Source organism: Magnolia sinica, chromosome 18, assembly GCF_029962835.1.
Source record: "Magnolia sinica isolate HGM2019 chromosome 18, MsV1, whole genome shotgun sequence".
Classification (NCBI taxonomy): Eukaryota; Viridiplantae; Streptophyta; class Magnoliopsida; order Magnoliales; family Magnoliaceae; genus Magnolia; species Magnolia sinica.
In genome coordinates, this window is record NC_080590.1 from 57,140,595 (window position 1) to 57,284,773 (window position 144,179).

General features: G+C 39.9%; 4 protein-coding genes across 7 annotated transcripts; 1 reads left to right on the top strand and 3 right to left on the bottom strand.

Annotated features, from left to right (window-relative positions):
• Positions 1 to 19,943: 19,943 nt before the first annotated feature.
• On the bottom strand, positions 19,944 to 20,807 carry LOC131233955 (E3 ubiquitin ligase BIG BROTHER-related-like). The gene is made up of 2 exons (XM_058230849.1): positions 20,566 to 20,807; positions 19,944 to 20,463 (listed from the first exon to the last, which is right to left on the bottom strand). The coding sequence occupies exons 1-2, from the start codon at positions 20,746 to 20,748 to the stop codon at positions 20,140 to 20,142; spliced, it is 507 nt and encodes a 168-aa protein (XP_058086832.1). The 5' UTR covers positions 20,749 to 20,807; the 3' UTR covers positions 19,944 to 20,139.
• A 13,654-nt stretch (positions 20,808 to 34,461) lies between these two features.
• LOC131232585 (uncharacterized) lies at positions 34,462 to 73,680 on the top strand. 3 transcript variants are annotated; one of them, XM_058228920.1, is made up of 4 exons: positions 34,468 to 34,595; positions 34,724 to 34,805; positions 35,137 to 35,537; positions 35,570 to 35,927. In XM_058228920.1, the coding sequence occupies exons 2-4, from the start codon at positions 34,736 to 34,738 to the stop codon at positions 35,609 to 35,611; spliced, it is 513 nt and encodes a 170-aa protein (XP_058084903.1). In that variant the 5' UTR covers positions 34,468 to 34,595; positions 34,724 to 34,735; the 3' UTR covers positions 35,612 to 35,927. The 3 variants fall into 3 exon arrangements, with proteins under 3 accessions (XP_058084904.1, XP_058084903.1, XP_058084905.1); XM_058228921.1 differs by lacking the exons at positions 34,724 to 34,805; positions 35,137 to 35,537; positions 35,570 to 35,927 and adding exons at positions 72,519 to 72,600; positions 72,996 to 73,680 and having other exon boundaries at positions 34,462 to 34,595; XM_058228922.1 differs by having other exon boundaries at positions 35,137 to 35,927.
• LOC131232584 (disease resistance protein RPM1-like) lies at positions 37,338 to 41,444 on the bottom strand. Its single transcript, XM_058228918.1, has 2 exons — positions 39,699 to 41,444; positions 37,338 to 37,744 (listed from the first exon to the last, which is right to left on the bottom strand). The coding sequence occupies exons 1-2, from the start codon at positions 40,407 to 40,409 to the stop codon at positions 37,718 to 37,720; spliced, it is 738 nt and encodes a 245-aa protein (XP_058084901.1). The 5' UTR covers positions 40,410 to 41,444; the 3' UTR covers positions 37,338 to 37,717.
• A 2,018-nt stretch (positions 73,681 to 75,698) lies between the features above and the next one.
• LOC131232583 (disease resistance protein RPM1-like) lies at positions 75,699 to 110,302 on the bottom strand. 2 transcript variants are annotated; one of them, XR_009164890.1, is made up of 4 exons: positions 110,187 to 110,302; positions 89,492 to 92,282; positions 76,013 to 76,166; positions 75,699 to 75,890 (listed from the first exon to the last, which is right to left on the bottom strand). XR_009164890.1 is itself a non-coding variant. In XM_058228917.1 (3 exons), the coding sequence occupies exon 2, from the start codon at positions 92,272 to 92,274 to the stop codon at positions 89,518 to 89,520; it is 2,757 nt and encodes a 918-aa protein (XP_058084900.1). In that variant the 5' UTR covers positions 92,275 to 92,282; positions 110,187 to 110,302; the 3' UTR covers positions 75,699 to 76,166; positions 89,492 to 89,517. The 2 variants fall into 2 exon arrangements, 1 of the variants encoding a protein (XP_058084900.1); XM_058228917.1 differs by having other exon boundaries at positions 75,699 to 76,166.
• Between the last annotated feature and the right edge of the window lie 33,877 nt (positions 110,303 to 144,179).

Sequence of the window (144,179 nt, forward strand, 5' to 3'; positions counted from 1 at the left end):
CTCGGACCTAAGGGCTTGTAAATCACTCGAAGACAAGGAGGCCAGCTCAGCTCGCTCTGCATCGGCCTCAGCTCATGGTTCCCCCTTAAGCGAAGGTTCCATGTCGGCCAGTGGTTCCACCCTAGATGGCGGTTCCACCTCATGCGAAAGAGTAGGTCACAAGGACTAGACTCTACAGATAGTGTAAACTGAGAGTCGAAGTTGTTGCCCACTGACTCTAAAACAATGATTGGAGATAATGGCCACTCTAGAATCCTCCTCAGAGAACATCGAAAGAGATGAAATGAAAAGAACGCACAAAAACACACACACACACATAGTAGGGAAGGAGGGCTAATGGTAGTCAACGACGTACTAGAAGGGTGCTTCGGATAAGGGTTGGAAGGCTTCAAAACTTGAGATAGCAGAGCTGGATTGGGAGCAGGTCAGCATAGCTTGAGATTTCTAAAACAACAGATGGGAAGAAGTGGTGAACCCAAGGTATTTATTGAATTCCCTGGCACCACATTTATTCCCATGCGACACCACTTGACAGCACGGAGGTTCGAGGTGATACTTCGTTTGACATGCTCTTCCACATGGCAACATGGAATTCAATTGGGAAAAGATGTGATAGCTCACAGGACAATTTTCACCCTCTGATTCGTCTAGATTTCAAGGTGGTGATCTATCATAAATGCACACCCTTTCATAGTATACGATAGTAATCATGCCTTTTTGGTTTCCACGCCCACTGTCGATTTCTCAGTTATCGCCCTTCCCAATTATTGGGAAATCTAGGTTGGATTTGCCCAAGTTAGATTTGAAATTTGAAAAAATTGGGCGATCGATACATGATTTAAACTAGATATGTTCCCACGCATTCGAACCAATTTACAAGTCTTACTTTTGAGCTTGTACATACCGAGCTCGGTAGTGGGGGGCAAGTATCGTGAAAAAAACAGAGACGGTCCACCACATGAGGAAATCCACGCCTTCTATAAAGGGTATATCTCTAAGACATGTATGCTTCTCTGAGCTCCAGGGATTGTTAAGGTCCAAGCATATAAGCCACCAGCTGACACGAGTAGTTTCCCATAGCTTAGGACGACCCTTTAAGTTGAGCTGTCAAAAGAGTGACTCGGTAGAAAGGATTCGTATCAAGTGAACTATCCATATATAGTTTGGGAAGAGCTTGTGGGATAAGTGCTCAAGTACAAAGCTTCAAGTTTACACAGCATCTCGAGCTGACTACCATATGAGAATCGATCTAATCTTAGCCGAATATCTCTCCCGTAAATCAGGGATAATGATTCCATTTAATTAGGGATTCTCCAACATAATTGAGAAGGATTCAAAATTTTCAATGTTGATGCTCAAATTTGGTCAATCCTGCCTCACCTCATGTCAGTCATTGAGTACCTGTAATTTAATGGAGAATAAGAGAAGACAGTGGGGGCGCCAATTAAGGCCCTGAAATTTAATGGACTTTGGCTTTAGTTGTTTATACCACTTCTGCGCCGCCCCTAATAGAGTCAAGGAGAATGCTCACCACATTATAGAGCCGGATGCACTGTGAAGCTTCATCTAGGCCCTAAAAGATTTAAGGTATTCATCCCGGTTCCTTGAGCTAGAGTAATGGGTGATCTGATGCATTCAGAACTTGTACGGAAGTTAAGACTTCATAATGTCATTAGTGAACGAGGGTTCGTCCTCATCAAGCATGGCTTTCATAGAGTTCGGTCCCCAGGTTCAACATACTTGTTAAATGTCATTGAGCTGGCCCTAGATCTCCTCAAGTTTTTCCTCCCATGGGACATTTCTCTCTGTGATGTATTCGGGGGCCTTTCCCCACCTCCTCTTGTCTAAAGTGTGGCGTAGGTTGGCGTCTTCCATCATGGTTGTTCATGTTGTATGTGTGGAGGCCTTACCGTACTACCCTGGTCGCTGCTTTACTACGTATGAGTCGTGAGGTGCTTGGGGAGGTCGAGATAATTTGGTTGTTATAGATGCTTCCGCTTCATGGTCAGGAGGCGGTTGTTGCGTCTTCGATATTTGGATTATGCAGTCTACGTTGTTGGATAGGGGGTCAACTTAGTTTTCTAAGAAGATGAGTCAAATAGCTCTGTTGCGTGGCCTGCCCGAGGCCATTGTTGGAATATGGTCGATATGATGTTCCGAAGGTGATTCCTCATGCTACTCATTTGATGCAGGGATCGGTATACTAATGGCGACCAAAGTTTGTTTTCTTCCTTTAGTCATGACTGAGCAGACAAAAGGCTGAAGATTCTTATGGTGTAAAGGGAACTTCTAAGGTGGCTTTGATGTCATTCCCACGAATCACACCAAACTGTTAATGGTCAAATCTGATCAATCCTGCCTCACCTTCTGTGAACCACTTAGTATCAATAATTTAATGGAGAACAAGACAAGACATTGGGGGCGCTGGTTAAGGTCAAGGACCCTCTAATGCCTAAGTTAGGCGTATGGACTCATAGTAGGCATAGTAGAATCGAGATAGTACTTGTTATACCTTATTCCATAGTGAGGGTCTTTATTTATAATCCATTGACATCACTTGCATATATGGTAGTGAATTTGCTAAATAATTATGTATCACAAAAGTATATATGTCTCTAGGTATATCACGCCTTTCTCAACATGATCCTTTGCAAATACGTCGGAGGGTAATCCTATCTATATATGGAGAGGATCCTCCTTTTTATTTTGAGGTGATGGTTGATATTCGAGGCCAACCTCTAATGTCGAGGTCCATGGTCAAGGCTGGTCCTCGAAGCTGACGGTCAAGGTTGTCCCTCGAGGCCGAGGTCGGTACTCCAGTTACCTGAGGTCGATACTCCGCCCTTCTCTGAGCTTTCTAATGATCCCTCTGTTTTATTCTTAGTTGTTGTGTCAGTCCGATTTTACCTATAACAACAATGAATCTGTTGAATAGTTACGTATCACAAAGTGGATCTGTTTTTGGGTATATTACGTCTTTCTCGGCGTGATCATTTGCGAAGATCTCGGAGGGTAATACTATCTATATACAGAGAGGATCCTCCTTTTTATTCCGATGTTGTGGTCGATATCCGAGGCTGACCTCCGAGGTCGAGGCTGGTCCTTGAAGCTAATGGTCGAGGTCCCCTCGAGGCCAAGGTTGGTACTTGAGGTCGATACTCCGCCTTTCTCTGGGGTTTCCTATGATCATTCTGTTTTATTCTTAGTCGTTGGGTCGGTCCAATTTTATACCTATAGCATTCAATTTTCTCTTATGCCCTTTATAAACGGTAATTAGTCTTAAGAAGGAGGTAATACACTTGAGCTCTAAAAACTTTGTTACCAATAAATTTCTACAAACTTGAACTTAAACATCGGAGAGTCCACGGCTGACCATCGCCCTGTTGCTTATCTTTATCCAAGTTTTCACAAGTTCATTCAAGGGCACCAAAAAGAGCTTGTTGACCTCACCAACATCATCTGTTTGCTTAGGCAACGACAGATGAATCGCATAATCGAGCATTGAAGTGACCTATTCCAGGAATTAGTTGTTCATTGTTTTTGTTCGAGCCAATTAGTCTGTTCCCTGCCCAAAGCTGGGTCAAGCTCGTCAAGTCGTCGGGCTACTACCCATAGCTACGTTTCTTTCAGTGACCCCTTCCGAGAAGATGGGTCTTTGACTTTCAAACAAAAGGATACAGTGGAAGTTTGAATTGTTCTAGCGACATGGGACTTTCATCTTTTTCACCATTTAATATTAGTTAAAATTATGGGGCACGGTGGAACCCTAATCTATGGTGGTGCTGCTTAGAAGTGGCTCCTGAATTAGGTTTTTATAACATCCAACCCATCCATCAAGTGCATGACTTCAAGCTACCTGAAGTACCTAGAAATCAGCCCAACCCAAGACTCATATGGAACACAACACAGAGAACAAGTTTAGAGTAGATGCCTACTGTTGAAATAGGGGGCTACTGTGTAATTCATCTGCAGTCCATTCCATTTAGTCCGCCTGGATGAATGATCATCATTCAGGACCTAAAATTAGGCTGTTTTTTTATAACTCAGGTGAGCCCGGTGCAAGTCAAGGGTGAACATTCCTTCCCATATATTCCCCATGCTGTGGTTTACTTAAGTGTTGGATTGGATTGATTTTTTACATCCCTAGGTAACCGGATTTCATGCATTTGATGGATGGGTTAGATGTCCTTCTAGGTCACATGGGCTCCACTTCTTCCTCGTACCACAGGCAACACCTGATCGCACCTCTAGAACTATTATTCAATGCAAATTATTCCTTCCTGTGTACCAAGTGGGTCCACTGCCAATTGTACATCACCCAAAACAAACCATCATCCAATAACTAAATGGACGTTGCAAGCAAAAACCATATCACGGTCCATTTGGCAAGTCCTTGATTGAAAGGATGTGATCATCCAATCAAGAAAGAATAAAATGGAAATAAATTCTAATAAATTTGAAATTAAATTGATTAATGATTAAAAACAAATTTATAATCCTAACTCAAACTCTAACTCCCAACATGACTTATTATAAATAATAAACTTACCATTCATAGATAGTCATGATTCTTATGGTTCATGATTTTCGACAATAAATTTTTTAAGCCCTTTTCATGTAGTCGATGGAATCTTGCAAATCTAGTGTGGTCATCCATTTTAGAGTTGGTTGGGTAAAGTAGTTTCTCCTACCCTAGATGTGGAAAAGGTAATTCTTGTTTGCAAAAGACGAATGTTTTAAGATTCTAACTGTCTTTTGGGTCTGTTTGAACGTGCAGATTAGGTGGGAGTAGAGTGGAGTAGGTGGGATAGGGTTTTGAAATCCCACCCCGTCCTTCTGCAGTTCTGTTTGGGCGGCACGGTATTGACGATGAATGGGAGTGGTCTCTGGATTCGGTAGAGGATCCGGTGGATTGCGAATCCCGTCGACTTCAAATCTCGCCTCATCCCTATCCCATGCTCGATCCCATCCCTAGCCCGTCCGCAGTCAAGCATACGGACTGCGGGATGGGATTTTCCATGCTTCTGATTTGGCATGAGAGATGTCGTTTTAGCTTTCCGTTTTAACACGAAATGGGGTTTATAACAACCACCTGAGGGTCGTGATGGCCATCTTCATCGATCGACTTCCATCATGAGCTGAGTGTCTAGTCGTCCTGAGGTACGTCTTCTTGGTGGGACGTAAGCCTGGAATATACATGTGTTGGGACGACGCGAGGTTGGAGGTGGATGGATATAGTGGAGTGATAGACCGCGCATTCAGGAACTGAAAAGAGGTAGTTGCATTCTGGGACGGTAACTTCAGTAAGGCATGTACATTATTGCGACCTCGCACGAATTCTCATGTGGTTCAGTTTGCTGCATTTTCTGATGATCTGGACATCCGCCATTCTTTGTCATCATCCATTTGACAGACGGTAAACGTGGCACAGGCGACACCGGCCATAGTTTCTAGGGCCATGTCGACTGATGATCTTCCCCCATTAGACAGAGATATTCTCACTACGCCAAAACAGTGAAAAAAGGACGGTCCAAAACCGTCTCAAATGACCAAAAAGGATGGTCATGGATCGTCGCATGGGCCGTCAAATTTTGACGAGTCGTATTACTTAAAGGATGGTCGAAAATCGTCATTATTATTGACGAAAAAAGGACAATCATGGACCGTCTCTTATGATCCTTCAAAGGACGGTCATCGACTATTCTTTAAAAAGATGGTCATGGACCGTCCTTAAAAAGGACTCATAGACCGTCTCTGATGAGCCTTCAAAGGATAGCCATGGACCGTCCTTAAAAAGGACTGTCATGGACCGTCTCTTATAAGCCTTCAAAGGACGGCCATGGACCATCCTTTAAAAGTACAGTCATGGACTGTCCTTAAAAAGGACTATCATGGACCGTCTCTTATGAGCCTTCAAAGGACGGCCATGAACCGTCCTTAAAAAGGACTGTCATAGACCGTCCCTTATGAGCCTTCAAAGCACATTTTCAAATTTGAGAGGGTCAATATACACCTGTTACAATATATTTCATCGTATTCTTCCTGATATACACCTGTTATATAATATATTTCATCATATTCACATTCACATCCATCTAAACCCAAGCTAGGTAAATCCAACATAAACTACATTCATCCAAACATAAACTACATTCATCCAAACACAAACAATCTTATCCACATTACATTCATCCACGCATAAATACATATAAGTTTAACACCATAAATAAATAAAAAGGAAAAAAATCAGCAACAATTTTCTTTTTGTGTCTTTCATCTAAAAAAAATATTAAACCAACAAAACATTATAATTCAGAATCATGAAGAATTGCATAAACTTCTTCCAAAAAAGTGGGCACTTTTTTAAAATAAAACTGATCATTAAAATAAAACTAATGCAAGCAAATAATGCAAAAAAGTGTTTCAATTCAAGTTAATAGAAACAACAACAAAAATTAAAGCTTTGTAAAAAGGGGCATGTGGTAAAAGGGATACATTCTTGTTTGTTGCCACGTGATTGGGCTACAATTCAAGTTAATAGAAACAAAAACAAAAATTAAAGCTTTGTAAAAAGGGGCATGTGTTAAAAGGGATACATTCTTGTTTCTTGCCATGTGATTGGGCTACATTATTACAGCAATCAGGTTCGGGTTCGGGATTGGGTTTAGGTTTGGGTTTTCAAGTTTAGGTTTAGGTTTAGGTTAGGGAGTTGAGATTAGGATTAGGTGTAGGTCTAGGTTTAGGGATTTGAGAATACATTTAGGTTTTAGGTTTAGGTTTAGGTTTTAGGTTATAGGTTATAGGTTTAGGTTTAGGTTTTAGGTTATAGGTTATAGGTTTAGGTTTAGGTTTTAGGTTATAGGTTATAAGTTTAGGTTATAGGTTATAGGTTAAGGTTTAGGTTATAGGTTTTGGTTTAGGTTTAGGTTATAGGTTTAGGTTAAGGTTTATGTTTTAGTTATAGGTTATAGTATATAGGTTATAGCTTTAGGGAATTGAGAATAGGTTAAGGTTAAGGTTTAGCTTTGGGAAATTGGGTCTGTTCGGGATCAGGTTTAGGTTTGGGTTTTCAAGTTTAGGTTAGGGAGTTGAGATTAGGATTAGGTGTAGATTTAGGTTTAAGGATTTGAGAATACATTTCGGTTTTAGGTTTAGGTTTAGGTTTTAAGCTTAGGTTTAGGTTATAGGTTTAGGTTATAAGTGTAGGTAATAGGTTTAGGTTTAGGTTAGGTTATAGGTTAAGGTTTAGGGAATTGAGAATAGGTTAAGGTTTAGGTTTAAGAAATCGGGTTCGGGTTCAGGATCGGGTTTAGGTTTGGGTTTTCAAGTTTAGGTTTAGGTTTAGGTTATAGGTTATAGGTTTAGGTTTCGGTTTAGGTTTAGGTTATAAACTATAGGTTTAGGGAATTGAGAATAGGTTAATGTTTAGGTTTAGGAAATCGGGTTCGGGTTTAGGTTTGGGTTTTCAAGTTTAGGTTTAGGTTTAGGTTAGGGAGTTGAGATTATGAATAGGTGTAGGTTTAGGTTTAGGGATTTGAGAATACATTTAGGTTTTAGGTTTTGGTTTAGGTTATAGGTTATAGGTTTAGGTTTAGGTTTAGGTTTAGGTTTAGGTTAAGGTTTAGGTTTGGGCTATAAGCTATAGGTTTAGGGAATTAAGAATAGGTTAAGGTTTAGGTTTAGGAAATCGGGTTCGGGTTCGGGATAGAGTTTAGGTTTGGGTTTTCAAGTTTAGATTTAGGTTTAGGTTAGGGAGTTGAGATTAGGATTAGGTGTAGGTTTAGGCTTAGGAATTTGAGAATACATTTAGGTTATAGGTTTAGGTTTAAGTTATAGGTTATAGGTTTAGGTTTAGGTTATAAGCTATAGGTTTAGGGAATTGAGAATAGGTTAAGGTTTAGGTTTAGGAAATCGGGTTCGGGTTCGGGATCGGGTTTAGGTTTGGGTTTTCAAGTTTAGGTTTAGGTTTAGGTTAGGGAGTTGAGATTAGGATTAGGTGTAGGTTTAGGTCTAGGGATTTGAGAATACATTTAGATTTTAGGTTTAGGTTATAGGTTTAGGTTTAGGCTTAGGTTTAGGGTTAGGTTTATGTTATAAGCTATAGGTTTAGGGAATTAAGAATAGGTTAAGGTTTAGGTTTAGGAAATCGGGTTCAGGTTCGGGATCGGGTTTAGGTTTGGGTTTTCAAGTTTAGTTTTAGGTTTAGGTTAGGGAGTTGAGATTAGGATTAGGTGTAGGTTTAGGTTTAGGGATTTGAGAATACATTAGGTTTTAGGTTTAGGTTTAGGTTATAGGGTATAGGTTTAGGTTTAGGTTATAGGTTATAGGTTTGGGTTTAGGTTATAAGCTATAGGTTTAGGGAATTCAGAATAGGTTAAGGTTTAGGTTTAGGAAATCGGGTTTGGGTTCGGGATCGGGTTTAGGTTTGGGTTTTCAAGTTTAGGTATAGGTTTAGGTTAGAGAGTTGAGATTAGGATTAGGTGTAGGTTTAGGTTTAGGGATTTGAGAATACATTTAGGTTTTAGGTTTAGGTTTAGGTTAAGGTTTAGGTTTAGGCTATAAGCTATAGGTTTAGGGAATTGAGAATAGGTTAATGTTTAGGTTTAGGAAATCGGGTTCGGGTTCGGGATCAGGTTTAGGTTTACGTTTTCAAGTTTAAGTTTAGGTTTAGGTTGGGGAGTTGAGATTAGGATTAGGTGTAGGTTTAGGTTTAACGATTTGAGAATACATTTAGGTTTTAGGTTTAGGTTTAGGTTATAGGTTGTAGGTTTAGGTTTAGGTTATAGGTTATAGGTTTATGTTTAGGTTTAGTTTAAGGTTTAGGTTTAGGTTTAGGTTTATGTTATAAGCTATAGGTTTAGGGAATTGAGAATAGGTTAAGGTTTAGGTTTAGGAAATCAGGTTCGGGTTCGGGATCCAGTTTAGGTTTGGGTTTTCAAGTTTAGGTTTAGGTTTAAGTTAGGGAGTTGAGAGTAGGATTAGGTGTAGGTTTAGGTTTATGGATTTGAGAATACATTAGGTTTTAGGTTTAGGTTTAGGTTATAGGTTATATCTTTAGGTTTAGGTTTAGGTTATAAGCTATAGGTTTAGGTAATTAAGAATAGGTTAATGTTTAGGTTTAGGAAATCGGGTTCGGGATCGGGATCGGGTTTAGGTTTTGGAATTAAAGTTTAAGTTTAGGTTTAGGTATAGGTTAGGGAGTTGAGATTAGGATTATGTGTAGGTTTCAGTTTAGGGATTTGAGAATACATTTAGGTTTTAGGTTTAGGTTTAGGTTATAGGTTATAGGTTTAGGTTTAGGTTTAGGTTATAAGCTATAGGTTTAGGGAATTGAGAATAGGTTAAGGTTTAGGTTTAGGAAATCGGGTTCGGGTTCGGGATCAGGTTTAGGTTTGGGTTTTCAAGTTTAGGTTTAGGTTTAGGTTAGGGAGTTGAGATTAGGATTAGGTGTAGGTTTAGGTTTAGGGATTTGAGAATACATTAGGTTTTAGGTTTAGGTTTAGGTTATAGGTTTAGGTTTAGGTTTAGGTTAAGGTTTAGGTTTAGGTTACAAGCTATAGGTTTAGGGAATTGAGAATAGGTTAAGGTTCAGGTTTAAGAAATCGGGTTAGGGTTCGAGATCGCGTTTAGGCTTGGGCTTTCAAGTTTAGGTTTAGGTTTAGGTTAGGGAGTTGAGATTAGGATTAAGTGTAGGTTTAGGTTTAGGGATTTAAGAATACATTTAGGTTTTAGGTTTTGGTTATAGGTTTAGGTTTAGGGTTAGGTTTAGGTTATAAGCTATAGGTTTAGGGAATTGAGAATAGGTTAAGGTTTAGGTTTAGAAAATTGGGTTCGGGTTCGGGATCGGGTTTAGGTATGGGTTTTCAAGTTTTGGTTTAGGTTTAGGTTTGGGAGTTAAGATTAGGATTAGGTGTAGGTTTAGGCTTAGGGCTTTGAGAATACATTTAGGTTTTAGGTTTAAGTTTAGGTTTAGATAATAGGTTATGGGTTTAGGTTTAGGTTTATGTTAAGGTTAAGGTTTAAGGTTTAGGTTTAGGATTAGGTTAGGGAGTTGAGATTAGGATTAAGTGTAGTTTTAGGCTTAGGGATTTGAGAATGCATTTAGGTTTAGGTTTAGGTTATAGGTTATAGGTTTAGGTTTCGGTTTAGGTTATAAGCTATATGTTTAGGGAATTGAGATTAGGTTGAGGTTTAGGTTTAGGAAATCGGGTTCGGGTTCGAGATCGGGTTTAGGTTTGGGTTTTCAACTTTAGGTTTAGGTTTAGGTTAGGGAGTTGAGATTAAGATTAGGTGTAGGTTTAAGTTTAGGGATTTAAGAATACATTTTGGTTTTAGGTTTTGGTTATAGGTTATAGGTTATAGGTTTAGGTTAAGGTTTAGGTTTAGGGTTAGGTTTAGGTTATAAGCTCTAGGTTTAAGGAATTGAGAATAGGTTAAGGTTTTTAGGTTTTAGAAATCGGGTTTGGGTTTGGGATCGGGTTTAGGTTTGGGTTTTCGAGTTTAGGTTTAGGTTGAGGTTCGGGAGTTGAGATTAGGGTTAGGTGTAGGTTTAGGTTTAGGGCTTTGACAATACATTTAGGTTTAGGTTTAAGTTTAGGTTTAGGTTATAGGTTATATGTTTAGGTTTAGGTTTAGGTTTATGTTAAGGTTATGGTTAAGGTTTAGGTTTAGGTTTAGGTTAGGGAGTTGAGATTAGGATTAGGTGTAGGTTTAGGTTTAGGGATTTGAGAATACATTTAGGTTTTAGGTTTAGGTTTATGTTTAGGTTTAGGTTTTGGTTTAGGTTACAAGCTATAGGTTTAGGGAATTGAGAATAGGTTAAGGTTTAGGTTTAAGAAATCGGGTTCGGGTTCGGGATCGGGTTTAGGTTTGGGCTTTCAAGTTGAGGTTTTGGTTTAGGTTAGGGAGTTAAGATTAGGATTAGGTGTAGGTTTAGGTTTAGGGATTTAAGAATACATTTAGGTTTTAGGTTAAGGTTATAGGTTATAGGTTATAAGTTTTGGTTTAGGTTTAGGTTTAGGGTTAGGTTTAGGTTATAAGCTATAGGTTTAGGGAATTGAGAATAGGTTAAGGTTTAGGTTTAAGAAATCGGGTTCGGGTTCGGGATCGGGTTTAGGTTTGGGTTTTCAAGTTTAGGTTTAGGTTCAGGTTAGGGAGTTGAGATTAGGATTAAGTGTAGTTTTAGGTTTTGGGAATTGAGAATACATTTAGATTTTAGGTTTAGGTTTAGGTTATAGGTTATAGGTTTAGGTTAGGGTTTAGGTTTAGGATATAAGCTATAGGTTTAGGGAATTGAGAATAGTTTAATGTTTAAGTTTACGAAATTGGGTTCGGGTTCGGGATCAGGTTTAGGTTTAGGTTTCCAAGTTTAAGTTTAAGTTTAGGTTAGGGAGTTGAGATTAGGATTAGGTGTAGGTTTAGGTTTAAGGATTTGAGAGTACATTTAGGTTTTTGGTTTAGGTTTAGGTTATAGGTATAGGTTTAGGTTAAGGTTTAGGTTTAGGTTTAGGTTTAGGGAATTGAGAATTGGTTAAGGTTTAGGTTTAGAGTTATGAAATCGGGTTCAGGTTCGAGATCGGGTTTAGGTTTGGGTTTTCAAGTTTAGGTTTAGGTTCAGGTTAGGGAGTTGAGATTATGATTAAGTTTAGGCTTAGGTTTTGGGATTTGAGAATACATTTAGGTTTTAGGTTTAGGTTTAGGTTATAGGTTATAGGTTTAGGTTTATGTTTAGGTTAAGGTTTAGGTTTATGTTTAGGTTTAGGTTATAAGCTATAGGTTTAGGGAATTGAGAATAGGTTAATGTTTAGGTTTAGGAAATCAGGTTCGGGTTCGGGATCGGGTTTAGGTTTGGGTTTTCAAGTTTAAGTTTAAGTTTAGGTTTGGGAGTTGAGATTAGGATTAGGTGTAGGTTTAGGTTTAAGGATTTGAGAATACATTTAGGTTTTTGGTTTAGGTTTAGGTTATAGGGTATAGGTTTATGTTAAGGTTTAGGTTTAGGTTTAGGTTTAGGTTATAAGCTATAGGTTTAGGGAATTGAGAATAGGTTAAGGTTTAGGTTTAGGAAATTGGCTTCGGGTTCAGGATCAGGTTTAGGTTTGGGTTTTCAAGTTTAGGTTTAGGTTTAGGTTAGGGAGTTGAGATTAGGATTAGGTGTAGGTTTAGGTTTTCAAGTTTAGGTATAGGTTTAGGTTAGAGAGTTGAGATTAGGATTAGGTGTAGGTTTATGTTTAGGGATTTGAGAATACATTAGGTTTTAGGTTTAGGTTTAGGTTATAGGTTATATGTTTAGGTTTAGGTTTAGGTTCAGGTTCTAAGCTATAGGTTTAAGGAATTGAGAATAGGTTAAGGTTTAGGTTTAGGAAATCAGGTTCGGGTTCGTGCTCGAGTTTAGGTTTGGGTTTTCAAGTTTAGGTTTAGGTTTTGGTTAGGGAATTGAGATTAGGATCAGTGTAGGTTTATGTTTAGGGATTTGAGAATACATTAGGTTTTAGGTTTAGGTTTAGGTTATAGGTTATAGGTTTAGTTATAGGTTATAGGTTATAGGTTTAGGTTTAGGTTAAGGTTTAGGTTATAAGCTCTAGGTTTAGGGAATTGAGAATAGGTTAAGGTTTAAGTTTAGTAAATCGGGTTCGGGTTCGGGATCGGGTTTTGTTTGGGTTTTCAAGTTTAGGTTTAGGTTTAGGTTAGGGAGTTGAGATTAGGATTAGGTGTAGGTTTAGGTTTATGGATTTGCGAATGCATTAGGTTTTAGGTTTAGGTTTAGGTTATAGGTTATAGGTTTAGGTTTAGGTATAGGTTTAGGTTTCGGTTTAGGTTATAAGTTATAGGTTTAGGGAATTGAGAATAGGTTAAGGTTTAGGTTTAGGAAATCGGGTTCAAGTTCGGGATTGGGTTTAGGTTTGGGTTTTCAAGTTTAGGTTTAGGTTTAGGTTAGGGAGTTGAGATTAAGATTAGGTGTATGTTTAGGTTTAGGGATTTGAGAATGCATTAGGTTTTAGGTTTAGGTTTAGGTTATAGGTTATAGGTTTAGGTTTAGGTTTAGGTTAAGGGGTAGGTTTAGGTTTCGGTTTAGGTTATAAGTTATAGGTTTAGGGAATTGAGAATAGGTTAAGGTTTAGGTTTAAGAAATCAGGTTCGGGTTCGGGATCTGGTTTAGGTTTGGGTTTTCAAGTTTAGGTTTAGGTTTAGGTTAGGGAGTTGAGATTAGGATTAGGTGCAGGTTTAGGTTTAGGGATTTGAGAATGCATTAGGTTTTAGGTTTAGGTTTAGGTTATAGGTTATAGGTTTAGTTTTATGTTTAGGTTAAGGTATAGGTTTAGGTTTTGGTTTAGGTTATAAGCTATAGGTTTTGGGAACTGAGACTAGGTTAAGGTTTAGGTTTAGGAAATCGGGTTTGGGTTCGGGATCAGGTTTAGGTTTGGGTTTTCAAGTTTAGGTTTAGGTTTAGGTTAGGGAGTTGAGAGTGGTTAGGTTAGGTTTAGAGTTGGTTTAGGTTTGTTGGTTTAGGTGGTTATTTTGTTAGGTGTAGGTTTTGGTTTAGGGATTTGAGAATACATTATGGTTTAGGTTTAAGAAATTGGGTTCGTGTTCGAGATCGGGTTTACGTTTAGGTTTTAGGTTTTAGGTTATAAATGTAGGTTTAGGTTATAGGTTTAGTTTTAGGTTATTGTTTATAGATTTAGGTTATAGGTTAAAGGTTTTGGGATTTGATAATAGGTATAGGTTTACGTTTAGGTTTTGGTTTAGGTATTTGAGAATTGGTTTAGGTTATAGGTTTAGGCTTAGGTTTAGGTTAAGTTATATGTTAAGGTTAAGGTTATAGGTTTAAGTTTAGGTTAAGGTTATAGGTTTAGGTTTAGGTTAGGTTATAGGTTTTTGGTTAAGGTTTAGGTTATAGTTATAGGTTTTGGGATTTGAGAAAAGGTTTAGGTTATAAGTATAGGTTTAGGTTAGGTTATATGTTACGGTTTAGGGAATTGAGTTTAGGTTATAGGTTCAGGTTATAGGTTATGGGTTATAGGTTTAGGTTAAGGTTTAGGTTATAGGTTTTGGGATTTGATAATAGGTTTAGGTTATAAGTATAGTTTTAGGTTAGGTTATAGGTTAAGGTTTAGGGAATTGAGTTTAGGTTATAGGTTATAGGTTATAGGTTTAGGTTAAGGTTTAGGTTATAGGTTTTGGGATTTGAGAATAGGTTTAGGTTATAAGTATAGGTTTAGGTTAGGTTGTAGGTTAAGTTTAGGGAATTGAGTTTAGGTTATAGGTTTAGGTTATAGTTTATAGGTTTAGGTTATAGGTTTAGGTTGTAGTTATTGGTTTTGGGATTTGAGAATAGGTTTAGGTTATAGGTTAAGGGTGTGGTCCCTGCAAATACAAATACAAACATGGCCTGCTCCAATTGGCCAGACCCTTCCAATGTTGTCCATAAGAAGTGGATAGCTTCATCATGGTCATAACAGCGGTTCTCATGTTCCAGGTACCCCCGCTCAACATCCGGATAGCTCCGACGTGCATTCGGGTCTGCTCCAGCAATTTCGAGTAAATACATAAACATGGCCTGTCTAAATGGTCAGGCCACTCCAATGATGTCCATAGGAAATGGACAGCTTCATCATGGTCATATCAGCGGTTCCCACCTTCCAGAGGCCCCCGCTCACCATCCGAATAGCTCCGACGTACCTCTGGGTCTGCTCCATCAATTTCGAGCTAATACATTTAAAAACAACATAAATATATCTAAAAGCATCTGGATACCTGGGGTAAGCCTCCCATATTTGTATATTTGGTTACTCATCCCTTTGTCTACTAGCCACAATCGACCAACAATTTCTATCACTACCTATACTCAGAAAGCATCTGGATACCTGGGGTTTAGGTTTGGGATCACGCATACATACATGCATACAAACATGCATGATGATACATGCCTTCATCCATGCATGCATACATACATAAACACATGCATGATGATCCATCCATCCATGATCTAACAATCCATCCATCTATCCATGCATGCATACACACATACACACACATGCGTGATGATCCATCCATCCAGTCTTCCATCCATGCATGCATACATACATACATATACACACACACAAATCCATCCATGCATGTATGCATGCATACACACACATGCATAATCTATCCATCCATGCATGCATACATACGTTTCATCCATCCATGCGTGCATGCATACATATACACACATACATACATGTGTTTTATCATAAAACCATGCATGATGCATCCAAACAAAAAAAAAATCCATGTGTGTATGCATACATATAGGGGAATTGAACACATTTATACCAATTTGTAGTTCAATCATAACCATCATGTTTGAGGGAGAAGAAGATTCCTAAAGAATACCTCAATGACAGCAACACCACCAGAGAGTTTTGCTATTCTTTCATTAAGCTTCTCTCTTTCATAATCCTATTCAGCAGCCTGCAAAAACCTAAAATATATATGCCACTAAGGATGCTCAATAACTGAACGATGATGGAGAAGGAAAGGCTAAGAACAATTTAATTACAATTGAAAAATGAACAAACAAAACACCTCAACAAAAAATGTAATTTACTCTTCTAAAACTTCACCTAAAAGTTAAAACACTACGTAACTGATGGAATTTACTCTTCTCAAAGTGGTTAATCTCCATTTAAAAATATAAGTACTTAATTGAAAATTTGAGGAAAAGGACAGGTTCAAATAGCTATCTAGCACCTTTTTTTCTAAAAATTAAAATAAAATCAGATATATAATAAAAAAAAAAGGGAATATGCAAGTTCTAGTGTTCCTATTGCTAGAGCATGATGCAATTTGAGATGAGATGTGTAGTTATATAATGATTTCATTTCCTCAAATATGAAAGTGAATCATCATAATAACGGACAACCAAAGGATGTTTCCATCATCTTCATCCTTTTGAATTTTATAGTGCATTGACTAAGAAAAAGAATGCCATCATTCATCCAAATGCACATCAAAGACGCTTACATATACACATCGTATACATAGGCAATTAGACATCACATATTTTAGCTAATTCATGCATTTTTAGCTACAAAAAGTCAAGGGAAAGCTTTTCCACAAATTTCTATTCTTTTCCACAATTTGTTATGATAAATCATTGCTTACTTCTAAAAACTATAGTATTGGCTATAAGAAGAAACATGGTTTTGTTGCAATATACTATTCATTGCAGATATTGTAATTGGTGGTTTCTCCTACTTCACGATGGGAATAATAGAGATTTAAGCTAAAAGTTCTAAAAACTTCAGGTAGGAAACGCTTGATTTTTAAGCTAAAAGTTCTAAAAAGTGTGACCCAGCTTGAGCAGCTTTTGGACAATTTTGTCCTCACAATTAGCTTCCCAGGGCAGAAAACTTTCAATATTCAATGGGTTTTGAAAGAAAATTCAAATGAAGTCAAGGGTATATTGGAAACTAAAAAATGTGGTTGTTGTTGGTTAAACAGTTCCGATTTTCCCTGGAAAAGGCTACAACAGGTTTGGATTTTCCCACAAGAAGCATTTCCCACAAAGGTTTTGATATGGTCGCTCCTTTAACACAATTTGGTATGGTGGCTGGTTTACACCCCCAAATTGCATCCTTCGATTTATTTATGTCATTCATGTTCTCAATACAACCACATAGAAGCTATCTACATGACTGTATCAATATCCTCTACATATCTACATGTATTTGCATGTATTTGCATTTGTATACCTCAATGTCAAACTTCAGGTTCATTTTAAGGTTTGGTAGTGCATAGATCTCAGCAAGCAAACCAAGGATGCCCATAGTCCGGGGATTAGAAGGCTGATAAGCAAGATTACTTTGGCATGGCTCCAGAATCTGCAGAAAATATTGGCATATTAAAAACCCAGACCTGTGATAGAAAACCACATTGCCAATCTTGTACTCACTAACGGATTGAACAACTTTCCAATCATGAGATCCAAATTATACCCACTAAGAAAACATATCAAATGGATACAACAAATAAGCAAACACAACACAAACATAAACAAAGCACAATGATAGAAAACCCCTTTCTACAATAATGACATACTACAGCCTATTAATGACCACTCCACAAATCTTTCCCTTTCTAACAAAGAAAACCAACAGATACATAAGTAGCAAGAGTGGGGTTTAAAATCCCACTACCAAATGAAATAAAATATCAGAAAATATGGTGGAACCTACTTGATAATAGCAAGAGTTCATTGGATGAACCTACTTTCCAACAAGATTACTTTCCAACACCAGATGGTTGGTGTAGTTCCTAGACTTGAGAGATTTGTACTTAAGGGGCCAATAAAGTAAAATTCAGTAGATGGAAAGTAATGCTTCATACACAAACTAGTAATGTTGTTGTGCTATCATGTACCAGTGAAATCGTAAAAAAATAAATAAATGAATAAAAATAAAAATAAAAAAATGAAGTAAACATTTACTAAATAAAAAAATTCCAATTTATCAGTAAGGTCCAATTTATTAGTCAGATACATCCAGCTAGACCAAATACTACTTCTTTTTTTTCTAGATTGAAATAGGGTAGATAGTTGATGATATTTTCATATATAACCAATGTGACATATGGAGAGATAGGACTTATAATTATGCCATGTGCCTCGCTCAGACATCTCCTAACAAATTTTCTTTCTAATACAACAAAAAAGCTCATCACTTATCCATCCTCTGTTCATGAAACAAAATGAAGGTTCTTCTTGAAACAATGCTGGGTTTCAAAATCAATTTGAAAGCACTATATATAAGCATGTTTTGCATAAATGATAAAAGCCATATATATAAGATCTTGATGTCACCAAAGAATATATCAAAATCAATTTGAAGGCACTGTGGATAAGTGCATTTTGCAAATAAGTATGATAAAAGGGTGTGAAATACCTACAGAGACTATCCACACATCACACGAACATATCATGATAGTTTTACATTCAAATAAACCATTCCATTCATCCATCAATTAGATGGATCTAGCAACTATAGCTAGTAATGAAGGCTTGCACATTCAGTTCCGAGTAATCATATACAACAAATATATAGGAGACCATAGGTACCGGCTAAGACCATAGTCTTCCCAGTAAACACCATTAAGCTTCTTTTGAGAACTATTTATCTGAAACTCCAGAAAAGAACTTCCCAAAAGAATTTTAGAAAACTCCACCAAGAACTATTTATCTGGATCTATGAAAGAACCAAAAAAGAGAGATCATGACTATCTAGTTCCCTAGAAAGCATGAAACAACTCACAATGCCATTCCCTTAAAACCATGAAAGAACCAAAACTAATCAACAACAAAAAAATGATTGAAGAACCACTCTAGCACAGGCAACCCCCCTTCTTTGAAGAAACTAATGACAGATTCAGTTTCAAAGATGGTAGCTCATGCTTAAGGAATGAATATCATATTCCTTATGCAGCAATATCTACAAAAATCTTATTAGAGTTGCTTGTTGTCACAAACCCTTGGCTAGGCAAAGTGTGTTATATAAAACCATCCTTGTAATAACCTTCTTCTTAGTTTTTGTACCCTTTTTGCTACTGGTATGAGTACCAGCTAATGTTAGCTGCCCATACCAACAACTGTCAACTAATATTATTTTTAATCAAAGGATTCAAAGATCCATGAAAAGGATTAAAAACATTAAGAAAAAGATGTTTTCAACAACTTTTATCAAGCCAGAGTGCCTCAATAGGGCCTTTCCTTTGCCTTTCAATATAGTGGAGATGGTTGAAATGAAAAAGAAAGAAAATAAATAAATAAAATCAAACTCCAAACAATGAGATCTGAAAGGAAAACAGATCTAGGTGAACAACACTTGTCAAGATCCAGGCCGTTCCTCAAGAAGGGTGCATTGTAAAATAAAATACAGCAGCATACACTACAGATTCCAAAAGGAATATGTCAATGAAAAGCCATTCGATCAACATATTGTAATGGAAGAAAACTCTAGCATACCCAACTCATCAAAAAATTAAAAAGAAAAAGAAAAATAATGAAAAATAATGAAAAATAATGATGAACATGTTAATCAAGTGTTTAAGAGTGGAGGTCAGTGAACCAACTCCTTTTCTACTCATTTGATTTTGCAATTTGGTGGACCCTAAAACTCTTTTGCATTAACTTGTCCTAGCAAAAAACCATAGCTGTTATTCAAAATTGGCTTTTATAATGATAGAGGCCGGATGCTTTAGAAGGAATATCACCAAAGGGTGCTTTGAATAATCCAGTGGGCTATGTTGTCTGATGGAATTTGTAGTCATAAGACGTGAAGACTTTGAAAAAGGCTGCCAGAAGTGATAGATGATAGATGGAGTAGGATCTAAAGGAAACTGAAAGTTTTCATAAAGAATCTGGTTCCCATGCATCATCTACCTCTCATATACCAATCTCCCATATAAGAATATACTCAGTTAATTAATACGCATGCACCAACATTGATCATGGACTAGTTGCAAATGAAAGGTTAGCAAATATGAGAAGCATATGAGAAATAACTACATGTTGAACACATTGAATATGCAAATTTTAACATGATAAATTTATCATGGTCGATAACTTCAAATCACCCATACAATCAAAAGCTTATCTTAAGACCATAGCAGCTAGTAAATTCCTTCAATCTCATGCTGTCAATAAATTTTAGTTTTTTTAAATCGCTGTTTAGCTAAAATTACATGCTCCATTCCATTGTGATTCATTCATCATTTTGATTAAAAAAATTGAGACCCATATCTTGAACTGCAATTGTACATAACAATTAGAAGTTGAAAGAGGCCCAAATATAACAATGATGATACTTTGAATTGAGTGGGTCCCCAAATAAATGGACCAGTCTCCACAAATGGCACAAATTGGATTATCCTACAAATCCAACTAGCAAGCTTTTCCCATGCTGTAATCCATTTAGAAGTTATCAGATAGGATAGATAAGACAACCCAATTGGTGATATCATCTACAGAGGCCCGACCACAGTAGAACCCATCCCACAAACAGTTCAGGTGCTAATGGTGTCCAATGCGAGTGTAGTGCAGCAGTCATGGAAATTCATGCCATGCAATCCAACCAGATTTTGTCTAATTTAAAATACCATAGTTCAAGTGAACTCACAATCATTAATGCCGGCAAGGGCCATCAAGCGAACAGCAACTTCTCGCTCCTCTACATCTTGAAGGGCCCTCACATATGCCTCATCACTATCAAATGCTGACAGGTCGATCTCCACACCCAATTCATCCTCACTTGGGGCCCACCCATGCACATCGAATGCATCTTCACCATCATCAATGCTCCCAGCATCATTCCCATCATCATTCGGATCATCACCAACTTCATCTTCATAAACATAACTACCACTATCAAAACTTCCATAATCGCTTCCATCACCGCCATTCATTCTAAGTATCATATCCGCCCTTTCCTGGCCCATAAGCAACAAAACCCAATCAACAAAAAAGACAGAGAATGAAAGAAGGAGCTGATTCAAGAAAACCCAAACCCTAAACAGAATAACGGACCGAACCTGTTTTTGAAGTGTACGGGCGAGGGCCAGATCGACATCGACTTGGCTTAGGCTGGTGAAGGGCACGCGGGAAGGCTGTTGAGATGAGGGGTTGGATTTGGGTTCCAGTTCGGACTCGGAGTTAGGGTTAGGGTTTTCTTCGTTGGGTTTGTCGCTATGGTTAGATTCTTTGGCGTTCTCCATGTAGATAAGAAAAGAGAGAAGAGAACCCTAAAGCTTGGATTAGAGAAAGAGATCGAAGGAGATGTGGGTTAGGGAACGGAGAGAGAGAGCGAGAGAGAGAGAGAGAGAGAGAGAGAGAGAGAGAGAGAGAGAGATATTTGGGATTTGGGGTTTTTTTGGGTGCGGCTCTGTTTTTGAGTGCGCGCCCAAATTTAGGCCGGGGTCTGGTATGGCTCTGTGGGCCCCACCATGATGCGTGTCAAACATCTACCCCATCAGTCAGATGCACCATCACATGGTGGGCCCAGAGATTAAAAATCAAATCAATCTATTACTTGTGTGAGCCACACCACATACAAAAGTTGAGAGGGGTTACCCTCCATTAAAACATTCATAATTATTTTTTGGGCCTACCAAGATGTGGTCCACAAATCCAGCCCATCCATTATGTGTGTGCCACTTGGATGAGGGGTCAAACCAAGTTTCAAACGCATCTAAATTTCAGGTGGAGCCCACCAAGTGCTTTTATATGTTTTAGGCATGTCTTCACATGATTTTAGATGGTATGGCCCACCAGAGTTCTGTATACTACTAATTTTTGGGATATCCCATAATTTAAAGGGGACCCATCAAATTCACAGTGTTGATGTTTGACACATGTCATGGTGGGGCCCACACAGATTGACCTCATGGGGACGGCATGGATTAAACACAAATGTTAAGCTGTGTGGGCCCCACCATGACATGTGTCAAACATCAACACCGTGCATTTGATGGGCCCCCTTTAAATTATGGGATATCCCAAAAATCAGTCGTATACGGAACTTAGGTGAGCCATACCATCTAAAATCATGTGAAGAAATGCCTAAAACATATAAAAGCACTTGGTGGGGCCCACCTGAAATATTTATGCATTTGAAACTTGGTCTGACTCCTCATCCAAGTGGGACACACATAATGGATGGGCTAGATTTGTGAACCACATCTCGGTGGGCCTAACAAATGATTATGAAAATTTTAATGAAGGGTAACCCCTCTCAACTTTTGTATGTGGTGTGGCCCAAAAAAGTCACAGATTGACTTGATTTTTAAGCCCTAAGCCCACCATGGAATGGTGCATCTGACTAAAATGATGACAAATAAAAATCATAGTAGGCCATAGGAAGATTTCAATGGTGGAAATCATTATTCCCACTATTTCCTGTTGTATGGTCCACTTAAGCTCTGGATATGCTTTAATTTTGGGCTTAACTACTAAAATGATCTAGAAAAATGGATTGATAGTGTGGATAAAACACTTACATCACTGTGGGCTAAAAATGAAGCATATCTAAAGCTTAAATGGACCACACTACCGGAAAGAGTGTGAATTGAACATCTACCAATGAAAATTTCATGGGGGCCACAAAAGTTTTAGATCAATCTGATATTTGTGTTTTCATTTCATCCATGTCTTTGTGATATTACAAACAGGTTGGATGACAAATAAGCATCACTGTGGGCCATAGAAAGGTTTCATCGGTGGAAACATTATTCCCACGGTTTCCTATGGAAAAAATGAGTTATATCTCAATCTTAAGTGGACCACCTTACAGGAAACAGTGTTTAATGAACATTGACCATTAAAAACATTTTCGGGGCCATAAACATTTTGGATCAAGCTGATATTTATTTTTTCCCTTCATCTGGGTATTTATGACCTAATCAACAGATTAGATGTCAAATAAACAGTACATTAGGCCTTACGAGGATTTTAATAGTGGATATCCAATCATTATATTTTTTCCTGTGGTGTGCTCCACCTAAGATTTATATCCCTATAATTTATTTTTTTGTAAATTACTAAAATGATCTGTAAAAATGGATGAACAGAATGGATGAAACACATACATCATGATGGGCCCCATGGAGCACCAACCACCAACCATGAGGCTGGTGTCAAGGGGAGTAGCCAATCCGTTTCCTAGTTTTTAAGTCCTGTGGAGCCTGTGATGTATGTTATTGAATGGTGTTGATGTTCTACACAAATCATGGTAGGGCCCACACAGATTAACCTCATGGGAAGTTCCCATATGAAATAATATAAACTAAACGTCTACCATTGAAAAATTTTGGGAGGCCACTGAAGTTTTGGATCAAGTTGATATTTTAGTTTTCCCTTCATCCATGTATTTGTAACAATTCATCATGGTTGGGCCCACACAGCATCAACCACAAGCCATTGGATGGTGTAGGGGAGGAGCCAATTCGTTCCCCTTATTTGTGGTGTGGTCCATTAATCTTTGGATATGATTCATTTTTTGGATAATTCTATAAAATGATCTCGAAAAATGGATGAACGGTGTGGGTTGATCCCAAATTTTCGGTAAATCCATAACTCAAGTGGACCATGCCCCACAAAACAGTGTGGAATAATGATTTCCACCGTTGATACCTTCCTTGGGCCCATAGTAATGTTTATTTATCATCCAACATATTCATAATATCAAAAAAAATATGATGAAGGGAAAGCACAAACATTAGCCTGAATGTGGGCCACACCACATAATATAATGGAGGGGTTTCCTTAGAACATTCATAATCATATATTGGGCCTGCCTAAATGTGATTCACATATCTAACCCACTCATTATGTGTGTCCCACTTGGATGAGGGGTCAGACCAATTTTCAACTACATCTATGTCTGTATTAACTTATAAACAGGTTGGATCTCAAATAAACATCGCGGCGGGCCCTAAGAAGGTTTCAATAGTGGGTGTCACTATCCCACTCTTTTCTATGGTGGGTCCACTTGAACTTTGGATTTGCCCCGTCAGTCAGATGCACCATTCCATGGTGGCCACGACCTTAAAAATAAAGTCAATCCATGACTTGGGTGGGCCACACCACATACTATAGTTGAGAGGGTTACCCTCCCATTAAAACACTCATAATCGTTTATTGGGCCCACCTAGATGTGGTTCATAGATCCAGCCCATTCATTATGTGTGTCCCACTTGGATGAGGAGTCAGACCAAGTTTCATACACATTCAAAACACATGTGGGCCCTACCAAATGCTTTTATATGTTTTAGGGATATCTTCACATAGTTTTAGATGTTATTGCCCACCTGAGTTTCGTATATGACTGATTTTTGGACTTAAAGGGGATACATCAAATGCATGGTGTTAATGTTCTACACACATCATGGTGGGGCCTACACAGATTAACCTCATGGAAGTTAGTTTCCATGAGGTGACCTTATAGTACCATTTCACTATTTAGGTAACTCCTTCAAGGGTGTTACTCTAATTGTGTAGGGCCCACCTTGATATATTTTATGTATATCAACACCATCCATATATTTTTCCATCATATTTTAGGATGTGATTTCAAATTATAAGAACTCAATAATCTCAGGTGGGCCATACTAATCAAAACATTGATGAATAACCATTAAAAACCTTTTGAAGGCCACAAAAGTTTTGGATCAATTTGATCTTTGTAGTTTACCTTCATCTAGATCTTCTTTACATTATTAATAAGTTGGATTGCAAATAAACATTACTAAAACCTTACGATGGGCTCTTTATCATTTTTAATGGCGAGGTACTATATTATCATTCTTTCCAGTGGTGTGCTCCACTTAAGATTTAAATCTACATAATTTTTTATACCCGGCCCAAAAATGGGTTGGAGAAACATATGGGCGGCAAGGATATACAACACATCATCAAAATCTCACTTTTGTTATCTAACTTTTCAATTTTTCTTGTCAAAATACAAAATCTTGTTTTTTTTTTTTTAATATATATTTTTTTACAATTTGTCAATTTTTTTCACAAATTTGTTTAATTTTTTTAATTTCTTTTTCAAAATATCATTCTTTAATCTCACTTTTGTTATATAACTTTTCAATTTTTCTTGTCAAAATACAAAATCTAGTTTTCTTATATATATATATATATATATATATATATATATATATATATATATATATATATATATATATATATATATAATTTATCAATTTGTTCACAATTTTGTTTAATTTTTAAAATTTTCTTTTTCAAAATATCATTTTTTTATCGAAATCTTTTTTTTTTTTCAAAATTATCAACAGTTTTTTTTTTTTTCAAAATTTAAATTTTTCATAAACATTGTTAATTATTTTTCTAAGCTTCTCAACCATTTTTTTTTTCAAAATTCATAATTTTTTTGAGCTTTTAAAATTTTGACCTGAGCATTAGAGACGGTTTAGGACCGTCTCTAATAAAGACAGTCCTGTCTATGACAATCTCTAATAGAAACGGTCTTTTACAGAGTTATAAGACGGCTGAGGACCGTCTCTAATAGAGACGGTCTTTGACAGTCTCAGATTACAAGTAAAAGGCGGCCAATTACCGTCTCTAATGCAGATGACAATGACCATCTCAGATGACTGCATATAAGACGGTCGTCGACTGTCTCTAATGCGGACGGTCTTTGACCGTCTCAAATGACCGTATTTAAGACGGTCTTGGACTGTCTTAAATGATTTGTGGACGTTCAAAATTTTAAGACAATATTAGGGACAGTTAGGGGCCGTCTAAAATTTTAGAGATGGTTTACATCCGTCTCTAAAGAGTCTGTAAACTAAGCAATTTTAGAGACGGTCCAGAACCGTCTCTAAATCCGTCATTTTTTTCCATTTTTGACGTAGTGTCTGTGCCCTTCTAGTTGGTATCTATCCTTTTTCTTGCCTTATTATTTTCAAATTCTAGCCTAACACGGATGACTGTATGTATCTACAATATGTCACTTGTTTCTTTTCCTCCCAATTCCCTGCACAACCTATGTTTTAACATGTCATTTTGCTTCTCATGTTTTCATATATCTCTATTTTCGACTGCTGGGATCTATCTGTATCACACCACTGTCACATGATGTGGTCCATGTGGATGCATGGCTATGTTCCATGGTGATAGTGATATTGATTGAATAAACTAGGTATTAAAGGCACCGATGGGTATATATCTTAATGTGGTGTGGTACACCTGAGGTAAATCGGGCCTCCAATTTTTGGGCAACGATGTAAGGTGATATGTCAAAGTGGATGGACGGCATGGATGAAACATTTACATCATCCCGTGGCGTAGCGAGCACAAACAAACAACCACGTCATAGGCTGCAGTGCATGTATACATGCAATCCGTCCGTTGATGTGAATGGGACGCGGATTGGCTACTCCCCCTGCCACTAGCCAATGGCTGGTGGTCGGTGATCTGTGGGCCCCAGCATGACTTATGTGTTTCATCCATGCCATCCATCTATTTTAACAGATGATTTTAAGGTATGAGACTAAAAATGATGTATATATCATTCTCAATTTGACCACATTACAGGAAACAGTGTCAAATGAGCGTTGACCAATTAAAAATCTTTTGGGGCCTTCCATGTTTTGGATGAAGCTGATTTTTTTTTCTATTCATCTGTGCCTGTATGACCTACTTAACAGATTGGATGTCAAATAAACAGTACAGTGGGCCGTAGGGTGATTTCCATGGTGGATATCCAATTGCTATTGTTTTCGCGTGGTGTGGTCTACCGGAGATATATATCCCCCTTAAATTTTGTGTCAAGCCCTAAAATGATCTTTAAAAATGAATGAGTGGAATGGATGAAACACATACATATGGTGGGTCCCACATATCACCGACCACCAGACACGGGGTTGGTGGCAGGGGGAGTAGCTAATCCTTTCCCGCGCGAATGGATTATAACCATCCCTCTGTCCAAGTATATCAATCCCATACAATCCATGCTGCCCAAATGCACTATCCTTTTGAAATCTCATCCCGTTCGCCCATCCAAACATGGCAGTAGATGGGTCGATGGATATAACAATCCAGTGGGATTGCATGTAATCCACTGTCAAACTCATTTACGACACTGGAAGCCGTGCAATCCACCTTAATACAACCCACTCCCACCTAATCTGCGCGTCCAAACACGCCCTTAATCAATTCCACCTACTGTTGAGCCTTTTGGGTCCATCTTGGCCATGAAAGTGTTTGCAACTGGCTTTACAATAACACGACATTGTTGGACAGATTAGTGAGCTAACAAGTGCAGCTCATCCTAATCGCATAAGCCAACCATGATATGATAGGTTGATTGGACATGATCCCGTGATGTCTCATATCTATCTTTAATAGACCGTGTATCCGCGCTACACCTTATCAGCGGAAGTGGAGTGCATGCTAGGGTTGCTTAGACAGAGCCGGTCCAGGTAGGGGCCCCATGGGGCCACCGTGATGGGTTTTATAACCCAAAACTAACAATGATCAGGTAATGAAATAGAACAAAACCATATCACCATCAAGCCCTAAATTGAAAGGCTGTGATCATCTGATCAAGATGATATCATGCTCATATACAATTCACAGTGGACACTTCCTATCCAGTGGCCCACCGTGATCATAGGTGTCCCACTTGGGTCCTTATATAGGTACCCACGCACGGTACGCTGAACTCCGCAGCCGTAACTGCGTAGGTCAGCTAGTTATGATAGGAACGACTACTTTCCACACGTGTTCTGATGGGAAGCAGATTGCGTACTACCCCACCTGTCCCAGCTCCAAACGTACAATTCTGTGGGCAGGCCCATCGTGATGTATTTGTACATCCAAGCCGTTTATCACTTTTCTCATATTATTTTAAGGCATCAAAACAAAAATGAAGCAGATCCAACGGTCAAATGGACCACACCACAGATTACTCTTGCATTTAATGATTTGTGCATTTTAATGTAACCAAGCTTATTATTTAGTGTGGCCACTTGAGCGTTGGATCTGCCTCATTTTTGTGCTCATGCCTTAAAATAATTTGAGAAAAGGGATTGACAGCTTGGATGTATAGATACATCACGGTGGGCCCGCCCACAGAACTGCCCATTCGGAGCTAAGGATGGGCCGGGGTTGTACGGAAGCGGATTGCGTACTGAGTAACTCAGTATGCTAAGTGTACTGAGTAAACTCTGTGGGGCCTATTGTCATTCATGCATTTTATCAAATCTGTCCATACGTTTTATCATATAATTTTAGGACTTTAAACGAAAAATTAATCATATCCAAAACTCAAGTGAACCACACCACCGGAAACAATGTGAATTGAAGTCTATCGTTGAAAAGTTCTTAGGGGCCACATAAGTTTTAGATCAAGATGATATTTGTGTTTTCCATTCATCTAAGTCTTTTTGATATTATGAACAGTTTGGATGACAAATAAACATCACTGGGGGCCTTAGCAATATTTCAACGGTGGAAATCAATACTTCCACTGTTTCCTTTGGTATGATCTACTTGAGATTTTGATATACTTTATTTTTGGGCTCAACCCCTAAAATGATCTACAAAAATGGATGGACGGCATGGATGAACCATATGAGTTCACAATGGGCCCAACAGAGTTTACTCAGTATGATAAGAGCGTACTAAGTAACTCAGTACACAATCCGATTTCGGGTAGTACACAATCCGCGTCCATTCCGATGTCATTTTGCATCAATATTTAAATGAAAGCGCGTCTCCGTATGGCCTATTCTTAGCTCTAGCAGGAAATGGATTGGCTATTGCCCCTGCCACCGGCCATTGGCTAGTGGGCGGTGCTTTGTGGGCCCTACCATGATTTATGTGTTTCACCCAATCTGTCAATCTATTTTTATAGATCATTTTATGGTATTAAAGAAAAAATGAGGTATATCTCAATCTCAAGTGGACCACATTACAAAAACAGTGTTGAATGAACGTTGACCATTAAAAACGTTTTGGGGCCATAAAAATTTTGGATCAAGCTGATATTTGTTATTTCGCTTCATCTGGGTCTTTATGACCTAATCAACAGATTGGATGTCAAATAAACAGTACATTGGCCCTTGGGAGGATTTTAATGGTGGATATCCAATTATTATTATTTTTCCTGTGGTGTAGTCAACCTAAGCTTTCTATATCTATCATTTTATGTATCAAGCTCTAAAATGATCTGTAAAATTAGTTGAATGGAATGGATGAAACACATACATCATGGTGGGACCCACAGAGCACCGACCACAGTCGCAGGGCTGGTGGTAGAGGGAAGCGGACTGGCTGGTGTACCACACACTAGCTATAGCTGGTGTAGATGGTTAAAAATAGATCAAAGTTACATTGGCCCCATAATGATGTATTTAGAGAATTTATTTTATAATATGTACTCAAAAATGAGTCATATCTAAAATCAGTGAATCACATCATAAATACCTGTGAGACAATAATTCTCACCGTTAAAACACTCATAGGGCCTATGATAATGTTTATTTTCCATTCAATCTTTTCATAAGTTCATATGTACCCAACGAAGAAGAAAAGTAAATATAATATTGATAAAAAAATTATGTGACCCCAAAAGGGTTTCAATGGTAGATGTTAAATCCCCTGTTGCTTTTTTCAGCGTGGTTCATTTGATCTTTGGATCTCCATCCAATCTCTTCATAAGGTCACATAGACCTAATGAAAAAGAAAAGAAAATATAATATTGATAAAAAAAATTTACGTGACCTCAAAAGGGTTTCAATGGTAAATGTTAAATCCCCCACAACTTATTGTAGTGTGGTTCATTTGATCTTTGGATCTCCATCCAATCTTTTCATGAGGTCACATAGACCTAACGCAAGAAGAAAAGCAAATATAATATTGATAAAAAAAATTTATGTGACCCAAAAGGGTTTCAATGGTAGACTTTAGATCCCCCACTGTTTTTTTTCAGTGTGGTTCATTTGGTCGTTGAATCTGTCTTATTTTTCGGTTTAGTACCTTACAAGGAGATCACCAAATGTACCCTCATGGTAGACCCACAGAACTTGGTGACGTCAACACTGTAGGCTATTGTAGCCTTTTTTACTTAGTAAAAATAACTTAGAAAGGAATAGGAGAAAACTAATTTTTTTTGTAGTACTTCTTCATATATGAAAATGAAATCCATACACATATTTATAGCATAAAAAAACTAAGGGACATGACTCTTCAACAAAGAGACATGAACCTTTTCAACTAAGGGATATGTGACTCTTCAACAAAGAGACATGAACCTTTTCAACTAAGGGACATGTGACTCTTCAACAAAGAGACATGAACCTTTTCACAAAAGTGCATTAATTCAACACTCCCCCTTAATGCACTTTCTGAATTACTCCCAACATCTCTCGAAGATGACAAAAACTTTCTTTAGGGAGTGCCTTGGTGAACATGTCAGCCATTTGTTCTTTCGTCTTGTAATACTTCAACTCGATCTCGTCACTCTCAATAACTTTGCCGATGAAGTGATGCTCGATCGCAATATGCTTCGTCCTGTTATGATATACTGGATTTTTTGCAATTGAAATGGTTGAAATGTTGTCGCAATATATAGTAGTTCCTTCATTTTGCTTTTCACCAATATCTTCAAGAATTCTTCGTAACCATATTGCTTGAGAAACTGCAAGAGATGCCGCCACATACTCTGCTTCTGCAGTAGATTGAGCAACGGTACTTTGTTTCTTTGACGCCCAAGAAATTATCCAAGATCCATGAGAGAAAGTGTATGACGATGTGCTTTTCATATCATCTATGGATCCTGCCCAATTACTATCTGTATATCCTACCAATTTTGAGTTTGGAATAGGAGTATACATGATTCCATAATCCAATGATCCTTGGATGTATCGTAACACCCTTTTTGCAACTCCTAAGTGAGTTTGCTTTGGACAATTCATGAATCTCGAGAGTAAACTTGCAGCAAACATAATATCAGGCCTAGTAGTAGTGAGATACAAGAGGCTTCCAACGATACTTCTGTACAATGATTCATCCACCTTTTTTGAACCATTGTCTTTTATCAACTTCTCATTTACTACAAGAGGAGTAGTAACTAGGTTGCATCCTTCCATGTTGAATTTTGCAAGAATAGATTCAGCATACCTTTTTTGAGAAATGAAGATTCCAATTTCATCTTGAGAAACTTCTATTCCCAAAAAATAATGCATCATGCCAAGATCATTCATCTCATATGTCTTCATCATATCGAGTTTGAACTGATGGAGCATACTATGATCATTTCCCATGAGTATCAAATCGTCAACATATAATGATACGATGAGAATAGATGTACCTTCAGTCTTGACATATAAGGTATGCTCACACTTGCTCCGATGAAACTGATTCTTTGCAAAATAACTATCGATTTGGCTATACCAAGCACGCGGCGCTTGCTTTAGTCCATACAACACTTTTTTCAACCGATAGACTCTATCTGCTTTGCCCTTCACCACAAATCCTTGTGGTTGAGTAACATAAATTTCTTCATCAAGGACACCATTCAAGAAGGCTGATTTGACATCAAGCTAAAAAATGGACCACATTCTTTGAGCCGCAAGTGCAATGAGGGTTCATATAGTCTCCATTAATCGAGCAATTGGTGCAAAGGTTTCATTATAATCGATGCATGGTTGTTGTGTAAAACCTTTTGCAACCAGCATTGCCTTATATTTTTGGATTAAGCCATCTGAATTGAGTTTAGACTTGTAAACCCATTTTACTCCAACAACATCTTTGCCGCTTGGACGATCAATTAACTCCCAAGTAGAGTTCTTCTCAATCATGCAAATTTCCTCTTCCATTGCTTTCACCCAATTGTCTTCTCGAGCTGCAACTTCAAAGCTTTTCAGTTCTACAACTGAAAAATTGCAACGCTCGTAGATGTCTCTCAGACTCTTCATTTTTCTCGGGGGTGATTTGGATGAAATACTTGAAGTTGTTGATGGAGAACTTGATGATGCGGATGGAGTAGCTTCTGGTGAAGAGAATGGAGTTGTGGGTCCATAATCTTCTTCATCATTTTCTACTTCTGTTTCTTCTTCCACATCTTGAGTGCTTTTCGGTTCGTCTTCTTGTATAAGAACGGCTTGTTCTTGTATATTTTTCTTTTTCCAATCCCATTCTGTACTTTCACTGAACAAAACATCTCGACTAATCATTAGCTTCTCTGTATCAAGGTTATATACTCGATAACCTTTCAACGAAGTACTATAACCAATGAAAATACAAATTTCAGATTTTTCATCAAGTTTTTGACGCTTTTGAGATGGAATATGAATATAACAAATGCAACCGAAATTTTTGAGATGTTTTACAGAAGGCTTGTGACCTAACCATGCTTCAATTGGTGTTTTGCTATCCACAGCTTTTATAGGACTCCGATTAAACAAGTAAACAGCTGTAGACACAGCTTCAGCCCAAAAAGTATTTGGGATGCCTTTCTCCTTCAACATAGAACGAGCCATTTCGACAATTGTTCTATTCTTCCGTTCTGCAACACCATTTTACTGAGGTGTATAAGCAATAGTCAGTTGCCTCTTGATTCCTTCTTCTTCACAATATCTCTCAAATTTCTTAGAGACATACTCGCCACCACGATCACTTCTCAGCATCTTGATTTTGAGACCACTTTGTCTCTCAACTTGTGATTTGAATCTCTTGATGATCGAAAGGGCTTCTAACTTTTTCTTTATGAAGTACACCCACATTATTCTTGTATAATCATCAACAAAGATGATAAAATACAAGCTTCCACTAAGTGATGGAGTTTACATTTTTCCACAAATATCAGTGTGGATCAACTCCAAGGGTGCCTTTGCTCTCCATGTGCTTCTTGAGAAAGGTGTACGATGATGTTTTCCCAATGCACAACCCGAGCAAATGTCATTTTTAATTTTGATAGACAGTAAACCATCTACCAGATTCTTCTGATCCATCAACTTCAATCCATGAAAGCTCAAATGCCCCAATCTTTTATGCCAAAGCCAAGATTCATCAAGTGTCTCGACTTTCCATGCACAATCGATCGAATATCGCAACTTAATAGGAAAATTATGATTTTTCTCCATATTCACCTTAGCAATCACTTGATTTGTGCCATTCTTGTCATAGATAATGCAAGAATCATTTTCGAAGAATATAGAGTGCCATTTTGAACAAGTTGCCCAATACTTAGTAAGTTTTGATCCAAGTCAGGAACAAGTAAAACATCTTTTATATACTTGACCCTTTTCTTGGTTTCAGTAGCAATTGTCCCCTTTCCATTTGCTTCCACAATAACACCATTTCCCATACGGACTTGAGATCTGACGGATGAGTCTATATTTGTGAATATCCGATCATCCTCTGTCATATGATTGCTCCATCCACTGTCCAATTACCATATGTCTTCAGTTTGAGTGAGTGAGTACTGACCTGCAAAAAACATGTTTTCTTCAACTTTTTCTTTAGAGAAGTTTGCAGCATGCTGATTGTCCTTGAAACGACAATCCTTCTTTACGTGTCCAAACTTTTTACAGTTAAAACACTGAGGTTTGCCTCGATTCCAACACTCACTTTCAATATGGCCTGACTTTTTGCAACAATTGCAGGTAAGATTTGAATTTTTACCTTTGTTTCGATTTTGCCATTTCCCTTGTATCGATTTTCCACCTTTCATGTAATTGCCTTGATTCTTTCCGGGACCATCTTGTGTCTTCTCGGAAGAACTTTGTGAACCAATTGAAAGTTTTGTTTGAAGCGCACTTTCAACTGATTTTTCTTCACGCCTCAACAATCTTTGCTCATGTGATTCTAAAGAGCCCATCAACTCAACCAATGATAAGGTTGAAAGGTCCTTATATTCCTCTATGGCGGCAACAGTTGCATCATATTTTGCAGGGAGGCTTATTAAAAGCTTCGGAACCACCTTTTCATCAGAAATAGAATCTCCATAGATCCTAATCTGATTCACCACTTCAATCACTCGTGAAAGATAATCTTTCTTCTTTTCCGAGTCTTTCATTTTCAGATTTTCATACTCCCTCCATAGAGTTTGTAACTTGATGGCAATTACTTTAGATGTACCTTTAAACTCCTGTTGTAAAATGTCCCAAGCTTGCTTTGAAGTTTGAGATGAAATGATTGTAGAGAAGATAAAATCAGAGACACTTTGTTGGATGAAGAAGAGGGCCTTCGCATCTTTCTTCTTATTCTCCTTCAGTTGTTCTTGTTGTATGGCTGAGAGAGATGTGAGATCGGTTGTAGTTGGATAACCGGTATCAACAATCTCCCATAGCCCTTGAGATTGGAACAAGGTCTTCATTTTTATGCTCCAATGATCAAAGTTCTCCCCTCCAAAAATGGAAATTGCAGGATGAATCGTTGCACCATTCATTGCCATTGATTCTACTTCTTTAAAAGTTTCTAACACCGAGTCAAGACCCAAACGTGGCTTTGATACCACTTTGTAGGCTATTGTAGCCTTTTTACTTGGTAAAAATAACTTAGTAAGGAATGGGAGAAAACTAATTTTTGTTGTAGTACTTTATATATGAAAATGAAATCCAAACACGTATTTATAACATAAAAAAACTAAGGGACGTGGCTCTTCAATAAAGAGACATGAACCTTTTCAACTAAGAGACATATGACTCTTCAACAAAGAGACATGAACCTTTTCAACCAAGGAACACGTTACTCTTTAACAAAGAGAACCTTTTCACAAAAGTGCATTAATTCAACAAACACACCAGCCACGTCAGTGTGTCCGTTACACCAGTCAATCCGCCCTTTTACCTTCAACGAAGCAACACATTTTCAAGAGACACGACTTCCGAGGAAAATCCATGGCTGTTTCTCGAATGGCTATAAATGGAGGAGTCTGGACCACACATTCAAGCATTGCCGGAAAGGCAACCACACTCAAGAGTTTTCGTTGTCCTTGATTGTAACTAGGTGGAAAATTGTTAGGAGGGATAAACAATCACACACAACCAACGTTTCCGCTGTGGTAGATCACTAAAGAACGACAGTGAAGGTATCTTATATTAGCTGGTGATTTCTTGAAGTGAGTCATATGATTTTTTATGTGACTTCCGTTGTAATAACTTCTATTTTTTTTCTTTTTTTTTTTTGTTTTCTATTATTATTATTTTCTGTTTACAGCAAAAGATTGCGATGAAAGTCCAGACGAACGACGATCTGAAGAGCCGGACCAAGGCCCTGAAAATTGCAGTCAGCATACCAGGTAATTTCACTTCATTCTGATTGTTATGAAGTGTGTTTAGGAGTCCCACTTTTGGGGACGGTTGTGATGTGCTTGACCCGAATTCCAATTGCAATTCGATTTGAGATTCGTCTCAAATGGGTGCCGAAATGGAATCTAACCAGATTTTATATATATATATATATATATATATATATATATATGTTGAACTAGAGTACCTATGTCTTCTTGGTACCTTGAAGTTCTGAACCGAACTGAAGATATGCCATCAACGAGCGAGTCCGATGGATTAGTAATCTTTGTAATTTCTGATTTGGGTTTTTAGTCGTCATTCCGATCGTGTTGCTTGCAGGTACTATATCCACTGCGTTGGAGGGCAGACATAAGGACCGACTTGTTGTGGTGGGCGACGGAGTTGACGCGTTCGAGTTGATAAAGCTGCTTAGAAAGAAGATGGGACACACGGAGCTCATTAGCGTCAAAGAGGTCCATGAGAAAATAGAGAAGGACAAAGAAGGCGTGGGCGAGAAGAAATACAAGGTAGGTGGCGGCAGTGAGAAGAAGGACAAGCCAGACGATAGTGAGAAGAAGGACAAAGAAAGCGGTGGCAGAGCTGGCGAGAAGAAAGACAAGGCGAGCGGAGAACTGAGAATGATGGGGGCGAACAATGTGTACGGCGGCTGGCTCATGTATGGGCATAGTACTTGTGCGGAGGCTGTCCTAGACGAACCAAAGCAAGAAGAATGGCTGCTGACTGTGGTCCACTAAGAAGGAGAAAAACTTCCACTGGGTTCGCATTCATAGTGTCCGTATGCCATTCAATATAGCAGCTGGAGTAGGGACGGTGACAATCCATCTCTGCTAGTGGGCCAGCAGGTTCTGTCCATCTCTTGTGGTGGTTTGGTTGTAGCTTGGATGTGGTGGGAAGTAGTGGGACATTGATTTCCGTTTACGAGCCTTTTTATTTATTTATTTATTTATTGAGACTGCCATGTAAGGATATGGATAAAGCTGATATTTGTGTTTTCCCTTCATCCATTTGGGTGTGTGTGACCTATTCAACAGGTTGGATGGTAAATGAACATTATATTGGGATCTAGGAAGTTTTTAATAATAGTTGTTCAATCACCACTGTTTTCCTGTGATGGGATCCACCTGATATTTGAATCTGACTAATTTTTTGGTCTCATGACCTAGAATGTTATGCCGCCGGTGGGTTCGAATGCTTTTGTACGAATAGATTCGCCATTGTGTGATGGACCTCACCATGGATGGTGGTTATTCTAGTTCCAGTTTCTACAGTCGTCTTCTGGACCCGCCATGGATAGAAAGCAGGGTATACTCTGTTTCTGTTTGTTCAAATGGGTTCACTGTTGATCCGATGGACTGCAGGGATGCACTATTCTATATATCATCATCCCTGGGACCATCGTAGCCCTTGGATTTTTAGGCTATTAATGAAAGAAGGACACTTGTTTGATACTCTAGAAGGGTGTAATGGTTGATATCCAGGCACTCAAAATTTGCAATTGTGGCATATATCAGCTCAAATTAAGCCACTCAGATTGTAAATAGGAAATCATCCTACGAAATATAAGTGCCTTTGGCTAATGGGAATTTGTTTGTTGAAAATTGGAATTTGTTTATTGAATTTGGAACCTTGATGTTTTTGGGCCATTTTATAAATCCATTAAATATTTGTAGATACACCATCTCGAAAAACTGTGTCCGTGAGATTGAATAAGAGTAGGTAGGAGCAGCTGACATTGAGTGCAACATATACTTGTGGTAAGGCCAGATAAGAGTGTCCACCAGGCGCAATGCATGGAAGGATCGCATGGCTCAGCAGGGAAGTATTTCGTCTCTGGGGAGGCTGTAATGGGACTTATGACACCAGTGGCATTTTCTCCAAAAGCAGATGATAGACGCAACGGAGAGGGTCAGGCCACAGCCCAAGACAACACAGAGATAGCAGCGTGGGAAGGTTGCCTTTCAGGCGTGGAACTCATGTTTGTGGAAAGGCCTTGGAGTCTTGAACCCCGGCAACAAGCTGGCAGATGTCCAGTCAGGTTACTATTTGAGGAGACTGGACCCAAATTGCGATTGCGCAAGAGAAAAAGTGTTTGGCACAATGCTGTAGTTGCTCATCAATGGACTGAACGTGTATTAAGTACTTGTCGTGTGTTCAAACATGTGGGCTAGCTTTGGCCATGAAGGTGAAACTGCTTAGGGAAAGATGTTGAAAGCCAAACATTTCAGCAATCTCCTTGACAGACAATATATTGCATTCCACTTAGGACATGTATATCACCTAGCCAATGTCCCTAAAATGCTGTTAGTATTTTCTTTCCACCATGAAAATTTAAATTCGCGTACCAATAGCATAACTATTGACATAGAAAGAAACACATGTAACATACCCATAAACACAAACACTGCTTCTCATCCCAAAGCAATTTTCACATATAATCCATACACTAAATATGTGTGAAAAGGAAAACCACATATAATGTAAAAGCAACCATGTCCAAATACACATGCAGCATAGTACATGTCTAAAGTCAACTTTTCAACCATGCTGATAAAAAAAACCCATGTTTTGCAATATCCATAGCCATACCCAAATAACAACCATATTAAGCAAAGCCCATAATCATATATAAAACCCATTTCCAGCTACGTTTATGTATAGACAAACACACCTTTCATAGAAACAGACTTTTGTCCAAGAAATTCCATGCTAAAAATATACCCAGTAGACATTAATAACCTCCGAAGCCTCTCCCCCAAGACAAAGGCTACCCTTTAGCTCCACATTCTTGGTGAGGTCACTACACGCCCTTCAGCTCTACATCCTTGATGAAGATTATGACATTTGGTCACGCATTTTACTCTTTTCACATGTTCAACACCTTTGCTAATCTCCTCAAAACTCAAACTAGAGACACACTGCAATAGATCTATAGCATGAACACATAAATAATAGATTTTTAGCAGATTCAACGATAGATCCATAACAAATATAACAATAGATCCATAATTGATACATGACAGATGCACTAGCGGATTTATATGAGAACCTACACATCCACCTTTGATTTTTGGCCCGTCCATCCAGATGGTGAGAGCACATAATGCACAGTTTGTACGTTTCCTGTATGGTATGTAATTGCTTCTGTGCACTTCCACGCCCAAGCGTGTCTGGGCCTGGTTCACGAGTGTAAGAGCCAAGTGCAACCCTAGCCTGGCCACCTTATATGCTGGGCCACCGTGTATGTATGTACTTCATCCACACCGTCCATTCGTTTTTCAGATAATTATAGGGCGTTGAGCCCAAAATTAAAGCATATCCAAAGCTCAGGTGTAATTAATAATGATTAACACCGTTAAAACCTTACAAAGGCCCACAGTGATGTTTATTTGTCATCCAACCTGTTCATAAGATCACACATACATGGATGAAGGGAAAACACAAATATCAGTTTCATCTGAAACTTATGTGGCCCAAGGGTAGACTTTCAATTCATAATATTTCCTGTGGTGTAGATCACTTGAGATTTGGATATATTTAATTTTTGGTGTCAAGCATTATAATTATCTGTTAAAATGGCTGGACGGAGTGGATAAAATTAATAAATCACAATGGATCCCTCGGAGTTTACTCTGTACGCTTAGCCCACCGAGTTACTCATGACACAGTACATTTAAGAAATAAATTCACAAATTTACACATTTATCGAAAAAAGGATACTTTGTACGGCTAGACTTACCTCATCAACGAATGAAGGATGGATAACTAGTTGAGTGCCTCCATGACCAATCCCTCCGCTTCAGTACGTTGTACACGCAGGATGATGGGGATGTGCCCCACCTTTCTACGGTCCTCTTCGCTTCCATCTTTTAGTTTCAACCTATCTATCAATTCCGTTGGCATCTCCAATAAGGCTAGCTCTTGGAGTCCGGTGAGGTATTCAATCCCTTCTCGAAGAGTCTTCAACTCTCCACAGTTGATCAGAACTAGCTCTTGGATGCTTGCCAATGCTCCCTTTCTTATTATTATCCGATTTAAGTGTTTGATATCCCGTAAAGAAAGTATACTTAGCTTTGTAAACCATCCATCGCGGAAACACAACTGCTGCCCTTCATAAGTGGGCAATGCTTGGAGTGATGAAAGCGGATCTTCTTCTCTCAGCTTTGACCAATTTAAACCCAAGTGGGTGAGGTTCACAAGGGAGCTAAGCCATCGAGGCACCTTCTCCAAAAGCCCGTTCAGGTAAAGCTTCTGAAGAAGCGGTGGAGGGTTAGGAGAGAGTGCTTCCAATTGAAGTGTTTCTTCATCTGCACTTGCAGTCACACTCAACTTCAGAAGGTGTTTCATCTTTCCGATTGAATTGCACAACTCAGCTCCATCGATTTCTCTGACCTTATAAATGCTAAGACTTCTCAGTTGGGTTACGTTCCCAACTTTTCTAACAATCTCCCCTTCTTGGTCTTCGATAACACGTAGAGTCTGTAAACTAGTTAAATTACATATTCTTGTAGGAACTTGGATGCTACTTAAGTAATCGAAATCATCATAGAACTTGTCAGTAATTCGATAAATAAACAGATGTCGTAGTTTACGTAGCTTCACAATCCCACTAGGTAGCCTCTCTAGCTCCGTATTCCTGACGTCCAGCGTTTGAAGGTTCTGTAGCTTCCATAAAAAATCGGGAAGCTCCCTAACTTTAGTTTTCCTTAAGTTTAGATACCGTAAATTGAACATGTTAGTCACTTCATCTGGTATGCTTTCGACAGGAACTCCTTCTAGATTTAGGACCCTCAACAACCTAAATCTTGATGCCATCGTATTTAAAGAAGATGAAAAAGACATGCTTCCACCAAACACCATGAGAGAACGAAGATGTACCATACCTGCAGTAGATTGAATAATTTCTCCACTACTGTAGATTGACATGCGGCGGACTTTGCCTTCTTGCCTTGCTTCTCATCATATATCATGCAGAACTTCTCTTCATCTGATAAGGATAAGGCCATTTCACGTACAATATCATGCATTCGACAAGTTTTCACCCTTCCAAACTCGTTCGTCTTAACAACCTGAAGCATGTTACGATGCATGAGTTCCTTCAGGTAGTCTTCTGCCGCCTCCTCCATGGTAAGTTTACCTGTCTCCTCCACAAAACCCTCAGCCACCCACAACCTAATCAGCTGCTTGCGGTGAATTAGGTAATCCTCTGGAAACATGCAACAATAGAGGAAACAGTGCTTAAGGCGGTAGGGTAGATCATAGAAGCTAAGCAACAAGATGTGCTTTACTCTTTCAAGCATTTGATCATTTGTCAACTGCCAGCTCAGGTTTCTGTAGACTCGATTCCACTCCAATGCTGCCTTGTCTTTCAATGACAAGAGGCTGCCCAAAGAAACAATTGCGAGTGGCAAGCCTCCACACTTTTCTACAATTTTTCGTGCCAATTTCTGCAACTCGGGAGGACGGGGTTCCTTCCAAAACGCCTTCTTACTGAAGAGTTCCCAAGCCTCTTTCTCTTGAAGACGCTCAAGTGGAAATAGACGGCTTCCATCACCTAATGCAGAGGCAACATTCTCAATTCGAGTACTAAGCATTATCCTACTTCCACATTTATTTCGTGGAAAGGCAATATTAAGATCTGTCCATGCATCTACATTCTATACGTCGTCTAAGACCACAAGGTATGTCTTTGTGTCCAAATAATTACGCACCATCTCCACTAGTTGTAAGCGATTCATGCTGCCCACATTGCTCGGAATCTCAAGTTCGTTTGTCTTGAACAGATCAGTTATCACACTTTTTAGAAGTCCTTCCACATTGTAAGACTGTGAGACAGAAACCCAAACACAGCATTCGAAATGCTTCTTTACCATTTGATGCTTGTAAGCTTTCGCCACAAGAGTGGTCTTACCCAGACCACCCATCCCCACCACAGAAATAACAGTACGCCTTGGTTCTTCCTCTGTCAACCATACAACTATTTGATCTATTCTTTCTTTGAGCCCTACAATTTCATCATCGTCTTCATAAAGAGCAGTTTCTCCATGATGTTTCTATCTTTCATTGGCATTCTGTGAGCTCGATCCATCTTCTGTATTAATAAGATTATATTGATCTTTTCTCATTGAAATGGCTGCAATATTTCTCTTCAGACCTTGCAGTTGAGTGGCAAAACGGTGCCTGTAGCAAATATTCTTAAGGAGAGTGATGGTATTAAGGAGAAAACCCCTGAATCCACCACGTTGTGGCCTGTCCATGCGAGACACGAACTCATCAATGATGTCCTCCACTTCATATGTAGCATCTCTTACTTGCCCCACCCAGGTTCTCAATCCTTCATTGCTATCCTATCTTGTATCAGCATCCCTTTAGAAGGCTCGCATGTTTTCAAGTTCGAGCTTGATTTCTTCAACTTCAGTCCGTACTCCCCTTAGTAGGGATACTTCTTGAGTCAGAAGGGCACTTAGCTTTTCAAACAAGAATCCAGCAACACTCTCCGCCATTGCTTCCTTAACACGAGACAAAAACAGACGTCATCAATTGAAATATTGCTTTGGTAACGGTAGATACAAAAACAGACGTTATCAATCCAAATAATGCTTTGGTAATGATAGATATAAAAATACTTCACAGTATTGTTTCGGTTTTTCTTTACTTTACTTTCTTCTGTTTATTTTTATTTTTATTTTTTGTAAATTTTACACAGAAAAGGTTTAAAAGATGGAGCCGTATCCACTACAAAATCTAAAAAGTATTCTTGTCCAAATTTACCTCAACTGGTAGACCGAGTGAGATACCTCGTTTGAACACTTGAGGTCTTGGTATCGATCCCTAGTGGAATGCATTTTAGAGGTTGAACCCAAAAATGAGCCTGATCTAAAGTTCAAGTGCACCACACCATCGAATGCTCAAGTGCACCACACCATGGAATGCAGGGGGATTGAGTGATTACTATTGAAAACCTCCCGAGGGTCACAGAAGTATTAGATCAATTTGATGTTTGTGTTTTTCCCTTCATCTAGGTTTGAGTGGCTTCATGAACAGGTTGCATGGCAAATAAACATCATAGTGGGGCCTATGAAGGTTTCAACTGTGGGAATCAGTCTCTATTGCTTTTTGTGGTGTGGTCAGATCTCCTTCATTTTTGGGCTCACATCCCAAAATGATCTTGCAAAATGGATGAACGGTGTTGACATAGTACATACATCATGGTGGGGCCCATAGAACCTGGTGACATCAACACACCACAAGGGTCCGTGTGTGGCACACCACGCAATCCGTTTCCGGCCGGCCCAATGACACCCCCGCGTAAATACACGTAAATGCTAATCATTAGCTCTATCTCTGTTAAGAATAAATGGATATTTCCTCCTTGGAAAGCCATTTGCAAAGGGTGGACTTAATCTCGTAGGCTCAACTGTGATGCCTGTGCCATATCCATGCCGTCCATCCATTTTACTGGACCATTTTAGGGCATGAGCCCAAAAATAGGTAAGATCCGAAGCTCAAGTGGCTCACGTAATAGGAAATTGTGGTTGTAAAAGGATTTTAACGGTAGGCATTCAACTAATTAATATTTCACGTGGCGTGCTCCTCTTGAGTTTGGATCTACCTTAATTTGGGATTTATGCCCTAAGATCAGCCCTCAGAATGAGTGGACAGCATGGATAAGACGCATTTGTCACAGTGGGCACCACATGAAATTTGCACTTTCCTCAATTTTAATGTCTAAAAAGCAGTAATTGTGAATACATGAAAAAGTGAAAAAAGTTTTGGTAAATGACCAATATGCTTCTAGGAGCATTTAAAAGAGGGAATTGAAAAACAATCACTAATTATCGATCAATCCCATTCTTAGTGTCTCCTAGATTTTTCATTAGTTATAGAACAGTTGATATGGTGGGCCATCGAGGATGCCTACGAAGATATTTTGTGGGTATTAACCAAATGGACGACTCGATTGTAATGTTTCTTTGCACGTTGAGATACATTTATAATGTATAAGGGTTTAGATTTTTGATTTTTTATTTGACGCTTTTGCTTCAAAGTTTGTGATTGAGATATCTTGATTTTCTTTTTTATTTTGAGCTTTGATTTGAGTATTTTCATTGGTGCTTCTAATTTGGGTATTTGATTTGAGAGTTTACGAAATAGGTTGTAATTTGGAGATTTGATTTGGGGGCTTCAATTTATGAATTTGTTTGGGATTTTTTATATGGATCCTTTCGACTGGGTGCATTTGATTTAGGCCTTTTGAATTGGAGGCATTGCTTAGGGCTTTTGGTTATTTTTTTTTTCCTTACCTATTATTTATTGTCCTTACTAATCTTTGACAGATTGGGAATAACCGTGTATTTGATGTAGGACATGGCACAGATACATTCCTAGCATAGTTGGACCAAAAGAAGGTGAACCGTAAATTGACCATAACTTTTGGTCCGGGTATCATTACGGGGTGTACAACCTATTAATCTTTACTGAAATAGGTCATCCGATGTGAATCGACCCACAAAGTTAGTCGTGTCTGTCCATTTCGTAAGAAAACATGCGCTTTCAGCTTAAGATGTGGTGGGTGTTGGATTAGTGTGCATCAAGATGTTTGATGGCATGGAGCGTACCTTGACAGAAGGGAGGTACATTCCTGACATGAGAAAGAGCTTGCTATCTCTGGGAGCACTCGATGTGGTTGGGTATAAATTCACCAATTTCGATGGTGTCCTTAAAGTTTCAAAGGGGCACTTATTATCATGAAGGCTCCACATGTGCTTGGATTCCATGTCAGCACATATGTGGCATGCACATTTGGGCTACATGAGCGAGAGGGGTATGAAAGTACCTTCTGATCGTTGTTTAATTCTATCTTTTAAAGTTTTTTTTTATTTAAGTATATGTAAGTATTGTATATATGGAAAACATTTAAAGTTATCTTTTAAATCTCGAAAACATGTATGTAATGGTGTTCTTGATTATGTGCATTCTGATGTATGGGGGTCATCACCTGTGGTTTCTGCTGGAGAGTCATCATGATTCATCACGTTTATTGATGACCATTCCAGGAAAGTTTGGCTTTATTTCATGAAAAATAAATTCGAGGGTTTCACTAATTTCAAACAATTGAAGGCCATGATGGAAAAGCAGACAAGGCAAAAGGTAAAAGTTCTAAAGATAAACAACGGTGGAAATTTTACTTCTGGTGAATTCAATCAATATAGTAAGGATTAAGGGATCGTAAGGTACAACACAGTGCGTTACACACCGGAGTATAACTGTGTAGCTAAGCGGATGAATCAGACTCTCATATAGAGGGCTCGATGCATGATTAGCAATGCTAGGTTGGGTAATGAGTTATGGGTAAAGCCGTTAATATGGCTTATTACTTAGTGAATCAGTCTTATTCTACAGTCATTGATTGTAAGATTCCAGAGGATGTATAAAGTGGTCAGAAGGTAGACTATTAGGGATTGCGTGTGTTTGGTTGTCAAGCTTACTCTCATGTACCATCAGTTGAGAAAGATAAGGTATACCAAAGAGTCAAAAAGTATATCTTTGTTGGATATGGTGGTGTGAAAAGGTATAGGTTGTATGACCAGGTCACATGAAAAATCATCATTAGTGGTGACATCAAATTCGACAAAGGGTACTTATTCCAGAAGAATGAACTGGAAGAGCAAGAGGAATAAAAAAGCTTAGTTGTGGATGTTCAGGTTGACACATGTGACACTCAGACTAAAATAGATACGCAGAAAAAGGTACCGAAGCAGGTGTAGTAGCCACCTGTGAGAATGAATCCGCTTTGGGATCGCAGGTTACCGGTGAGATATAAGAATGACTCTAATATCCCATACACCCTTATTACAGATGAGGATGATCCTTTTACTCTTCAAGATGCTCTTGATGGGACTGATGTAGAAAAATAGAAAGCGACAAAGGACAATGAGAACGACTTATTGTATAAAAATGAGACATGGGAGCTAGTGGAGCTTTCCGTCAGTCGAAAATAAATTGGGTGCAAGTGGATCTTTAAGAAGAAACGTGATAAGTACAAGGCAAGGTTGGTAGTATAGGGTTACGGACAAAGGGAAGGTGTCGACTTCACTAAGATATTCACGCCGATTGTGAAGTAAGTATCTATCAGATTTATGTTGGCATTGGTTGCCCAATACGATCTCTAGATGGGGCAAATGGATGTGAAGACTGCATTCTTGCATGGGGAATAGTAAGAGCATATTTACATGAAATAATCAGAATGCTTCGAAATAAAATGGGTATAGAACAAGGTTTGCAAGTTAAAGAGGTCATTATACGGCCTGAAATAGTTGCCTAGGCAGTGGTATAAAAAGTTTGATTCTTCCATGTTAAGTCAGGAGTTCACTAGGAGTGAATATGATCATTGTGTTTATTATAAGATACTGAGTGATAAAAAATTTCTCATTCTGGTATTGTATGTTGATGATATGTTAATCGTCAGTCATAACATGTTGGAAATCAATATACTGAAGACTTAGTTATCAAAGACATTTGAGATTAAAGATCTGAGGGCTGCAAGAAAGTTCCCTGGTATTAGTATACATAGAGACATGAAGAGGAGCATGCTTTAGTTATCTTAGAAGGATTACCTTGAGAAAGTATTGGTGAAATATGGGATGGATAGAGTAAAGCCGGTTAGCGTTCCTCACGCCGCTCACTTTAAGCTTTTTTCAGAACAATGTCATAAACCAGATGAAAAAAGCAGGGTATGTCTCATGTGCCCTATTCAAATGCAGTTGGAATTTGATGTATGTCATGGTCTGTGTAAGACCAGATATTTCATAGGCAGTTGGTGCTGTTTGCAGATATATGTCTAACCCTGGAAAGCAACACTAGGAAGTGGTGAAATGACTACTTTGATACATTTGAAGTACGCACGACTATGTTTTATCTTTTGAGAAAACATGAGCCAAGTTAGTTGGATATGTGGATTCGGATTACGTAAGTAGTGTGGATTCGAGAAAGTCGACTTCAATTTACTCATTTATGCTAATGGGTGGAGTGATTAGTTAGATGTCAAAGCTTCAGTTCGTGGTGGCTCTTTCCACAACCGAAGCTGAGTATATGACAGTGACAAAGGCTTTTAAAGAAGGTGTTTGGTTGAAGGGAATGATAAATTAGTTAGATCTTTAGCAGGAGGTCATGCCGATTAATTATAACAACGAAAGCGCAATCAATTTGGCCAAAATTTATATTTATCACTCACGTACTAAACACATTGATGTTCGTCACCATTTTATCCAACAGGTGCTTGAGGAATGAGATGTAACTCTGGAGAAGATTCACATAAGCGTGAATCCGGCGGACATGCTTACTTATGTGGTTCCCATAGAGAAGATTAAGTTCTGTGCAACTTCTCTAGCTTAGCGAGGGCATAAAGAAAGATGGAGGATGCACGAGAAGCGATGTTAGTATTATGATGAAAGGCATGATTATAAATGGAGAAAAAGGAGCTATGAAGAAAGGTAATTGAAGACATGGTGGAGATTATTGATTGATGTCTTAAATCTGTAATTCAATAGTGTCTCGATAACAGGTTTGATGCCATCGAAGTTGGCTCGATTCCATCAGAAAAATCTGAAATATATCGATTTAGTTGGTGGACACTTTGGGTGCTCTGTTCGATATCATCGAAGGCTACTCGATGCTATCAAAGGACTAGTCGATGCCATTGGTAAAATTCAGAATATTCATGTTTAGTCATTGTAACATTTTGGTATTAGTTCGATGGCATCGAAGTGTGTTTGATGCCATCAACGATTTAGTCGATGCCATCGAAGTCTCATTGAAGGTGCCACCAATTTGTTGTGCAGGAAATACGCAGAATTGTGAAATTATGGGATTTTTGCCAAATTTCTTACGGATTTCTTTTTTATTCCATTTGTGATTCTCCTAGAGGTTATAAATATGAGTGTAATTGATACTAGGGAGTATCTTAGAGCTTTCAAATTCGTCCTAAGGTTTGAAGGGGCTTGTAAGGGAGACTCAAGGCTTGTTTGAATCGGGTAATCTCTATCTCTTGTAATTTCTTCTTTCATGGTGTGATTTGTTGCTTTGTTCCGTAGCTTTTCTCGAAAGGGTTTTTCCACGTTAAAATTTGGAGTCCTTGTGATTATGCTTGGATTGTGTGATTGGATTACTCTGCTTGATTCATCTCTAAGTGCTTATGTGGTCCCCTCAACAAATTTAATGACCACCATTGAAACATTTATATGACCACAAAAGTTTTGTATCAATCTAAGTTGTTGGTGTTTTCACTTCATAAAAGTGAAAATCACCATAAAATGGTTTAGATGGCATATGAACATCAAGGTGGAACCTAGGAAGTTTCAATAGTAAATATTATTGTCCCCACTGTTTCATCTCGAATGGGCCACTTGAGTTTTGTATCCTCCCCAATTTGGTTGAATGTCTTAAAATGAGCTGAAAAATGGATGAATGAGTTGCATTTCTCATAAACATCATGGTGAACCCCTCCTTGCATCCCAGTGCAAGAACTTCTAAAAGTCTTTCATCCCAGTCTCGATCGTTGGTTAAATAGGTACCACTAGAACTGATAGCCCTCTGGCCATTGATCTCATGAAGCCCACAATTATTTCTGACAAATATGATTATTTAGAAATATAATCAATATATGATGGACCCTAACAGATTTATGACCCAAATTGTCATAAATTATATTCACTAAAAAAAAAACAAGATATTCACTGTTCATAATTTAGGCTGTTGATCGAATTGTTAGAATTCGTCAATCAATGTGATTATTACATTGCATCCTAGCAAACATATCGAATTAAAGATGAGGCTAGATCCAACCGAGAATTAATTTGAGTGCTCAAAGTCGCAATCCTAACCAGTGTAATCTAGATTATCAGTCAATTCAAACCACAGTAATTTGCATCCCAAATCATTCTTGATTCGAAGAGATTCGTGACTTGTTGAAATGGTGTTTGGATTTTAGTTTTGTTAATCATATTAAAATAGAAATAAGAGATTTAGTTTCAATAAGAACCCCAAAAATAGAATTACCTTATTAAAATATAAATAAGTTTTTAAGATCTTTTTAGATTTGGACTCAATAAATTTCCAAAAGAAGCATAGAGCTATTTATATACTAAGATTTTATTAGAGAAATCCTTTTAAATATTAATTTTATCATAAAATGCCTTTAATTGTTATATTTATTAAATCATACTTCCTATTTTATAAATAGAGGAAAAATACATTTTTACCCCGTTCCAATAGTCTCCAGAGACGCATAGAGCTTCCGTACTCAGGGGGGTCGGCTGCAAGGGGATGTTTTTCTGAAATCCACTCTGACCATCATACACATGACTCGGTTTTTTGGCATCAGGATAAAATATTAACCACATTTGTAATTCACAGGGACTACACAATTAGAAACTGTGCAAAGGGTGATGCACACCCTCTAAACATTTCCCTTAGTGTGGTCCACCTAAATCCTGAATTGTGCTAACCTTTAGACCCTATTTCAAATTTTTTATATGTTATTTTACATCTAATGGTTCGACTAGATTTCACATAATCATTACAGTGGGCACTATAAAAATAAAAAAAATAGTAATAATCAATGTTTGATGTCTCTCTCTTGATGTTTTCCTTTAGTGTGGCTCATCTAAATCACAGGTAAACTTGATTATTTATTTTGGTATTGCACCTAATGTAGGATTAGACATCATATAGTTGGAGTAGATTTCACATATACATCATGATGGGCTCTAGTGTTTTTCTATTAAATTTTGTATTTTTATTTTTTATATATGCAAGAGAAACTCTAGTTAATTAGTGGGAGAGGGAGGTGGGGCCATTTTTGTGTGAGGACCATTGTGATGTGAATGTGAACTCCACTTTGATCATTAGATATATAATCTCACATTAGGCATATGTACTAAAAATCAGGCTCACTTGTAATTCATATGGGCCACACCGAAGAAAAAATGAGAAATTCACTAGGATTTCCTATCAAATGTTGATATATATATATATATATATATATATATATATATATATATATATATATATATATATATGGAAGCGTCCTTTTGACAATGTGGAGCAGATGAAGCACCCTCTCCATGAGAAATAACCCTCTCGCCCCTGTTCACAGGGAAGATAGAGATAGCTCTCACGGACCCTTACGGAGGGGAGATTGCCATAGGAACAGATCCCACACCCCATCGCGCAAGGGAGAAATCCAGAGAGGATGCAATAGGGGTCGTTCGATTGAGGGAACTGAAGCCTCCCGGTTCCCTGGTGGATCGATCGGAGGTTTTAGCCTCTTCGTTGGGAACCTGCCATTTGATTGCTCCTCAGAGAATCTCCTCAAAATCTTTTAGAGATACGGTAAGGTTAATGATGTTTACATCCCAAGATTCAGGGATAGCAAAGGCCCTAGAGGATTCAGGTTCATTCGATTCCATTACGAAACAGACGGTAGGGCGGCAATGAGGTATTGAATGGTAAGAAAATCGATGGTAGATAGGTTTCGGTTCAAGTTGCCAACCTTAAATCTAATGTCTCCAAATCGGCAACATCCACTCTCCCCAACTTGCAGCAACAGAGGCCATTACCATCCTTCACCCACCCATCAATAGGAGCTCGATCGTTCGCAAAAGTAGTCATAACTGGCGAGGAGGAACAAAGAGTGAGCGCTCCCTACAACTTCACCTCAGTGGCAGACCTGGGAACAGTGAAGAGGAAACTATAGGAACTTAAATGGGGCCTGATAGGTAGGGTGCCCAACCAAAACACATCAATTCTTCGGCTGATTGAAGCCATTAGAGGCTCCTCATTCGTTTCCTCTACTATCGATGTCATTCGGCTGTCGCACTTCCAGTTCCTAATCTTACTTCAATCGGAGAGAGAGTTCAAAGATTTCTTACTGGATGGCAAGCTTCATAAGACAATGGGCCTAACTTCGGTGACCCCATGGTCCCAGGATGAGTCGGAAGGGAGGGAAGGTCACTGGATCAGAATCTTCGACATCCCTCCCTAAGAGTGGTTCGAAGCGGTGATCCTAAACCTTGGCAACTTCTTCGGGAAGGTCCTCCAGCTTGACTCCAATAGTAAATTCGACCTATTCCAAATGTACGCAAGAGTGAAAGTTTCTCTCTGCCCCAAAGTAAACTTCAGCCAAATCCTCAACTTGCAGGTTCTTGAGGCTAGCTACCCCATATATGCAGTAATTGAGAGTATTCAGGGTGATACCCCACGCGGAGACGCTCAACATTATTACGAAACATATGAAAATCAAAACGAATCCACTAGGAATTGGGTAGAAAGAAACTTCTATGGTCATGAATCAGGTCGGTTGGTCTGCCTTCCAACTGCTTATAAAATGGCCACAGTGACAAACAGGGGAATCACTCAGGACCTAGAGGAGAAAAGGGCAGACGAATGCTCAGCCGAACACAGGGAGGGTCAACTGGAATTGTGGGACAACTTATATCCGCTACCTCTGCACTCACCTATAAAAAATCCAGATCATCAGAGATAAATTCCATCCTGTGCGGGGGACATGACAGAAGCTTATGACCCTATACCTAAGAGCATGATGCTTGACAGCTACCACTCTCTCATGGGTAGTAAGCTGCCTTAGGCAACCCCAGGGGCGAGGGAAGTGGCTAAAGCCCAGCATGATGTCGCCTCAAAGGCGATCCAACCAACATGGCCTCCTAGAACATTTCAGTCGCACATGAGGAGGAGGAACTAGGCGACTTAATTCTTCAAGATCACTCAACAGAGAAGCTGGCAGCTGGCAACACAGCCAGGCCTTTTGATAGGTCCTCATCCATTGACGCCTTTCCGCTACGAGCTACTGCCTGGAACAGGAACATCTCGCTGACTTTGAAGGCTCGTTCAGAAGGGTGTTCCCCTTTCAGAGATCAGGGAGCTAGTCCTGAGGAGGTCCATCCCTAGACAGCAGGGCTGATTCTTCATAGACCGCCTAGGAGAGGGAATACACCCTCACTCAGCGACGACCCTAGCTCAGTGGGAAATCACTTGCAGCTTGCTGTGGACCTCTTCCCATATTTTGATCTAGTATTGGTAGATCACAGAATCCTCCTAGCCATCAGGCTTCTAAGTGACTGCTTAACCCCAGCCATAAAGTACTCCTCGATTGATCTTCAACATACCCATACGTCAGAGAATCCTCCCAGTTGCAATTCACCAGTGCAAATGGCATCGAGGAACGCCACTTCCCCCATCAGGAATGACACAGGGGATCCAAGTGAAGCAAAGAAACCAACAATTGTCAAAAGCAGGAAGGTGAGAGGAAGAAATCTCTTGGTTAAACTAGGTGAAGGGGACTGGTATAACAAACTTCGTAGATTGAAACATCGGGTAGTGAACTCTGGTTGTGTCACTAATGGATGAAGCTATTGTGTGGAATGCTCATGGAGTGGAAACTCTTCCACTCAAGCTTCTCCCTTGAAGTTGGTTAATAAGTTCAAGCCTATGATTTTGGCCATCCTTGAGCCGATGGTTAGGGACTCCTCCAGAGTGCGCCCCGGTTTAAAACTTGGTTTTTGTTGCTCCTTATCCAATGTTGGGGAAGGGGGGAAATTTTGGATTTTCTACCATGATTTTCTGGATGTGACTATTGCTTCTAAGTCTAACCAACTTATCTTTTTGCACATAGTTGCTCCCAACTACAGGGATCCCATCTTGTTGTTGATTGTGTACGCAAAGTGCTATAGGATTCAAAGAAGATTGCTTTGGCGGGAGATAGTGGCTACTAGTAGAATTACCCAACAGCCCTAGGCAATTGTTAGTGATTTCAATGCGGTTCTTGCGGCTGATGAAAGGCTTGGGTCGCTGAGGCTGGATTCTGCCAGTATGGAGGAATTTCAGTGTGTGGTCTAAGATGAGGAGCTTTTGGATGCGGGTTTCTCCGAAAATCAATTTACCTGGAGCAACAATAGAGCGGCCTTGGCAAGGATATGGGTCAGGCTAGGCAGGGTCATCTTCAATGACTGGTGGCTTAGGGTTTTCCCCGCATTCCAAGTTCAGCATCTTGTCCGATCCAACTCGGACCATGCCCCACTACGCCTCCATTTTCTAGGTCATATGCTATCTACTCCTAGGCCCTTCAGGTTTTTTAAAATGTGGACTCTTCATGATGGCTTCATGTAGATGATTGAGGATGCTAGGGCAAACCAACTCTCTCCCTCTCCCTTGATTAATGTTCAGCTCAAGCTAAAACGAGTCAAGCAAGACCTTCGCCTCTAAAATAAAGTAGTCTTTGGTAACGTTCTAGCCGAGGTGAAGCAAGCTGAAGAGGAGCTGAATATCATTGAAAACAGAATGCAAGCCTCTAGGGACAAGAATCTGCAACGTGTGGGAGCAGAAGCTAGGTAGAAGCTCTCTCAGCTGGAGCTCATGGAGGAGCTTTTCTGGAAACAGAAAGCATGCGACAATTGGTTAGAGGAGGGGGACCGCAACACTAAGTATTTCCATGCAGCGGCCTCCGCTAGGTATCATAGAACTGAGATCTCTTCGATTAAGCTTGCGTCAGGAAAGGTTCTGTTAGGGCAAGAGGAGTTGAAACATGCCGCGATCTCCTTTTTCTCCAACCTGTTCCAGGCCACTGCCTCGCCAGCGTCTTACTCTTTCATTGACGTCATTCCGGCACTGGTGTCCGAGGAGGATAACGCTAATTTGTTAGCCCTAATTGTGCCTAAGGAGTTACCTGCCGCTGTGGCCTCCATTCCAAGGGATAGTGCAGCTGGGCCGGACGGGTTTTCAACAGCTTTCTTCACCCATTGCTGGTCAATCGTAGGTGAGGATATGTTTGTTGCGGCTCAGTCTTTTTTAGACGGCAGCCCCCTGCCCAGAAGCTATTCTGCCACTTTAATCTGTTTAATCCCCAGATCCTCCTCAGTTACCTCCTTTGCATAGTACCACCCCATCAACCTCTGTAATGTAGTGTACAAGGTCCTCTCCAAGGTGTTGTCTTCCCGCCTAGCGAGACTGCTGCCCAAGTTGATTTTGGCTAAATAGGGTGCATTCGTTCTTAGGCGGGCCATTTCAGGGAACATAGCCTATGCGTAGGCGGTATTCAGGGACTTGAACCGAAAGGTTCGTGGAGGGAATATTTTGTTCAAACTAGATCTCGAGAAGGCGTAAGACAGAATGTGTTGGGATTTCTTGATTAAGGTGCTAATCAAGTTCAGATTTAGTGAAAAATGGACAGCCATTATGGAAATTTGCTAGAGCAACAGCTGGTTTTCAGTGTTGATCAATGGCGAAGCGGTTGGCTTCTTCAAAGCCTCCAAAGGGCTATGTCAGGGGGACTCTCTCTCCCCTAGCTTATTCATCCTGGCAATTGACGCTTTCTCCAGAAACTTTAGAAACTTAGTTGAGAGAGGGTGGTGTAAACCATACCATTTGAGAAGGGGTTGCCCCATTGCCTCCCACTTGCTTTTTGCCGACGACACTCTACTATTCCTAAACGGGAGTAGACCCTCTCTACAGGCGATGAAGGTCTTCTTAGATGACTTCCAACAAGCCTCAGGGTAAAAGATCAATCGGAGTAAGGGCAGCTTCATATGTTCTAATAAACTGTCTGAGGGCTAAGTTAGAGCGATCGAATGCCAGCTAGAAATCAAGAGATCAAGAGGGGGCCTGTCGTACTTGGGCGTCCCCTTAACCAATGGTAGAACTAGAGTGGCTGATTTCCATTTCCTAGTGGATAAGGTGCAGGCCAGAATTGGTGGGTGGAATTTCAGCCATTTGTCGCAGGCTGGGAGAGCCACTCTCATCAAGCACATATTGAGTAGCATCCCACTTCATGTGTTGGCAGCGATTGTTGTCCCGTCCCAAATTCTTGCTCAGCTGGAAAGCCATTTTGACAAGTTCCTTTGGGGCTCCTCTGACGACAAAGTCAAGCTCCAGTGGATCTCTTGGAAGAAGATTACGTGCCTAATTGAGGAGGGAGGGCTGGGCATTAGAAAACTCAAGGAAGTGGTGCAGGCTACTAGAATTAAGATGGTGTGGGATGCCAAATTTGGTGAAGCAGATGGACCGTGGGTTCGCCTCATGAAAGCCAAGTACCAAGCGGACCTATTCCCTGGCACGGGGAGGGTCGTCTCTTCTGTTGTCTCGCCATTATGGGCCAAGATCAGATCTCTCTTGCCGTAACTACTGGAAAACGTCCAGTGGCTTATTGGTGATGGCTCTAGAAGCCTATGGACTGGCAATTGGTCAGGCTTGGGCCCGTCGCTGTAAAGAATGATCAGGCCGCTGTTAGAGGAGCTGTTGGACCTAAAGATTCATCATTTCCTGGGCCCCAATGGGCCTCTTCCTCCATCGTCAATTTTATCTTATCTATCTCAGGCAGATGTGGACTTCATTTTTCAAGGTGGTTTCACTACGTCTAAGGCCAACGATTGTTGTATCTAGCCCTTAACCCCTTCTGGGATGTGCTCCATCAAGTCGGCCTGGGAATTGTGCAGGCCGCGAGTTGGAGATGGGGGTAGGTTTTTTCTGTACAGCCAGAGAAAATGCCCCCCAAAGATCGTCATGTTTATTTGAAAACTCATTCAAGGGGCGGCGTCGGTGGATGGTCGAGTTCAAGCCAAGGGCATGGCCCTGGCATCCAGATGTGCATGCTGCGAGGATAGCGAGCACTCCAGGCCCTCTCCTGAGACGGTTGAGCACCTGTTCCTCTCCAGTGGGCTGACGTCGGCAATTTGGGCTCATTTCGGGTGCATCTTTGGGATTGTCGTTCTTCCCAACTACTCAATCCTCTCCAAGTTGAGACATTAGTGGTCTGCGGTCGCCACGAGTGCTAGCTCGGCCCAGCCGGGCATATTTGCAGCCTACTGCATTATGTGGGAAATCTGGTTAGTTAGGAATAGGGCCAGATTTTATCACAGGCTAGTGACCGCATCAGTTTCCATCGCTAGAGTTAACTGGTGGCTCCATTGGCTGTCATAGTGGCCTAACGTCCCGTCTTCAAGGAGGCCACTCTCCACTCTTATTAGAAACAATCAGGAAATTCCCCGTCATAAGTTGGTGGAGATTGTTTCATGGGCCAGGCTGCTTGTTAAATTAGTGAAGCTCAATGTCGATGACTCGTCCAGGGGTAATCTAGGGCTGTCAGGGGTAGGAGGCATTGTCAGAAGTGATCAAGGAGCTTTCCTATTTTCATTTGGGTCACCCTATGGAGTCGACTCCAACAATCATGTGGAGTTACATGTTGTGCACGACGGTCTTTAGCTGGTCCTCAATTCTGGTTTCTTTAGCAACGAGATCGAGTCGGATTCCAAAGTTATGGTTGATATGTTGACCGGAAGATCAATGTTCTCCTAGCATCACTCTTACTGGGTCAGCAGGATCAGATCCCTCATGTCGAGAGGTAATGTAACGATCAAGCTCATCTGCCGTGAAGGAAATGGCCCGACCGATGGTTTGGCCCACCTGGCCAGTGAGCGCCAAATGCTGTTTTTTTAGAGGCACCTTCACAATCCCCTATTCACATTAGGGGCCTCATTTTACTAGAGTGTGCGGGCCTTGTGCTCTCTCAGACTAGTGCACGTGATAAATTAGGGTGGCTGCCCGATCGCCCCTTTCCTGCTTTCCTTTGAGGAGGCTTTTACTATTTACTTCCTCATTGGTAGGTCTCGTGTATAGCTTACGATAGGTGAGCTTGTTCATGTGTCGGCTTCACCCGAATTAGTCTCAGGCTGTAATATTCTCCTCCTTTTTCAATGAAGCTGATGGGCCCTAAGATCTGGGCTTTGTCATTCTTTATATATATATATATATATATATATATATAGTGCTTGTGTGTGTATGTGTGTGTGCGCGTACACACAATATACAGATATCATGGGAACTTCCCATGAGGTCAAGTTGTGTGGGCCCCACCGTGATGTGTGTCAAACATCTACATTGTGCATTTAATGGGTCACTTTTAGGTGATATGATATCCCAAAAATCAATTGTATACGGAGCTCAGGTGGGCCATACTATCTAAAAACATTTGAAGACATGCCTAAAATATATAAATGCACTTGGTGGGGCCCAAATGAGTTTTGGATGCGGCTGAAACTTGGTTGGACACCTCATCCAAGTAGGACACACACAATGGATGGGCTGGGTTTGTGAATAACATCTTGGTGGGCCCAATAAATAATTACAAAGGTTTTAGTGGGAGAGTAACCCCTCTCAATTGTTATATGTGGTGTGGCCAACCCAAGTCATGAATTGACTTGATTTTTAAGCTGGAGGCCCACTGTGGAATGGTGATATCTCACTGATGGGGTAAATATTCGGCCGACATCATAGTGGGGCCCACACAGCTCACCCTCATGGGAAGTTATATATGGAAAATGGTACTGTGAGGTCAACCTCAAGGGAACTTCCCATTAGTTCCCATAAGGTTGAGCTATGTGGGCCCCATCGTGATGTGTGTATAATATCAACACCATTAATCAGATGCACCATTGCATGGTGGGCCAGAAGCTTAAAAATCAAGTCATTTGATGACTTGGTTGGGCCACGCAACAGACAAAAGTTGAGAAGGTTCCCCTCCCATTAAAACATTCATAATCATTTATAGGCCCCACTGAAATGTGGTTCATAAATTTATTCCATCCATTGTGTGTGTCCCACTTGGATGAGGGGTTAAACTAAGTTTTAACAACATCTAAAACTTAGGTGGGCCCCACCAAGTGCTTTTATATGTTTTAGGCATGTCTTTACATGGTTTTAAATGGTATGGCCCCCCTGAGTTCCGTATACCATTGCTGTTGGGATATCCCGTAACCTAAAGGGGACCCATCAAATGTACACTGTTGATGTTCAATATGCATCACAATGGGGCCCACCAGCTCGAACTCATGGGAGGTGGACCTAATAGAACCATTTCCACACACACACACACACACGCACACATATATATAGGCATATGCACATGTGCACACGTGTCATGGGAGTTTAATCCGAATGGTCCATGTGATGTGGCATCCCATGAAACCGCAGGAGACCAATTTTCACTTTGATCTTACAAAACTTAGGCGTACGAAATGAGAATATATGTACTTATTGATATTACACAATTTCGAGGACGAAATTGTTTTTAAGGGGTAGATTGTAATGTCCTTGATTTTCGCTATTTTGAATTTTAAAAATTCTTTAAAAAATAATATAATTAACTTATTTCGTTATTTACTAACATTTAACACTTGATGTTAACTTATACGCAGGTGTTATCAGTAAAAAACCACACAAATTCAATCCATTAACCGTGGAAAGCTAATGAATATACCCGATCATCTTGTGACCTATTCATCTAAGACATTGATCTATCCAACCTATCATTGACTAATCAAGATAATCATAACTAAATAAAGACCTACCTAAAGTCAATACAACTAGGGGCACATCTTGATTAACAAATCGAACTGACCCAGTTACTTTATTAGCGTAAGAACCAATAATGTAAGGTGCTTAGGATCGAATCGTCATTTTTGCTAATTGTGAATAGGTCATACTATGAACTTAGATAATCCAAACCCTAATCATCGCGCACAAGAAATCTTGCTACCAAATTTATTTTATAAATGCCTGATTATCCAAACAAGCTCCAGACCGCTCCTCAGTGGGCTACTAAACCCAAAACTCTAGAAAGATTTTTATCTTAGAGGGCTTGACATCCATCGCGAGACCTCGAACTAAGACAGCAGGCCGAATCACTCAACTTGGTCTAGCAAGGCGAGCGCATGAGATGTATGAATGCCTTTAGGATTTGTCAAGAACTTAAGTTAATTTTCTCCATCTAAATCTTGATGAAATTGTGGCTTTTAAACTATTAAAATACAATCAAACTAAAGAAAAATGATGTAGGACAATACGCTAGCCATATTCATATAGTTGCGGCCCTAATCGACTATCAATGACCGTTAAACTGAAATAGTACCTTAACTGTTGATTGACACATCTAGATGTCGGAACGACTGCACTCTTACATAGTTCCCTAATAAGGTCATATATTCCATGACTTAGATCAATGCATGCACTTTCCTGTGGGACCCAATAGTGAAAAGTAACCTCCCATAGGGTTAATAGCCTTAACCCTTGGCCATGGGGGCTATTTGCACCATTTATGGTGCTATGAAGCCATCCACCCACACGAATTTGTGCCCTAGAGAGGAGAGGAAGAGAAAGAGAGAGTTTGTGTGAAGGTGGGTTAGTAATTGTGAGGTTTAGCATCTTCTTGTCATTAGCCCCTTTAATAAAATCACTAGCAGCTTCTAGATCCACTGTCGCACCCCTTTTGTTAACAATAAGATGTGAGGATTGAGCCATTCTTCATAATCAAATTCGTTTTAGGTTAAATCATGTGTATCATTGGCTTTGGCATTTGATTAGGTACCGGTGATTTTGCTATAAACCCTAACCTTGGAAGTGCCATAAATTAGGGGAAATCATCCTAAGATGTAGATTATTCTCCTAGGTTTTCATTTATTAACCATTGAGGGTGATAGACTATGATCCCTTTTGATTTAGTAGGAACACTTAAGTCAATTATTCCCTAAATGCTCTGCCTTAGAAATATTTGATTTTGTTAGTATTGGTAGCTAACATGTATGACGAAATGCTTACTCATTTTAATGCTTGGCTTATTGGTGATTGAATAGGGTTTGTGATGATAATGGTAGATTTCAAGGGTGTTTAATATGTTTATAGCCTTGGTTATGTTCCTTACATATTTTGTTGTGACTTGAATATAGATACTTGTAAATTTTGATTGATGTTTGCCTTGAGGTACATTACTTTATTAGATTTAAACTGGAGATCCCTGTTAATATTAAATGAATGTTATATCACTGACTAGTTATATTCTATAAAATAGGCTATAATAGAAAGAGGTCGAGCCCTAGCTAACCTTGAAACAAGGGATGGTCGCCGAATTCGGCCATCCCGACTCATGTGGTTGACCAAGGTGGAACTCGGGTGATCAGTAGTAGTTAGAACTATATGGGATGCTTGTACCCAATGCCAGTCTATCCAATGCTTTTCTTAGACAATTAAATTCATCTATTGGGTGGATAGATCGCATATATGACCAATGTTTGCAACACAATATGGAATTTGAAATACCCTATTTATAAAAAATGAGGTTCATTCATAACTATTAGCACGATATGATTCAATAATACTTGAGGGCCAGATATGGTGGTATGGGAAACTGCATACTAGCTGTCGGCCTACATTAGGGCGACAGGCCTGTCACATTGGCAAAACATTAGGTGAGGAGCTTGCCATGTTGGTAAAATATTAGGTGACCGGCTTCCCCGTAGTAACCGTCGCGCATGTAGGAATGTCGTGCCCCTATCATGATGATGATGATATAGGTGGTATGCTTTCTCAACACTTGGGTCATGTGACGACCTTTACCTCTAGTCGTGGTCGTCCTTGGGTGGTTAGCCCTACTACAAATCTGATTTAAGTTATAGGGACTTAGGGACAATGAAAACCAGAGTGGATCAAAGGATACTGGTGAGGAGCCGCCTAGTGCCACAACGAACTACATGATCCGGATAGAGACCCGAGATTCGACAGTAGTATCCTTGCTTCATTAACCGACTATTTAACCTGAACATTTATAAATACTCAACTAATCATGCATTTCATAACATTTGTTGGGTTGTGTGCGGGCTAACCATTACGCATATGTTGACGTCCTCGCTAGCGATAGCGTTAATGTAGTTCTATATTGGTATCATTGATCTCGGGCCATGCATACACATTCAAAGTCATTCATACATTTAAAGAACTAGAGATATGGTTTTTGTGTTATGATATGTCATTATCGCCTATGCCTGTATCTGTTTGATATCAAGTGAAACTTAGGATAATAGTAACACTTAGTTGATCACTCACTCCTACCTAAGACTATGTTTTAAAAAACCAAACTAGAAATAATATTGATACAAGTACCATTGAGATCTTAGATGGGTCGGCTTACATTCGCTTTCACCACTATCATTCTATTTTGAAGCATTGGCTGAAAATAGAATACTTTATACTTTATTCATTTTAGATATGCAAATTATGGCTTTTGTAATCCCCATCACCACTATTGAAATTATACAATTTGAATATTATCCATACATTCATGAGTTTATTTATCTCTGCTTAACTTTTGATGATGCCGATTTAAAGATACTTTGATTATTGATGATGGGCGAATGTTAACCAAATTGCGTGGGCATGTGGGAACTCGCCCACGAGAATTTTTACTAGGTTTATAAATGAAAACTCGAGATCGGAGTCTTTGTACTCGAGTGCTGATTTTCGAAGCATGACACCACACCACTGGATCATTAGGGATTAAATGGCTACCACTGAAAACCTCTTAAAGGCCAAAGAAGTTTTCAATCAAGCTAATATTTATGTTTTCCTTTCATCTAGGTCTATGTGACCTTATGAACTGGTTGAATATCAAAAAACATCACAATGGGCCCTAATAAATTTTCAACAGTGGGGGTCATTGTCACCACTGCTTTCTATAGTGTGGTCCACTCGAACATTCAATCTACCTCTTTTTTGGGGTCATGCCCTAAAATGGTCTTTCAAAATGGATGGACGAATTAGATAAAACACTTATATCATGCTAACCCCATGTCGCCCCTAATGGGATTGTGTTCACTCCCCAAGTATAGGGTTGTGATGTAGTAATAAACTCGGTGAGACCGAGGTCGAATCCCAAGGGACTGATACTTGTACGTTTCCTAAAACTAGGTAGAAATAGAACTAGCCTAAGATGAAATCTAAATCCAATATAAAGTGATGAATAATGGTGAGAGATTAATCTAAAACTTAAGAGAAATCGAAGATAAGAAACTAGAGATTCAGAGGATCCACTTGTAGAGATCAGGGAGATCTTATGCCTGCTTCATAAGTCACGAAAATTAAACTAAACTTCCTCTGATATAATTTTAAAGGGATGAAAGGTATATGAATTAGAATGGATTCTATCACCAAACCATGCCCAGGAGACAAAGTCAACAACAGAATTAAACTAATTATCAACCAATCAGATGATTATGAACGTTAGGAAGGGTACCGCCATTCAACCATGCCCAGGAGACGATAGCAAACAACACTTCCTGATGCCATAATCAAAATAAGGAAAAAGAAATACTCATAGCCATTGCAAACCCATTGTAATTTCAGTTACAACAGGCCATTAAAAACTATAAATATTCCCATAATAAAATTAAATCAACAATCTCTTCAATCTAAACAAAAGGCACAAGAAAATAGTTCTCCCATCACACTAGAAGCTTCACCTCTTAGCCCTAGCTAAGGGGTTTAGCCCAACATGAATGGGCTGGATCCCTTAAACAAAACAAAATAAAAAGGAAAAGAAAGAGAAAAAAAACAAACTCTACTATCTCCCTGTTTCTCTGCTCCACGTCCAAGCCAAACCAAGATGCCTTTTCTCTCTCTCCCTCTCTCTCCTTTATAGAATTCCGGAAGTGGTGGCTGGAGTCGAGCACCAACTTCTCTTTCGCAGTAAGTTTACAATCGAGCCGGACTCCCTGTTTACGCAGTGGAATCAAAAGCAAAGCCTTATGCATATGTGATGATTGATGGGCCTAGGATTGATGTCAGACGAGAAATCTGACCCATCCATTGAATTCCTCTCGGAATTTCAGTCGAGAAGGAGTATTTTTTCTCAGGTTTAGTGCGGCCCATCAATTGAAACAATTCCTCCGTCTATCTTCCATTTGGACGATCAAAAACGGATGCTCGCTGCTTCTTAGAAATTGTCCACCTAGGTCTTGTTTAGTGGGCCTGCAGGACTCTGATGGATGGTCTGGATCGTGAAAAAGGATGATGAATGGGGCCCAATGTCAAAACCCAATCCAAAGCACGTCCGTCACGGGACATTTTTTACACTATTTGGTTGTTTTGTGCAAAAAAATAGGTGGGGCCCACTTCTGATGGCATTCTCAGAGATCTACCCCGTTCATTCTCTTCTAAGTTACATGTAAGCCCATAAGTCAAAGTATGATGTAGATCTGAACACTAGGTGGGCCACACAATCCACGTGTGATGGGTCACTACCCATCGTTGAAGCAAGCCTCTTCTAAGTTACGTGCATGCATGCATATGGATTTCGTTATATTTACAGAATTGCCACTCTGCCTTCTAGAAACGTCCGTCGTTCGTTCCTCCCTACTGCACCATCCAAAAGAAGTGAAATTTGGCAAATATCCACCGTTTTTCGTGCTCTTTCCATCAGTTCAGTTTGGGTCTAGATCTTCCAAGGATGTCCAAGATGCTTTCTTAATGGTTATTGTCCCCTGATCTCTCTGTTGGGCCACTTTCACGAGGATCTAATGGCTGAAATTTGTCGTGTACGGTTAATTTATGGTCCTCAGGCCATGTATGAAGTTTCGAGCCGAGTGGATGGTGGAAACCCTTTGATCTTGCATTCTGACTAACTTTCAGGCCACTTAAGCTTCAGTTTTTCAATTTTCTCGGATCTCTGGCGTGTACATCCATCGATCTCGGTCCCCTGGAGTCCATTCCTTGCTTTGGTGACTTCGGAGCGTTAAATCCATGCTTTTAATACCCTTTTTCAATCAAAGCTCCTTATTACATCCTGCAACAAAAACACGATTAAATTATAATATTAGGCATTATCGTGTACGTAAAATCAGGCAGTAATCGGGGTCTGATATGCAATATTCGACCCTCAACAGATTGTCCATCTCTAGCTAGTTTTGGGGTAGTACCACTCCCGCCCGACACAATCTGCTTCCAGCTGGATAGAAATTTCCTGCCCCAAGGCTTTCATGGGCAGGAAGCTAGGTGGGGCCCACCGTGATATTTGTGATAAATCAACTCTATCCACCTATTTTCAGAGCTCATTTTAGAACATGCAACCAAATATGAGGTGGATCTAAAACTAAAGTGGGCCACATGAGAGGAAACAACGGGGAACGAATGACTACTGTTAAAACATTCATATGGCTATAAAATTTTTGTATTAGGCTAAGTTTTTCGTGTTTCCAATTCATCCCAGTTGGAATGAACTTATAGATAGTTTAGATGGCATATAAACATCAAGGTAGAGCCCAAGAATATTTCAACGGCATACATTTCTTTCCCCACTCTTTCCTCACGTGTGGCCCATTTGAGTTTTGGATCCTCGTCATTTATGGTTACATGTCCTAAAATGAGCTTAAAAATGGATGGACGAAATAGATTTTACACAAACATCAAGATGGGCCCCACTTAGGTTCCCTTCACATTAAAGCCCTTGGCAGGAAATCGACTAGAGATGAAAGCAAATTGTGTAGGATGCAAATTAAATGCATAGCTAGTTGGACGAAAATGTAATGTCCAACTAGTTGTGTGTGAGCATTTCTCATATATATATATATATATATATATATATATATATATATATATATATATATATATATATATATATATATCGAGCCGATTCAAGTTGAGGTGGGCCAAGCTCGCCAAGCTCATGCTCTCCTCGAGATTTTGGAGCTTGACTTGTTTATCAAACCTTTCGAGTCAAGCTCGAGGCGAGCTAGTGGATCCAGTCGAGGCAAGCTTACCTCGAGTCGAGTTGAGCTTGCTCCCAACCCGACCGAACTCGCACTCGAATTAACCTAGCCACCCGACCCAACTGACCCAACCCACACCGACCCAACTCCTAGATCATATATTCAATTAATACACACACACACACACACACACACACATAATATTTAACTTTTTTTTATTTTTAAATATAATATATTATATATAATATAATATATATTCGAGTCGAGCCGAGCTCCAGCTCGAGCTTTGAGTCGGGCCGAGTCGAATCAAGATCCACTATGATCGAACTCGGCTTGTTTTCAAAACGAGTTAGGTCATTTGAAGCTTGGCTCGCCTCAAGTCGTCGTTCGAGCCGAGTCAAGCCGAGCTAGATCGAGCCGAGCCGAGCGAGCTTTTCGAGTTAGCTTGGCTCGTGTACAGCCCTACCTAAAATAAGCTCGAAAAATAGATGGGAGGGATAGATTTCTCACAAACTTCATGGTGGGCCTCGCTTGTATTTCCTACTCACAAAAACCTTTGGCGGGAAATTCACGTTAAGATGGAAGCGGATTGCATGGGGGAAAATTAGGTGTTAAACACTTTTACTTTCTGTGGACATAGAGCTCCCTTGCGTTGTGGTTTGTATGGGAGCATTACTTATATAGGTACCTATTTAATTATTAGTAAGGTGACATTTGGATCTTAAGTTACTTAACATAAGTTACTTATATCTCAATTACCTTATCTTAGTTTTTACCTATTAAGCAAATAAATACATTTGCCAAAGACATACTTATCAACTTCTCCTCTCTTTAGTCTCTCTTAATGTCTCTCTTTAGCATCTCATGAAAAGTAGAAAAGATAAAAATAAAAAATTAACTAAAAGAATTAAGTAATTTTAAGTAAAAAAGTTATAATTAATCATAAACCAAATTTACTTATCTGAAATAAGTTACTTATCTAGTTTGTAAGTAGAAAAAAGTAACTTATTTGGTGGTATCCAATTAATGGATCCTAAGCAACCTTGTTAATTGATGGACATTTTTTTCATTTTATGAAAAATCGTTCCTTAAACTAATCTACGTTAAAGAAAATGAATCGAAGGTCCCAAAAAAAGTATTGGAATGTAAATATCATATTAATAATGTAATATTTTCTGAAATTCCCTTTATGACACTATTGAAATCGGATTGCGTACTGAGTTACTCAGTAAGGCCCTGTTTGGGTGCGTGAAATACGGTGGAATAAAAGGAATGGAATTATGGCCGCCACTGCATTTATGAGTTACAGTGGATGGTCCGCTGCATTGCGTGTACACGTCCATCCCATACACCGCACATGACCTGTTTGGGTTTTGTGGAATTGCAATCATCCCATGGGTTATCTCATATGGGTTTGTTTGGATTTTCCATGGGATTGAAGTGGATTTCAGATATGGCGTCACTTCTTCCATCGTCACCCACTATACGGATGGTTCTTCATCTGCTTTGTCCATCCATTTCATTAGAATTTGAAATGACAACGTCCGTTTGGCCGGAACATGGCCCACCATAATTGAGAACCCCCTTCAATGATCGGAACTGTCCGTTGTGTTTGGTGGGGGGTTTCGATCAAAATCCCAAAGTTCTCAGCCAGTGATGCACATGTGTGAGAGCTCGGCCTCGAACGCAAGATGAGCAGCATGTGGGGGACTTCCGAAAGTGGAAACAAAGGTCTTTGCTGCCTTGTTATTTCGAGGTCCGATATAGTAGTTTGCAGACTAAATAATCGGATTTTATTTTCTATCTTCCAAACGTCAGGCCAAGCATTTAAGTGATCGGAACCGTTCAATATGTAGGACCCACAAGCGATACACTATAAGAACGGTGTGATTTGTACAAATTACCCTATCTAAAACAACGTCTTGCTCAATGATTTACATGCAAGTTCATTTCCTGGATGGCTCTGATTATTTTTAATGAAGAAGAGGACCTTCCAAGGTCGATTCACGATGAGACACAGTCCACAAAGTGGGTACTACACTAATACAAGGGGCCCAGATGGAGGACTACAAATTCACTTTACTAGTCCGTGGACTACTTAACTTTTACTCAGTTATTTCACCCTTCCTGCCATCTGATTAAAAAATTACCCCCACACTACATAACTATGCTTTCTCCACTTCAAATCCGTTGGAAGCTGAGCAACATTTGGGGGATTTCTGAAAGTCGAATACTTCATCTACATCAGGACCCAGCAGATCAACGGTGTAGATCACCAACCCCCAATCCTAACTTCCCGTTTCATCCAGTTAAGGCTGAGGGAAACCTGTATGCGGATGATAAGCTCTTCGAATCCCTCGTCTTAACGACAGATAGGGCTCGACGAAGACGGATGGACTTCGCTATTTCCCAGGCGTCTTGCTGAATACCGCCAGATATCCCTTGGGTTATGGTGGTTCGGTTCAGATCCACGGTCCAAACACGCATGTGGGTTACAAGGATGGGATCGAGTGATCCCATCCCACCTAATCCCATCTAATCCGGCCGGCCAAACAGGCCCTAAGGCTCTTATCACACTGAGTAAACTCAGTTGGGCCCACCTTGAATGTATGTAGTCTATCCATACTGTCCATCCACTTGTCCATCTAATTTAAGGGGTTGAGCCCAAAATTGAAGCATATCCAACGATCAAGTGGATCATAAAATATGAAACAGTGGAGATAATGATTTCCACAGTTGAAACCTTTTTAGGCCTCACAGTGATGTTTATTTGTCATCCAACCTGTTCATAAGATCATACACACATGGATGAAGGGAAAAAACAAATATAATCTTGATCCAAAACTTCTATAGCCACTAAGAAATTTTCAACGGTAGACATTCAATTCAACTGTTTCCTATGGTGTGGTCCATTTAAACATTGCATATGCTTTATATTTGGGTTCAAGCCATAAAATTATCTAATAAAATAAATGAACGACGCAGATAAAATACATAAATTATGGTGGAACTCACAGAGTTTACTCATAAACTAAGCGTAGTGAGTTACTACGCAATCCGCTTCCCACTGTCTTTGTAACAGTAGAATATATCCTAAGAGATCTATACAGCTGTATGTGCTTTTGTCATGCATATCTTAATTATTCCGGAAAAAAAAGAAAAAAAGAAAAGGGAATGGACCCTATGGGAGGACAAATGCTGGTGAGTGGTGAGCGGAATTGGATTGCGTACAGCACCGGCCACCGAGGGCTATCCTTGAGGGTTGACCCTGTGGGGTCCACCATGATGTATGTATTTTATTCATGCATCCATCCATTTTTTTCAGCTCATTTTAGTATCACCTTAAAAAAGAAGTGTTTCCAAAGCTCAAGTGGACCACACTACAGGAAATCGTGAGGATTGAATGCATACCGTTGAAAACCTCATGAGGGCCTCGCAAAATTCAGATCATGCTGACATTTGTATTTTCCATTCATAAAGGGATGTGTGACCTTATGAACAGGTTGGTTGGCAAACAAACATCATGGTTGGCCGTTGAAAGATTTTAATTGTGGGTGTTATTACCCCCACTGTTTCCTGAAGTGTGGTCTATTTGAGCTTGGGATTTGCTTTATTTTTCACCTCAGGCCTTAAAATGAGCTACCAAAATGGATGGACGGTGTGGATTAAACACGGACATCATGGTGGGCCAAGCAATCCACTTCCCAGGTGTGCCTGAATGCATGACCAAAACGAACTCAATGTGTGGGAAGAAGAGACAGCTAAAGAACCATACCGGAAATTAAAATTATAGGATGCCTCCTACGGCGTCGGAGAACTCTCAGCCTTGATCTTTTGGAACCGGAATTTCACACCACTCACTTATATCTGAGAAGGAGAAAGGAAAGGAATGATAAAAATGATCAATGTACAGGATGATTCTTGTAAGATGGAATAGAAATGAAAAGCTTTACTTGTCCTCCTCATAGACTCTACCATTGAAGCTTGGATGCTTTACCTTTCCTCTTCATAGACTCTATTATTGAAACTCGGGGTTACATGAATATCCTGTAACCTAACCTCTATGGGGCCCATCATGATGTTTGTGCTATATCCACTCCGTCCATCTATTTAACCAACACATTTTAGAATATGTATTCTCCGTCTAATGGTGAACAATCCCCGTGTGAATGAGTACGGCCCAAAGACCATATTATCAGGAAATCTTAATCCTTTCAACCTTCAAATTAAAATTCATTGATCAAACCGTTGGGATCTATTGAACCATTTGAATTTCAGCATGTGTGGCATCCAAAGGGAGGCTCGTGAATTGGTCCGTCTGCGTTGTAAACATGGATGACAAGTGTACATCCTACACATGCAAGTGTATAAGCATAGGTGATCTTCTAAAGTACAGTTTACAAAATTATTCGGTATGTATAGGGAACATTGACGCTCTTAATACGTCTCTTGGTTTAAACAGCTGAATGATCAAAATCAAATATCAGGATCGTCCATCAGATTTGACCAACGTTTCGTTAGCCATGAAGAAATACTCCTGTTGATCAGGTGTAACCATCCGTCCATGGCTTTGGAAACCAACTTATAAAATGAGAGGCCATTGTTTGAAAAGAAAGCATCCTACAGTTAATATTGATTTTTTATTTTTTATTTTTATTATTTTTTTTTATACTAGTAGTGGTCAAAGAAAATTAAGGAAAAACTAATGGATGGTCATGTTATATATGCACTTAGGACAGTAAGAGCCTCAGTGTGCCAGGCACGTACATCAACGTTACCTTTAATAATTCAAGACAGATTGTTATTCCTTGGAATAGTTTTCCGACAGCTGTCACGGACCGTAAAGTTCTGCCTTTGGTTTGTGACATGCAATCTCAACCACACAATCAAGAAGTAGGTATCCTTTCCAAACCAAAGATTTACGGACGCAGCTTTGGGATCCACCTTACTGTGGGGCCACCTGGATGCATTTATCTTAAATCCACTCCCAACATTCGTTTTGTCAGCTCATTTCAGGATATTATCCAAAAAAAAAATGCAACAGATTCAAATCTCAGGTGGACCCACGACATGAAACAGTAGCGATTTCTGTGGTCCCTTCGGCTGGGTTTGTGTCACCTTAACAACACGTTGGATGGCAAATAAACATTCGATGGCTACTAAAAAGTTTTTAATGATCAGCATTCAATTACTACTGTTTACTGAGGTGTGGTCCACTTGAGTTTCAAATCGGTTTATGTTTTAGCTACTGCCCGAAAATGAACTAGGAGAAACGGACGAACGGAATGATACAGGACATATACATAACTTAAGCCCGGCAGCAAGGGATTCACTGAAGGCGCATCCCGATATTCAAAGGATACTTTCAACACTGCGTCGTTTGACGCATTAGTCAGCTAATAACCGCGTAAGCTAACCATGACATCAACGGCTGATTTCGACGCGATCCCGTCACGTCTCACTTCTATCTTTAATACACTGTATATCAGCACGGCCTCTTGTTAGCCAAAGCGGATTGCGTGCTAGCGTTGCTTGGAAGGAATCGGTCCAGGCGGGGGCTTCATGGACCCACCGTGATGTATGGGTTTTATAACCCAAAACTAACAATGATCGAATAAGGAAATAGAACAAAATCATATCACTATCAAGTCATAAATTGAAAGGCTGTGATCATCTGATCAGGATGATATCACGCCCAGGGACAATTCACAGTGGACGCTTCCTATCCAATGGCCCACTGTGATCATAGGTGTCCCACTTGGGTCCTATATGGGGGAAACGGATTAGCTACTCCCCCTGCCACCGGTCCTGTGGCTAGTGATCGGTGCTCTTTGGGCCCACTATGCTGTGTTTGGTTCATCCATTCTGTTAATCCATTCTCACATATCATTTTAGGGCTTGATCTAAAAAATGAGAGGGATACAAATCTCAGGTTGCACCACAAGAAACAATAGTGATTGAATGTCCATCATTAAAATCCTCCTAAGGTGTACGTCTATGATACGAACAGCTGCCTTCCATGCCATCCGGTGTTGTTGCGCGTCTATTTTTAAACCGTTTCTGATTGCATACTACCTCCGCCCTTTATCCCCAAACGGACAATTATATGGGAGGGAGGGCCCATCGTGATTTATCTGTTTATCAATGTCATTCGTTCCTTTTCTCATGTCATTTTAAGTCATAAGCACACAAATTAAGTATATCCAATGCCCAAGTGGACCATACCAAATAATAATGCAAGAGTAATATGTGGTTGGGTCCTAGCGAGTGTGCCTGAGTGTACCTCATTTTTATGTACATGACCTAAATTGAAAGGGGGAGGGGGGTAGGACATCTCCGTACAGCCTCTCCTTAGCTTCAACCAAAGTACATGGATTAGGTCCTAGCCACCATGATGTAAGGGTTTTATCCACTATGTTTATTGTTTTTCTCATATCATTTTAAGATATGATTCAAAAAACATGAGGCAGGTGCTGGGCTTAAGTGGACCACAAAGTGGGGATTAAAGGTCCACCATTAAAAACTTATTAGGAGTTGGGGAAGTCTCGAATCAAGATGATATTTGTGTTTTCAGTTCATCGGGTCTACATGACCATATGAATAGGTTGAATGATAAAATAAAAATAAATAATAAATAAATAATCAAGGTGGCCCTCCCAGAAAGGTTTCAACGGTGGTTGTCATTACCACTATAGCTTCCTTTGGTGTGGTCCACTGGAGCTATGGACCTGCTCATTTTTAGAATCACACTTTAAAATGATGTGAGCAAAGCGATGAACGATGTGGATAAAACACTTACATCATGGTGGGCCCCACAGAGCCTTACCCAGACAGAATAGCGTCGGTCAGGGATGGACGCATTCCGTGTCTACTGTTGGGGATGCGGTGGGGCCGAACGTGAGGTTTGTGAGAAATCCATTTCGTTTATCCGTTTTGTGAGCTCATTTTAGCATACATGAACAAAAATGAGTGGATCCTGTACTTAAGTGAGCCGAAACTGTGAGAATTGAACTTCCTACAGTTGGCCTTTTCTTATGGGAAGCGGACTGGCTGGTGTACCAGACACCACCAACCTGGCTTGTGTGCGTACATGTCATGCGAAGACAAGCCCTAACACCCCTAGACCCCCTAGTTGTACGAACAGTTCAAGTCAAATCAAAGTTACGTGGGCCCCACAATGATGTATTTATTATATCAACACCGTTCATACATTACTTGGAAATATCATTCTAGGTATGTACTCTAAAATGAGTCATATACAAAACACAGGTGGCCACACCACAAATATCAATGAAACAATGATTCTCATCCTTAAAACATTCCTAGGGCCATTATGATATTTATTTACCATCCAATTTTGTCATAAATTCACACGGACCTGGAAGATGAGTAAAAACAAATATCAGATTGGTCTAAAACTTTTTTAACTCCAACAGGTTTCAATGGTAGACACTCAATCCAAAGCAGTGTGGTCCACTTGATCTTTTGATGTCTTATTCTTCGGTTCAATAGCTACAAAGAGCTCGCCAAATGTACGGACAGTTAGGATATTACACATACGTCATGATTGGACCCACAGAACTTGGTGACGTCAATACACCAGCCACATCGGTGGTGTCTGGTACACCAGTCAATCCGCCTTCTTACCTTCAACGAAGCAGCACATTTTCAAAAGACAGAAGCTTTCGAGGAAAATCCACAGCTGTTTCTCGAAGTCTAGACCACACATTCAAGCATTCGAGTTGCCGGACAGGCACCCACACTCAAAGTTTTCGTTGTCCTAGATTGTAACTCGGTGGAAAATTGTTAGGTGGGATAAACAATCACACACAACCAACGTTTCCGCTGTGGTAGATCACTAAGGTGGTGTTTGGGGGAGAAAAATCACCTGTAAGTAACTTACAACCTGTAAGTCACTTATAGGCAAATCTACTAAAAAACTGCAGGGGGATGGGGGTGGGAAGTCACTTACAGGCTCAACGGTCAGATTTTTAAAAAGAGGGGAAGAGGGAAAAACGCACCAACCCACCAAATCTCTCTCCGTCTCTGCAATCTCTCGCTGCAGTTACTGCCTTCCGTCTCTTCTCCTCCTAAAACGGTAGGGTTTCATCTACCCTTTTTTTCTCCTTTGAAAACGGGAGTGGTTTGACGTTACTCTATAAGGCACGCTGGCATCCAAACAGTCACTTATACGCACCTGCGTATTTTTTCACACGTGTCATGGGCCTCTAATCCGAACGGACCATGTGATGCAGCATCCCATGAAACCGTCAGGGACTGTGGCCTGTGGTTGGTGATCCTATAGATCGTTTATCTGGTTGGTCTCACTGTGGCCTGTGGTTGGTGATCCTGTGATGTACTCGCAGTGTTGGTGAATCTCTTAGATTGTACAGTTAGAATGCAAGTAATTTAACGATCTACATCAGTGTTTGTGAATCTCTTAGATCCTGAGCATCAAACTCCTCATTAGAGAATGAGAAAAACTTTGATGATAGAGTGGGATTGATGATGCGCTGGCCCTTGGAAATTACATCAGATTGCATAGTTGGAATGCAAGTAATTTAATTACTAGATTTTCTATTAATGTTTTTAAGTTTAGTCTTAATGCTTAAATTGAGTTATTACTCCATATTATAGATTTTTTGAATTCGTGGGCCCACTTTTATAGCCCACTTGATGATTGTTTTAGCTTAATAATTATCTCAAATATTCATCTTGATAGGCTTAACAAAATAACATATTTGATCCCATGTTTTTTTATATGATTATAATATTTTGGACCGATTCCCCAATCTAAGATATGCTCGATGTGAATATACAGCTTTTTACCTGTAAGTAACTTACAGGTTATCCAAACAGAAAAAGTAACTTACCTGTAAGTGACTTACGACTTACATCCAAACAGGTTACCTGTAAGTAACTTTCACCTGTAAGTCACTTACAGGTAAGTCACTTACAACTTAAAAGAACTTACAGGCATCCAAACAGGCCCTAAAGAACGATAAAGAAGGTATCTTATATTAGCTGGTGATTTCTTGAAGTGGGTCATATGAATTTATATTTGATTTCCATTGTAATAACTTCTTTTTTTTTTTCTGTTTACAGCAAAAGATTGTGATGAAAGTCCAGATGAACGACAATCTGAAGAGCCGGACCAAGGCCCTGAAAATTGCAGTCAGCATACCAGGTAACTTCACCAGCATTTAGCTCAGATGTAATGCGAAGATTGCAGTTCTAACTAATTCAACGGGGGATTAAAATGTCATCAAAATCAAGTGTCAGTTGAGCAAACTGAATCTCCATTGAGTCGATGAAGGCAGATTTGGGGACGGATGTGATGTGCTTGACCCCAATTCCAATTGCAATTCGATTTGAGATTCGTCCCAAATGGGTGCCGAAATGGAATCTAACCAGACAATATATTCATTTAAATGTTAAACTAGAGTACCTATGTCTTCTTGGTACCTTGAAGTTCTGAACCGAACTGAAGATATGCCATCAACCAGAGAGCCTGATGGACTAGCAGTCTTTGTAATTTCTGATTTGGGTTTTTAGTCGTCATTTTGATCGTGTTGCTTGCAGGTACTATATCTACTGCGTTGGAGGGCAGACATAAGGACCAACTTGTTGTGGTCGGTGAGGGAGTTGATGCGGTCGAGTTGATAAGTCTGCTTAGAAAGAAGATGGGATACACAGATCTCATTAGCATCGAAGACGTCCATGAGAATATAGAGATGAAGGACGAAGAAGGCAGGGGCGAGAAGAAAGACAAAGGAGGTGGTGGCTGCGAGAAGAAGGACAAGCCAGACGATAGTGAGAAGAAGGACAAAGAAGGCGGCGGCAGATCTGGCGAGAAGAATGACAAGGCGAGCGGAGAACTGAGAAAGATGGGGGCGAACAAAGTGTACGGTAGCTGGTTCATGTATGGGCCTGATACATGTGCGGAGGCTGTCCCAGACAAACCAAAACAAGAAGAATGGCTGCTGACGGTGGCCCATTAAGAAGGAGAAAAACTTCCACTGGGCTCGCCTTCATTGTGTCCGTATGCCATTCAATATAGCAGCTGGAGCAGGGACGATGACAATCCATCTCTGCGAGTGGGCCTACAGGTTCTCTCCATCTCTTGTGGTGGTTTGGTTTTAGCTTGGATGTGGTGGGAAGTAGTGGGACATTGATTTCCGTTTACGAGCCTTTTTATTTATTTATTTATTTATTGAGACTGCCATGTAAGGATATGGATAAAGCTGATATTTGTGTTTTCGCTTCATCCATTTGGTGTGACCTGTTCAACAGATCGGATGGTAAATGAACATTAGGGGTCGTTTGGAACCGTGGATTTGGGGGGATTTCAAGTCGCCTGGTTGTTTGGCAGCGTAAAGTAACCATGGGTTTGAAATTCCCTCAAAATAGGGGGTTTGAAATCCACTGTGAGAGTTTAGATTACACCTAAAATCCATTCAATAGTTGCATGTGTAACATGTGTGTTACCATACTATTGTTCTATTGGGCACGTGGCTCACTAATGATATCTAAAAACAATTAGATTATCAATTGCATCACTATAACTAATTTAATATGATGATCAACACCATCCAAACATCGTCCATGCAAATCAACGGCTAAAAATTGTTGGTTAGTCACTTGGACATGATTTTGTGCTTGTGGCCCATCCTAGACTTGGAATTTCATCATTTTCGGGCAAAGCATATATTTCAGCGGGCTTATTACAACCATTGTGTTAAACATTACCTACATAGTTAATTAGATATATTAAAATTGATTTAGTAATTAAATTCAAACCCCCATAGATATACCATGTATAACTACTTTTGGATTAAAGTTGATTCCCATTCCATGGTGCCAAACACAATAGGAGGATTTCAAATCCATGCTTCCAAACAGGCCCTTATATTGGGAAGTAGGAAGTTTTTAATAGTTGTTCAATCACCACTGTTTCCTGTGGTGGGGTCCACCTGAGATTTGAATCTGACTCATTTTTTGGTCTCACGACTGAGAATGTTATGCCCCTGGTGGGTTCGCATGCTTTTGTAAGAATAGACTCGCCATTGCGTGATGGACCTTACCATGGATGGTGGTTATTCTAGTTCCAGTTTCTACAGTCGTCTTCTGGACCCACCATGGATAGAAAGCAGGGTATACTTTGTTTCTGTTTGTTCAAATGGGTTCACTGTTGATCCGATGGACCGCAGGGATGCACTATTCTATATATCATCATCCGTAGGACCATCGTGGCCCTTGGATTTTTGTACGCAAATAGTCTATTAACGAAAGAAGGGCACTTGTTTGATACTCTAGAAGGGTGTAATGGTTGATATCCAGGCACTCGAAATTTGCAATTGTGGCATATATCAGCTCAAATTAAGCCACTCAGATTGTAAATAGGAAATCATCATACGAAATATAAGTGCCTTTGGCTAATGGGAATTTGTTTGTTGAAAATTGGAATTTGTTTATTGAATTTGGAACGTTGATGTTTTTGGGCCATTTTATAAATCCATTAAATATTTGTAGATACACCACCTCGAAAAACTGTGTACGTGGAATTAAATGAGAGGAGGGAGGAGCAGCTGACATCGAGTGTAGCATATATTTGTGGGAAGGCCAGGTAAGAGTCCGTCCACCAGGCGCAGTGCGTGGAAGGATTGCATGGCTCAGCAGGGAAGGATTTCATCTCTGGGGAGGCTGTAATGCGACTTATGACACTAGTGGCATTTTCTTCAAAGGCAGATGATAGACGCAACGGAGAGAGTCTGGCCACAGCCCAAGAAGACACAGAGATAGCAGCGTGGGAAGGCTGCCTTTCAGGCGTGCAACTTATGTTTGTGGAAAGGCCTCATAGTCTTGAACCCCGGCAACAAGCTGGCAGATGTCCAGTCAGGTTGCTATTTGAGGAGACTGGGACCCAAATTGTGATTGCACAGGAGAAAAAGAGTGTTCGGCACAATGCTGTAGTTGCTCATCAATGGACCGAACGAGTATTAAGTACTCCTCGTGTGTTCAAACATGTAGGCTAGCTTTGGCCATGAAGGTGAAATTTGCTTAGGGAAAGACGTTGAAAGCCAAACGTTTCAGCAATTTCCTTGACAGACAATAGTCAATGTCCCTAAAATGCCATCAGTATTTTCTCTCCACCATGAAAATTTATATTCACGTACCAATAGCATAACCATTGACATAGAAAGAAACACGTTTGACATACCCATAAACACAAACACTGCTTCTCGTTCCAAAGCAATTTTCACATATAACCCATACAGTAAATACGTATGAAAAGGAAAACCACATATAATGTAAAAGCTACCATGTCCAAATACACATATGCAACATAGTACATGTCTAAAGCCAACTTTTCAACCATGCTGATAAAAAAACTCATGTTTTGCAATACCCATAGCCATGCCCAAATAACAACCATATTAAGCAAAGCCCATAGTCATATATAAAACCCATTTCCAGCTACGTTTATATATAGACAAACACACTTCTCATGGAAACAGACTCTTGTCCAAGAAATTCCATGCTAAAAATATACCCAGTAGACATTAATAGCCAAGCCTCTCACCCAAGGCAAATGCTACCCTTTAGCTCCACATTCTTGGTGAGGTCACTACACGCCCTTCAGCTCTACATCCTTGACGAAGTCATCACATTCGGTCACACATTTTATTCTTTTCATGTTCAACACCTTGCTCATCTCCTCAAATCTCAGACTAGAGCCACAGTGCAATAGATCTATAGCATGAACACAAACAATAGATTTTTAGGAGATACAACGATAGATCCATAACAAATACAACAATAGATCGATAATTGTAACAACAACATATTCATGACAGATGCACTAGCGGATATATATGAGAACCTACACATTTACATTTGATTTTTGGCCCATCCATCTAGATGGTGAGAGCACTTAATGCACAATTTGTACGTTTCCAGTATGGTATGTAATTGCTTCTATGCACTTCCAGGCCCAAGCGTGTCTGGGCCTGGTTCATGAGTGTAAGACCCAAGTGCAAGCCCAGCCTGCCCAGCTTATGACCTCGATATGGTAGGGACAAAGGGGCCAAGCTGGCCAATAGGCTTTTGGTCCTTGCCTATTTTGGCTACGGCATGGGCTGAAATATTGTGCCTAAGAGCCCACGTCCTTGACATATTCCTCCAAACAAAAAAGTTAAAATTTTCTACATTTGTGATTTTTCGTACATATTCCATCCATGATGAGGTCCACAACATAGACGTGCCCAATTGATGCATCACCCATCCAAAGTTGCAGTACAGAAATGGCTCTGCTATATTGGGGTTCCAACGGCTCGATGTAGTGAGCCCTATTATTATAAGCCATGTTAAAAAATGACATTTATTAAACGCTCCTAGCCATGTAAGAAGTTATAACTGTTAAAAATTTTGGTTTCCGGCATCACATTAGCTTGGGTCATGCCTTGGGCAACCTGTAAGGGAGTAGCCCCAATGTTATACACTAAAAAAGAAAAAGATTTTCCAGTCTATTTGAAGGCAATGACCATATGGCTAGGATCATTGAATCTGTGCATACTTCCATAAATCATTAATCCACATTGGGGAAAGTACATGGACGTTGCCAATTGAAACATAATCCTGCCAAATGTGTTATCCCAAAGATGGCTATACCATCTTCCAGCACTCTTGAGTTATCACCCTCTTAAACAAATATATCAATGAAGAGAAAGCATAAATAAAAAAGACTCTCCCTGTTAAAAAATATCAATGGTGAGAAAGCATATAAATAAATAAAAGTCAGATTTTATTTTATTTTTTCCAATCCATAACAAACCCAATCTATGCTTTTTCTATATATTCACCGCCTTCTAAATTATTGTGTTTTTTAGATAAAAATAAATTTCAAAAATAAAAGTTATTTTTAGAAAGTAAATAAATATATTAATTATTTAAACTTTCCATAAATAGTGTGTATAGCTAGTCGGTAAGAGAAAGGGGTTTTTGCTTATGCAACCAGGGTTCAAATCTCCTCGAGCACAGTGCGAAGCACCGTTCACGCATGTGGCGAGGGCTGTATGGCTGCTTGGGCGCTTTTTGGCGCTATATTAGGCGCACTTAGCACTTCGCATCATCTCAAGGAGTAAAAAGATAGTCTTTTTGACACATGGTTCAAAATTTTTTGGCCATGGTACAACTGTAGGGCTGTAGGGCTGCTTGGGCTCTTTTTGGCGCTTTATTAGGCGCACTTAGCACTTCACACATTCGCATCGTCGCAAGGAGCAAAAAGATAGTCTTTTTGGCACATGGTTCAAACTTTTTTAGCCATGTACAATTGGAATTGAACGAGGGTTTATCCTGATGATTTTATGACCTTTGTTGATTAAGAGTAATTGTGACATGATTGTACATGTGGCACTTATGCCATGTGTCGCTTATATGGATTCAATTTTTCCTGTTGGATAATTGCTCCTGTCTGAATAGGTACAGAAATAACTGCCATATGACATAGAGTCATGTCCTTTCATGAAAATGCAATTATTTGCTATGAATGGGTATGGAATCTTGAAGAGGCTCTTTAGCACTTCTTTAGGAAGAAATCCATAACCTTCCAGTTGATATAAATCCTGGATACTATAATCCAGAAGGATGGACTCTTAATTCTTAACATTATATCATCTTCTGTGCAAGTACTCTCGATTTAATCTCTTACTGAGTTTTTTCTGAACGTATTAAGGCATATTAGTGTCAAAACTAGAGATCTATTCAACACTTAAATGTGTAAATTTTCGTTTTAAAAATTGGATTGAGAGTTCATTGTATCCTGAAGATAATTTGCAGATTTCCTTCATTTGCACTTGCTAGAATTTTCAGAAAAAGGGGAGAAAATCTGTCTTGAGAAATCAACTATTCAAGTCGAGCCTTGAACCCGATAGATCTGATCATTTTCTTCTATCCTCCGTTGTGTATTGGATTTCTAGCATTCAAAACAGATTTAACTCTGATTATAATGGAGGCAATTCATTCCATTCAAGTTATGAACCAAGACTTTGTACGGCTGGATCGTTTTGACGGTCAATTCTTCTCAAGATGGCAGCAGAAGATGCTTTTCTTTTTTACAACTCTGAAGTTATCTTACATCCTAGATGATGATCTGTCTTCTCTGACTGAGCCAAAAGACAATGACTCAGAACAGGTGAAGGCAGAACGGAAGAAAAGGAAGGAAGATGATTTTTTATGCAAAGGTCATATCTTAAACGCCCTCTCTAATTCCATCTATAACTCATACCGTAAAATATCCTCTGCTAAAGATCTGTGGACAAAATTAGATGAAAAAATAAAACTAAATAGATCAGTACTCAGAAATTTCTGATCGACAATTATGTCCAATTCAAGTTTAAAAATGATCAGCCAATTCTCTCCCAAGTAACCGAAATACAGAACTTGGTTGATGAATTGAAGATTGGTGGTATAGATCTTCCTGAAGAACTCCTAGTCAGTGTAGTAAGTGTAAAATTATCCTCATCATGGTTTGATTATAAAAAAAAACTGAAACATGATGAGAGGAAGTACAATCTTGAAGGGCTTCAACGACATCTTTGTATAGAAGAAGAGTTCAGAAACCGAGACAAGAAAGAAAATGCTTCGGAAAATCATTCCAAAGCAAATATAGTAGAAGATGACAAGTCAAAAATTTAGAACTCCAAATCTATTCCCCCAAAGAAAGATAAAGAGTTTAAGAAAAAGGGAAAGAAAAAGGGCAAGTGTCACTTTTGCAATAAGCTAGGACACTACATAAAGGAATGTCGACACAGGAAGAAGCAACTGAAAACTTAGGCTAACATAACAGAAGACCAACTTGTAACAATGGTTACTGAAGCTAACACAGTAATATCCGATGGTGGATGGTGGCTAGATACTGGTGCAACCATTCACATTTCAAAGGACTGAAACATCTTTAAGACCTATGAAGGTATTACAACTGGACAAGAAGTGAAGATGGGTAATAATGTTCGTACGAACATTGTTGGAAAAGGAATAGTCGATCTTCATTTTACATCAGGCAAAAGACTGACACTAGCAAATGTATTGCATGTACCTGACATGTCTAAAAATCTAGTGTCAGACGATCTTCTCAATAAGAGAGGATTCAAAATAGTGATTGAGTCTGATAAGTTGGTTATCACCAAGAATGTTATATTTGTTGGCAAAGGATATTCATGTAATGATATTATTAAACTAAATATTACTAATAATAATGATGTTTCCGTTTATATAGTGGATTTAGTATCTTTATGGCATGCTAGACTAGGTCATATTAATTATTATTCAATGAAAAGAATGATGATCCTGAGACTTATACCGAAATATGAAATACAACAAAAAGGGAAATGTAATGTGTGTGCCCATCTAAAATAATCAGAAAACCATCTGGGATTGGCATGAGAAAAACACAACCCATGGAGTTAATTCATTCTAATATTTGTGATTTAAATAATACCTTAACTTGTGGAGGAAAAATGTATTTTATCACATTTATTGATGACTTCAGTAGATTTTCAAATGTATACTTGATAAAATCTAAAGATGAAGCCTTTGAAAAGTTTAAGCTTTATAAGGCAGAAATAGAAAATTAGTTGAATGTAAAGATTAAAGCCCTCGGAAGTGATAGAGGAGGTGATTACTCTTCTAATGAATTCAATGAATTCTGTGAATCAAATGGTATAATCTATGAATTTACGGCACCTTACACACCTCAACAAAATGGCCTAGCGGAATGCAAAAATAGGACATTAGTTGAGATGATCAACTGTATGATATCAAATTCTGGATTACCACTGAATTTGTTGGGGGAAGCGTTATTAACAGCAAACCGTATTTTAAATGTTATCCCATACAAAAAATTGGATATCTCTCCATATGAATTATGGAAAAAGAAGAAACCATATCTTCATTACTTCAAAGTGTGGGGAAGTATAACAGAAGTCAGGATTATTAATTCTAAGAGAGTAAAATTAGGTTCTAGAGGAATCAGGTGTGCTTTTATGGATTATGGGATCAATAGTCCCGTATATAGATTCCTGGTTCTAGAACAAACTTCTTTTGCTGACAAAAACATGATTATAAAGTCTAGGGATGCTATATTTTTTGAAAATACAATATATAAAGATTATATAAATAATTATACAAAAGGCAGGTTGATGAAAATATAATAGAACCAATGAACGAAGAGCTTAACAACTTTCATGATAAATCTAATACTAATATAGAAGGAAATGAACCAAGGAAATTGAAAAAGGTAAGAAAAGAAGCATCTTTTGGCCCATATTTCTATATGTTCCTTATAGAAGGGGATAAAAATGGAATAAGAAAGGAGATTACTCTACCACTAAGTATTGAAAGTGATCTATCAACACTTAGTGAAGCTCTCTCATCTCCTGATTAACGATGAAATAGATTCCATAGTCTCCAATAACACATAGTGTTTGGTCGATCTTCCACCAGCTATAGGATATAAATGGATTTTTAAAAGAAAGTTCAATCCTGATGGAACCATAAATAAGTTTAAAGCTCTATTGGTAACCAAAGGATTTAGATAAAAGGAAGGTATCGATTTTTTCGATACATATGCTCCTTTTGCTCGAATATTTATTATTAGGACTTTAATTGCTCTTACTGCAATTCATCACCTAGTAATCCATTAAATGGATGTCAAAACGGCATTCTTAAATGGTGATCTAGATAAGGAAGTCTATATGGAATAACCTGAAGGGTTTGTTCAACTCGGGCAAGAGAAAAAAGTGTGTAAACTAGTCAAATCTCTCTATGGACTCAAGCAAGCTCCTAAACAATGGCATGAGAAGTTTGATCAAGTAGTACAATCTAATAGTTTTAGAGTAAACCAAGCAGATAAGTGCATATATATTAAAAGTCAAATCATTATCTGCCTATACGTAGATGTTATGCTAATATTTGGACCAAATGAGGACTGTGTGAAAGAAACTAAAAAGTTTCTAAGTACCAACTTCGACATGAAGGATATGGGCAAAGCCGATGTAATATTAGCTATTAAGATTTATAATCTTAATGATGAAATAGCCTTAACACAATCTCATTACCTAGAGAAAGTGTTAAAGAAGTTTAATCATTATGATGATAAACCGGTTTCAACTCCATTTGATCAAAGTATTAAATTGGTTAAAAATACTGGTAGATATAAAGCACAACAAGAATATGTGAGTGCTATTGGGAGTTTAATGTATGCAATGAATTGCACTAGACCTGATATAGCATTCACAGTAGGAATGCTAAGCAGATATACCAGTAATCCAGGATAAGTACATTGGAATGTGATTTTCAGAGTTTTAAAGTATCTAAGAGGAACCATAGACTATGGACTGTATTATAAATCATATCCCGCTGTACTTGAAGGGTACAATGATACAAGCTGAAATGCAGATAGCATATAATCTAAATCTACAAGTGGCTGGATATTCACTCTTGGAGGAGGAGCAATATCATAGGCATCTAAAAAACAAACGTGCATATCTCACTCTACAATAGAAAGTGAGTTTATCGTACTTGGCGCTGCTTGTAAAGAAGATGAATAGTTAAGATACCTACTGATAAAAATCCCATATTAGCCAAAACCTACTCCTACCATATTTATCTTTTGTGATAGTCAGGCTACTCTTTGTCGTGCTATGAGTAAGACTCATAATGATAAGTCTAGAAATGTAGATCTAAGGCATAACTTTGTTAAAGGATTGCTCAAAGATGGAGTAATCACAGTGGAATATGTTAAATTCATCCCGAACTTAACAGATCCCTTGACAAAAGGTTTATCCAGAGATCAAATAAGAAGAACCACTAAAGGAATGAGACTAAGATCCATAATGTAACACCCTGAAAATCAGGGGTCGAGCAGGTACCCAACTCCCGAGTTCTAACACATCACTTATGAAATAAATATAATGATGATTCGATGTTGTCCATGTTAGTGCGTAAAACATAAATGAAATTAAGCTAAAACAGTGAATCATACTCTAGGGACAGTTGAATTTACGCAAGCGGAAGACTGTGATAAGTAGATACAATAAATATACACATTGCAAGTTAAATAGTTACAAGTATTGATTTAAAATATAAAATGTCAAGAGAGTGGTAGTCCTCTACAAGCATAAACCCTGAATCCTCGGCGATCAGAATGGTTTATATAAACCTGCCTGAATACTGCAAATATGAGAAAGCATCCTCATCATCTGCGAAGTTTGTCTCTGCCTAATCAGTCAGGTCTCCATCTAAAACTAAGACAGAGTCTGGATGGTGTTTAAAACACCGTCCCGTAGCGTGGGAGTGAGTGATCAACTCAGTGGAACAATAAAACAAAGGTTAACATGTTCTCAATTCAGTCAAGCAATAATGATAAAACAATACAATCAAACATTCCTAAGTACTCTGATTAATACAAGAATGATATGTATTAATGATGCATGCCCTCGCCTGCACTCACTCTGCGATCTTCATCTAACGGTCGCGCATGTCAGTCACTTCCTCAGTGCTCTGCCCAACGCCAAACGGCACATGCAGTGCGGTGCATGAATGTGATTACCAAGTTCTTATTAGTCCTTTTCATACAATAGGATTGTGAAGCTAAGGTACCTCCTTTATATCGATTCTCAAACGATGATCCATTCTAGGGTTGTCAGTCTTAGTAAATCTCATACGATGTTACGGTTTTAGGTCGCTACAAAGGGCTCGTCACCTTATCAATGTAGACATAGTTTGTACTCTAATTGCTATGGAAAGACTCGTCGCCTCAACGCAGTTTCAAAATACACTCAAGGTCACTACCACTCACACCCTACCAACTGGCAGTCTATTTTCAAAGGCTCGTCACTAACCCGACTAGGGACTACAGCCAAGCTGCGCAAGGGTAGGCCGACAGCTCGAATACAGTGTCCCATACCACCGTATTCGGCTCACGAGTTTGGATTGCTTACTGGTCACTACGGGGAGGCTCGTGACCCCAGCGTAGGCCGATAGCTCGACCACGGTGTCCCATACCCCCATGCCCGACTCATGAGTCTTAGCGGATCGAGGTACCAAGGTTAAAGGAGTTTTCACTGGTGAGTTTGGTACCTTGGATTCAAGCAGTAGCATCCATACAAGGTGAACATACATCGAGTCAATCGGGTTACTTGACGAGCTCGACTGGTACGAGCGCACCTCGAATTAATCGACATGAAGTGCACGAGCACTCCGTGTGGCCTAACCACTGTCGACAACCGAAGTACGGCTCGGACTCATCGAACACGTCCTGCGTGGTAAAACAACCTTAGCCACCAAAACAGGGCCTGTTATCGATTACCTGGACTATACCATAGTCCCAAACACATTCAGATATGAGAAATATGTACACATGACAATCATACAACATCTAACAATCAATGCAAACATGAAAAACATTTGAATGTATAATGAAACACATATAACATGCCATTCTACATATACGTATTCTACACAAACCACGCTATTTAGATTATAACAACTTGAAGGAATTTATGCATATAACTACGGTAGTTGGGAATCCTATCCCAACAACCCTATTAAGTACAATTCATCTAACTACTTCACATACAGTCATGGTGTCACACACTTATACTACACATATCAACATACACAACATATGTTGATTATAATATATCTGTGGACAAATCCTCGCAATAAGGAGTTGTCACGCACATAACAATTCATGTATTTGCATTCCATAAACATGGCTAACACAAATCATAATTTCATGTCCATTCAGACATTTCAACAAACACATAGACTACACACTTTAACATACATGTATTAGACTAGTTATAACATATATCCTGAAGGGCTTGCCACATACACAACAAGCATATATTCATGGTTAATAATCATGGCAAGCATAGATCCAAATTCCATATTCATTCAATTATATCAACAAACACATGGAATACACTATATTCAACTCAATTCATATATATGTGTAAAGCGCAGGAAACGTCGTATTTAAGCATGTGATAGCAATCAAATCAGTCATAAATCATTAACTGACATTGAAAGCCTTGAAAGCCATAACCTAAACATTTATAGTCCACACCTTTCGCTGATAAACAAGTATCGAACTTAGTTTAAAAGCTAAGTCTTTGTCTATGGCACAACGGCTACCTGATTCATGAAATAGGTTAGTTATTTCGCCTATTACTCTATTTGGATATCTATATCAGTTTAAGGTTAGGATTTCTTACTCAAAAATGAAGTTAAAATCCACAGTGTAGCGAGGTGGGAGGGTGAATCGAGGCGTGAAGTAGCAGAACAGAAGGACGACAACAAACTCCAAGAATGTCCCTTTGATCTCCACTCTTTCCTCTCCATTTCTCTCTTCTCTCTCCTAGGGTTTGGAGAAATTCATATGGATTGAGAGAGAGAGGGTTTAAGGTCCTTATATAGGCTCAGGTTTGATAGGAATGGCCCCAGGGCCAAGGTATACTTAGGTTATATCCAAAGGGCGTCTGTTTTAGCCCAACGGAGCACTTCTGGTGGCCCCCTTTTCATGTGCGGTCGGACTTAAGCTCCCTAACTATGGATCTAGGTCAGGCTGAGTTTTCGTTCTGATCGGGTTTGTACATCAGCCGTGGCGGACTCGTTTCAGTTCAACGGTCACGGGCACTCGATCAGGGCCACAAGTGCATTGCCATGTATGAGATATTTTTCCTGATCCGAGGGTGTATTTGGGTCAGATTCTGATAGTCTGAATCCTTATATTTGGCCTGTAAGCGACACGACTCAGAGTACTTAAATTCGGATTTTATTTCTAAAGATATCCACGTTTCTCACGCACTTTGCTCCGGGCTCAAGTTGTGCATTTTTATACATAATTAAGACTTGATTTCTGAGGAGATTGTCAAGTCCAGTAATGCGGTCATAACTGTATAGTTTTACGGTTATTGGACTTTCGACGTACGGTCCAGGTCCGATACGGAGTTTCGGTGTGCTCCCGAGAGCAACCGGGTTTAGGGATGGATTCTAAATTTCAGGTTAATGTAGCATTAATGATTCTACTTATTTTGGGTCTTGCAGTTTATATTTAAAGTGATTAGGGCCTATTGCACAGAGAATCTAGTTTAGCGCTAAATTAATTCTCGTTTAGTTTCTAAAGGATTTGGTCTTATTTGATTTCTGCCTGAGGTGGTACTTGGGCCTTTATATTTGTATAGAAAGTGGTTCAAGATATTAATACTTAACTAAATTATGCCCTAATTACAACGGAATAAGGTCCTAGGGCAGTTCTACGTCCATTGCCAAGTTGTAAAAAATCCGGGATGTTACACATAAAGATGTAACTTTCACTCTTGATGGAAACCCTACCTATGTTTTGAAATATAGGATAGGTTTAAAGGGACAAACAAGTCAAGTATGTGACTGAAATATACACTAGAAAAATAAAATTTGAGTTTCATTCCTAAAAGTCTAGTGTTTGGTTTATGCATTTCATAAGAGGCTAAGTACTAATTCTTAATAGATCTATAAGTAGACTTTACTGAGATGAAGCAGAATCATCTTTGATAGTTCTACCTATATGAGTAGAGAAGTGAGGCCGCTTTTGAAGAGATTGGGATCGTCTCTAGAATACTCATGAAATAAGGATACGCACAAGGCCAGAAATGTGCGAACTTTTAGATCTCCAGTTATATATGAATAGATGTGTGTTATGTGTCCGGTGAGTCATTTAAGGTCCTTAGTTCAAGACTAATGGGTCACTAAGTACCTGGCATAACTTTAATACATATACACTAAAGTAAAGGTTCAAATCCAAAAGATACCTTTACTTATGCACCTATTTATACTGATATGACATTCATTCTAGAATCTAATTTTATTTTTGAAATTGTGGGGATTGTTGTGTTTATTAGATAAAAATAAATTTCAAAAATAAAAGTTATTTTTAGAAAGTAAATAAATATATTAATTATTTAAACTTTCCATAAATAGTTGTATAGCCAGTTGGTAAGAGAAGGGGTTTTTGCTTATGCAACTAGGGTTCAAATCTCCTTGAGGACGGTGCGAAGCACCATTCGCGCACGCGCGCGCGTGGCGTGGGCTGTAGGGCTGCTTGGGCACTTTTTGGCGCTTTATTAGGCGCACTTAGCACTTCGCATCGTCGCAAGGAGCAAAAAGATAGTCTTTTTGGCACATGGTTCAAACTTTTTTGGCCATGGTACAACTGGAATTGAACGAGGGTTTATCCTTATGATTTTATGACCTTTGTTGATTAAGAGTAATTGTGACATGATTGTATATGTGACACCTATACCATGTATCACTTATGTGGATTCAGTTTTTCCTGTTGGATAACTACTCCTATCTGAATGGGTACAGAGATAACTGCCATATGACATAGAGTCATGTCCTTTCATGGAAAAGGCAATTATTTGTTATGAATGGGTATGGATTTCTTGAAGAGGCTCTTTAGCACCTCTTCAGGAAGAAATCCATAACCTTTCGGTTGATATAAATCCTGGATACTATAATCCAGAAGGATAGACTCTTAATTCTTAACATTATATCATCTTCTGTGCAATTACTCTCGATCTAATCTCTTACTGAGTTTTTTCTGAACGTCTTAAGGCATATTGGTGTCAAAACTAGAGATCTGTTCAACACTTAAATGTGCAAATTTTCGTATTAAAAATTGGATTGAGAGTTCATCGTATCCTGAAGACAATTTGCAGATTTCCTTCGTTTGCACTTGCTGGAATTTCCAGAAAAAGGGCTGCAAATCTGTCTTGAGAAATCGACTATTCAAGTCGAGCCTTTAATTCGATAGATCTGATCGTTTTCTTCTATCCTCTGTTGTGTATTGGATTTCTAAAATAAATCACATTAAGATGAAGATTTCTTCTACTAAAGCGAAAAAAAAAAGGGCCAGATTTTTTTCAATCTCCCTCAATCTGAATACAACTTCAAAATCATCTCAAGATGCTCCATATCTCTGAAACAAAAAATAAAAAATAGAAAATTAAAAAATAAAAATAAAATTTTCTTTTAATAAAGGAAAATAAAAATATTTTTTTTTCCAATCCTCCTCAATCTAAATATGGCTTCAAATCATCTCAAGAAACTCCAAAACTTCGAAATAAACTTCCTAAACTGCAATGGAAATAAAAAAAATTGAAAATATTAGTTTCTCAACAAAAACTGAAAGGAAATAGAATTTCACAAATGTTACAAGTACCAAAGGCATTATCTTCTCTCTCTCTCTCTCTCTCTCTCTCTCTCTCTCTCTCTCTCTCTCTTTCTTTTTTTCTTTTTTTCCTCCCAATCCAAGAACTACACCAAAAAAGATCTCTGTAATTAAAGAAAATTGAAAAAATAAATAAAATAATATTCAAAAGATCTAAATCATCAAACCACAAAAAAAAAGCAAATAAAAAAATCCCATTAAACAATCTCGTCATCAAAATGCAGCTCCAGAAACCCTCAAAATTCGTTGGATAGCACATGCGACTCAAGAAATGCCACAAACATAATGGAGTTCGATGAAACCCTAACCTTACAATGCATGAGGATGAGATTGAATGGTCTGCCCTAAATCGATAAAATGGGGAATGAGGAATTACAAGAAACCTTAGATCTGATGCAAGCGTAAGAACTGAACAGGTCTGCCATTGTAGGCATGAGCTCGTTGAGATCCGTGAATCTAAAGGAGAGCACTCTCCTCCAGCATTTAAATTGAGAGAGAGAGAGGCTGTCAGTTTTTGGAGAGAGAGAGAGAGAGAGAGAGAGAGAGAGAGAGAGAGAGAGAGGTAATGGGGGAGTCATAGAGAGAAAAAGAGGCTGTGAGTTTTGGGAGAGGAGGAAATAGGAGAGAGAGAGAGAGAGAGAGAGAGAGAGAGAGAGAGGGGGTAGGTTTTTTTTTTTTTTTTTTTTTTGTTTTTTACAGAGACCTTCGTGGGGGGCTGGTTTTGTTACGGTTGGCAAAGGGCCACACGAAGCATCAGCTGTGCATTTTTTATTTTTTTTATTTTTACACACGTATGCACACCCCCGCACACTCACGCTCTAGTGGGATTTCACCACCTATGGATACTCAAACCCTTGACCGGGTGTTGAAACTCCTGAGAGTCTGCCACCCGAGGAAGAGCAAAGATCTGGTCGGCTGTGCATCTTGGCCACATAAAAAATGGGCCGGCAATGCTGTCGTTTCTTGCAGTGCATCTTCCGTCCAACTAGCGGGCTGTGGTTTTTAGGGTAAAGCACCATCCGCTGCAGACAAGGGTCCAAATCTAATATATGCGTCCCACGTTGGTCCATCCGAAAGTGTGGTGGCAAGGGATAGGGATTTAGGCCTCGTTCAAATGATTCCTACTAATGATCCAAACTTTTTATTTATACAGGATACACAGTCAAAGGTTGCTGCATCGATTCAAACTGGGCCTACTAAGGAAGGATCAGGCACTACATCTCGAAATTGGATTGTGTACCGAGCGACTCAACAGACTTTTATCCCACTGAGTAAATTCTGCTGGGCCCACTGTGAGTGTATGTACTTCATCCACACTGTCTAATCGTTTTTCAGCTTATTGTAGGGCATTGAGCCCAAAATTGAAGCATATCCAAAGCTCAGGTCGACCACACTACAGAAAACATGTGTAAAAATGATTTCCACCTATTAAAACTTTCCTAATGCCCACAGTGATGTTTATTTGTCATCCAACCTACTCATAAGATCACACGGACATGGATGAAGGGAAAATACAAATATCAGTTTCATCGGAAACTTATCTGCCCACGGGTAGACGTTAAATTCATATCATTTCCTGTGGTTAAGTGAGCTTTGGATATATTTAATTTTTGGTCCCAAGCTTTATAATTATCTTCTAAAATGGCTGTATGGAGTGGACAAAATACATAAATCACAATGGATTGCACAGAGTTTACTCCGTACACTTAGCCTACCAAGTGACTTATAACACAATATATTTTGGAAATAAATTTATAAATTTACACATTCATCGAGAAAAGATACTTTGTACAGCTATACTTACCTCATCAACGAATGAAGGATAGATGACTAGTTGAGTCGTTCCGTGAGCCATCCCTCCGCTTCTGTCGACTGTCCACGCTGGATGATGGGGATGTGCCCCACCTTTCTACGGTCCTCCTCGCTTCCATCTTTTAGTTTCAACTTATCTGTCAATTCCATTGGCATGCCCACTAAGCGGAGCTCTTGGAGTCCGGTGAGATATTCAATCCCTTCAGGAAGAGTCTTCAACCCTCCACAGTTCACCAGAATTATCTCTTCGATGCTTGCCAATGTTCCCTTTTCTATTACTATATGATTTAGTTGATTCATATCCCGTAAATAAAGGCTCCTGAGCTTAGTAAACCGTCCATCGCGGAAACACAACTGCTGCCCTTCATAGGCCCTGTAAAGGTAAAGGTACATCAGATTGGGCAATGCTTGGATTGATGAAAGAGGATCTTCTTCTCCCAGTTTTGACCAATGCAAAGACAAATTGGTGAGGTTCAAAAGGGAGTTAAGCCATCGAGGCACCTTCTCCAAACGCCCCTTCAGGTAAAGCTTTTGAAGAAGCGATGGAGTGTTGGGAGAGAGTGCTTCCAATTGAAGTGTCTCTTCCTCTGTAGTTGCATTCACAGTCAACTTCAGAAGGTGTTTCATCTTCCCGATTGAATTGCACAACTCAGCTCCATCGATTTCTCTGACCTTAGAAATGCCAAGACTTCTAAGTTGGGTTAAGTTCCCAACTTGTTTAACAACCTCCCCTTCTTTCTCTTCAATAAAAAATAGAGTCTGTAAATTTGTTAAATTACATATTCTTATAGGAACTTGGATGCTAATGATGAAATCAAAATCATCATAAAGCTTGTCAGTAATTCGATAAATAAACAGGTGTCGTAGTTTACGTAGCTTCACAATCCCACTTGGCAGCCTCTCTAGCTCCGTATTCATGACGTCCAGTGTTTGAAGGTTCTGTAGCTTCCATAAAGATTCGGGAAGCTCCCTAACTTTAGTTTTCCTCAAGTTTAGATACCGTAAATTGAACATGTTTGTCACTTCATCTGGTATGCTTTCGATAGGAATCCCTCTTAGATTTAGGACCCTCAACAATCTAAAGCTTGATGCCATCGTATTTAAAGCAGATGAAAACGACATGTTTCCGTCAAACACCATGAAGGAACGAAGATGTGTCATACCTACACTCGAATTATTAATTTCACCACTACTGTGGATTGACATGCGGCGGACTTTGCCATTTTGCCCTGCTTGCAGCTCATTGTATGTCATGCAGAACCTTTCTTCCTGACTTACTGATATTGCCACTTCACGCACAATATCATGCATTCGATAAGCTTTCAACTTTCCAAACTCGTTCGTCTCAACAACCTGAAGTATGTTTCGATGGATGAGTTCCTTCAGATAGTCTTCTGCTGCCTCCTCCATTGTAATTTTACCCGTCTCCTCCACAAAACCCTCTGCCACCCACAACCAAATCAGCTGATTGTGGTGAATTAAGTAATCCTCCGGAAACATGCAACAATACAGGAAACAATGCTTAAGCCGGTAAGGTAGATCATAGAAGCTAAGCAACAGGATGCGCTTTACTGGTTCAAGCATTTGATTGTTTGTCAATTGCCAGCTCAGGTTTTTGTAGATTCGATTCCATTCCAATGCAGTCTTGTCTCTCAATGACAGGAGGCCGCCCATGGCAATAATAGCAAGTGGCAAGCCTTCACAGTTTTCTACCATAGATCGAGCCAATGGCTCAAGCTCTAAAGGACAGGGTTCACTCGGAAATGCCTTCTTACAGAAGAGCACCCAGGCCTCTTCTTGATCTAGAAGTTGAAGCTTGCAGACACGTCTTCCCTCTCCTGCTGAAGAAGCCACATTAAAGTCTCTCGTGGTAACTACTAACCTACTTCCACATCCACAATCTGAAAATATGACATTTAATTTATTCCAATCATTCATAGTCCAGACATCATCCAAGATAATGAGGTACTTTTTTGATTCCAGAAGCCCTCTAACTATCCGCCTCAAGTCGCCGGCATCTTTGGTGGCAAAGTCATTTGGAACAGCCTCTTTCTTAGCCTCAAGTAATTGTTTTATGATGCTTCGCAGTAGCTCAACAATTCTAAGAGACTGTGAGACAGAAACACATGCGTAACAGTCGAAGAGCTTCTTTACTTGTTGATTCTTGTAGGCTTTAGCGACAAGAGTGGTTTTGCCCACCCCACCCATCCCTGTCACTGAAATCACCGTGCGCCGTTTTTCTTCCTCCACTAACCATCCGTCTATCAAATCTATTTCTTTCGTCATCCCCACAATGTCATTGTCCGCTTTGAAAACAGTAGTTTCTACATCACGTTGCCACTGTTCACTAACATCAGAGGATCTGGTGACTTCTTCTATTTGGCTGGGTCTTCGCTGAAAAATATTCTGAACATTAACCTTGGTTTCTTGAAGTCGCCTGGCGAACTGATGCCTGTCGCTGATATTCTTGGGGATATAGATAGTGTCAACAAGAAAACCCTTGAATCCACCTCGTCGTGGCCTGTCCATGCGATGCAAGAACTCGTCGATGATATCCTCCACATCATGTGCAGCGTCTCTTACTTCTCCCACCCATGTTTTCATTTCTTCATTGCTATCCTTTCTTCTATCAGCATCCCTCAACAAGGCTCGCATTCTATCAAGTTCCTTCTTGATTTCTTTAACTTCCTTGCGTACTCCTTTTAGTAGAGATACTTCTTCATTTAGAAGGGCTCTTAAGTTTTCTAACAAGAATTGAACAACACTCTCTGCCATCGGAATTTCTGTAAAATAGTAAAAGAAGACAATCGACGTCAGAAAGAAATATTACGTTATTCTTTCGGCTATATATTACTGTGTGCTTGCATATATGTATGCATCATACTGGTATGTCTCTATTCGTAGAGAGATGGGTCTCCCGTGGAATAAAACCGAGATAAACTTCCCCCACCGTGATATGCATGTGAAATTTACTCGGACGATTAGATACATTGGATCATGTTGGTCCAGGGCCAAACAAACAAGGGGAGTCAATAATTTAGGTGGGCTACACCAAGGGAACCAGTTGGGAACGAATGATAATACCTGGGCCCACCTAAATTTCGTTATAGACTGGGATTTGGGCCCTGGGCATAACATTGGGTGATACACGTAATAGATGGACTAGATTTCACATACACAAAATGGTGTCCCCCCGGCAAACATGTTGCACTTATGTGGCTCTCCTGAATAATGGATCTGCCTAAATATTTGGCTCTGAACCTAAGTGATGAACTAGATAGTCCGAATGGATTTCGCATACACATGACTCTGGAGCCTGCCCTAGCCGGACTTGGCGGGGATGCTCTCTCTACACACGGACGTGTGTGTGCAAAAGGTTGTTGTGGGTCCCTGATTGGTGGACGCAATATGTCGATCACTGTCTTTCTCAAGGATAACTACTCTGAATCCATAGAGTTTATCTAGATTCCTCACCGCGAGTCCTTGAATCCAAGGGAGAAAATAGAAGATAGAAAATAGAAATAAATTCTAATAAATTCAATTTTTATTTTTTTTTTGGATTGATGATAAAAATGAATTTACAACCATTTAAACAGTGATATCAAATCTAGGATGAAGTTTCATTGTCAAACTCTTTAAAAATGTGACTTACTATAAATAGTAAACTTATTATTTATAGATGGTCATGATTTATACTAGACTTCATGGTTTTCGGCCAAAAATAGTAAGCATCCAATTTGGCATAACCACATTATTCTCAATGTTTTAAAGCTCTTTTCATGTTTAGTAAGACTCCTAGAACTCAACAGATCAAAAGTACTCACTATAAATAGTAAAAAATAGAAATAAAATGGGATTTCGACCATCGATGTGATGTACTCTCCCAAATCCGACATGGGCAGCCCGGCTTAGAGGGGTTGGTTGGCTAAAGTAGCTTCTCCTATCCCAAAATCATATATGGTATGTCAAATAACTCATTCTAGTTTGCGAGATACACCTACTTTAGAGTTCTGACGGTCCTGATCACTTTTACCGTTTTTGGTCCATCTTGGCCCTGAAAGTGTCCACAACCCACTCTACATCAGCCCCATGTGATCTGTTGATGACATCTACTACAACTATCATGTATTTGTTATCTCATTTGGCCCCATTAGGCCAATCCATGTGGGCCAACGTGTAGGAAGAGTTGAAATGGACGCCCAGCCTTGTTGAGAGAGAGAGAGCTATGAAGTGGACACCTATCACTGGCCCATCCAAGTCTCAACATAGCTTGATTTTTCAAGACTACCAGCGCCTGGGGGAGGTTAAGGTATTTCATATTGATGGATTGGATGGCATATACGCAGCATTGTTAGCCTTCTACGAGAATCCGGCGTAGGTGTCTACTCTCGACTATTCCTATATTGATGGATTGGATGGCATATACGCAGCATTGTTAGCCTTCTACGAGAATCCGGCGTAGGTGTCTACTCTCGACTATTCCTATTGTTGTGGCCACTTGAGTCATGGATTTGCCTAATTTTTAAGTACAACATAAACAATGGACGACATGCATGAGGTACATGTCAACACATCACGGTGGGGCCAACAAATAACAGGTTGAACCACAAGTAGTTGCGTGGGCAGATAATAATGTGTTCAGGATATCCATTCTAACTATTGGGAAATCATGTTTGACAATGGACTAAAAAATCAAGTCAATCCATGACTTAGGTGGGCCGCAGTATAAGGAACACTTGAGAGGGCACGACCTCCCCCTCCCAACTGCTCCTGCTCATATGGCCCACCTAAGTGATAGATTGGCCTCATTTTTGGGCACATGGCTGATCATGGTAAGTGGGGCCCACATGATGCTCTTACCATTTATTTGGCAATGTTTCCAAAAAAAATGAGCTAACCCATGACTCAGGTGAGCAACACGAACAAGATTACCATTATAAAAAAATTCCTTATGACAACCCATGTGGGTTGTACTGTAATATTTGTGTGACATCCAATCCGCACATCATTTGAGACAGATCAGTTTAGGTGTGATTCGAAAACTTAAGATCATCTAAAACTCAGGTGGTCCACATTACAGGGAAAACTATGGACGGGGATGGTAGCAATTGAAGCCTTTTCCTGGGCACACCGAAGTTAAATTGGGATCAGGGGCATTGGACCTAGTGACATGTTTCAATTATCCAAACTGCTCAACTAATGAGTCCTACCGTGGATGGGAACACTGACACCCAAAGAAAAGCCTCTCATATTGGAGGATTACAGCATGAGACCTGTGCGTGGATGGCTCGGATATTAACCATGAGTAATCAGCGTGGCATGTCTAAACGGATTTCACTGTATGTTTTGCAAAATCAACGAATCTGATTAAAATACTTCCATCTGGAATTCAATTTTAAATGGGATTCAAATTTATGGAAGCTTTCCTTGAAACAAAATCACCAAATTCTGTGCGTTTGAATTTCCATGATCATGGAAACACTGATGCCATCCACGCTCGTACATAGATTCTGTGCCGACAAATATTTGCGTGTGCATGATTGAGGCCCTCACTATGTGCAGATTCAAAGATAGTTGAATGAGTTATGCATTCTAAAAATGGGCCGCATTGATCAGGTTGGTTCGCTCCTCAAATGGACCATAAATGCATGAAACCATATAGATGAGGGCCAGGAACCAGCCAGGTTTGAGGGAAGCCTGTTTTCTGTTCTTGGCCTGTTTATCAAGTTCAAATGGTGGATGGAGGCCATTTCCCTTCAATTTAAGAGAGCCCCTCGGCAGCCGTCCTCAGCCTCTCTCGATCCCTTAGCTATGCGTCAGGCCCCCCAGACCTGCCCGTCTCCGGCCTTTAATATCGTCAAATGGATCAGGCCATCTGGGGGCTGTTTGAAATTAAATGTGGACAGCTCTGCTCTAGCCAATCCAGGGCCAGCAGGTGGAGGAGGTATTTGTAGAAATAGTAAAGGCGATATGATTTTTGCTTTCTTCAGTGGGTATGGGACTGTGTCCAATGACATGGCTGAAATTCAGGCTGTTTTTGATGGTATGGAGATGTGCGTGTCTACTGGTCTACATAAAGTGCTTATAGAATCTGATTCCAAATGAGTGGTGGATTGCATATCCGGGAAGTCAACCTGTGCCTGGAAATGAAAATATTAGCTAACTAGAATCAGAAATCTCGGTGCTTGGGGAACCTTTCGTTTCTCCCACATCCCTAGAGAAATAAATGGGCCCGACGGGCTAGCTAAAGAGGGAAGTAGGCTAGAATCTATTAGAACCTTTCGGGAGGTTTCCTCCCTCCCCCGGCTAATCAAGGGTTGTTTTCTTTTGGATAAAGTGGGTTTAGGCGCTGTTAGAGAACTAAAGAGTCACCCAAATGTATATGATATGATAGGCAGGGCTGTTGTGTAGCTTTGGGCCCTACCCGAATAGCCTAAGTTGTAAAATGTTTTGTTTTGTCATATCAATGAAGCTAAACGACGACATGGGGGTATCTTCAGATGCACTGATTACGAGGGACAGAGATTCTGAGCGAGGTACAGGGTCTTCAAGACCTAGATCCAAATCCAATTGCAAGGGCAAAGGAAAATTAAAGTGTTGGAATTGTGGGTTGTCTGGACATAAATAAATATTGTAGAAATCCTAAAACGAAGAAAGAAAATTCAGCGGCTTCTTCCAACTTTTAAAAATTCTAATTTAGATATATGCGAACATTGTAAATATGGTAAACAATCTAGATTGTCTTTTAAATCTGGAAAACATGTTTGTAAGGGAGTGCTTGATTATGTGCACTCTAATGTATGGGGGCCATCGCCAGAAGTTTCTATTAGGGGGTCGTCATGGTTTGTTTCATTCATTGACGATTACTCCAGGAAAGTTTGGGCTTACTTTATGAAATGTAAATTCGAAATTTTCACCATATTCAAACAATGGAAGACAATGGTGGAAAAACAGTTAGGGCAGAAAATAAAGGTTTTAAAGACTGACAAAGGTGGAGAATTTACTTCCACTGAGTTTAATGAGTATTGCAAGTACGAAGGGATCATCAGGCACAACATAGTACGCCACACGCCTGAGCAAAATGGCGTGGCTGAGTAAATGAATCAAACTTTCCTGGAGAAGGTCAGATGCATGATAAGTAATGCTGCGTTGGGCAATGACCTATGGACAGAGGCCATTAACACAGCTTGTTATTTGGTGAACCGATCTCCTTCAATGGCAATTGAATGTAATATTCTAAAGGAAGTATGGAGTGGTCAGAAAATTGACTACTCAGATCTGCGCATATTTAGTTGTGAAATTTACTCTCATATACCGTCAGTTAAGAGAGATAAACTAGACTATAGAGCCAAAAAGTACATCTTTATTGGTTATGACATTGGTGTGAAAAGTTACAGGTTATTCGACAAGGTCACACGCAAGGTCATCATTAGCCTGACGTCAGATTCGATGAAAGCTTTCTATTTTACAAGAATGATCAAGAGGAGCAAGATGAACTAGAAAGGTTGATCGTAGATGTCCAAATTGACTTAGATGATACTTAGGCAGAGATAGACGCGAAAACAGAGGTACAAGATCAGGTGGAGTAGCCACCTGTGAGAAGGAATCCACCACATGATCGAGACGACTCTAATATTGCATATGCCCTCATTACAGATGAGGGGGACCCATCTACTATTCAGGAGGCTCTTGATGAGCCTAATGCAGAAAAGTGGAAGGTGGCTATGGACGATGAGATGGACTCGTTGCACAAAAATCACACATGGGAGCTGGTGGAGCTTCCCGTGGGCCGAAAAGCGATCGGATCCAAGTGGTTATTCAAAAGGAAACAGGATAGATACAAAGCAAGGTTGGTAGCGAAGGGTTATGTTTAGAGAAAAGGAATCGACTTCATAGAGATATTCGTGCCGGTGGTTAAGCAGGTATCTATTAGATTCATGTTGGCGCTGGTTGCCCAATATGATCTCAGGCTGGAACAGATGGATGTGAAAACTGTATTTCTGCACGAGGAATTGGAAGAGCAGATCTACATGAAGCAACTAGAGGGTTATGAAGTTAAAGGGGAAGAGAAAAAGGTTTGTAGGTTAATGAGGTCGTTGTATGGCCTAAAACAGTTGCTTAGGCAATGGTATAAAAAATTCTGGTTCTTTCATGGTGAGTCAGAAATTTACTCGGAGTAAATACGATCATTGTGTCTATTACAAGACACTGAGTGATGAAAAATTCATCATCCTACTACTGTATGTTGATGATATGTTAATCACCTATCATGATATGTCTGAAATCAACATACTGAAGACTCAATTATCAGGGACATTCGAGATGAAAGATCTGAGGGTTGCAAAGAGGGTTCTTGGTGTAGATATTCATAGAAATAGGAAGAAGAGCAAGCTTTGGTTATTACAGGAAGATTACCTTGAGAAGGTGCTCATCAAGTATGGGATGGACCAAGCAAAGCCGGTGAGCGTTCCCCACGCGGCTCACTTCAAGCTTTCCTTAGAACAATATCCTAAATCAAATGAGGAAAAACAAGTTATGTCTCATGTGCCTTATTCGAATGCGATTGGCAGTTTAATGTATGCCATAATCTGTACCAGACTAGATATTTTACAGGCAGTCGTGTTATGAGCAGATACATGTCAAACCCCGGTAAACAACATTGGGAAGCGGTGAAATAACTACTTCAATACATTCGAGGTACGAAAGACTGCGTCTTAACTTTTGAGAAAACAGGGACAAAGTTGGTAGGGTATGTGGATTCTGACTACGTAGGCAGTATAGATTCCAAGAAGTCTACTTCAGGATATTCGTTTGTACTAGCGGGTGGATCAATCAGTTAGATGTCGAAGCTTCAGTCCGGGTGGCTCTTTCCATGATCGAAGCAGAATATATGACAGTGACGGAAGCGTTTAAAGAAGGTGTTTGGCTCAGAGGCGTGATAAATTAGTTAGGACTTCAACAGGAGGCCGGGTTGGTTAATTGTGATAATGAGAGCGCTATCAATTTGACTAAAAAATTCTGTTTATCACTCATGTACTAAACACATTGATGTTTGTCACCACTTTATCCGACATGTGCTTAAGGAAGGAGGCATGACACTGAAGAAGATTCATACCAGCGTGAATCCAGTAGACATGCTCACCAAGGTCGTTCCTACAGAGAAGTTCAAGTTCTGTGCAATTTCTTTGGGCTTGACGATGGCGTAAAAGAAGGATGGGGTGTGTACGAGAAGCGTTGACTGAAGCTATGATGCGATAAAGAGATAAGAGAAGAGGTCAGCAAGCTACACGGTTGAAGATTGAAGGCATAATGGAGATTGTTGGCAGAGATGCCTTAAATCTGGTTTTTCTTTGGGTCTTTCTATCGGTTAAGCGTCTGGCTCGACCGGTCGAGTGAGCCGCTCGACTCAAAGTCCAATGAGCTATTATTTTTGGTGTCCGGGCTGCTCGACCAGTCGAGGGGATGGCTCGACCGATCAAGGGAGTCCATCGACCAGTCAAGGTTACGTAGATCCTACACAGACTGCGTAAATTTGAGGCGGTTTTCAGACTTTTTCGGACAAAGTGCGTAAGTGGAGTTTCATAAACTATAAATAAGGGTCCCTAGGGCTATTCTAAAGTATTCTAAAGCTTTCTAAAAGTTTTTCAAGGGTTCTTAAAGGGTTCTAGGGTTATCAAAGGGTGTAGCAAGGGTGAGATTTGAGATTGTTTGAAACAAGTAAGTCCTCTCTCTTGTAATTTCTTTTCATAGTGGATTTCTATCGCTTTGTGCCGTGGTTTTTTCCCACAAGGGTTTTCCACGTTAAAACTTTGTGTTCTCTTATGATTGCTTGTTGGTCTTGGTTTGCTATCCTAGATCTAGATCTGTGTGATTCTGCAGCACAAATCCCCAATAGTGCGTATTATTTTAATTGTATTGTGCGCGACATATAATAGGTTCACTCACTAGTCATGGCCAATTGATGTTGTATTAATAAAAAAAACTACATAAATGAAATTGAAACAGATACAGCGACTCAAGAGCAAGAGCATGAGGCCAAACTAGTGGATGATCCACAGAAGTAGTGATCATATTTAATCGAAGACAAGCTTACTTCGCTGGATCAGTAGAATGATTAAATGAGATATGTGTTTCCTATTATTATTCTCATTTCTATTTCGAAATGAGTTTTTATTTAGATTTTATAATTTTTTGGAATAACTTGATGATTCTGAACAATGACTTAATAAAAGATTCAAATGGGTGGATATAAATATTTTTGGTTTTATTCTTGATTATTATAAATGTGTTGTGGTGAATGCTTATGAATGGATTAGTAGTTTATATGAGTGTATTGATGGATATTAATGAGAACATAGAATTCAAATTATATTATAACTTTATCAAAATAATGTGATTCATTGATTTAAGTACATTGAGTCTACAGATTATGTACCGTAACTCAAGCATAAGAGTGCACAATTAGTATCTATCTTAACTGTAGAGGGTGACACTAAATTTTCTTAACCATCTAGTATATATAAAATTATGCCCTACCTGATGAATAGACCAGAATGATTGATGGGAAAGACAGATGGTTAAACTTACTAGACAAATCCCTTAGATGTTACACTAGTACGCCACACCAACACATGTGGTGGTGTGTGGATGGGGTTTCTGATAAACACGCGAGCTTGCACACTAGTATTCACACAAATAGCGTACTACTAGAAATAATGAGGAGAATATAAACGCGTGAGCTTGCACTCGCAATACTCACACAAAATAAATGGGTTCCATGGATGTTCAGTATTTATTGAAAATAAAAAATTCACTAAAGTGAGAAGGAATTGCGGAGAATTCTCTTTATCATATTTCATTCACAACACTGTATTTGTACAATTTGAATACTATCCTAAGAAATCTGTATAGCTTTCCATATAGTTGTCGATACATATCTTTATCTAAGGATAGATGTTAAAAGGCATGTATAAATTTGTTTAGAAATAAAAAGAAAAATTGAAATGTGACCCAAGTAAAACAACAGAAAGAAATGGATGTTAAAAGGCATGCACGTATAAATTTATTCAGAAATAAAAAGAAAAATTGAAATGTGACCCAAGTAAAACAATAGGAAGACATGGACATTGAATTGATCATCCCACCATATGGGCAGGATAGGACGACAAATGGTGGTGAGCCTAATTGCATGTTGAAAACAAACTCAATTAGTAGAGAGATAACCATACCTTAAAATACAAATAGAGATTAAAGGATGCTTCTCTTTGGCAGGAGAACTCTCAGCTTTCAGTTATTGAAATGAGAGTTTGATGAAACTCGCACAAAATCTGAAAAGAACAGCGAGTGATAAAATAATCCATAGAAAGTATGATTTTAAAGACGAAAATACTGTACGTTTCTTCTTCATATGGCTTCCTTCTATCTTGTCGAGCAAGAAGAGTGCTGAGTGCACTCACTAAAGAGGCAGACATGTGAAAGATGGGGCCACTCATCAGGCTATTCCCACTGAGTAAAGTGTTTGTTTATTAAGTAGGCCAAAGTGATTACTAGGTGGGCCAAACTTTTGAAATAAGATGAACAGTTGATCAGGTCAGCCTGATTTTCTAGACATGTTATGTAGAAAGTAGGATGAGCATCTTTGATCTTGCACGTCTTCCTCGTTCCATGGTGTGAGGTGAGTACACCTAGAAAAGGCCCCGACTGACTTGGGATTGTATGCTTAGTCCCTAAGCTCTGTTGGCCCATAGTGATATTTGTGTTATATCTATTCTGTTAATTTGTTTGGCCAACACATTTTACGTACATGAGCCCAGACACAAGTGCTCTTCTCATTCCTCCGAAACTTTCGGATCTCCACGTGGCTGATTTCCTTGGTGAAAATGGGGTCAAGCCAAATATCCCTTTTCCCCTCCCTCCCTGGATCCTCGACCACATTCAGAAAGGTACGTGGCTTCTGTTGTTCTGCTGGCGTTGAACGTCCTATCTAGCCCCTCGATCCTGCTGGCAAATTCTTGGTCAAATCTTTTAACGATATGACCCCTAACATAAAGGATCTAGATTGCTGTAAATTGCTGTAACTGACCAATTGTTGTAAATTACTGTTGCTGTAAATTGCTGTAATTGACCCCTAAATTAGAGATCTAGATTGATGTAACTGACCCCTAACCCCTAAATTGGGGATCTAGATTGATGTAACTGACTCCTAAATTGGGGAACTAGATTGCTGTAGAATATTTATATTATGGACAAGAAAGCTCTCAGTTGAGAGTAGAAAAATTCACCACAAACATTCTTCTTATGTTTGTAGTATTCTGTTTTGTGAGTTGTGGTTTTGTCATGGTATCTGATCCCGGTCTCTTGCCATCGTCTTAGAACAATCTTTATTCGATTTGTGATTTCGTTGGGCATAAAGAGGTCGTCTTCTTGGGTATTTTCATAGTATCCAATTCTGGGCCTTTTTGAAGTTGGATCTTGGCAAGGGGTGGAGGTTCTTCACCACTAGTTCTGTGGCATTCTTGTGCAGCATCAGATTTACTTGATTTGATTCTCTTTCTTCTTGATATTGTTTACAACTCGCCTATGGAGAAATCTGAGTTCGTGTACATCAGATTTTTGGGTAAGAATTATTTTGTTTGGGCATTTCAATTCCAAATCTATATTAAGGGGAAGGAATTATGGGGGTATATTGATGGATCCGACACCAAGCCCATTGATCCAACAACGGTCGTTCAATGGGAGGCAAAGGATGCTTGTATTATGAGCTGGATATTAAGCTCCATGGATCCCGCCATTATTCTCAATCTACGACCCTATAAGACAGCCAAAGCTATGTGGGATTATTTGAAGAAGGTGTATAATCAAGATAGTTCGGCTCGAAGATTTCAATTGGAGTATGAAGTCGCCAACAATACTCAAGGAAATATGTCTATTCAGGAGTATTATTCAGGTTTTATCAATTTATGGACTGAATATACAGACATCGTGTATGCATCAGTCCCCAATAATGCTCTAGAAGCTATTCAAACAGTTCATCAAACTACTCAACGAGACCAATTTTTGATGAAACTACGACATGAATTTGAAAATGTCCACTCCAACATCATGATCAGGACTCCCTTGCCATCCTTGGATATTTGTCTACATGAACTCCTTAGGGAGGAGCAGCGTTGCTTGACTCAAGCAACTTTAGAACAACAGGAAAGTTCCCCCAATGTTCTCAATGTTTCATACGTTGCACAAGGAAAACAACGGGTTCGGAATATGATCAATGTCCAATGTTACAGTTGTAAGGAGTTTGGCCATATTGCTAATCAGTGTCAAAAGAAATTCTGTAATTATTGTAAAGGAAAGGGCCACATCATTTCTGAATGTCAGAAACGCCCTCAGAATCGCAATCCACGAGCTTTTCATACCTCCGTAGATAATATAGCCCCTAACTCCATGACTTCAGCCTCCATGCCTTCACAATCAGCAACACCTTCTCTCACACTTGAAACAGTCCAGCAAATGATCTTATCTGCATTCTCTTCACTTGGTCTCACAGGTAAGCATCAATCTCTCTCTGACTTGTGGTTTGTTGACTTTGGTGCTTCGAATCACATGACCTTTTCCTCTGACAATCTTGTCAATGTAAAAAAGTATGATGGAAATTTGCAAGTCCATACTGCCAATGGGGACTGTCTTCCCATCACCGCCGTCGGTGATATCTCTTCTTCCCCATCCTTGCAAAATGTTTTTTATTCGCCTGGATTATCTGCTAATCTTATTTCTGTTGGGCAATTAGTTGGTACTGATTGTCATGTCTCTTTCCCTCGTTCTGGTTGCATTGTGGAGGATCAAGTGTGAGGGAAGACAATCGCGAAGGGGCGTAAAAGTGGACGACTCTTCCCTCTTCGCTTCCATACACAACCTAGGGATTCAAGTGTGCTCTCTCTATTTTGTACCTCTGTCAAGAGTCAATGTCAATTGTGGCATAATTGGTTAGGCCATCCAAATTCTAGGACCCTTCTCTCTGTATTAAATTCTGGTTTGATGGATAATAAAATCTCATTTTCTCTTAAATATGTTGATTTTGAGTGCTCTAGTTGCAAATTGGGAAAGAGCAAAAGTCTTCCATTTCCAACTCATGATCCTCCTACTCATTGCCTTTTTCTTTAATTTGATTCACAGTGATGTATGGGGGATAACACCAGTGATCTCTCATGCTAATTTCAAGTATTTCGTCACCTTCATTGGCGACTACAGTCGCTTTATATGGATATATTTTCTGAGGAAATCTGAAGTTTTTCATGCCTTTCAAAAATACTTAGCTTTAATTGAAAACCAATTTTCTACCAACATCAAAATCCTCCGTTCTAATTCAGGGGGGGAATACATGTCCAACAAATTCCAGGATTTTCTTCAACAGAAGGGGATTATTTCTCAACGGACTTGTCCGTACACTCCTCAACAAAATGGAGTTGCTGAGAGGAAAAATCGTCACCTCTTTGATGTGGTTCATTCCTTGCTTCTTGAGTCATCCGTTCCACCTCAATTCTGGGTTGAGGCTGCTCTCTCTACCGCTATGCACTTGATTAACTGCCTTCCTTGCTCTAATCTTCATCATCACTCCCCGTTTTTTCTTCTTCATCAAAGGCCACCTAAGTATAACCATTTCCGTCCTTTTGGTTGTGTTTTCTTTGTTCATCTCCCTTCCATCAAATGCACCAAACTCTCCGCTCAATCTGTACGTTGTTTCTTTCTTGGCTATGCTCCAAATTAAAAGGGTTATCTATGTTACGATCCTGTCACTCATAGGATTCGGACTTCTCGGAATGTTGTTTTTCTTGAACAAAAATATTTTTTTGCCTCTCATATGGAGTTTTCCAACTCTACACCTATATGCTCTTTACCTGACTTTGAGGATGTGTCTACTCCTTCCCCCACTATCACACGGTTTAGACCTGGTTTTGTGTATGAAAGGTGAGAAAGGCATGACAATTCTACTAATGGAACCCCTCACGAGGCACCTCTGACATCTGCATCCGACACAGTGGCTACTCCTCTTCGATGGTCCACTCGCCTCTCTCATCCTCCTGATCACTATGGTTACTCCCCTGATCGGTACATCTTTCCTCATACATCTTTAGTTGCTATCTTGCCCTCGATTTTTATACCTAATTCGTACTCTCAGGCTATGAAACATGAGTGTTGGAAAGAAGCCATGCAGTAGGAACTCGATGCTTTACAGAACAATAATACTTGGGACATTGTATCATGTCCACCCTCTATCAAGCCCATTGGTTGTAAATGGGTTTACTCTGTCAAACTCAAATCTGATGGATCCTTGGACAGATATAAGGCTCGCCTTGTGGCTCTTGGCAATCATCAGGAATATGGCATTGACTACGAGGAAACCTTTACCCCGGTGGCCAAAATGACCATTGTTCGTATAATTTTCGCTATTGCCGCTTCTCAGGATTGGACTTTCCACCAGATGGATGTCAAAAATGCTTTTCTTCGTGGGGATCTTAAAGAAGAAATCTATATGCTCCCTCCCTCGGATATTTCTGGTTCTAGTGGTAACGCTGTGTGTCGCTTGAAACGTTCATTGTATGGGCTGAAACACGCCCCTCGTGCTTGGTTTGAGAAGTTTCGACAAACACTTCTTCAACTCTCCTTTGTGCAAAGCTAGTATGATCATTCTCTATTCCTGCGCAAAACATCTTTGGGTATCATCCTTTTACTTGTCTACGTGGATGATATTATTATCACCGGCAGTGATAGTGTATTGATTCAACAACTTCTAGCTTCCCTTCGTTCCTCCTTTCACATGAAAGATCTTGGCTCCCTCACCTATTTCTTAGGGCCTGAAGTTCATAAAGGTGTCAAAGGTCTCTTCCTAAATCAGCAGAAGTACATCAGAGATATTACTATCTTGGCTGCCTTACACTCTGTTCTGGTTGATACTCTTATGGAAGTTAATGTGAAATTTCGCCAAGATGATGGTGATCTTCTTCCCGACCCTACATTATATATATCGGTGACTAGTTGGGAGCCTCATCTACTTAACGATTACTCTGCCGGATATCTCATACGTTGTTCATCTTGTGAGTCAATTCATGACTTCACCGCGTCATTTACATATGGTTGTAGTTCGACGCATCATCCGCTATCTTCTTGGTTCTCCTACTCGTGAGCTATCCTTTCCTTCGGGTTCTCCTCTTCAACTTGTCACTTATAGTGTTACTGATTGGGTTGGCTGCCCCGATACACATTGCTCCACCAATGGATGGTGTATATATCTGGGTAATGCATTGATTTCCTGGAAGTGTAAGAAACAAGATCGAGTTTCCAAATCATCCACTGAGGAAGAATATCGTGCTATGTCCTTGGCCTGTTCCGAAATTACTTGGCTGCGTGGCTTGCTCTCTGAACTGGGATTTGCACAAACTGTCCCTACTCCCCTGCATGCTGATAACACGAGTGCTATTCAGATTGTGGCAAATCCAGTTTTCCATGAGCGTACCAAGCATATAGAGGTTGATTGTCACTCAATACGCGAAGCTTTTGAAAACAACATCATTACCCTTCCTCACATTTCTACAAATCTTCAAATTGCAGATATTCTCACCAAACCTCTCCCTCGCGCTTGGCATCAGTTCTTTGTAAACAAATTGATGCTCCTTGATTCTCCAGCATCAATTTGAGGGGGGGTGTCAACGATATGACCCCTAACATAAAGGATCTAGATTGCTGTAAATTGTTGTAACTGACCAATTGCTATAAATTGCTGTAACTGGCCCCTAAATTGGGGATCTAGATTGATGTAACTGACCTCTAAATTGGGGATCTAGATTAATATAACTAACCCCTAAATTGGGGAACTAGATTGCTGTAGAATATTTATATTATGGACAGGAAAGCTCTTAGTTGAGAGTAGAAAAATTCACCACAAACATTCTTCTTGTGTTTGTAGTATTCTGTTTTGTGTGTTGTGGTTTTGTCAAAATCAGTTTGGAGTGTTGGTAGAAGCAATGGCCAGAAGAAAGCCTGGGCCAGTTGGGTGTGGCATCCTAAGGTTCCCCCTAAATCTCTTCATTCCTGTGGAGACTTCTTCAGGGGGTCATCCCTGTTGACGTGCATGTCCAAGCCAAAGGGATTTAATTGGCTTCGAAATGTGAGTGTTGTGATTTTGCCCGCAACCCAGGCCCTCTCCTTGAAATGCTGGAGCATCTCTTCTTGGATGGGGAGCTGGCTGTTTATGTTTGGAAGTACATTGCAGTCTCCTTTCATGCTCCACTGTTCCATCATTCTTCGATTCAGGACCGCCTCAATTGGTGGTGGCAGAGGCCCCTTCTTCATCCCGGCCAGTTAGCCTCCTTGCGCCTGGCCCCGATATTCTTCATCTGGGAGATCTGGCGGGCTAGGAACAGCGCCAGATTTGATGGCATTCACATTTCGCCCCTCTCGATCATCCGTAGGGCCAATTGGTGGTTGAGAAATATATTCCATGGCTACCATGCGTGCGCTCTGCGGTCTGATGTTCCTGATCCTATTCATCATCGTGCCCCGCTCTGCTCTCCTCCAGCGATCTCTGGTGAGATGGAAAAAGCCAAGCATTGGCTGGTAGAAACTTAATGTTGATGGGTCAGCTCTGTCCAACCCAGGCCCAGTAGGGGGCAGCGGCATCTGTAGGGACAATCTCGGGAACCTGATTTTCGCTTTCTGCTCTGGCTTCAGCAACGTCTCCAACAACATGGCTAAAATGCGATCTCTGCACGATGGCATGGCCTTTTATGTTTCCCTTGGGCTGAACAAGGTTCTGATTGAATCAAATTCAGCTTGGCTAGTGGGCTGCCTGAATGGGTTTTCCTCCCCTACCTGGTGCTGGAGATACTGGTTCCTTAGGATTCGTAGGCTGGCTGATAAGGGTTGTTTTCGGATCTCCCTGATCCCGAGGGAGGCGAACGGCCCGGTTGACGGGCTTGTTAAGGAAGGCAGTGCCAGGCAAGCATCTTGTTTCTTCAGGGACTCCTCCAACCTCCCTTGTCAGGTAAAGGGAGGAATAGTTTTGGACAAGGCAGGCCTCGGATCAATTAGAATTTGTTAATAGGTTCTTTGTAAAGGATATGATAGGTGGGGCCTCCTCTTTTTTGGCCTTGGTCCCACTGAAAGGGCTGTTTTCATGTATCCTGTTCTTCCTATGAGTAATATCAATGGTTCTCATTAAAAAAAATGGGGACTCCCCACAAAAAAAAATAAATAAATTATGGGGATGAAAATGCAAGTGTCGAGTATTTCTCAAGGGTCACGTAAGTTTTTGATCAGGCTGATATTTGTGTTTTCCCTGAAGCCCAGTGGTAATCAACTTATGAAAGGGTACGATATTAGGTGGGTCTTTTCCATCCAGACTACCTCCTGTAGTGACCTGAACGGAGTGGAAGTAACACAAACATTACATTGGGCTCCACAGAGCTTATGGTAATGGACTCAGATTCTGAAATGATCCCAAGTTCGGTACTAGTTAGTGCTGGAAAAAGCTCTGAGGTGGTCATCATGACACGTGTATTTTACCCACTACATTCACCCATCCATGATACATATTCAAATCCCAGGTGGACCACACCACATAAAATGGTAGGTATTGAACCGCAACCATTGAAAAGTTATTGGCAGGCACAAGTTTTGGGTCAACTGATATTTGCTTTTTTCCTTCATCCAGGTCTGTGTGACCTAATCAACAGGTTAGGTGGAAATTAAACATTACCGTGGGTCTTAGGAATTTTTTAACTGTGGGCGTTCAATCACTAGTGTTTCGTGTGGTTTGGCCACCTGAGATGGCGCATTTCATTTTCATGCACTGTTGCCATTTTTAATTTAAAGGTACGAATGCATCTACTCCACACATGACATTCATGCCTGTTAATCCAGGCCATCCCATTTGAAAGGCCTGTTGTAGAAAGGGCATAGCCTGAAAATCTTAATGACTTGATGACCCTAAAACCTTAATAAATAAATAAATAAATAAATAAATAAATAAATAAAACATGAAGCCCGAGAATCACAGGCCCACCAATTCATTGAAAAAAGAGAGATACAACCTAGAACGGGTTCGGGCGGGTGAAAGACACCAAAATTGCAGTCTGCAATTTTGGTGTCTTTCACCCGCCCGAACCCGTTCTAGGTTGTATCTCTCTTTTTTCAATGAATTGGCGGGCCCGTGATTCTCGGGCTTCGTTTTTTTTAAGCCATTTATTCACCAATAAATCTCAATTCAATGGGAAATAACAAATGGCTAAGATCTTCCAAACCAAGTGATGTTTTAGTCCATGTTCCTACGGGTGGGCGGCTTTGGTGATCAACTGAGGTGGGTAGATCTGTGACTGTGGGACCCACTCTGATGTATCTGCCCTGCATCCACTTTGACGGAGCATGATACCAAAAATGAAGCAGATCCAAATCTCAGATGGACCACACCACTGGAAATAGTGGTGACTGACAGTAACAAACTTCTTGTTGGCGACAAAAGTTTGAGATCAAGTTGATATTTGTGTGGTCCTTTCTTCTAAATTTTGTAACCTTATTAACTGGATGGATGGCAAATAAACATTCCAGTGGCCCTCAAGAAAATTTTTAATGGTGGGTAATCAATCACAACTTTTTTCCGGGCAGTGTGGTCAACCTAAGATTTAGATATGCGCTTCATATTTGGATTGATCCCTAAAAGTGAGCTTCAAAATGGATGGATGGTGTGGATGTAAGTCACGCAAATCACATTGGGCCACACAGTCGGAGATCCACCAAAGCCACGGTAGTTTGGCAGTTGGACGGAGGATTTGATGGGATAGATATGGGTATCAGTGGGACTCATAGTCAGGTATCCCCATTTACGGTGAACTTTTATGATGTGGAGTGGGTAGCACACACTTTCATGTTTAGGATAAATCAGAAAAGATTCGGAGATGGAGGTGATCTAGACCGTCAGAACCTTACTACAGGCGTATCTCACAAATTAAAATGAGTTATTTGGCATACCACATGTGATTTTGGGGTAGGAGAAGCTACTTTAGCCAAAATTTACGAGATTCGGTAGTATCGAGTTTGATTATAACTCATCATCCTTTGAGCTACAGGAGTTATATCCAACATGAAAATTGCCCGAAAAAAATAGGAGAATAATGTGGTCAAGTCAAATCAGATACTATATGATTTTTAGGGAGTTTGAGTTCGAGTTTGATTATGAAATTTTTTGTAAGGTTTGGTATCACCATTTAAAGGGTTGTAAATCTGTTTTTATTATCTATCAATGAAATTTTGAACTTTTAGAATTTATTTATATTCTTTTTTAGTCTTTCCTCATGGATTCGAGGAATGATTGTGAGGAGTCCAAAGAGGCTCCATGGATTAGTTGTTATCTTTGATGAAGACAGTGATCAACCTAATCACATTCATCCTGCATCATTTTCCCATGTGAATGAATATAGCCTGAGGAATGATTTCACACGTTCCTTATGGTGTAGCCTACTCAACGCTTCCTTTTCCATTTGATTGAGTTTTAGGATTAATGGTGAAAATGTGATGCTGCAGCCGATGGAGACGGGGCAGATCTAATGTATCTCCGGCCTATGTAGTTACTACTCAAGTGAAGCGAGCATGGTCATAAATAAAAACCATATGATAAATAGATAATAATGAAAAGTGTTTACCTCGTTTTTGTCTATCTCTCCATAGTTCAGAAGAAGGGGAAGAAAATGCACCAAATAATAGCAGCTGCTGCAGCAATTCAGTGAAAAGCACGTGAATAAGACTTTCTTAACTAAAAAGGCATTTGTACTATTTTCACATAATAATAACAGATGCAATAGATGGAATCGGTAATTCAGTGACAAGCATATGAATAAAACTTTCTTAACTAAAAAGGTAGCTAGGCTATTTTCATAGAATAATGGCAGGTGCACTCCACGGAATGAGATAGGGAAGCAAAGTGGCTGGTGTACCACACATCACCCATTGAGCGTGTGCAGACGTCTGCAAGCTATGTGGGTTCCATTATAAGGTATGTGTTATATACCAACTGCCATTCCATTTGGCTAGATTATCTTGAGGCTCAAGGTAAAAAAATAAGACAGATCCAAAGATCAAATGAACCACACAAAAAGCAGTGAGAGATTGAACGTCTACTATTGAAGCCTTCCTAGGGTCACACAAGTTTTGGATCAATATGATATTTATTTTTCATCTCCATCCAGGTATATATGTACGACCTTATAAACGGATTGGATGGAAAGTAAACATTATGCTGGGCTCTACAAATGTTTTAACAGAGAATCATTATCCCCACTTTACATATGGTGTGGTCCACTTAAGATTTGGATATAAATCATTTTTGGGGTCATGCTCTTAAATGATCTTACAAAATAAACGCACGGTGCGAATATAATGATCTCGCAGAACCGATGGACGGTGTAAATATAATAAATACATCATTTTTGGGCATGCAGCTTTGATCTCCTACGAACCGTTCGTACAGCTCTCAGCTCGAGGAGGGCACAGCTCGTATTCGCATGACACGTACCCACACCAGCTAGATCAGTAGTGTGTGGTACACCAGCCAATCCGCTTCCATGAGGTAGACCCTGACTTTATGGCACACGTGTACATGATCAGATCCATTAATTAGCTATGACATGATGACTGTATGTCTTAGAACAAAATTTAAACCGGTGAAATCAAAATAGTAGGTGTTGGGGACAAAACATACAAGTCCGCAGACTCGGACTAAATGCCTCGGGCCACCAAAGGATGTGTCAAATCCGAGGAGTTATTAGCTAGACCGAGGCAAAGGTTGAGTCGGCCCCGACGGGTCGGCAGGGTCGTCAGTGTCTCGGGCATGCTTCGGGCGGACCTCTTTATCGGATCGACCGTCACAAGATGAAGCCGCACTCCGGATGTCTTGGGATAAGATTCCCGATCCCGAAGCTCACGGGATCGGATGAAGGCATGAGACGGACACGATCCTGTTTCCGTGATCCCAGGAGAAGATTCCGTGATCCCAGGAGAAGATCTCGCGCACAATACCAGGAAGAGAATCCTCGTACGATTAAATGCCCCAGCAGCTATAAAAGAAGGGGGGGCCCTTACCTTGAGAGGTACGAAAACAAATTCCTCCAAAAGACTTTTTAATACTTTAAGACCCCGAGTCCAGGCCTGACTTTGGCATCGGAGGGTCCCCTGCGCTAGCCAGGGTCTCCTTTGTCCTTTTTCTGTGCAGGCATACAAGGGTCCAGGAGGACGAACCAGATAATTGCATCAACAGTTTGGCGCCGTCTGTGGGAACGTGCAAAAAGCCATCCCGTACCTCTATACTGAGTCCAATGGTGATGACTAGAAGGACGGTCCCAGAAGAAGATTTGAATGAGAACGCGATTACAGGGCCACCCGGTCCAATCGCCGTTCCCCCAGCCCAGAACGCACCTAACAACCGCCGACGAGGGGCGACCGGAACAAGCAACAATCAGCGGGGTCGCGACGATGGGCGGTTGGACAAGGAGGTTCAGGAAATCCGCTCTGATATGAATACGATGAAGCAGATGCTGGAACGAATGTATCAGCAGCAAATGCAGCCACTCCCGCATCCTCAAGGGGAGACAGCGCGCGTACCAACGGCGGCGGTTGATCCTTAACCTTCTGCGCCGCAGTCTTTCCGGCCAAGCCAACCTCAAAGCGCAGTCAGCCAACGCCTCCCTCCCCCCGACTGATCTTCGGCACGAAATAGAACGAAGAAGGCGCAATCGCTCTTCCATGGAAGGCACGGCAGAAAGCAGTGAACCTTGGAAAGCCGACATTCAAAATTTCAAAAAAGAAGTGCGGGAAGAGATGGCAAAAGAGCACGGCCGGATTGTATATTCAACCGGGTCCGAAGCGAAAGCGTCCCCCTTTGTGGACTCGGTAATGAAAGCCCGATTGCCCGAGAGGTTTCGATTACCTCAAATCACTCCTTTCACCTGCGAACGACCCGACCGAGCATATTGAGTGCTTCAGAACCTATATGGAGCTCCACGATGCCTCGGATGCAGAATGTGTCGGGCCTTTTCTCTTACATTGACCGATGTAGCTCGACTGTGGTTCAAACAGCTGAAGCCAAAATCCATCAGTTCATTCGTTGAGCTAAGCAACGCCTTCCTCACCAACTTCATCGGCGGAAAGAAAAAATTAAAGCCCCCTGCACATCTGAATAACCTAGTTCAGAAGCAGGGAGAGCTATTGAAAGATTACATCAAGCGTTTTAATTTCGAATCCCTTCAAGTTCGGAAACATTCGGAAGAAACGGCCCTCAATGCACTCATGCAAGGAGTTAGGGATAAGCCATTCCTGGCATCTCTAGACAAAACTCCGCCCGATACTCTGGCAGAGTTTATGGCGCGGTCCGATAAATATGCCAACGCCGAGGAAGCACGAATCCTGCGTGAAACTAAACCTCGGCCAAAGAGTCGGCCAAAGAAGCCGACTCGGCCGGGGGAAGGAAACGCAAAGAGGATCAAGCACGTGACGAGCGAAGGTCAGGAAAACGGCCGGATCGAAAATTTTCCACATATACTCCCCTGAATAAGACTCGGGAAGAGGTACTGATGGAAATAAAAAACGAAGGCTTTGTCAGCTGGCCCAGTAAGCTCAGGAGTAATCCTAATCGGCGGGATAAGGATAAGTACTGTCATTATCATCGCGATCACGGGCATAACACAAGTGATTGCCGTCACTTAAAAGAAGAGATCGAAAGACTCATAAAAGACGGCCGACTCAGAGAACATATGGTCAAAGCTGGGGCATCTGAGGCGCGCCGACCGAGAGTCAGCCTATGGAAGAAATCCGGACGATTATCGGCGGTCCACAATGTGGGGGCGACTCAAACAACGCGCGAAGGAATCACGCACGAAAACTTAGTCAGCCTCAGTCCGAGCTCATGATTATAGATCGGCCATCAAAGGAGAAGAAAAGAGAAAGATATTGCATCTCGTTCACAGAAGAAGATGCCCGAGGCATCTATCACCCCCACGATGACGCATTGATTGTCACCCTGACTATCGCTAACCGAAAGGTGTTTCGTATACTAGTCGATACGGGGTCATCTGCAGACGTGTTATTTACCCAGGCGTTCGACAAAATGGGGATCGAACGATCCACACTGCGCCCAGTTCGGACCCCGTTGATCGGTTTTTCCGGAGGACAGGTGCTGCCTGAAGGAACTGTCTCATTACCACTCACTGCTGGCAATGCTCCACATCAGACGACGATGATGATTGACTTCCTGGTCGTCGATCAACCCTCGGTATACAATGCGATACTCAGCCGACCTTCATTGAGTCTCCTCCAGGCAGTGGTATCCACATACCATCTTACAATGAAATTCCTGACCGAGTCAGGAGTCGGAATTGTTAAAGGAGACCAGCAAGACGCGAGGCGATGTTACATGATAGCTGTAAAAGGAGCCGCCGACAAGAATCCGACCAACATATTAACAATCGAATCGTTGGACCCTCGGGGCGAGAATTATGAACGAGGACAGCCGGTCGAAGATCTTGTCTCAATCGCCTTAGTCGAAACAGATGGATCCAAGACAGTGCGAATTGGCTCATCTCTGCAGTCCCCTTTGAGAGAAAAGCTGATCGCCCTGCTCCGAAAGTACGCCGACGTATTCGCTTGGAATCATGAAGATATGCAAGGGATCGACTCCTCCGTGGTGACTCACCGGCTTAACGTCGATCCGTCATATCGACCGATCCGACAGAAGCGACGACCGCTTGGCCCTGAACGATACGCCATCATCGAGAAAGAAGTCAACAAACTACTCCAGGCTAATTTCATAGAAGAAATACACTATCCAGAGTGGGTCGCGAATGTCGTGCTTGTGAAGAAGTCCAACGGGAAATGGCGAGTCTGTATTGATTATACCGACTTGAATAAAGCCTGCCCCAAAGATAGCTTTCCGCTTCCGAGGATAGACCAGCTAGTAGATAGTACAGCCGGACATGAGCTCCTTAGCTTCATGGATGCTTATTCGGGATATAATCAAATTGTAATGCATCAAACAGATAAATCAAAAACTACCTTTGTCACCGACAAAGGCCTTTATTGTTACCGAGTGATGCCATTTGGTCTGAAGAATGCCGGTGCAACTTATCAAAGGTTAGTTAACAAAATCTTTGCTCGACTTATAGGCCGAACCATGGAGGTATACATCGACGACATGCTTGTCAAGAGCATACACGCGGCGGATCATGTGAATGATTTGGAAGAAATGTTTCTAATCCTACGGAAGTTCCGGATGAAGCTAAATCCAAGTAAATGTGCTTTTGGAGTAGGCTCCGGAAAATTTCTCGGTTTCTTGGTCAGTCAACGGGAATAGAGGCAAACCCTGAGAAGATAAAGGCTCTGATTGATATGGAATCCCCCAAAACCATTAAGGACGTCCAAAGATTGACCGGACGAGTCGCAGCACTTAATCGATTCCTGTCCAGAGCTACGGATAAATGTCTCCCTTTCTTCAAACAATTGAAAGGGAGACAAGCGATGGGTTGGACGGAAGAGTGTGAAGCAGCATTCCAGCAATTAAAATCATATCTCGGTTCTGCACCTCTCTTATCAAAACCCGAACCAGGGGAGTCGTTGCTCCTCTACCTAGCCGTGTCCGAGGCAGCTGTTAGCTCGGCTTTGATACGAGAATCTGAAGGAAAGCAACTGCCGGTTTACTATGTCAGCAAAGCATTACTGCCGGCAGAAACAAGATACCCAAGCTTGGAGAAAGTTGCCTTGGCTTTAATAACTTCATCTCGGCGGCTTAGGCCGTATTTCCATGCCCACACCATCATTGTAATGACCGACCTTCCGCTTCGCCAGGTATTGCAGAAACCCGAAGCTTCCGGCCGACTCACCAAATGGGCTATCGAGCTGAGTGAGTTTGATATTCAATACCGACCAAAGGCAGCAATCAAAGGGCAAGCCGTAGCTGATTTTATCGCCGAAGGAACACCTTCAACCGAACTCTCAGTGAACGATACGCCGAAGGTCGATGCAGTGCCCACCTCGACCGCTTCCCCTTGCCCTATTCCATGGAATCTGTATGTCGACGGTTCTTCCAACTCGAAGGCCAGTGGGGCTGGGGTAGTGCTGGAACACACCTATATACCGTATGCCTTACGACTTGGATTTCAAGCGTCGAACAATACGGCGGAATATGAAGCGTTGCTACTCGGCCTCCGACTCGCCGCTAGCATGGAGGTCACGCACCTAAGCGTTTTCAGCGACTCTCAGTTGGTTGTTAACCAAGTTACCGGTGTATACCAGACACGGAAAGACCGGCTAAGAGCTTACATGGAGAAAGCGAAAGAACTTATCAACAGATTTCAATTCTGTCGTGTAACTCGGATACCTCGTACGGAAAACAGCAAAGCCGATTTGCTAGCAAAGCTCGCCTCGGCCGAAGAAGACGATATACCCAGGTCCGTCCCTGTCGAATACGTCGATAAACCAAGTATAGACGAGCCAATTAGCGAGGCCGTCAATACAATCGACTCGGAACCATCCTGGATTGATCCAATCCGCCAATTCCTTGACGAAGGAAAGTTGCCAGAGGATCGCACCGAGGCCCGACGAATTAAGATCAGAGCTTCCCGTTACACCATACTCAACGGGACCCTTTATAAGAAAGGATACTACGCCCTGTTGCTGCGGTGCCTCAAACCCAGCGAGGCAAACTATGTGTTACGGGAAATTCATGAAGGAATCTGCGGAAACCACTCTGGAGGGCGATCCCTCGCCTACAAGGTCTTACGACAGGGATACTACTGGCCCACTATCCAACACGACGCTCGTGAGCTCGTTCAAAAATGTGACAGATGCCAACGGTTTGCGGCAATTCCGAGGCGAGCACCCGAGGCACTGACGCCGATGACTGGTCCCTGGCCTTTCGCACAATGGGGCATCGACCTCATAGGACCGCTCCCTATGGGAAAAGGGCAGACCAAGTTTGCTGTGGTAGCAGTGGACTATTTTACGAAGTGGGCTGAGGCAGAACCATTAGCCAAAATAACCGAGCAGAAGATCACCGAGTTTGTATGGAAAAACATTATCTGCCGATTCGGAGTACCCCGTACCATTGTCACAGACAATGGAAGGCAATTTGATAATAGGAGCTTTCGTGAGATGTGCAAGAACCTCGGGATCAGGAATATTTATTCATCACCGCATCACCCTCAAACCAACGGACAAGTCGAGGCAGTTAACAAGATTATCAAGCAACATCTTCGGACCAAGCTTGGCCGGGCCAAAGGAGCATGGGCCGAAGAGCTCCCGAAAATTCTTTGGGCTTACCGAACTACAACCCGAACGGCCACAGGAGAAACTCCGTTTTCACTCGCTTACGGCTCGGAAGCAGTAACTCCCGTCGAAATCGGATTACCTTCGGCTCGAATCACCTTATTCAACGCAGAGCGAGAATGGCAAGAGCAGTAAAAGTTCGAAGTGCGGGACCCCTGGCGTTTTATAAGGTCGCCCTACGGCGGAGACATTAATGGGGAAATGATTCGACGCCTGCATCGATTCCCCCACTCGACACGTGGAGCACGCCGACTAGCAACAATAATAGCTTTACTACGTGTCCAATCCTCATTGGCGGGACCTGCGATTTGATGGCTGACGGCGCATACGATGTCAGAAGCTGAACCGTCCCCATCAAAGGTCTCAATGAATGCGCTTAACGACTACTTCTCGTCTCGGACTAAGTTATGAACCGACTCAGCACTCGCTACTCCTCAGTGTCATATGAAAACACTCGGAGTAAGGGGGCTTACTGTTGGGGACAAAACATACAAGTCCGCAGACTCGGACTAAATGCCTCGGGCCACCAAAGGATGTGTCAAATCCGAGGAGTTATTAGCTAGACCGAGGCAAAGGTTGAGTCGGCCCCGACGGGTCGGCAGGGTCGTCAGTGTCTCGGGCATGCTTCGGGCGGACCTCTTTATCGGATCGACGCTAGCCAGGGTCTCCTTTGTCCTTTTTCTGTGCAGGCATACAAGGGTCCAGGAGGACGAACCAGATAATTGCATCAACAGTAGGAACAATTATTTCTTTATATTTTGTTATTACTATTTACTGCAGCCTGTGTTTCTTGTTCACTCAGATAATGGAAGTTTCTCGGTTGGCACTTTAGAAAAAAATTAAAAAAACATTTACACAATCTCACACCATACACCGTCACCACATGGGCACTCTCAGTGTTGAAACAGGGTCCGTCTACCATTGATCCATGGAGTCGGACCCTCCTTGTTTGGTACCTAAATGGCTCATGTGGGGCCACTGGCTGATTTATCCAAGCCATATATTTGATGGCCCAATCATGGATGAACCATGCTCAAAACCTCTCCCAGATTAGAAGATCGTAACCATCGATTCATTTTCCTTTTCTCTATTGAATTTGGACTGCTAGTGCATGTCTTCTTAATCATGTATTTATATTGCAACAATGGTAAATTTATAATTGAACAAATGAAGAGTTTTTTTGGACATGGTTCATTCACGATGGGACCATTAGATAAATTAATGGATTGGATAAACCAACCACGGCCCCACATGTACGCCTTAGGTACTAAACAAGAAGCTCCCTGAAATCTCTCTTTTCTCTGTGCATTTCTCATGTACCATTATCCCGCTGATGTGCAGGCAAGTCTGATTCTTGGGTTTATGTGATTAATGGCCCAGATTTGAATCTCCCACGTATGCAATATTAGCAGACTACATGTAGACAGGTTAAACACAGCTATATTGCAATTCATGACAGACTACACTGATTCATGGCAGGGAATGGATAACCGAAGTTGGGGATCATGTGCAAGTCGTGGCATTCATTCAATGCCCTATTCGAAGTTAGGGATCAGGCCTATGTTATAGGCTCCCAGCGACGCTCAGACACTTGAAACGCCCAAATGCATGATCTAGGCTGTAAATTAGGTCCAACGTAGATTTTATAGGGCAACATGCAATATCTTGATATTCTAACACGGGTGAATGAAGACAACGAAATTCCAACTATTGGGAGGAAGATTTCATTAAAAAATATAAAAAACTAAAAAAAAAATAAAAAAACAAGTGCAAAGTAACACGGCACAGCTGCATGCGTTCTTTCTTTTTTGTTTCTTCCAATGGAAGACAAATGCTTTAATATTGAGAATATCCACATGCATGAGCTTTAAAGTCTATTTGATTCCATGCAAGCTACTCTTTAACCCAATGTTTTCTTTGAGAAATGCTGCACTGCTCTCCTAGTTGCATGTGTTAAATTTGGAGAAGTTCAATCGATTGATCTCAACCATGTACTCCAGAAAACATTTCCTAAACCACCATACAAAGTTCACACTGATACAATTGTCTGCACAATTCGATTAAACATGAGGCGGCATGTGGAGGTGTTAGCGAATAAATCTATTTGGTTTTCATGTGCAATTAGGGAAGTGTAATTTGAGTTCTTCGCCTTGTTGTTTCCTTCTTATTCCAGTTGTAGGTTAGTCCAGTTTTTACCTATAATACTTTTGCAAAGAAATATTTTTAACATAACTTTAGCATTTAATGCTCTCATGCATCATTAACTTCTTCCTTTGAAGTTCATTGCACCATCTATGAAATGGCTGCTACATCGCACGTTTGATCTAGTTATGTTGGGCTGAGTGAAAACATTAGTCTCGATGTGTAAGTAAGATTTTGCTCATTATTAAGTGCACAATGCCAACATATGGTACTATCTCATTGATCCACGTAGTTGTGCTAAACACCCTATCAAACAATGACAATCCAATCCATCCTTAATTTGGGCTCATTTTCTTTAACCATTCTTTTTCCAAGCCATGGATAAGATGGCAATTATTGTCTAGCAAAAGTAATTCTTTATAATTATAAGTAATCCATGATGAGTGCTAACAAATGAATGGGTCAGATTGTTGAACGGAACTGTTTCGGGTAAATAGTTTCACCTCCATATTAAAGGCATTGATCAAATGTTTACCATTTGTTAGATTGGTGTTATGTTGGCATGGTAGCCCATGAAATGTACGATTGACCTAATGATCAGCCTGGATTAATAAATTTGACCATCCAAGTATCCAAATGCAACCAGAAGCATTATAGCTTATGGTACTTTGAGTGGACTGGATCATTCCTTTGGGAGCTACCCCAGGCCTTTCAAGCTGGCATGATTCGGAATGATATCATGGTGATTAAGCAACGCAAGATTACACCAGCAAATACATCTAAGACTGCTGGTAAACCATCGCCTGAATCAACAAAACACTGACCTAAATGGTTCACAAATGAAAGAGGGAAGAAGAGGAAAGGGAAATCAAAGACATTTAAAGAGGAAGGAAGAAGAAACTATGAACGGTCCAAAATCACTAACGATGAACGGTCCCTACTCACAACACTACTAATCGAACAAATAAATAAATAAATAAATTTGATTGCATGACTTTTGTGCAGACATGGGTGTTGCTTCTCCTGATATGGATAGGAGTTCATGTCAACGAGATCAAACCTGTCCATTAGGTCTGCTATCATGTGTTACTCACTCTAAAAAGCTAGACAAATTCAACACTCAGGTGGGTTACACCATGGAAATCAGTTGTGTTGTGTATGTGCCATCCAATTCAATAATGCGATGAACAATATCAAGATATATGGATCCTCCCAGGAATCAGAGCTTTCCAAGATTTATGTGGGCCAAGCCAAGTAAATTTAGAGGCTTTAGGAATGATTTTACACCCTCTCTTTGGTGGGCCTACCCAAGTCTTTAATCTGACTGATTAATAGGATATACTGTGAAGATCATGTGATTTTTCAGCTGATTGATGGGATAGATCTTAGCACAGGTAACGCTTACAGTATGCCTAGGCAAGTAAGGCTAGCACGGTACGTATGAAAAACCATACAATTAATAAATTAATAATTATGAAGAGTGTGTACCTTTGATTTTTCTTTATTTCTGTATGGCCAAGAAGAATAAGATAAAAGAAGAAGAAGATAAAGAAGAAGAAGAAAACGATGACGTTGCACAGCAAAATAGCAGCTGCTGAAGCAATTTAGTGCAAGCGTATGAACAAGACTTTTCTTAATAGTGGCAAATGGACTATACTTTATAAGCGTGATGGCGGGTGTACAAAAATTAGATGGAACGTGGCTTTATGGCACGCGTGTACAAGATGAGATCCATTCATCAGCTATGGCATGATTCCTGAACGTTTTGGTCAAAAATTTAGGCCGGTAAGGTCAACACATTATAGGCTTGCTTTTTATTTAGGCAGGTGTGGTCAACACATTATAGGCTTGCTTTTAATTTAGGCAGGAAAACAAGGTGTCATTTGTTTTGTACTTAATCGGTTCATGTGGGGCCAATGGTCGATGTATCCAAGCCATACATCTGATGGCCGGTCATAGATAAACCATGCTCAAAAACTCTCTCAAATTGAAAGATCCCATCCATTGAATATTTTTCCTTTTATCCATTGAAATTGGACTGCTGATGAATTTCTCTTAACCATCTACAACAATGGAAATGTTACAATTGATCAAATAAAGAGATTTTTTTTTTATTATTATTATTCTTTTTTTTTGGGGGGGGGGGGGGGCGGGGGCGCATGGGTCATCCATGATGAGGCCATCTGATCAATGGATTTGATAAAACAACCACGGCCCCCATGTAACCCTTACCAAATGTGCAAGTTTCCTCGTCCTCTTTTTCCCCATTTTCACAATGTATTTTATACTTTTGTCCCACCTGATGAGCAGGGAAGCGGATTAGTTGTTACCCTGGAAACAGATTAAAGGGTGTCACCCCAGCCGTCTGTGGCCACCTTAATATATATATATATATATATTTTTGTATTATCGATGCCATCCATCTGTTTTTGCATCTCAGCTTATGGTGCGATCCCAAAACTTTAGCAGATCCAAATCTCAGGTGGACCATACCACTAGAAAAAGTGATGGATGACCATTAAACCTTTTTACGGGCCACAAAAGTCTCGGTTCCAGCTGATATTAGTGTTTTCCCTTCATCCAAGTCTTCTTGACATTATTAACAGGTTGGATGAGAAATAAAAATGCTGATATTAGTATTTTCCATTCATCTTGGTCTTCTTGGGCTTAACTAATTAATGGCCCAGGTTTGAATTGCTCATGTGTGCAAAATTAGCAGTCAGCAAGTGTGACAAGAGATAGGGTCCTTACTCTTACTCCAGTGGTAGACTCTTACGAGTTTCAACACCTGATTGAGGGTTCGAGTACCCATAGGTGGTGAAATCCCACCATGGCGGGAGTGTGTGTGCGTGTGTAAAAAAAATTAATAATAAAAAAATAAAATAAAAAAAGTGTGACAAGAGATAGAGAGTTCCATGGAGCATTTATAAGAGAGCTACACTACTAATTCATGGTAGTGAATGGATAGCCCTGGGTGTGATGCCCAACTCACGGGTTCCATGGCCTGATGCTTGGGCTAGCATTCAATCAAATCTCCATTGGAATGCTTGGGATCAGGCGGATGTGTGCCATTTCTACCGGTGTAAATGCTTGAGTTTGGATAATGGAGATTAGGTGGCTGCAAATATTAAATAACATTTCTCCCATTGAAAACTAGGGAATCTCTTTATTAAATTTGTTAAATGGTCAGCATTTTCATTACAGCTATATGCTTTTGTCAGCTTTCTACTAACCAAGGTTGAATTCTTTCAATCCGTGGGTTTTGTTTTGACAAAAATGATATTCCAAGTATCGTAATGTACCGTAAGGTATACAGCTCTTTGCTGCATTGGGACATTTAGACAGCCCGAATACTTAATCTAACCTATGAGTTAAGTCGATCGAACACAGATTTTATGGTCTACCATCCCAAACATCGTAATAATCTAACAATTGTACGAATCTGATCTTAAGCCTTTAATTTGGTTAGTCCAGATCATTTATACAAAAATAGGTCCAATTGACATTTTGACCAATTCCATTATAGATTGGAGGGAGAAAAAAAAAAAAAAAAACTACCTGTTAGAATTATTATTATTTTTTTAACGGCCGGCATGGTAGCAATGAGTTTCAGCACAGGTTGTTGCTCTTTTGGACCCTACCAGGATGCTTATGTGAAATCCACTCCGACCATTATACACATCCCCCCATTTTAGAATCAGGGCCTCAAAATCAAGCTCATTGGTGATTCAGGTGGTTTGTATGATTGGAAACAGCATACAGGCAACACTCACCCTTCAAATTGTTTGCTTTGTGTGCACCACCTGGAAAGCGGATAGGCTAGATTTTTGGGCCTTAAGCCTAATCTTTAGTGTGAAATCTAATGGTTGGACATGATATTCTATAAGCATCATTATGAGCCCTGTAACAATTAAGGGTGAAGTCTTTCTCAGCTTTTTAGTTTAATAATTTGATTAGGTTTCATATACACGTCGCTAGCCGCCTATTACGAATCAAGGGCGGACATCCGGTCAAATTCTCCTTATTTTAAACAGGACGGATCTACTCCAAGTGCTTATAGGTTTAGGTAACTGCAATCTATAAGTCTTATATTGCGTGTATACAATCCAATCCATTCATCACGTACGTCTAACAACGCTTTCTTCAGTAGCCAAAATTCATTCCAATCCAACTCTCAGTTGGGCCACCCCACAGGTGATAACACCCGGCCCTTCTTTCCTAGTTGAATGGGCATTTCTGCCGTTTTGTAAAAAAGCAAGGTACTCTGGAAAATCAGTTTTGTCAACACCTACACGCCCATTGTAGTTCCGCCCAGAATATTTTTCGTGGGAACTTATTTTAATTCCAGCCTTAATGTTCAAGTGAAATCCCCCTCGTTCCCTATATCAGTATAAGACATGGAACGAAAAATGGTTGAAAATCAATGGTTTTTTCAAAAAAATAATAATAATAAATAAATAAATAATGAAAATGTAAATTTTCAAAATTTCGGGATTTTCCTGTCAAATTGCTTTTTTGAATTTTTGAATTAAAAAAGTGCAGTATGTGCTTTGTCCCACGTCGGAAATGGTTGAAATCCTTTTGTGGTTTATATGAGATGTTGTGAAGATTATTCTTATTTGGAGCTTTTAGAGGAGATGGTACACAGGTTGCGTGTTCCAGTACGTAGCACTAGACCACATGCACGCACGTGCACGCGCTCGGGCACGTACGTGGGCGTGGGTAGTGAGGTAGTGTGGTTGTAGTGGCGCTAGATAGTGTACTTTGCACAACGGTCCAAAAACGGACAGGCCAGGATAATCCAACGGTCAGATCTTCTGATCTGATGATAAAAAACGTCTGGGATTAATGAACAACGGTCAGAAACGTTTTTCAAACATTCTGGACCATTGAATACCACATAGTAACGGTGCTGTACCTGATGCTTATATAAACTGGACCATTCCAATCCGAATTTCATCATCTCAACAAATCATCACCCATCAAATCAAATAAGATCATTATCTTCATCATAGAATACTGTGATCATTTCTACCATCTAAGTCTGCCAGAAGAGATCTGCTGCATTAAAATTGTTCCACAATGGGCCTATCGTGATTGCTACACACTGGATCCAGATAAGGCTTGTCTTATCTTAGAAGCAATTTACCTGTAACCCATCAGCAGTTGATAAGGGGGCGAATCACGCTTTAAGGAGAATGTATTTTATACGTGATTCAGTCAATTGAAATATTTTTTTTCCAATTTATTTTTTATATTTCGGTATATCCAAACTTAGATTTTAACAATCTTAAAGCGTGATTCCATGGACAACGAAAGTGTTGCATCAATCAAACTAATGAACCAGGATCTGATCTGATTGGACCGATTCGATGGTTCAAATTTCAATTGATGGCAAGAAAAGCTGAAATTCCTGCTGACCGCTCTGAAGATCTTCTACATCCTAAACCCAACTCTCCAGCCTCTGCCTGAAGCAAATGACACTGACACTCCAGAACAGGTTGCTCTAAGATCAAGCGACAAGAAGATGAACTACTGTGTTATGGCCACATCCTCAATGCTCTCTCTGATCAGTTGTACGATTTGTACACGGGGACCATATCAACGAAAGAAATTTGGAGCGCGCTGGAATACAAATACAAGGCTGAAGAGGAAGATACATAGAAATTTCTAATTGCCAGGTATTTCGACTTCACGATGATAGACAATCTACTGCTGCTTGCCCAAATCCAAGAATTGCAGCTTATTGTAAATAAAATAAAAGCCATAAAAATTGATCTTCCTGAATCCTTTCAAGTCGGAGCTATAATCGTAAAATTGCCTCTGAGCTAAAAAGACTACAGGAAGAAACTACTGCATAAATCCAAAGAGTTTACCCTAGAACAAATTCAGAAGCATCTTCGTATTGAAGAAGAATCTCGTAACCGAGACAAAAAGGATGACGTTAATGGTGCATCCTCATCCAAAGTGAACACAGTAGAAAGGACATCCTAAAACAATACCTATGAGAAGCTGATTCCCTTAAACGTAACAAAGATCAAGGGAAATTCAAGAAAACTCAAAAGAAAAAAGCCTAAGAAAGAGGCTAATGCAGTGGGCGATGAAATCGTGACCATGGTCATAGAAGTGAACCTAGTTCAAGAGAAAATTCTTGGTTGGTGGTATGATACAGGTGCCACAGTCCATGTATGTAATGATCGATCTGCCTTTAACACCTATGAAGACGAGAATAATGGTCAAGAGGTTCAAATGGGAAATGAAGGACGATCGAAAGTTGTAGGCAAAGGAACCATGGAATTACTCTTTACCTCTGGAAAGAAGGTAATCTTAACCAACGTACTACATGTCTCAGATATAAGAAGGAATCTTGTCTCAGGGGATCTCTTAAGCAAGCTTGGGATTAGGGTTGTATTTGAATCAGGCAAGCTGATCTTGTCTAAGAATGAGAACTTTGCGGGTAAGGGATACGCTTGTAATGGGATGATCAAATTATCTCTGAATGAAAAGAATTGTTCTACTTACATGATTGATTCTGTAACATTATGGCATGGTACACTAGCCCATATTGGCTACAATACCAAAAACTCATGGCTAAGAATAGCCTAATATCATACAATGATAGTGACAAAGATAAATGCGAAGTATGCATATGGTGTAAAATAATCAAGAAACCATTCTCTAGTGTTGAGAGATCATCTCAAATATTAGACCTAGTGCATACTGACATATGTGAACTAAACAGCGTTCTTACCCGTGGAGGTAAACGGTACTTTATAACGTTTATAGATGATTATTCAATATATGTATATGTGTATCTATTAAAATCGAAAAATGAAGCATTTAATGCATTCAAGATCTATAAATCTGAAGTAGAAAATCAATTAGACAAAAATATTAAAATCCTTCATAGTGACCGAGGAGGAGAATATTTCTCTAATGATTTTTCTAACTATTGTGAAGAACACGGCATAATACATCAGTGCACGGCACCTTATACACCACAACAAAATGGTATAGCAGAGAGAAAAAGTAGGACATTAGTAGAAATGGTTAACTCAATGCTAATATAAGCACAGTTGCCATTAAACCTATGGGGAGAAGCTCTGTTAGCTACATGTTATGTTTTAAACCGAATTTCATCTAAGAAAACCAAGACCTCTCTATATGAAATATGGAAATGAAGAAAACCAAACTTAGGGTATCTTAGAGTGTAGAGGTGTCTTGCATACTGCAGAACACCAGAACCTAAAAGAATTAAGTCAGGACCAAGAGCTATCAAGTGCGTCTTTGTAGGATATGCACAACATAGTAAGGCTTATAAACTTCTAGACTTAGACTACAATGTAATCATAGAGTCTAGAGATGCAGAGTTCTTTCAGAATTTTGTATTCACGGAAAAAAAGAATGCTGAGATTCAATCTCCTAATGAAACTATAAATGAAACACAAGTAGAAGAAAAAACTCTTAGTGAACCTTATAGGAGTTAAAGAGCAAGAGTAGAAAAGAGTCTTCATCCTAATCAAATAGACTCTCAGTGACTCTCTTTTCATCTAGTTGAGGGTGATAGAGAGAAGGTGATTAGGAAAATATCTATGGTTTTAACTATAGAAGATGAACCTGAAACCTTTAGTGAAGCTATGACTTCAAGAGACTCCGTTTTTTAAAAAGAAGTCATTAATGATGAAATGGATTCCATAATGTCTAACCAAACATGGGAATTGGTCTATTTACCTCCAGGTTTTAAACTAATAGGTTGTAAGTGGGTATTTAAAAAAAAAATATCACACAGATGGTACAATTCAAACCTTTAAGGTAAGGTTAGTTGTTAAGGGTTTCCGACAAAAAGAATGAATCGATTATTTTGACACTTATTCACCAGTAGCTCGAATTACATCCATTAGGATCTTATTCGCTCTAGCATCCATACATTATCTTCATATTCATCAAATGGACGTGAAGACAACATTCCTGAATGGTGATCTCGATGAGGAGGTTTACACAGAGCAACCAGAAGGGTTTGTTCTACCAGAAAATGAAAGAAAAGTGTGTAGACTTGTTAAGTCTTTGTATGGATTAAAGCAAGCACCAAAACAGTGGCATGATAAATTTGATTCTAAAATTCTGTCTTATGATTTTGAACATAATATTACTGATAAATGCATATATCCAAAAGTGTGTGATGATTATATTATAATCTTATGCTTGTATGTAAATGATATGTTAATAATCAGTAATAAAATGGAAGGTGTAACTGAAACTTAAAAGTTTCTCTCTTCAGTTTTCAAAATCAAGGATCTTGGATAAGTGGATATATAGCATATTAAGTATAAAAGTAAAAAAATATTGTGGGGGTTTTGCATTATGCCAGTCTCATTATATTGAGAAAATAATAAACAAGTTTAATCACTTGAAAATTAAAGATGCAAAGACCCCGTTTGATCCAAGTATCAAATTAAAAGAAAACAGTGGAAGAGCAGTTGCACAACTAGAGTATGCTAGTGCTATAGGCAGTCTTATGTATGCAATGCAATGCACAAGACTGGATATAGCATATGCTGTGAGTAAACTAAGCAGGTTTACGAGTAATCCAAGTGTTGAACACTGAAAAGCAATAAGTAGAGTTCTAGGTTATCTTAAAGAAACCAAAGAACTAAGGCTATTTTACTCAGAATTTTCAGCAGTATTGGAAGGATATACCGATGTAAGTTGGATATCGAGTGCAGGGGACAACAAGTCCACCACGGGGTGGATATTCACTCTACGAAGTGCAGCTGTATCTTAGGGATCCAAGAAACAAACTTGCATAACGCACTGAACTATGGAATCTGAGTTCATAGCTTTGGCTGCTACAGGCAAGGAGGTTGAGTGGTTAAAGGATCTTTTATTGGAAATCTCATTCTATGCGAAACCTATACCGGCTGTTTCACTTCATTGTGATAGTGAAGTCACTGTAATGAGAGCCTATAGCAGTACCTATAATGGGAAGTCCAGACACATAAGTTTGCGGCATGACTATGTGAGGCAATTGATTCAATATGGAATCATTACGATCTCATATGTAAAGTCAAGTAATAACTTGGATGATCCTTTTACTAAACCTCTAACGAGAGAGGTAGTAAGGACAACGTCTAGAGGGATGGGGTTGAAACTCTTTACTCAAAGTTTCACCAGTGAAAGAAACCCAACCATAAATTAGAAAATTTCTAAATATTGGGTTTAATGAGTAATAACAATTCACTGATAAGTGAAAAGTTTCAGCACTAAATAAATTAATAATCTTGTTCAGGATGAAAGTGCTGGCCATTATAAAAGAGGGATGCGTATTAAACTCTTAATGAAGTCCAGTCAAACAGGACAAGCGTTTTAACAAAAACACTGGAAGGATTGCACATATGTGAACGTAGAAGTGGTGTCGCTTCTCATGAGAGTCAGAGTTATCTTGCGATCATTCATGAAACAGGATAAACATATGACCATTAAAAGTGTTAAGCGAGATTATAAAGGAACACCTAACGTAGGAGCTATTATGTGTGCAGTACTTTCGGTTATATCATATAAGAATAAATGGTTCAATGCTGCAACAACTAGAAATTTTGAGATAACTTTAAAATACTTACACTAAGGAAAGATTCAAATTACAAGATATCTTTCTTTATACATAATAACTGTTATTATTCTGGCAGAGTTTTTCATTGTTTTTTTTTAAAAAAACCAGTAGGGAATTGTTGAAAATCAATGATTTTTTCAAAATAAAATTTAAAAAAAAAATGAAAATTCAAAATTTCAAAATTTTAAAATTTTCCTGCCAAAACACTTTTTTGAATTTTTGAATTAAAAAAGTGCAGTGTGTGCTTTGTCCCACATCGGAAATGGTTGAAATCCTTTTGTGGTTTATATGAGATGTTGTGAAGAGTATTCTTACTTGGAGCTTTTGGAGGAGATGATACACCAGTTGAGTGTTCCAATGCGCATGCACGCACGCGCGCACGCTCACACTAGGGCTCGGGCACAGGCAGGGGCATGAGCATGGTCGAGGGTGAGGGCGAGGGCATGGGCAGTGAGGCAGTGTAGCTATAGTGGCGCTAGATGACGTACTTTCACTCCGCACGTGCATATCATGTCGCAGAGTGGTTGCTCCCTCCAACCAGCGCGAGACGGTGCGACCTCGGTGCGATGGGTCTGGTCAGAGCCTTAGGGCGGTGTGGATCTAAAATCTGAAATGTGTCTGGGTTTTATAGGTGACTGAGAACGATTGGATATTAAATCCGAAATGTCCAGCCATTTTCTAAGAACGAATAGCTACCTTGAAAGCCACAACGGTCCAAAAACAGACGGGCCAGGATGATCCAACAGTCAGATTTTCTGATCTGATGACCAGAAACGTTTGAGATTAATGGACAACGGTTAGAAACGTTTTTCAAACATTCTGGACCATTGAATACTACACAGCAACGGTGCTATACTTAATGCCTATATAAACTGGACCATTTCAGTCTGAATTTCATCATCTCAACAAACCATCTTCCATCAAATCAAATAAGATCCTTATCTCCATCATAGAATACTGTTATCATCTCTACCGTCTAAGTCTACCGGAAGAGATCTGCTGCGTTAAAATTGTTCAGCAGTGGACCTATCGTGATTGCTGCACGCGGGATCCAGATAAGGCTTGTCTTATCCTGGAAGCAATTTGCATGTAACCCATCAGCAGTTGATAAGGGAGCGAATCACGCTTTAAGGAAAATGTATTTTATACGTGATTCAACCAATTGAAATATTTTATTTTCAATTTATTTTTTATATTTCAGTGTATCCAAACTCAGATTTTAACAAAAATGAGACAGATTTAAAACTGAATTGACCACACAACAAGAAACAGTGAGATAGAACATTCATTATTGAAATATTTGTAGGTGAGAAAAAATTTGGATCAGGCAAAAATATTTGTGCTTTCAGTTCATCTTAGTAGTAATGAGCGTATGAACAGGATTTCATATAAACATAACCATGAAACCCACTTCGACCACCAGACACATCACCCCATATTAGAATCAAGGCCTCAAAATCAAGCTCATTGGTGATTCAGGTGGATTGTATGATTGGAAACAGCATACGGGCAACACTCACCCTTCAAATTGTTTCCTTTGTGTGCACCATCTGAAAAGCAGATAAGCTAGATTTTCGGGCCTTAAGCCTACGATTTAGTGTGGAATCTAATGGTTGGACAGGATATTATATAAGCATCATTATGGGCCCTGTAATAATTAAGTCTCTCTCAACTGTTTAATAATTCACTAGCCGCATTTATATTAAGAATCTAGGGCGGACATGTGGTAAAATTTTTGTTTTTTTTGTTTTTTTTAAAAGACGCCGGATCTACTCCAAGCACTTGTAGGTTAAGGTAACTGCAATCTGTAAGTCTCATGTGCGTGTATACAATCCAATCCATTCATCACTTACGTCTAACAACTTTTTCCTTAGTAGCCAAAGTTCATTCCAATCCAACTCTCAGTTGGGCCACCCCACAGGTAACAACACTACCTGGCCCTTCTTTGCTAGTTGAATGGGCATTTCTGTCATTTTCTAAAAAAGCAAGGTACTCTGAAAATCAGTTTTGTCAACAAGCACCTATAAGCTTATCAAAATATTCTCGTGGGAACTTATTTCCAGCCACGGTGTTCGCGAGAAATCCATCTAGTTTCCCTGTATCATTATAAGGGACGCGGATTTCCTGCGAAAGTTCCTGCGCTGGGAACCCAGGTGGGGTCCACTGTGATGTTTTTCAGGAATCCTCTCCCTCCATCCGTTTTGTGAGCTCCTTTTATGAGAGAAGACCAAAATCGAGAAGGATCCAAGAGTACTCAAGTGGGCCGTAATAAAGGAAAAGGTGTTTAGGGAAATTCCTACCGTTGAAACTTCTCTGGGTTCGATGGTGATGTTTACATGCCATCCATACCGTTAATAACGTCATTCCTACTGGGATGAACTGAAAACACAAATATAAGCATGATTCAAAACTTCTATTGGCCCACAAATATTTCAACTGTGGACGTTCAATTACCCCGTTTTCGGCCCACTTGAGTATTGGATACGGCTCATTTTTGGCCTCGCATCCTAAAACACACTCAAAAAACGGATGGACGGGGAGGATTTCTCACAAACATCACAGTTGGCCCCACCAGGGTTCCCAGCGCAGGAACTTCCTGCGAGCCTTTCGCAGGAAATCCGCGTCCCATTATAAGACATGGAACTAAAAAATGACACCGAAACTGAACTGACTGCACAACAAGAACCACATTCACTATTGAAACAGTTGTAGGCAGATCAGGCTAATATATTTGTGTTTTCAAATCATCTTCACTATTGAAACAGTTGTAGGCAGATCAGGCTAATATATTTGTGTTTTCAAATCATCTCAGTAGTAATGAGCTCGTGAACAATATGAATTTCATATAAACATAATGGTGGAGGCAAGGTAGTTTTTAACAGTAGGCATGTTTCTATACCCGCTTCTTCCCGTCCCATGTCATAAAATGATTTAGAAAAATAGGACATTATAAATTTGTCACAAACATCAAAGTAGGCCTCACAAACGTTTGAAGTAGATCTGACCTTTGCCAGGTAACTTTACGTGGATTGCTGGACGCAAATTTCCTTCATGTGCTGAGATGGTTGGTGGGGGCCACCATAATATTGGTGAGAAATCCACCCCGTCCATCTGTTTGGAGATATCATTTTAGGAAATAAAACAAAAAAGAATTGAAGCGGATCCAACACTCAACTGGGCCACACCAGGGCGGAAATTGGGAAAAGAAATGCCTACAGTTGAAACCTCCATCTTGGTGTTTACATGCCATCCAAACCGTTTATAAGGTCATCACTACTGGGGTGAAGTGAAAACACAAAATACTTATCCTAATGCAAAACTTTTGGTCAATTGAGTATTAAATCCTCCTCAATTTTGGTCACATTAGTAACTGAATCCCCACTTTCTCCTCTGGTATGGCCCAATTGAGTATTAAATCCTCTTCAATTTTGGTCACATGTCCTTATATGAGCCGTGGAATAGATGGATGGGGTGGATTCCCCACCAACATTACGGTGGACCCACCTAGCATCCCAACGCAAGAGCTTCCTGCTTAAAGCTTTCGCAGGCAATCTGGGTACAGGATTGGCCACTGATACTGCCAGTAGCGTGGTAGCTACTGAACAATGCTTTGTAAGCCCCATTTTCATGTATTCTTTTATCCATGCCATTCATCTATTTTTTCTAGATCATTTCAAGGCCTTAGCCAAAAAATAAGACATATCCAAACCTCAAGTGGACCACGTTGTTCATCTATTTGTTTTTTCCACACCATTCATTTCTCTATTTTCTTTATTATGATAATGCGATTGAGCTGTGACATGTAGGTGTCATCCAACCAGTCCACCACCACTTATTAGGCCTGGACTATGATATATAGCCTAATTCATAACTCCGGTGAGCCCTAAAATCTCTCCCAATCTGCTTTTGAAAGTAAAAAATCAAGTAGATAAAAAAGTCATATGGGCAAAATAGTGGAGATTGAAGCTGCCTAGAATCTAATATTTGTGTTTTCCCTGCGTCCATGTCTATGTGTACCTATGAACATGTTGGAAGATAAATAAACATCAATATGGAACCCAAGGATGTTTCAATAATATACATCATTTTCACACTATTTCCTGTAATGTGGTCTAATTGAGCTTTGGCTGTGATTTAATTTTGGGATCATTCCCATCCATCTTTTCTTCCATAAAAATTTCAGGCATTGGGCCTTAAAAAAATAATAAAAAATAAAATAAAATAAAAAGAGGTTTCTCCATATTATAAGTGGACCACATCATAAGGTCTGCTTGCTTCTTATAAAATTGTATTAATAGAAATTCGTCATTTTTTTCCATTGGTGTGGTCCATTGGAGATTTTGATAAGCTTATATGTTGATATATCATACTGGAATGGCCGAATGAAACAGATAGACATTATGATACGCACCACGTTCATTAAGGTGTTCCCTGTCAAACACGCATGTCAATCCAACTTACACTACAGCTCCTTTGAATGCACGTCGAATACTTTCACCAAACTATGAGTGGTTGTGTATCGACCTGAGAAGATGTTACATCTAGGTATGAAGACTCTAGAAATAATCAAACCCAACACTGATGTACACCGACCCACACTGAATCCCTAAAATAGCATTGATTTACTCCGACTTGCACTGCAGCCCCTATGAATGCATGTTGAACACCTTCACCAAACTACGAGTAGGTGCATGTCCACTTGAGAAGACAATGCATCAGGGTACAGAGACTTTAAAAACAATCATGAAATTACAGTCCAAGTTCAATAACCGTTATGATAGAAGGTAGAAAGTAAGGCCAAGTCCTAGAGGGGGTGAAATATGACCTTTTAAAAATTCTTAACTTTATTTGCTAAGGTCCTCCTCCAATCACACAAGATATAGATAAATGAATTCAACTCAAATCTAAAACATGAATACAGTAAATCATAGTGTGTGCAATTTATCAAACATGTGCACTACAATAAGGATATGCATTTATGAAAATTCTATAAAATTGAAACCAACAATAAACAAGATTCATTCAACCCATTGTACAATATGTATGGTGGTTCAACTATGTGCTTATTCCACTCCCAGTTGACACACTCTCTCCTAGAGTGTACTAGATTTCACTATCACAATGGTTTTAAATCAGATTTACCATAAACCTTTACAAACTAAACAAGGTCTACACATTTTGCATTTGTCGATGGCCTATACAAATTCTTAATGAGTTTGGACCTCAAACTCAACAAAATGACCTACATAAGGACAACACATGTATGCTCCCATCGGAGGCCTACATAAGGACTTGGCAAGTTTGATTTATTAAACTCTGAAATCCAATTCTGCACAATAATCAGTTTTCTAGACAAAAAGGACTCAAAAATAACTTTCTTACTCAAAGTGGATGAGCCTTCTTCTTCGGCTCCATTGAAAAACAACCTTGAAGAAAATGTGCCTTTGTAGTGCCAAAGTAAGGGAGAAAGGTAAGAGAACCTAACTTAAGGTGAAGGATCTTTAGGGTATTTGTTACGATACATAAGTACTAGCATTCAATTCCCCTTAACATCAAGGATTTACCATTAAAGATCAGACTTAGGGCAAGTTCATATTTAAATCCTAGCTTTGAATGCTCAGTAAATGTGCTTCATCACAAGGATTGAACAATGAGCTCCATGAAAGAAAGAGTGATTGGGGATTTAGTAAGCGAACAACACTCTTTCAAGGCTTTATCTATTTCTCACCATTTTACAAGGAAGGCCCTCTTTGGGTTAAATAGAGGAGCTTGCAATGGTTTTTTTTGTTTTTTTTCAAGGGAAAAAATCTCTCGGCTGGATGGGATCAAGCTTGCCTTCGATGGCATTGAGGAAGTCAGAATTTCATATGAAAAGTTGTTGGACAGCTAGCACATCTCTACCCAATGCCATTGAGTTGTCCCTTCGATGATATCGAAGGTTCCTCGATTCCATTGAGAAACTTAGATAAAAATATCAAAATTTACTGGACACATCCTAGAGGACTACTTGATGCCATCAAGTGATCATCGATGCCATTGAGTGGTCCTCGATGCCATCGAGGTGACTCTTTGATGCAATCGAAGGTTCCTCGATTCTATAGAAAAACTCAGATAAAATATTAAAACTCAATTGACATATCTGAGAGGACTAGTCGATGCCATCGAAGACCCCTCAAGAATCGCTCGATGGGATCGAATTGGTCTATAATTTTAGAGATATGATTCACCCTGATTTCTTTCTAAGACCATCTACTTGCTAACAATGGAATATCTATTCCTATTGAGTTTGAGTTAGCTAAAGAGGCATGATTTTAAGATTTACATAGGTATAGGTTTTGAAGAGGTTAAAGCACTTCATCATTTTCTCTTTTCTTTGATGCTTTGAATGCCGATGATCTTTAGGTCTTCAATTTTCAACACTTCACGTGGCTCTTCGGACTTAATGACTCATGACTTACACTAATTGACAAACAATGCACTTACAATCTCCCCCTTTGTCAATTATGTAGCAAAATCTGTTCTAAATAATGTCACATGACAACCAAAAATACAAGTACAATACTGTCCTCAAAATTACATGTCTCACTTGATTTTATACATGATTTACAAATATAACTTAATACTCAACAGACATGAATACACAATTTTCATTGCTCCCCCTAAATCCCTACACCAAAAAGGCCTGTAAAAATGATATACATACACCTTTGGTGGGATTATGTTCTCCCCCCTTTTGTCAGTTATTGACAAAAGATGCAGCAAGATAATCACACACACACACACACACACACACACACACACACACACACACCTAGCAATCACAATATGTCTAAAACACAACATCTAAACTACATATCATCCAAAAAATACATAACATATACATGTATACTAATATGCTCAATCTATATTCTGGTTATCAAAAAGAAATATATGACTGAGATGGTCAACGACTAATCAACACTAAACACTAAGAACTCCTCTATCTATGAGAGCTCTACTCTCCCTAACTCGATGGTCCCACTACCGATACGTCATCATGACGATAAGTTAGATATTCCAAGAGCAATGTGTTGTAAACTCTGAATCATCTACTCCAGACTGGTCAGACACTTGCCGTGATGGACCTACTCTGCCTGAATTTGAGTATGAGTCGCTCGAGTCTCCGTTTGTGCCGCAAGTAATTGATCCATGCGGTCTTGCTATCGAGCTAATGGATCTGATGCAGTAGTGTCTGGCCTAGCCTAGTGTGGTTGTGAGGGCTCATTGAGCAGTGTGTCGCCAACATCTATTTGCACAGGCTCTCCTGCATCTAGTGTGTCTTCTCCTGCATCTGGTTCTTCCGCCTCCGGTGGTGGGAGATTCATTTTCTTTAAGTTATTGCAGGTGATATTGGTGGGAGGTACAAGGGTATCATTTATCGGCTAAAATCCATAATCCCTTGCTAATAGGAAAATAAGATGATTGAACGACAAAGTTGTTGGTCGACTTCCTCTCATGATATATGCAATCTAATGTAGAATGATAGAAGGAAGACAAAGTCTAACGTGTAACCAGACATTGTAAAGTATATCAACCATAAAGCGTGTTGAATCAGTATGATTAGACTCCCTTAGATAGACATGCATAAAGAAGATCGAGCGAAGAAGCCTAAACATACTATAAATCATGGATAACCAAAGGGCATTGCATTTTTTCCATGGCTCATCATGCCTGTTGCAAAGAAACTTGGTCATCATCACACGTACCTCTGGGAGTTCAAGTCATAATCTCGTTGGATATCTCTAGACACAAGAATACCAATTTGTTTGGTATACCAACAGGGGTAACCCGAGTGAGACTGCCACCAATATCAACATCAATGGACGGGGGATGAAGGATTGAGTTTTTACATTTAGACAAAAATCTATATACACATTTCCTTTGAACCATACCCTTGAATTTCAATATATTTTCCCAACCTATGGATCGTAACAGTTCATCCACACCTTAGGGTTGAATGCACTTAACGTCAACGCTGCGTTCATAAATAATCTTATGACCTTAATTTGTATTTTCACAATGGGGTCTAAAGGCTCATTGTGTGGTTTGGATGCACTTGACGAGGGCCAAGGAGATGGTGAGCGATGGGAAGCATGATTAGCCCTCCTAGGTGCCAGTTTTTTCAAGTTGGTCGGTCGAGATGACCTGACATCCATTAGAGCCTTCCCTTTGTTATCTTTTGGCATGGTGTTGATTGGTATAACACAAGGATAGCAAGAGGAACTCCATCCACGCAACCAATGGACAACACAAAACCCTATAGATGAAAAAAAAATGCAAATGAGGTATGGATTGTGTTGAGAGTCTAAATTTTTTGACTTCTAACCATGATTTCTTGATGATTTAGACCACCAATCGAGAAAAAATAAATTGAAAATGTAGAAGAATGTAAGAAACTTAGAATGGCAAAGGAAGGAGTCACCCACTGACAAAGAAATGCACCAAATTGAAAGGATGAGGCTTGAAGATGAAGATTTGCTTTAAGAAACCATGGATTTTGATCCTAGACTCAAGCAATCACTCCTCCTTGGGTCTGCTATCGACTAAGAACACAAAACCCCCAAAACCGGAATATATATGAAAATGAAATGTCGCATGGGGTTTCATGCTGTTGACCCGATACTTCAATGGCATTGAGGGGATTCTCCGATGCCATCGAGACATCCTGATGATGTCACTGAGGACCCATCGAATAGATAAATTTAGGGAGTTGTTGAGGGTCAAATATTGCATATCAGACCCATTTATTATATGAATTTACAAGCATGATACCGTTTAATAGCCTGATTTAATTGTATTTGTGATGCAGAGTGTATTTACAAGCATGAACTGAAAAAATGGTGCTTAAACCATGGATTTAACGCTCTGATGATACCCAAGGCAAGGGACGGACTCCAGGGGACGAAGATTGATGGAATTATGCATCAAGGATCCGAGGAAATCAGGCCATTCATATTAAAGAGGCCCGAAATTGGTGAAGAATGCAAGATCACATAGTTCCCGCCATCTGATTGGCTCAAAACTTTATACATGGCCTGAGGGCCATAAATTAGCCGTACATATCAAATTTCAGCCATCGGATCACTATGGAAGTGCCCCAACTGACAGATCAGCCCATAAACCATTGATTCTGGGCCCACCTGATATCTGGAACTATCTCAACTTTGGTCTCGGCGGTTTAAATAAGATGAGGAAACAAATGGATGGTTTGGATTTTGATAAAACATCATAATGGGCCCCACATATACAACGTGTGTATATGAGGTACACATGTACCCGAGCCGCACCAAACAAGCTAAAGCGGGTCAGCAGCGCTGACCCGCATCTTCTTCCCAAAAACGGAATTTCCGTTTCACGCGGCGAGACGAACGGACGCGGTCCGATTTTGCGGACGCTAGTGGGCCCCACACATTGTCCCAGTAGAAAATCCAAACCGTCCATCTTGTAGAGGGCCATGAGTTCTTCAAACCCATGTTAAACTTTTGGACCCATGCAAGCACACGTGCACGATACAGAGGCCATAAGTGGACTGCCCTGCAACGTTCAAATTGATGTTTGGGTGATTTCTTCTCTGATTCCGCGTCAATGGACGTTCAAAACTACCCATTATTGACCGAAATTTCGTCCTGAATCCAATGGACGGGGTGGATTTCCCAGAAAATACCTCTGTGGGGCCCACCGATCACGTCAGCGGGTCTGCGTGAACCTTACGCGCGTCCGGGAAATCCGGAGATTCGGGGGAGTTGTGGGCCACGATCATCAATCTTTTCGATGATCTGAACCGTCTAAATAATAGAGAGGGAAGATTCCTCCACTTCCACGCTGGCAGAATCGATCAGACAATGAACAACGGTCCGCACGAAGTCTCTGATTACTGGCTGCGTAAACTGACCCGCGCTTCTTTGCCGATTCCTTGCTGTGAAAGGGGTCTTCTGCACGCACGACTCCAGCCGGGACTCCCTTCCACCGGCCTTCCTCCTATAAAAGGAGAAAACAGAGGTGAGGAGAAGGGGAGCAGCCGTGGAGGCCAAGAGAAACGTGAAGGAGACGTGGAAACAGGGAGGGCTGTTGCTGCTGTGCACGGCTGGGAGAGAAAAGCAGAAGGCTGTATGTGGAGTGCACCGCTGGTTTCTCTGCTGCTGGAGACAGGGAGCAAGAGGATCGATTTTTGAGCAGGAGCAAGGAAGAAAGAAAGAGGAGAAAACGTGAAGTTTTTTTTAGTTTTTGTTTTTCCTTTCGTTTCCTTTCATTTATTTCTTTCCTTCTTGTTCTCTTCTTTCTCGTTTTATTTCCTATTTGCTTTGACTTAGCCTATATCATGTGTGGCTAAAACCTCTTAGCTAGGCTAAGAGGTGAAGCCTGTAGCGAGATGGGAGAGTCTAATTCTATGCACTTAATGATAATTTCTGAACTGAGTTTAAGTTGATTATTCAAGGATAGTTTTCTTAGTCTTTAATGGTCTATTGTGACTGAAATTACAATGGGTTGCGATGGCTTTGAATATTTCTTCCCCTTTTCATGTTTATGACGTCAGGAGGCCCTGTTGTTCATCATTGTCCCACGGGCATGGTAGGATGACAGTACCCTTCCTGATCTTCATACATTGTTGAATGGTTGGTAATTAGTTTAATCCTGTTGTTTACTTTGTCTCCTGGGCATGGTTAGATGATGGAATCCATTCTAATTCATACACCTTTCCTCTCTTGAAACCTATATCAATGGCAGTTCAGTAAATTTCCATAATTTGGGATCCTGGCATACGATCTCCCTGATCTCTACAAGTGGATCCTCTGAATCCCTAGTTCCCTTCCTCTAAATTCCTTAAAGTTTTAGATAATTATTCCACAATTATTTCTGAAATTCTATTTGGTTTAGATCATATCTTAGTCTAGTTCTATTTCTACTTGGTTTCAGATAACGTACAGGTATCAGTCCCTGTGGATTCGACCTCGGTCTTACCGAGTTTATTACTACATCACAACCCTATACTTGGGGAGTGAACAAGTTTTTGGCGCCGTTGCCGGGGACTGATGGTTACGTTTTTCTGAAATTAATTAGTTTTAGAATTAGGATAAGATTAGGATTTTACTAACTTTAGGTTAAATGTTTTTATTTTATTTTATTTTTAGAAACTATTATTTTATTTTTAGAAACTAAACTGTTTTCCTGTTTTGTAGGATCCTGAAATAACTTCTAAACTAGTAATCCCTTTCTAATTCCTCTACTTTTTCTATTTTTAGAATTAGAATTTGAGTTTTGAAAATTTTCTATTATCTAGTATTTTTTCTATTTTTAGGAACTAGTTTATTTTTAAACTTTCATCTTTTATTTTTAGAAACTAGGATAATTATTTCCCTTTTTAGAAATTCTTTCTAATTTTAGAAACTAACTCATCTTTCATTTATTTTATTTTTAGGCTTCGATTTTCTATTTTAGAGACTTTCTAATTCTAGGTCTTCTTTTTAGAAACTAACTTAGCTTCTAGGTTTAGGGAACTTTCCTTTTTTAGAAACTAACTTTCTATTGTTTTCTTTTACAGGATCTTAACATAGGAACTTCTCATTTGGTACCTTCTTTCTAACTTTTCCTCCTCTTACTTTCCATACTTCTGTAGGATTTTTTCTATTTTTCTTAGAATTAGACTCAGGGTTAGGGTTCTACTATGGAAGCGTGGGTACATGCATATGCCGAGATGGATAAGAGATATTGGGGAATGCCTGAGGGTTGTGGAATTCAACATATACCTCAAGATTTTTCTCCATCGAGAACAGACATTGAGAACCGACTAGAACGTTATGCTCCATCGGCTAATAGGTCTGTATACGATCATAATGATGGGAATGAGGATTATTATCAACCATCATGTTCTCCCATGTATGATCAGTATGACTATAACCAGTGGAACCATCAAAACTGGGAAGATGAACCAACAACATGTTGTAGTGATTATTCTCTTGAATACCCTACATTTGAGAACCAACCAGAAACGATCCAAGAGAATTCATTTCAGCATAACATGGAGTGTATTAGAAAAGCAATGGAAGCACTCAATTCGCGCTTCGATATGATAGAGGAAGCTCGCTCATCCCAACTACAATCCAATCCAGAAATACAATGCGAGGAAAATGATCCTCACTTGCTTTTGAAGAAATCTGAAATTTGGAATGAGGAGTTGGATTCCATTAATGAGCATACGGTTCAATTCCCCGATGAGTCGATCTCAATGACTGTTCAAAAGAATGGTGGAGATACATGGGTGTCTTTCGAATATAATGATGATGATATACTTCACTCACAGGATACACTAGATTTCAATGATGAGGGAGATGTTGGTTTATGTGAACCTCAACCCAATCTGGGAATAGAATGCGAGGAAAGTGAACTCACCCCAAATAAGCACGGCACAGAATTAGACGATGATGCTTATTGGGATGATGATCATGAATATACAGCCCAAGGTCCCCTAGAATCAATCTCAAGTTTGGTCCAGGTCAATGATCAAGATGTACATGAAGTGGTCGATCATAATGAGTCACTCCCCTCACCTGACATGTCTGATTTTAAGGTAGAGGATGAGCCCCTTACAATCGACCCTTCTAACTCTTGTGAAACATGTTTGGACCATTCCTCTGAATTAAATGATGATATGATTCGGGAGAAGGACAAGTTGCTCGCTACAACCTTGGAAATTGAAACCACTAAGTTGAGGCTACCATCTGAGCTGTACAAATTTGACAACTCAACACCTCGATTGAGTAGTTTCAATGAACAAAGTAATCACATCGATGCTTCCCCTATTGATTTTCAATCTATCTGTGTAGGGCTGGAGCAAGAGAGCACACCTCCGTTTACCTTTAAAGACAATGGATTCCTTGGGCAGATCATCACAAGCTTTAATGTGGAAAATGAGTCACCCTCAGCTGAATGTCCCGACTCTTTTGATGATTGTTTGGCACACTTTGTAGATTCAAATGATCCCATGATAAGAGACATAGTGAATGCCTTGCAAGACGACATCTCGGTAGTCATCACTGACCGAGTGAACCCTTACCCTGAAGCTCCTTCTTCCACAGACCCTGAATGTTTATCATTAGGGGAGGAGGAGCTGAAAATTAAATTGAAGTTTGCTACTTCAAAATGTGTTGAGACTACACCACTTCCTGAAAATTTTTCTCAATTTGATCTACCTGGAGTCTCTGATTCACCATGGGATACTAACTTTGCAACTTTTTCTGACACAGGTGAATCATATATACTTTGGATATCTCAAGCACTTCAACGGAAAATTTCTTATGAGGTACATAAGTTTCTATGGAAGGTCATGCTCCAAGGCGTCCAAGCCTATTGCAAAAAGGGCTTTTGGATGATCCTGTTGAGGAACTTATTGAGAAATTTATCAAGATACTGGCCGAAAGAGGAACCTTGCGGCTTGACTCAGTAGTGTTTCCTTGCTTTCTTAGGACTAGGGTAGTTGCTTTATTTGTCTGGCAGAAGACGGTAAACTTAGCACTCCTGGGAGGCAACCCAGTTCTTCATTTCATGCCATTTTTTCAATGTTTGTGGGTAACATTACTGCAAACCCTCACGAGACTACAACTCGTCCACTAGGGGCAACCTAGGGGTTTAAAGGCTTGTTGCATATGCTAAATGCAATTGAGAGCACCTGCGAAAGTGGTATAGGTAGGATCTTGTCTTTACTGTTGTTGGTTTCTCTCTTGTACTGACCCTCTTTTACGTAAATAGCTATGGAAAGCCTCTTGATTTTTTTCAGGTATTATCTTCCTATCACTTCTCATTTACTTATTTTGTCCCATGTGCATTGCATGTTTATTTCTTTTACATTGAGGACAATGTAGATTTTTAGTTGGGGGTGGGAGATTAGGTTTCCTAATCAGTATTTCTTGGTCTTGAGTAAAAGTTGTGAAAATTTTTAAAAAAGTTGTGAAAATTTTTAATTTTTCAGGCTTTCTGATGAATTCGAAGTGATTTTGACGGCCATCTAGGGCACTTAGAATTTCAAGATGTGTGATGTTGGTACTTCATGACTCTTGGATTCAGTTATCTATTAAATTTCACAGCTAAGTTTGAATTGTTAATCCATTATTAGAATTTGTAAACATTGATTGAGTCATGAATTTGCAAGACACATCTCACTTGCATATTAAGGTTTCAGTTTGATATTAAAGGATTAACTTGGTAATCACTAAACATGAAAGGAACCAACTTGAGAAATTGAATGGATTGGGCGAACAGTCTTTACCATAGGTTTGCTCCCTATAGGTGAGGATTCGATTCCCCATGAATGATATGTGAAAAAGTTGGGTGTACAGTCTTTACCTTAGGTTTGCTCCCTATAGGTGAGGATCTAATCCCTCTTCTTGGCGTTACTTCTAATGAAAAAAAATCAAAAATAAAAGAATAAAAAGATAATGTGTAAGCCAAGTTGGGTTATCGTGAAGTCTCTTAGTTGTTACCAATGATATCCTTAAATATCGAGGTAAAACTTAATGTTGACAAGTCGAGATTAGACTATACATCCATGGAATTCAATATTTAGCATTGTTCTAATTAATGAATTAATATTTGAGCTTGATTATGAAGTACCGTGAGTTTGATTCTAGGAGAAAGTAATGCCAACATTCATAAATCTTAGAATTCGAATATCTGAATTGTTTTTCATAAATCTCTCGAGTTTGTAGAAATTGTTCTGTAATTCTCAACTTACTTTTCACATACTTTGCTCGGGACTAGCAAAATGCTGGTTGGGGGTTGTGTTGAGGGTCAAATATTGCATATCAGACCCATTTATTATATGGATTTACAAGCATGATACCGTTTAATAGCCTGATTTAATTGTATTTGTGATGCAGAGTGTATTTACAAGCATGAACTGAAAAAATGGTGCTTAAACCATGGATTTAACGCTCTGATGATACCCAAGGCAAGGGACGGACTCCAGGGGACGAAGATTGATGGAATTATGCATCAAGGATCCGAGGAAATCAGGCCATTCATATTAAAGAGGCCCGAAATTGGTGAAGAATGCAAGATCACATAGTTCCCGCCATCTGATTGGCTCAAAACTTTATACATGGCCTGAGGGCCATAAATTAGCCGTACATATCAAATTTCAGCCATCGGATCACTATGGAAGTGCCCCAACTGACAGATCAGCCCATAAACCATTGATTCTGGGCCCACCTGATATCTGGAACTGTCTCAACTTTGGTCTCGGCGGTTTAAATAAGATGAGGAAACAAATGGATGGTTTGGATTTTGATAAAACATCATAATGGGCCCCACATATACAACGTGTGTATATGAGGTACACATGTACCCGAGCCGCACCAAACAAGCTAAAGCGGGTCAGCAGCGCTGACCCGCATCTTCTTCCCAAAAACGGAATTTCCGTTTCACGCGGCGAGACGAACGGACGCGGTCCGATTTTGCGGACGCTAGTGGGCCCCACACATTGTCCCAGTAGAAAATCCAAACCGTCCATCTTGTAGAGGGCCATGAGTTCTTCAAACCCATGTTA

Coding starts and splice junctions, on each gene's coding strand:
- LOC131233955 (XM_058230849.1), bottom strand. CDS start 20,748: ATGGAGAACGCCAAAGAATCTAACCATAGCGACAAACCCAACGAAGAA. Junction 20,464..20,565: donor CCCGTACACTTCAAAAACAG/GTTCGGTCCGTT, acceptor CTTATGGGCCAG/GAAAGGGCGGATATGATACT.
- LOC131232585 (XM_058228920.1), top strand. CDS start 34,736: ATGAAAGTCCAGACGAACGACGATCTGAAGAGCCGGACCAAGGCCCTG. Junction 34,806..35,136: donor AATTGCAGTCAGCATACCAG/GTAATTTCACTT, acceptor TGTTGCTTGCAG/GTACTATATCCACTGCGTTG. Junction 35,538..35,569: donor AGCAAGAAGAATGGCTGCTG/ACTGTGGTCCAC, acceptor AGAAAAACTTCC/ACTGGGTTCGCATTCATAGT.
- LOC131232584 (XM_058228918.1), bottom strand. CDS start 40,409: ATGCTTAGTACTCGAATTGAGAATGTTGCCTCTGCATTAGGTGATGGA. Junction 37,745..39,698: donor AATTATTCAATCTACTGCAG/GTATGGTACATC, acceptor TTCATGCTATAG/ATCTATTGCAGTGTGTCTCT.
- LOC131232583 (XM_058228917.1), bottom strand. CDS start 92,274: ATGGCAGAGAGTGTTGTTCAATTCTTGTTAGAAAACTTAAGAGCCCTT.